The sequence below is a fragment of the Phyllobates terribilis genome, unplaced genomic scaffold (genome assembly GCF_046119375.1).
Source record: "Phyllobates terribilis strain yellow unplaced genomic scaffold, ASM4611937v1 Scaffold_4__5_contigs__length_816908805, whole genome shotgun sequence".
NCBI lineage: Eukaryota > Metazoa > Chordata > Amphibia > Anura > Dendrobatidae > Phyllobates > Phyllobates terribilis.
The window spans coordinates 80,857,649-81,001,827 of NW_027362764.1; the positions used below are offsets into that span (position 1 = coordinate 80,857,649).

The window sequence follows — 144,179 nt, forward strand, 5'->3', positions numbered from 1 at the left end:
GACCTTGATCACATTTCTGTTGTGTGAGGTTGGGGGGAGAGGGCAGAGGAAGGAAGTATGATTCTTACCTCACTACCAACACAACAATGACTTGGTCCTCCTGGATGCGCAAGACACATGAGTGCCTTCTTGCTGCACTACCTGCAACATGACCCTTGGATTGTCAGAATTCGAAGTAATCCCGACTACTGGGTTGCCACACTCTTAGATCCCCGGTACAAAAGTAAATTTGCCGAAATAATTCCTGCCATAGGAAGGGATTCACGCATGCAGAGGCTGTTGCAGAATCTTACATGTGCTTTTCCACAAAACACCAGTGGTGCACGTAGTGGTTCTAACTTGCAAACCGTGGGACTGTCGAGTCTTCATCACTCAAACCGTAACAGTAACACAGTATCTGCTGGTAACAGCAATTTTGTGGAATCGTTTCACCACTTTTTTAGACCATCCTTTGCAAGGCCACAGGAGACAAGAAGTCTGACACATAGTCAACGCCTAGAGATGATGGTACAGGAGTATCTCCAAGTAAACATTGAAGCCACGACTGTGTCACTGGACCCTTGCTCTTTTTGGGCTTCCAATCTGGATAAATGGCCCGCAGCCAGCGTTCTGTCTGAACGTGTGTTCAGCGCTGCTGGTGGTGTGCTGACAGATAAGCGCACGCGGCTCTCCACTGAAAATGTAGACAGACTCACGTTCATAAAGATGAACAAATCATGGATCCGCAAGGACTTTTCTACCCCTGTGTCATCCTGGGGAGACTAAAAGCTTGAGGATTTGGTAAAATCACCTCACCAACCGTTTTAAGCAACTCTGGGGCAATTGATGTGGTGTCTGTGCCACAATTTTTGGAAAAAATGGAGACTCTTTTTGGAGTTCCCTTGCTGTGTTTTACGTGACGTTGGCATCGTCAATTCCAGGTGGGTTGGGTCGCCCCCCCCTTTATCTGTAAGAAACTACATACACTATGGCTTGGGGTAACACAGATGGTTGAGTCTGAAGAGCTGTTTACTCAGAGGTCTGCTCCAAAGCTTCAGTGTCTGCTAGTCAGCATAGAATTTTTAACTGCATCTAGCCTAGGCAATCCTTTGGGCGTAGTAGCCCAGCTGCGAAGCAAGCTGCACCGCCTGTGTATCTAATAAGAATTTTTAAATGCATCTAGCCTAGGCAGACTGTGGTGACCTCCAACCAAACCCAGACGCTCAGCCCCCCTACCGCCCCCCTTTCCTTGACAATACAATAATGTAACTCTTACAACTGGATGGGTGAGGATCGGTCACAGCTTTCTTAACTCTTTATCCTCATTCCCTTAGGAAGGCATTTTATTTCTAAAATAACTCAGCTTGTTGCAGCATGCCCTGGGTCTCCACACAGGCAAGTTGGCCAACAAGTGTAACTCTCCAACATGTCCTTTCTATTTCCAGTCCACGGAGGATCCTGCGTAATGGTATGCAGGACTCTGACCCCCATCCATCACTCTTAACGCTTGTTCCACTCCGTCCTGGAGTCCTGACAGGAATATGTCCAGTCCAATATCCATTAAGTGAACACCGTCAGGCCGTATGAGGCCTGCTTTATCTCCTTCCAGTTGTCGGTGTTGTATCACTACACCGCCTCTGTCTCTTCTAAATTTTGCCATCCAATATTTATTACCCGCCTTGTCCGTTCGATGGCCGTGATGTCTCGCGCACCTTGCAATACCGCTATCGGCACAATCTCTGACCATACTATAGTTAGTTTTGTGAAAAATTCTCTGAAGCGCTCAGTGTCTAGTTTCATTATTGCCATTAGTTATGAGCTCTTGTGATGACCTAGGTCGTTTCCCCTGGCCTGTATAACCAAGATGACCGGACCTCTTGCCTCTCTCACTACCTTGATTACCTCCATTAGTACCTGTGGCCATAGCAGGCCTCTAATACCTCTCCAGTTAAAATATGTGTTATGAAACTCTAATTTCCTCCCGTCTGGGTGGACTTTCGCCCTTTTTTCTGCCCAATATATATACGAGTGGCCTATCACCCACACTGTTGGCTTAGCGTCACCTGTAAAAGAAACAAACCACGTTAGGATAACAAGTCCGGTCTTATGTATCTTGCCAAACACGTGGATCGCCATCTCCCTATCCTCTGAACTTCCGTTTCTGACAGTCCTGCTCTTGCTGCTTCCGTGGCCGCGCCTATGCGGAATGAGTGTGTCCCGTAATCTTTGGGGTGGTTCCCTGCCGATGTTATGCATTTATTAAATATAACTTGGAACTGGTATCTTGATAATGGCATTCCATCAATGTGTGATAGGAAGAAATTACTTTGTGATCTGATGGTTATATATGTTTTTACTATTTTTACCCGACTCGGTGTACCGTTTGTGGGTTGTAGAAGTACCCAAGTGCCCCTGCCCGCTGGAACCGTTTTCGAGTGGCGTATGCGTAGACGTATTGCATTATTGGCTATGGCTACGTCCTGGTGTAATAAGCCCCCACTGGAGGTAATTTTGGATTGAGGGACTAATTCGCTTATGCATAGCACCCCGAAGAAGGCGATCTCAAATGCCGTAGACAGTAGTGTTGCTTCAAATTGTGAGTGTCATGTTAATGGTGTTAGGGATATGATGTGATCAATCAGTTTTAGCGACACGGGACGGGACATCTACACTCCTGACTTGGCTGTCCCCTTTTCCACCCTTTTATGGATTGTCTGATGATGAATCTCTTTGTCACATCTCCCCAATTCAGTAGTTGGAAGAGAAATGCTACTCCGGTCAGACACCGCTGCGCTGACGCCCCTGATATGCCCCTCATCATTAGCTGGTAGAGAAATTCTACGGTGTCTTGTAATCTGGCTTGTTCACATTGGTCAACCGGTCTGCCTGCTACTAGTCGTGTCCACTCTTCCCATGCCTTACTGTATGCTTGCCATGTCGACGGGGCAACTGACGCTCTGATTAATGGCATCAACTATTCGCCACTAGATCCCATAGGGAGGGTGGGCAACTGTTGCCCGATGGGTGGGCGTTGGGGAGGAGCTCTGTGAAAATCTGCCAATTGAATTGTGATAAAGCGTTAGCAGCAGCTTTAGACCCCTCAGCATCGTGGCTAGAGCGGACCCATACATTGTGTTTTAGGCACAGGAATGCTAGCCAGCGTAGTAGGCCTAGCACTGGGAGAGACGATGATGCCATCTTATTAATGCAGTGCGCTAGGCTGGTGTTTTTTGTTATGAAGCGTATATTTTTGTAAGCCAGGCTACCACTATTGGGAAGAAAAATTATTTTCCGGGCTAGATGCAGCTAAAAATTATTATTAATTTCAAAGCTGGTGGAGCTTGGTATAGATGGCCTAATACAATGAATACCACACACTGCTACTATGCCCAAAATTATTTTCCAGGCAAGATGCAGCTAAAAATTATTATTAATTTCAAAACTGGTGGAGCTTGGTATAGATGGCCTAATACAATGAGTACTACACACTGCTACTATGCCCAAAATTATTTTCCAGGCAAGATGCAGCTAAAAATTATTATTAATTTCAAAACTGGTGGAGCTTGGTATAGATGGCCTAATACAATGAGTACCGCACACTGCTGCTATGCCCAAAATTATTTTACAGGCAAGATGCAGCTAAAAATTATTATTAATTTGAAAGTTGGTGGAGCTTAGTATAGATGGCCTAATAGAATGAGTACCACACAATGCTAATATGGCCAAAATTATTTTCCAGGCAAGATGCAGCTAAAAATTATTAATTTCAAAGCTGGTGGAGCTTGGTATAGATGGCCTAATACAATGAGTACCGCACACTGCTACTATGCCCAAAATTATTTTCCAGGCAAGATGCCGCTAAAAATTATTAGTAATTTGAAAGCTGGTGGAGCTTAGTATAGATGGCCTAATAGAATGAGTACCGCACACTGCTAATATGCCCAAAATTATTTTACAGGCAAGATGCAGCTAAAAATTATTTTTAATTTCAAAGCTGGTGGAGATTGGTATAGATGGCCTAATACAATGAGTACCACACACTGCTACAAGCCCAAAATTATTTTCCGAGCTAGATGCAGATAAAAATTATTACTAATTTGCAAGCTGGTGGAGCTCAGTTTAGATGGCCTAATAGAATGATGCTATGCCCAAAAGGTTTTACTTGGCTAGGTGCAGTAAAAAAAAATTGTATTCTATACACAGGTGGTGTAGCTTGCAACACAGATAACGCTACTCCACTGACTAACACACACTGCAAGAGGCCAAAAAGGATTTGCTTACCTAGATTTAGCCAAATGCTGTGAAAAACATTTGCACAGCACTGGCACAGACCTGCCTGGCAAAAAGTCCTAGGAAATGCTGTAAAATAGTCCTCAAAAGGACTGCAATTACAATTAGTCCCTACTCCCAACCTATCTATTTCAGAGCACAGACCTGCCTGCTAAAAGTCGTAGGAAATGCTGTAATCTAGTCCTCAAAAAGGACTGCAATCACAACTATTCCCTACTCCCAAGCTATCTGTATATTTCATAGAAAATTGGCTTGAAATTAACACTGAAAGTATAGCGCACACAGCAACAGCGTTGCTGTCTAACACGCAGCTGCAGCAGTGAGAAAATGGTGGCGACGGGGAATGGTTGGGTCTTATAGGGAAAGGACATGTGACATACACAGCCAATGACACATACCCTTGCTTGTGTGAAAAAAAGCTGTTTGCTCCGTGTGTGCGCTGCTGATAGGCTGACAGATTGCACCTCCCCACCGTAAATGCGGGAAAGAGAAAAAAAAATGGAGATCTTCATTATTTCTGCAGAGATCCATCCCCTGCCCCTCCCCCCGCCCCACTGTACACTCAAACTGCATATTAACATTAATTTTCAGCATTACTGTGAAAAAATCCAGTTATGATTTTGGTGCACGAACAGTTATCGAACATAACCTCGAACAGCCGGATTTTTTTCAAATCGTTCGTGTTCGCCGAACGGCTCGAACACCGCCCAAAACAGCTCGAATTTGAGATTGGCGAACAGCTCGAGTCGAACAACGCTCATCTCTAATTATAAAGCAGTAGGAGGCTGTCAAAACATTGCATCTACTCCAAAATGGTATCAGCAAAAAAAAACGATTATTGTCTTTTTGTTACATTATTTTTTAAGTGGGAATCTATTTTTCTATTGCATTCTAATTTCCTTATATCATACAACATTTTTTATATGTGATGTACAGCTCTGGCAAAAATTAAGACACCACTGCAAAATTTTCAGTTTCTTAGATTTTTCTCTTTATAGGTATATGTTTGAGTAAAATGTACATTGTTGTTTTAGTCTATAAACTACTGACAACATGTCTCCGAACTTCAAAGCTAAAAATTTTGTATTTATTTGCAGCAAATGATAAAGTGTCAAAATACTAAAAAAGAAACAGTGCTTTCAGACCTCAAATTACTTCTGTTTTGAACTGTGAAATCAATATTTGGTGGACTAACCATGATTTTAATCACAGTTTTTATTAGTATTGCCATGCTTTCCACCAGTCTTTCCATGCTTTCCAATAGAAAACTGTTCAGTGGTCTCTTAATTTTTGCCAGAGCTGTATGTTATATACCGTAATACTAAACAATCACACGTTCAAGACCCCAAAGCGATTAAAAAATAATGTAAAAATATAAAAGTTTTTTAAAAAAATATAACATTTAAAATTTTCAACACAACAACGAAAGTGTGCATGTTGCTTGTGCTCCTGTGCATTCCCTGTATTTTCTCCAAACTTGCCTTCCGTCAAGCACATCTGGGACGTCATTGGTCAACATTTGCAAAGGGAGCTGCCAGCAGTGGATCTTGATGATTTGCCCAAGTGCATTTAGTGTGGTAGAACATTCCTCAGACATTTAATAACATCATTGATTGCGGCCCATGTGTGTAAGTGCGTGTAATTCTGCATGTGATGCTCATACTCAATACTTAATAGATCAAGATGTTTTGAAACATTTGTTTCCATTTTTTCATTATTTGCTATCAATAACATGCGTATCCATCCTCCTGTGACTTCCATAATGTCATCAATTTTCCTTGTTGTTGCAATTTCAATGTTAAAGGGAACCAGTCACGTCATTTGTATCATGTAAACTGTCCCCAGGTTGTTGTTGTGATGAGCAGCTTGGTGAACTAAACATAGCTTCACTGCGCATGCGCGGGGAGCTGCTCGTCACGGCGCACGTGCGGGGAGCCGATGGACAATGCGCAAGCTCAGCTTAAAAATACACATTGCGCAAGCGCTGATTATAGCACACACTGCGCAAGCGTGGCACAGAGTACACAGTGCGCAAGCACAGATTTGAATGCGAGGATGCAGGTGACATTGCCGCTCGTTATGGGGACAGAATTCAAATTGAATGGGCCACGACTTAATACATTGAAGAACACCCCTTTGATTGAACGAGCAAGTAAGATATAACTATATAAAGTGGTTTTGACATATGATTATAGCGCTGATTTTCATTAAAAAATCATGTTAGTGATGCAGATTGCATCACTAACAACACATGGGGACAGTTTACATGATACAAATGATGTGACAGGTTCCCTTTAAGGAGTATATAAAGCTACTATACATTGCTAAGATCTTATGAAAATACACAAGAATGATGAAATAAAAATATCTGAAATAATTTACAAGAATAATACAACAAAAATGAAATAATTTAAGATTAATAATCCTAAACACATAAATAATTACACCTGTCTTAAAGTAATGTGTATATAGGAATTTCTGGCAATACATAATACATGTATAAGTGTACAGTACAAAAGTAATAACTGTAAATACATAATATAATGGAACAACACCGACTTTGCTAGAAAATTTTATTTTGTTTTTGTGTTAAGTAAATTGAAATCCTAATTTTGGAAATGACTAGGTGAACTATAAGATCCATACGGTACGTGTTGAGGTCTAGCTGTATATGATAACTCTGTTTCACTCGTAGCTATGTGGCTGCCAATCGGGAATATATATTAATGTAGATTAGTTACTGAAGTGTATGTGAACCGGGATTAGAAAACATTTCCGGTTTTTCCTTTTACAGTGCAACATCTGCCCAAGGGTTGTGTTTGGAATCGGATCTTCATAAAGTGAATAGGGATCAGCTGCAATAACACATACAACCTGTGGGCAGATGTGGTAATTTTTTTTTTAATCTTTGGAAAACTAATCCTGTACAAACCTAATCTTCACAATACATTTTGGGAGTATCCAATTAAGGGCAATCGGGATCATCATATGGTGTTGGAATTTTGGTTATTTTGTTGTCATAACCATTAAATTTTGTCTCTCTTTGACCACTGTCCAACCTTTGCTTATCTGTATGAGCTTTAATCATTTTAGCATCATCATTCCTCATACAGTTACCAAACAATGTTAAAAACACAGGAAGGAAAATAAGTCCATGTATTAAACCAAATGCAATGACCAGGAATATAATCTTAAAAAATGTTCTGAAGATGTAACTCTGAGCTGCAGATAGGGCTACCACCCCCAGGATGGTGGACACAGCACCCTGTACTATAGGATAACCAAGAGAATGTAAGGCATCAGTCAACTTTTCATTTACGTTGGCTTTCTGATTGGAGACGTAAGCATAAGTAATGTGAGCAGAGAAGTCTACAGAGAATCCAATGCAGATGACGAGGTTGATCATGGAGATGGAATCTAAGTTAACGTCCCAGTATGCCATGAAACCCGTAACACCTACTATAATAGACGCTATGGTGAATGTCACCCACAACGAGCAAAGAGGATTCGGAATTAGCAGGAGTGAGATTACAAACATGGCGGCAGCAGCAACAGCGACATTTTGGATGGTGTTATCTATGATTACGGCATATTGGTCAAAATATATAAATGCAGGATGATAGACAAGGACAGGAATCTCACAACTCTTTGCTGTATCTCGGACTTGGTTCAACATGTCTCTCTCATCCACTGCTGAAGTAACGTTTACAGTCTGGATAAAGAAGCGAGACGCCATTATAGCCCCCAACTGAATGTCCACATCTTGTTTAAAGTCTGGAACTACATTGAATAATCTTGATAAATTACTGATAAAGTTGTTTTTATCACTGATGTTCAGGTTCATCTTTTTAGCCATGTCAATGTATACACTCATCCAAGACTCGGAGAGAAACCCACCACTAACATAGGAATTATTTATAAATGACTCCATACACCTGTCAATCTTACTCTGGACATCTGAATCCCAGTATGAAACCTCCTCAGTCACCACAACCATAACTCTAGGACCATACTCTGAAAAATATAAGTCATCATCATCATAGAAGGAACGAACATAAGAACTATCAGTAGCTAAATTTCGTAAGTCAATTCCTTCCTGAACTTGAAAACACCCGTATATACTGCTGGCCAGATATCCTCCATACAGAATAAGAACAAAGACCTTAGTCCAGATGTTTGTGAGGAATGGACCATAATGCTTACGAAAAAAACTAGTCATGGGATGGTCAGTCTCTTTACCAGTGATATGGCTGTATCCTCCTCCAACACAACACATGTTATATGCAGGCGAACGACGGTCATCTTTGTTTTCTGCTACCTTCTTACAAATGAACCAGTGTCTGTTACTCTCTTCTCTTCTGCCATTGAGAGCTAAGAAAGCCCCAAAACATGTGACATTGTACAAGAAACAGAACAAGATGGCGGTCCCGGTGTAGATACAAAATGACTGCACTGACTCGAAAGAAGTCAAAATACCAATGTAGAAAGCGAGAACATCGGTGAGGGTCGTGATTGTTATGGAGACAGCAGCTTCCGCGTACGTCTCAGCCATTCTTTCTTCAACTTTATCCTTAACTTTAGTTTGTTGCCAGCTGGAAATCATGATGAACATGTCATCCACTCCGACACCTAGAAGTAACAATAGTAGCAGCCATAAAATGTTTTAATACACAATTTAATAAGGAATGTGCATGAAGACAAGGGTGATTTTTGAGATGTTTAATTAAAAAAAATGTAACAATTGCAATTGTATTAACTAATGAAACACAAATTTACAAAATATACAGCTTTCTTTAGTACACATATACAGGTGCATCTCACTAAATTAGAATATCATCAAAAAGTTAATTTATTTCAGTTCTTCAGTACAAAAAGTGAAACTCAAATTTATAGATTCATTACAAACAGAGTGATCTATTTCAAGTGTTTATTTCTGTTACTGTTGATGATTATGGCTTACAGTCAATGAAAACCGAAAAGTCATTATCTATTCAAATTAGAGTAATTAACAAAAAATAACTGCAAAGGCTTCCTAAGAATTTAAAAAGGTCCCTTAGTCTGTTTCAGTAGGCTCCACAATCAAGGGGAAGACTGCTAACTTGACAGATGTCCAGAAGACAGTCATTGACACACTCCACAAGGTCCCAGAGTCTGGAGGAAGAGTGGAGAGGCCACAATCCAAGCTGCTTGAGGTCTAGTGTGAAGTTTCCACAATCAGTGATGGTTTGGGGAGCCATGTCATCTGCTGGTGTAGGTTCACTGTGTTTTATCAAGACCAAAGTCAGCGCAGCCGTCTACCAGGACATTTTACAGCACTTCATGCTTCCCTCTGCCGACAAGCTTTTTGGAGATGGAAATTTCATTCTCCAGCAGGACTTGGCCCCTGTCCACATGGCCAAAAGTACCAATACCTGGTTTACAAACAACAGTATCACTGTGCTTGATTGGCCAGCAAACTCGCCTGACGTTAACCCTATAGTGAGTCTATGGGGTATCGTCAAGAGGAAGACGAGAGACCGCAGACCCAACAATGCAGACAAGCTGAAGGCTGCTATCAAAGCAACCTGGGCTTCCATAAGAACAGCAGTGCCACAGGCTTATCACCTCCATGCCACGCCGCATTGATGCACTAATTAATGCAAAAGGAGCCCCGACAAAGTATTGAGTGCATTTACTGAATATACATTTCAGTAGGCCAACATTTTGGATTTTAAAATCATTTTTCAAGCTGTTGTTATAACTAGTGTTGAGCGATACCTTCCGATATCAGGAAATATCGTATCGGATTGGATCGGACCGATACTCAAAAAGTATCGGATATCGCCGATTCCGATACAGGAAACCAATGCAAGTCAATGGGACACTAATATCGGAATGAAAATAAACCCTTTCTTTCCTTGTAGGTTAATTCTACATGAAGTAAAACAACTAAGAATAATGTAGAATGTATGCGAAAAGCCGGCAATTCATCAGCGCATACACCGGTACCCGACAATTTACAACAGAAAGATTAGAGCTTCACACATAGATTAGATAGATAGAAACATGTCAGTCACATATATATGAAGTACAGTGACAGTGTTGGTTACTGTACTTGTCATTTAGTGTAAAGGATTTCTTTAAAAAAATAATAGTGTTTTCGTGCACCGTCTCTTTAAGAAAGCCGGCCGGCAATTCAGCATCTGTACCCGACAATTTAGAATAGAAGGAATAGAGAATCACACATAGATTAGATAGATAGAAACATGTCAGTCACATATATATGAAGTATAGTGACAGTGTTGGTTACTGTACTTGTCATTTAGTGTTAAAATAAAGGATTTATTTAAAAAAACATTGGCGTGGGGTTCCCCTTAATTTTAGTCTCTATCGGAGGTTAAGCAGACAGCTGGGGCAGATGTTTGAAGCCTGGGAAGGGGGTAATACCCACGGAGCTTCCCAGGCTACTAATATCAGCCCCCAGCTGAATACATAGCCTTTACTAGCTATTAAAATGGGGGACCCCCCCAAAAAAATGACGTGGGGTCCCCCCTAATTTAATACCTAGCAAAGGCTAGGCAGACAGCTGGGGGCTGATATTAATAGCCCAGGAAGGGAGCCATGAATATTGGCCCCCTCCCAGGCTAGAAACACCAGCCGTCAGCCGCCCCAGAAATGGCGCATCCATAGGATGCACCAATTCTGGCACTTAGCCTCGCTCTTCCCACTGCCCTGTAGCGGTGGCAGTGGGGTAATAGGGTTGGGGTTGATGTCAGTTTATAATGCCAGCTGACATCAAGCCCAGGTTGGTAATGGAGAGGCGTCTATAAGACACCCCCATTACTAACCCCATAGTCAAAGTTAAAAAAAAAAACACAAACACCCAGAATAAAGTCCTTTAATTGAAATAAAGACACAATTCTTTATTGTTCTAAATTAAACCATACTTACAGTCACGCCCATTCCAGCTGAAGCCAACGATCTCTTGCAATAAAAGAAAAATAATAAACCAACATCATCCTTACCTTCCCATGGATCCCACGACAGCTTCAGCTCTGCTACATCGAGATGACAGGTTGGACCGCAGCAGAACGCTGCCATCCAGCCTGTCATCCCGCAGACACTGAGAAGCGCAGGCATGCTTGCGCTCCTCAGTGTCTCTCTGTGACGGCATCCAGATGAGCCGAGTTCATGTCCAATGAACTCAGCTCACCTCATGCACGTCACTGACAGCGTGGGAGAATTCTCCTGCACTCAGCGCTTCAACCTGTCATCTCGATGTAGCAGAGCTGAAGCTGTCGTGGGATCCATGGGAAGGTAAGGATGATGTTGGTTTATTATTTTTCTTTTATTGCAGGAGATCGTTGGCTTCAGCTGGAATGGGCGTGATGGTAAGTATAGTTTAATTTAGAACAATAAAGAATTGTGTGTTTATTTCAATTAAAGGACTTTATTCTGGGTGTTGTGTTTTTTTTAAATACTTTACTAGAAATTCATGGTGGTCATGTCTAATATTGGCGTGACCCCATGAATTTCGGGCTTAGGGCCAGCTGATAATGCCAAGCTGGCCTTAACCCCTTTATTACCCAGTGAGCCACCGCACCAGGGCCCTGGATGAGTTGGGTACAGCGCCAGAAGATGGCGCTTCTATGAACGCGCCATTTTCCGGGGCGGCTGTGGACTGCAATTTGCAGCGGATGGGGCCCAGAAAGCTTGGGCCTCCCTGCGCTGCGGATTCCAGCCCCCACCAGCTGCCTAGTTGTACCTGGCTGGACACAAAAATAGGGCGAAGCTCCACGTATTTTTTTTTTAATTATTTCATGAAATTCATGAAATAATTAAGAAAAAAAGGGCTTCCCTATATTGTTGTGTCCGGCCAGGTACAAATAGGCAGCTGGTGGTTGGGGGCAGCCCGTTCCTGCCTGCTGTACCTGGCTGGACCCAAATATAGTGCGAAGCTCCACGTCAATTTTTTTTAAATTATTTCATGAAATAATTTTTTTAAAAAAGGGCTTCCCTATATTGTTGTGTCCAACCAGGTACAAATAGGCAGCGTGTGGTTGGGGGCAGCCCTTTCCTGCCTGCTGTACCTGGCTGGACACAAATATAGGATGAAGCCCCACATCAATTTTTTTTAAATCATTTCATGAATTTCCTGAAATAATTTTAAAAAAATTGACGTGGGGCTTTAAAAAAAAAAATATGTGGGGCTTCTCCCTATTTTTGTGTCCAGCCAGGTACAACTAGGCAGCTGGGGGATGGAATCTGCAGCGCAGGGAGACCCAAGCTTTCTGCACCCCCCCCCCGCTGCAAATTGCAGTCCGCAGCCACCCCGGAAAATGGCGCGTTCATAGAAGCTGGATGCTGTACCTGGCTGGCATACAAAAATATGGCGAAGCCCACGTCAAAATTTTTGGGAAAAATTAATTAAAAAATAAATAATAATTTAGGGGCTGCATCTTTATTAACTCCTCAAATGTCATTTAGTGTTAAAATAAAGGATTTATTTAAAAAAAAAAATTGGCGTGGGATCCCCCATAATTTTAGTCTCTAGCGGAGGTTAAGCAGACGGCTGGGGCAGATGTTTGAAGCCTGGGAAGGGGTTAATACCCACGGAGCTTCCCAGACTACTAATATCAGCCCCCAGCTGAATACCTAGCCTTTACTAGCTATTAAAATGGGGGACCCCCCCAAAAAAATGACGTGGGGTTCCCCCTATTTTAATAGCTAGCAAAGGCTAGGCAGACAGCTGGGGGCTGATATTAATAGCCCAGGAAGGGTGCCATGAATATTGGCCCCCTCCCAGGCTAGAAACACCAGCCGTCAGCCGCCCTAGAAATGGCGCATCCATAGGATGCGCCAACTCTGGCACTTAGCCTCGCTCTTCCACGCTGCCCTGGTGCGGTGGCAGTGAGGTAATAGGGCTGGGGTTCATGTCAGCGCCAGCTGCCATGAAGCCCAGGTTAGTAATGATGGGCGTCTATAAGACACCCCCATTACTAACCTACAAAGTGTTAAAAAGAAAAAAAACACACTACATCCAGAAAAAAATAATTTATTTGAAATAAAACACACCATTTTATTTAATTCTTAGTTTACTAAAAAAAAATAGTTACCTGTCCACGTTCCTGCGCTGATCTCCCATGCACAGCTGTCAAATCTGGAGATGGTGACAGCTGTGCATGGCTGCTGTAAGCTCACACTGCCGGGAACACGTCCGCTCCCGGCAGCGGGAGCCCCTGACTGAGGTCACCGGAGTGCATTCAGTCAGCACAGCTCCGGAGACCTCCTTTACGGCAGTGCTGTACCGTGGGAATTTCTCACGATACAGCAGGGCCGTAAAGCAGCTAACCGGAGCAGCACTGCCTGAACTCCGGCGAACCCGCTTATGCAATGACGGGGCTGCTTTACGGCCCCGTCATTCTAGCGGCGGCGGCGGTTCAGAGCGGTCACATTCTATGTGGCTGCTCTGAACTGGAGATCTTCGTGGGACACTCGTGGACTACTATGGAGGGGTAAGGATAAGGTTGTGGTTTATTATTTTATATTTTATTACAGGAGATCGATGGCTTCGGGGAATTCGGTGTCTAGGTGAGTATAGGTGTAGTTTTTTATTTTTTACTTTATTTTAGGTGGCGGGGACAGGTAATGTATGAACTAATTTATTTTAGGTAACCACTGGCCACCAATGACATGTATTTAAAATTTATTGGGGACCAACAACCCCCCCAAAAATATGGGGGCTTACATAAAACATGTATAGGGGCAAAAATAGAAAACTATGGGGGACAAAATAACATATGGGCCAGTTTAAAGGGCAATTTAAATAGCAGGATCAGGCTGATGGGAACTACTGCTCCCATCAAGCTGATCCTGCTGGCACGAGTGGACGGGGGACAGACATAGGCCGATGGGAGTAGTAGTGTCACATCGGCCTATGTCTGCCTGCACGCACACACCCGTAGACATCGCACAAACACCGCACACACCCCCAGACATCGCACAGACACCGCACACACCCGCAGACATCGCACAGACACCGCACACACCCGCAGACATCGCACAGACACCACACACACTCGCAGACATCGCACAGACACCGCACACACTCGCAGACATCGCACAGACACCGCACACACCCGCAGACATCGCACAGACACGCGCACATACCATTCATGACGGGCTGATGGTCTGGGAGGTGAGGCTGACCTGTGCGGCCGTGGGAATTTTCATGTGAGTTCATGCAATGCAGTCAAGCATGAACTCGCATGAACCCTCCGAGGGCACCGCGGCGACTTCAAATGAACAGCTGATCGGCATCACCTGATACCTCAGCTGTTCATTTGAAATAACCGGCGGGAAAGCGCAGCACAGAACAGGAAAGCCGGCGGTGAAGTCTTTTCACTGCCGGCTTCCCCGCCCGAGTCCTTCGCTCATCGCTCCTTGGTGCTGCGCTCCCCGCCCGGTCCTAACTTACGATCGGGATGGGGGGAGCGGAGCATCGGGGTGGGAGGCTGCAGGGAAGCAGTATGGGGCTGTGTGATTGTTTAAAAGCCGGCGGCTTTTTACCGCGCGCCGGCTTTTAAACAATCAGGAGAATTCTCTCACGCTGGGATGGCATTCTGATGACAGGCTGGATCTCAGCTGAGCGCTGCCATCCAGCTTGTCATCCTTCAGAGACACTGCAGAGCGCAGGCATTATGGGAACTTCCGATTCCGGTATTCGATATTGTAAAAGTATCGGAATTAAGTATCGGAATTCCGATACCGCGAATATCGGCCGATACCCGATATTTCAGTATCGGAATGCTCAACACTAGTTATAACGTATTCTAATCTGCTGAGATAATGACTCTTGTGTTTTCATTGGCTGTAAGTCATAATCATCAACATTAACAGAAATAAACACTTGAAATAGATCACTCTGTTTGTAATAACTCTATATAATATACTAGATGGTGGCCCGATTCTAATGCATCGGGTATTCTAGAATAGGTATGCGGCCGACCGGGCGCAATCAGCAGAGCTGTATTTAAATTTGGCACCAAAATCGCTGATTGGTCGCGTTCGGCAACCGCGACCAATCAGCAAAGCGGTGTTTAAATTTGGCGGCAATATCGGTGATTGGTCGCGGGCGGCGGCCACGACCAATCAGCAAACCGTGTTAGTGAGGACTGGAGAGCGTGTTTAAATTTGGCACCAAAATCGCTGATTAGTCACGACCAATCAGCAGAGCGGTGTTTAAATTTGGCGCCAATACTGCTGACTGGTCGCAGCCCCCGACCGCGACCAATCATCAGAGCGATGCAGAGCGGTGTTTAAATTTGGCGCCAATACTGCTGACTGGTCGCAGCCCCCGACCGCGACCAATCATCAGAGCGATGCAGAGCGGGGTTTAAATTTGGCGCCAAAATCGCTGATTAGTCGCCGGCCGCGACCAAACAGCAGTGCGGTGTTTAAATTTCGCGCCAAAATCGCTGATTGGTCGAGGCCGGCGACCGCGACCAATCAGCAGAGCGTTGTTTAAATTTGGCGCCAAAATCGCTGATTAGTCGCGGCTGACGGCCGTGACCAATCAGCAGAGCGTTGTTTAAATTTGGCGCCAAAATCGCTGATTGGTCGCGGCCGCCAGCCTCAACCAATCAGCAGAGCGGTGTTTAAATTTGGCGCCAATCTCGCTGATTGTTGGCGGCTGGCGGCCGCCACCAATCAGCAGAGCGGGGTTTAAATTTGGCACCAATAATGCTGATGGGTCGCGGCCGGCGACCGCGACCAATCAGCAGAGCGGGGTTTAAATTTGACCCCAATACTGCTGATTGGTCGTGGAGTCGGCGACCGTGACCAATCAGCAGAGCGTTGTTTAAATTTGGCACAAAAAACGCAGATTGGTCGCGGCCGGTGGTTGCGACCAATCAGCAGAGTGAGGTTTAAATTTGGCGCCAATACTGCTGACTGGTCACGGCCGACAACCGCGACCAATCAGCAGAGCGTTGTTTAAATTTTGCGCCAATACTGCTGATTGATCTCGGCCAGCGACCGCGATGAATCAGCAGAGCGTTGCTTAAATTTGGCGCCAATCTCGTTGATTGGTCGCGGCTGGAGTCTGCGACCAATCAGCAGAGCGCTGTTTAAATTTGGCGCCAATCTCGCTGATTAGTCGCGGACGCCGGACGCGTCCAATCAGCAGAGCGTTGTTTAAATTTGGCGCCAAGTTCGGTGATTGGTCGCGGCTGGCGTCCGCGACCAATTAGCACAGCAGTGTTTAAATGTGGCGGCAAGATCGGTGATTGGTCGCGGGCAGCGGCCGCGACCAATCAGCAGAGCGGTGTTTAACTTTAGCGCCAAGATCACTGAGTGGTCGCGTGCGGAGAGCGCGACCAATCAGCGAATCGTATTGGTGAGGAGCGGGGAGCGGAATCGTTTTAGTGAGGACCGGGGAGCGCCGCTGCCTGTGCGGGTACTTCCGCTGCGAGAACCCGGGACCTGAGCGGGCGCTCGGAGCAGAAGTATCCCGACCCGCAGCGCCGCTCCCCAGTCCTCCCTTCACACCCTAGCCGCTGATGTCCCCACAGTATCCGCATGATGTTACAAAGGTCCGAACATTTGTGTTAAAAATCGGTGATTAGTCGCAGGCGCTGCCCGCGACCAATCACCGATTTGGGCGCCAAATTTAAATATCGGCCGTGACCAATCACCGATCTTGGCTCCACATTTAAACACCGCTGTGCTGATTGGTCGCGGCCGATATTTAAATTTGGCGCCAAAATCGGTGATTGGTCGCGGGCAGCGCCAGCGACCAATCAGCGATTTTTAACACAAATGTCCGGACCTTTGTAACACCATGCGGATACTGTGGGGACATCAGCGGCTAGGGTGTAAAGGGAGGACCGGGGAGCGGTGCTGCGGGTTGGGATACTTCTGCTCCGAGCGCCCGCTCATGTCCCGGGTTCTCAGAGCGGAAGTATCCGCTGACATCCATGCGGCTAGGGTGTGAAGGGAGGACCGGGGAGCGGCGCTGACATCCAATTGGTTGCGGCCGCTATTTAAATCTGCCGCACAAATCGGTGATTGGTCGCTGTCTTGGCCCGCGACCAATCACTGATCTTGGCGCCAAAGTTAAACACTATTGTGCTGATTGGTCGCGGATGCTGACCGCGACCAATCACCGATTTGGGCGCCAAATTTAAATATCGGCTGCGACCAATCACCGATCTTGGCTCCACATTTAAACACTGCTGTGCTGATTGGTCGCGGCCGATATTTAAATTTGGCGCCCAAATCGGTGATTGGTCGCGGGCAGCGTCCGTGACCAATCAGCACAGCGGTGCTTAACTTTTGCGGTAAGATGAGTGATTGGTCAGGTCCGAAGACCGCGACCAATCATCGAATCGTCTTGGTGAGGACCGGGGAGCGGCGCTGCCTGTGCGAGTACTTCGACTGCGAGAACCCGGGACATGAGCGGGCGCTGGCAGCAGAAGTATCCCGACCCGCAGCGCCGCTCCCCGGTCCTCCCTTCCGCATGGAGGTCAGCGGCGCCGGCGGTCCTTCCGCTGCTACCGGCCGGGAGATGAGCGCCTCGCGCCGCTCATCTCCCAGCTGCATCTCCGTCCCGCAGATGGGTCCGGCGGTCGGGGTCCTTCTGCTGGTACCGGCCGGGAGATGAGCGCCTCGCGCCGGTCATCTCCCGGCTGCATCGCCGCTGAGCTCTGTCCCGCAGATGAGCCGCTAACGGCCGCCATCTTTTTTCAGAAATCCCGCGGCGCTGATTGGCCGCTGGCGGACCAATGAGCGACGCGGGATTTCCTGGACAGACAGACAGACGGGATAAGACAATTATATATATAGATGAGTTTCACTTTTTGTATTGAAGAACTGAAATAAATTAACTTTTTGATGATATTCTAATTTAGTGAGATGCACTTGTATATCTATCAATAGTTTAGGACTCATTTTCGTTTAACCAAACATTCAGATTTTTTTCCCTCCAGCATGGTATAGAAATTTCAAAGAGAAACTAATATCTAAATTTAATATCTAAATTTTTACAGATTCATTCCCATTCATCATGCACATTAGCTGTTGTGCCAGATTGGTTTTAGCGCTGGATCAGAAAATGGTATATGCAGGTGGACGGCTGAAGGAAAGTAAAGATCTAAAATTATAATGTGTCAGGTCACAGGCAAATGATTAAAACTAAGAATACTAAAAATAAGAATCTTAAGAAAAACTTCCTTATTTTAATCTCAGATATTAAATTTAATTTGCTCTTTTTGGTTTAATTGTGTGGTGTTGCCATGTCTAGATCCAAAAAGCTTAGAAAGAAGGTTATTCATGCATATAAGTGTGGAAACGGCCTGGATATAAATCCCATGAGGATGCTGTTGGGTTATTTGAAATGCGGTGGCCAGTCAAACAGGAGAGAGAAAAATCTTCTCCCAGTCAATGTAAGAGTGGTAGACTGTTATGTAAACTGTCTAGGACCCACACTTATTTGGAGAACATGGGGCTCCTGATTCATTAGGTGAGGTGGCCACTGCATATAGGAGGAAAATTAATTGAGAGGTGGAAGCACACTTCCATCAACGTGGATAGCTATAGTATTTTAGGTTAAAGGTGGACATAAATCTATCAAGTTCAATCTATAACCTAACATGTTGATGCAAGGGAAGGCAACCCACCACCCATGAGACAGATGCTAATTTCCCCATATTAGAGAAGAAATTCCTTCCTGACACCACATACGGCAATCAGACTAGTTCCTTGGATCAACGTCCCATCACAGAATTTATGCCCCTAACCTGTAATGCTTATCAAGGAGGCATCCAGGCCCTACTTGAACTTTTTTAGTGAATCAACCATTACAACTTAATGTGAGAGAAACTTCCATAGTCTCACTGCTCTTACAGAAAAGAATCTCTGACTGTGATGATTAAACCTTTTTTTTCCCATAGACGTATACCCCATTGTCACTGTTGCAGGCCTTGGTGTAAAATGATTATTAGAAAGATCTCTGTACTGTCCTTACATACACCGTGTGCACAATAATTAGGCAGTGAGTATTTTGAAAATATCATTTTTATGCTGATTTTCCACCTCCGAGCTGTATAAACTTGAATGCTTATTGGATGAAGCAGATCAGATGATGTGTATTTGTATAATGAGGAGGGGAGGCCTAAGAAGATCAACATTCTTTATCAAGGTGTGTAGAATTATTAGGCAGCTTGTTTTTCTCAGGAAAATTGCCCCTAAAAGAGATTTATCTGAAAAGTCAATTTGTCAAATTGTTACAAGGCTTAAAGAGGGATGCAGCACTCTTGAAATTGCTAATATATTGGGGCGTGGTCACAGAACCATCAAAAGTTTTGTTGCAAATAGTCAACAGGGTCACAATAAATGTGTTGAGAAAAAAAGACTCCCACTAACTGCCAAAGATTTGAGAAGAATGAAAATTGAGGTGACCAGGAAGCCATTATCCTCCAGTGCTGTCCTATTCCAGATCTGCAACCTCCCTGCGGCCCAGATGTACAAGATGTTCAGTGCTCAGAGACACGGCCAAGGTAAAGAAGGCTGAACCTGACCACCACTGAGCAAGACACAGAAGTGGAAACACCAAGACCTGGCTAAGGAATATGTGAAGACAGATTTTTCAAAGGATTTATGGACTGAAAAGATGAGAGGGTCTCTTTACAGATCAAATGAATGGGCCCATGGCTGGATAGTAGTGATGAGCAAACTCGCTCGCCACTGCTCGGTACTTGCCCGAGCATCACTGTGCTCGACGAGCTCGGAGAGTATTTCCGAGTTGCTCGGACGGGAACCCAGGTCCCCTCCCTGCATGTTTGGCGCTCTTTAGAGAGCCACTGAACATGCAGGGATTGCTTGCCACGCACTGTAATGCCGTAGCCTTGTTGGTTGTGGGCATTACAGTGATGGGCTGGCCGCACAGCCTCATCGGGTCCATATAAGACCTGGCGCCGCTAAGCTCGTCACAGTCTACCCTGGCAAAGTATGGAGAGGTGCTGCTGTGTGAGGGAGAGATTTGCTTTATAGTTAGTATAGGTATTCCACAAGATATATATATATATATATATATATCTGAACTAACATTCCTTCTGAGGACTAATCCAGCTGCATATAATCAGTGCTAGGCAGGAGTTAGGCAGGCAGGCAGTGTATGTGGCAGACTGCAGTGCATATAGCACAAAAGGGTCCATTGAACATCCTGTCTGCTGCTGTAATAATTTCAGATATTTGTAGACATAGCCCCAGATATCAGGGGCCAGGGCAATTTTTTTATGTTAATCCTGGTTACTTGCTTAAAAAGCAATCCAGAGTAAACCATTTTTCTGCTCCATTTGCTTGTTAGCACTGCACAATACAGCCAGGTCTGTTCCATATTTGAGCGATAAAAATCCAGAAATTTGAACTGAACATGGAAAATATTGGTATCCTTTTCCATTCTGTTGCAGTGTGTCAGTCAAGGTATTCACACAGGCTGTCTGTGAAGAATAGTATTAGTAAATTACAGGCTAGCTATTTAAAACCGTGGTTCTCTGTTAGACATATCACCTATAAGAATGTTCCAAAATCAGCCATTTCTTCCATTTTCATTTCGTTGCAGGGTGTCGGTCAAGCTATTCACACTAGGTGTCTGTGAAGAATAGTATCAGTAAATTACAGGCCTGCTATTTAAAACTGTGGTTCTGTGTCAGACATATCACCTATAAGAGTGTTCCAAAATCAGCCATTTCTTCCATTTTCATTTCGTTGCAGTGTGTCGGTCAAACTATTAAAACTAGGTCTCTGTGTAGAATAATATTAGTAAATTACAGGCCTGCTATTTAAAACCGTGGCTCTTTGTCACACGTATCGCATATAACTGCGTTCCAAAATCAGCCATTTCTCGTGAACATGGAAAATATTGTCCTCCATTTAAAACGGGCAAGGTGCGTGGCAAGGGACAGGGAAGTGGACATGATGGTGATGGTGCATGGAGAGGACGTGGCCGTAGGCAAGCTGAAATTGTGCCACAACAAAGACCCACATCTTGTCGCTCTACCTTCCTGTCCCAATTACTAGGGGACCGCAGCTCAACACTATTGTACCCAGAGCAGTGTCAAAAGGTTGTTGGCTGGATAGCAGATAATGCTTCCACTAACTTTGACAACACCACAAGCACCCTGTTTTTTGGCACCACCACCAACCTGTCTTCCACACAGTCAAGTGTCAGTAGCCATGAGTCTGGACCGCATATTCCTCACCCTGATCCTCCTTCCTCCCACCAGGCCGAGTGTCCGGAGACAACTGATCCCACACTTGGACACTCAGAAGAGCTGTTCACTTTTCCATTTGTAGATTCGGGCCTCTTGCCCGGCCAGCTTCAAGCGAGTCAAGAGGAGAACGCGTGTAGCGATGCCCAAATATTGGAGCAGCCATGAAGGCAACAGTGGAAAAGTGCAATTATTGTCGCAAGAGGTGGATGATGATGATGAGACACAATAGCCAGAAAGTCAGGAGGAGGACCAGGGTGCGGAAGTGGAAGACGAGGTGGTGGATGATATAGTAACTGACCCAACCTGGCAGGGGGACATACAGAGCAAGGACAGTAGCACATAGGGGGAGGGAGGCGTAGCACCAAAACAGGCAGGAAGAAGCAGTGTGGTGGCTGCAGACACAAGGCGGGAAAGCGTTCCTTGTAACGCCAACATGACGAAAGTTGCCAGTACAACTGTTAGGTCTTCCCAAGTCTGGTTATTTTTTAAAGACTCCGTAGATAACCCCAAAAAGGCCATTTGCACCACCTGCCAGGCCACCATCAGCAGGGGTAACAAAACTAGCAGCCTGACCACCACCAGCATGATCAGGCACATGACAGCAAAGCACCCGACTAGGTGGGCCAAACGCCAGGGTCCAGAAACAGTGTCTGCGGGTGACACCACTGCTTCTTCCGCAGTTGTCTGAGCACATCAATCCCCTGTCCATGGTGCATGTTAAGATGCCCCCTGCCCTGCACCTGTCGTTGCACACTCTCAATTAGCACCATCAGCAAGCACATCCTTGTCCCAGTGCAGCATTCAGTTGTCCCTACCCCAGTCCTTGGAATGCAAGCGCAAATACGCAGCCAACGCCCCACAGGCCACACTACTAAATTCACACATTTCGCGAATGCTTGAGCTCAAAATGTTGCCTTTTAGGCCCGTGGAGATGGAAGCTTTCTGCAACCTGATGGCGGCAGCCGTCCCTCGGTACTCGGTCCCCAGCCGCCACTATTTCTCCCGGTGTGCTGTCCCCGCATTACATAAGCACGTGTCCCACATTAGCCATGCCCTCAACAATGCAGTTACTGGAAAAGTCCACCTAACCACGGACACGTGGATAAGTGCTCGTGGGCAGGGACTGTACATCTCGCTGACGGCATATTGGGTTAATATAGTGGAAGCCGGGACCCAGTCGGACCTTGGGATGGAACATGTCCTCCCGACGCCAAGGATTGCGGGCCCTGGGTCAATCAGGTTTGCCCCCACATTCTACAGCTCCTGCACCTCCTCCTCCTTCTCTTCAGCCTCCATCTCCGAAATGACCACATCAGTTGCAAGCTGGAAGCACTACAGCACTGCCTTGGCCAAGCGGCAACAGGCTATGCTGAAGATAATATGCTTAGGTGACAAACCACACAACACTGAAGAGTTGTGGACAGCTCTGAAAGAGCAGGCAGATCTGTTCCTGACACCACTAACCCTACAGCCAGGCATGGTCGTGTGTGACAAAGGCCGGAACCTGGTGGCGGCTCTGAGGTGAGGCGAGTTCACACATGTACAATGCCTGGCCCATGTGATTAACCTCATGGTTTAGCAGTTTCTCAAAACCAACCCAGATCTGCTGGATCTGCTTGTCAAAGTACGCTGTGTGTGCCCATTTTAGAGAGTCAGCTACAGCTTCCGCCGGCCTTGCCGTGCTTCAGCAGTGTTTGCAGCTTCCAGCACACCGACTGATCTGTGATGTCCCCATGCGCTGGAACTCTACACTGCAGATGTTAGGAAGGATTTGTGAGCAAAAGACAGCAGTTGTTGACTACCAACATCAACAAGGCTATCGGTATTCACGTCAGACTCCACACATAAGACCTCAGGAGTCGGCATGGATGTCAGACATCTGTCACGTCAGGTGTGGGAAAGACTAGTGCAACATAGAGGGAATAGGGAAAGGGAGCCCAGACACAAGGCAAAGGGGGAAGTGGAGACCTCTTAGTCTGGTCTAGCATCACCCTATCTCAACTACTGTCCCTATATTGCCTCCTCAGCAATCACCGACACGTGCCTCGCCCTACTTTCCCTGGCGTAAGGCTACGGCTAGGGATGGAAGGAGATGAGCAATAGTTAACCTCCACTAAACTCTATAGACAACAAGGGTAGACAGAACAGGGGAAACATAGTTTAGCTTTAGATGAACTCCAAATATGCACACGGCCTCAAGCTGCAGAGAGGACGAAGTACAGCTCCTGCTAGGCTTCACAAGTAGAACAGAGTATAGCTGGCAACTCCTTCTCAGACACACCAGGTATTTATACACCCAGGCAGAGAGCTAATTAGCAGGGGGACATACAACTAAGCTGTTTGCAATGCCAAACGTAGAGATCTCCTGCAACCAACTGCAGGGAGACTGTCTGTCACTTCTGACACGCCCATGACAATATCTGTACCATCCTCCAAAACTTTGAGGACTCCACCAAGATGATGAGTGGCGATGACGCCATAATTAGCATCACCATCCCGCTTCTCTGTCTTCTGAAACGCTCTCTGCTCACAATAAAAGAGGATGCATTGAAGGCGGAGCACAATGAGATGGAGCAAGGAACCATACAGGGTGATTACACACAGCCCAGGATCATCTCATCCCAACGTGGATATGGTGACAATGAGGAAGAGGAAGAGGAGGAAGAACAGGAGCCTGCGCCATAGACAGTACTATTGTCATATTGTGTGTTCAGCATGGATGGCCTGAGGACAGGGATGAGGAGGAGGAGGATGAGGAGGAGAGCATGGTTAGTCGTTGCTACTTTGCAGTCAGGCACATGTAAGAGGGTGACCGGGACGGTCATGCGCCTCTTTCCCTTTTGTGAATGTGTTGTTCTACTATGTGTTTATATATGAATATGTAAATGTCTATTGTCTAATGTTAGTTACAGGGACAGTATATGTTAGGAGTGGATGGTATATTATATTAGGAATTGGGTACCGTGCAGTGGTGGGCGCAAGAGTTTAGGATAGAAATAGTTAATATGTTTAGGAATAGCTCCAGTGTAGAAGGAGCTGGGGTAGTAACGGAGTAGTTTGCCCAGCAACCGATGGAGACAGTTGATGATTGGTCCAGTTGAAAAAGGGGGAGGAGTTTGGATCAGAGGGGAGAAAAACGGTTATTCCTGTCAGGGATTAGTTCATTCAGAGCAGTTGTTGCTGTTGGTAACGTTAAAGTATGTGCTGGAGGATTACTGAGGGGAAGCTCGGGGTCCTTGAGGCTGAAGGTCAATAAGGATACTGACGGTCGATGATAGAAAGAGTTAGGCTGCTTGGGCAATGTTGAAGCGCTAAACTCTGAGTAAAATTCCCTAAATGTTTGAGGCCTGTAGACGGACTGATGGAGCCGGCCTTCACAACTCCCAAAGAGGGGAGAGCGGACGGGGACATACCTGAGGAGAGTAGGACCGTGTTCTGGAAAGCTGTGGTACCGGGAAAACTAATTCTGAGGATAGGGCCGAAAAGGACCGAAGAGAGCATGACAAATGTAATTGTGATGTGCAAAGGAACGAGATCTGTGACCAGAACTGAGCAACAAAAGGAGGTTAGTAAAGTTATGTTATATAAAAGAGAGACTGTGTGACAATGACTGCTGGCCTCCAATGGCTGGATTCCTAAAGAAGATGGAGGAGCAACCGGAAACTGTAAGTGTTGTACACAGCATGCAAAGCACAATACAACACGGACATTATTTTGTATTTGTGGGTGGTCAGGGTGAGAATACAATACCACAGCAGTCTCTCGCCACTACTACCACCCTGTACCCCTTACAAAATTGGCGTAGTCGGCAGGATTCAGAGTCCTCGCATATAGAGAGCAGAGGAAGCCCTGAAACAGTTAAAATGGTGGCCGTTAGAAGTCTCAAAATGGCGGCCTTTGAAAATTCTAAAATGACGGATGATGGCGCAGAGGCTGGCAATAGCTGCACTCATCGTGGACGTTCTAAACTTAAAATGGCGCGAAAATCCGTTTGGCCTGTGCAGTGGCCTGTGCCCAGAAGACCACCTATCATCAGTGGAGCTCGCCCCCGGTGGGCGCAACGGAAGAAAAAGAAACCCCACCGATTGCTGCGAGTCAATGGAGAATGGGAGGGGACTCCTAAGAAACGGGCAGGTGAGACGGAAGAATACCCACCCCAGATGAGGCAGAGCGGTAGAGGAGTGCGCTTGAAGCAGAGCGGGCTGGAGCCATTGCTGGTGAGAATGATAGAAAAGGAGCAGCAAGTCATGGAGCGGTATGAAGTGACTAGAGAGATAATGGCCGCAGTATAAAGCATGGTGGCCAGATGTGAAGGATTTGCCCTGTGATACCCCAGTTGTGCTGGTTGCACTGAAAAAAAAAGAAAAGAGGAACTGTTCCGCATTCCCGGGGACAGAAGTCCCTGAAGAGTTTGAGGGTTACTGAAGTGACCAAAAGTACGGTCACTGTTGTAGACTGTTCTGTTTCTCTCAAAGGATAAGCAGCCCTGATGGCACTGAGAAGGGATCAGTGCTGACCGGATGGCTGAAAGTTCAGTGAGTTTATTGTTTTACCCCCATCCAAGTTTTTTCGCACGTTGTGCATTCCCCTGCTGGATTACAGGACTACAACCCTGAAAAGGGTTAAAAGCCTCTTGTGCCTGGACTGTGTGCGACTGCTCTACAGACTGTGCCTTTTTTTTATTCACGGACTGCCTTTGTACTATCTTGAACTCATTTTGCAGGAGCTGATGAGCAGCACACTTGCTTTAAAGGGGCTGTAGCCAGCAAAAAGGAGGAAGGGGGAAACTGTCAGGATGACCCAAGGATTGTGCCGGGTCACTGCTCCAGGACTGTCGGAGCTGATGCAAGCTGGCCAGTGAGCTATTGTGTTCATGGAAAGACTTCATGTGTTCGGCGAACCTGGAACAGGATTTGTTGGCCAATGGGCCTGTTATGGATACTGTTATGGGCCTCAGGAGCAAGGAGGCCAGGGTCAGTCAGACCAGTGTTTAAAAAAAAGTACTTGAACACTCTGTGTCGGGTTTCCCGGAGCTGTGGGACCCAGGTCAAGCGGACCCTCTTTGGTGAATGGACGGCCCGATGTGCGAGCCGGGTTGAAGAAGTAACAGACTTTGTTCCCATGTACATGGACACTAAACCCTAAGAAACAAATGCGATCTTTGTTTGTTGCATCAGTCTAAATGTAGTAATATATGCCAATACACATGTTAGTATTCTACCAGTACCATATGGTTGGGGACGACCATATTTTAGAAGGGAGGAATGTAAGAGGGTGACCGAGACAGTCATGCGCCTCTTTCCCTTTTGTGAATGTGTTGTTCTACTCTGTGTTTATATATGAATATGTAAATGTCTTTTGTCTAATGTTAGTTACAGGGACAGTATATGTTAGGAGTGGATGGTATATTATATTAGAAATTGGGTACAGTGCAGTGGTGGGCACAATAGTTTAGGATAGAAATAGTTAATATATTTAGTAATAGCTCCAGTGTAGAAGGAGCCGGGGTAGTAACGGAATAGTTTGCCCAGCAACCGACGGAGACAGTTGATGATTGGTCCAGTTGAAAAAGGGGGAGGAGTTTGGATCAGAGGGGAGAAAAACGGTTATTCCTGTCAGGGATCAGTTCAGTCAGAGCAGTTGTTGCTGTTGGTAATGCTAAAGTATGTGCTGGAGGATTACTGAGGGGAAGCTCGGAACCCTTGGGGCTGAAGGTTAATAAGGATACCGACGGTCGATGATAGAAAGAGTTAGGCAGCATGGGGAATGTTGAAGCGGTGAACTCTGAGGCAAATTCCCTAAACGTCCAGGCCTGTAGAAGGACTGATGGAGCCAGCCTTCGCTACTCCCAAAGAGGGGAGAGCGGACGGGGACATACCTGAAGGGAGTAGGACTGTGCTCTGGAAAGCTGTGGTACCGGGAAAACTAATTCTGAGGATAGGACCGAAAGCGACAGAAGAGAGGATGACAAATGTAATTGTGATGTGCAAAGAAACGGTATCTGTGATCAGAATTGAGCAACAAAAGTAGTTTAGTAAAGCTATGTTATATAAAAGAGAGACTGTGTGACAATGATTGCTTGCCTCCAATGCCTGGATTCCTAAAGAAGATGGAGGAGCAACCAAAAACTGTAAGTGTTGTGCACAACATGCAAAGCACAATACAACACGGACATTATTTTGTATTCGTGGGCAGTCAGGGTGAGAATATAATACCACAGCAGTCTCTCGCCACTACTACCCCCCTGTACACCTTACAAAATCATTGCTGAGTTTATGTTACGCTGCCTTTCCCGTGACCCTCACGTTGTCCAAAATTTTGGGTGACAATCATTACTGGTTGGTGACACTTCTAGACCCACGCTACAAGGAGAACTTTCTGTCTCTTACTCCCACACTGGGCAGGCCTAATAAAATGGGGCAGTACTAGAATGCCCTTGTTGTGGAATTATTAAAAAAATTCCCATCTTAAAATGCTGGCGGCAGAGGTCACGGTTTGTTGGACAACCAAGGAGTGCAGGCGAAAGAGACACAAATGCAATCCAGCAGAGGCAGGGGAACACTGTCAAAGTTCTGGGACAGTTTTGTCAGACCCTCCCATCGCACAGGCCCTGAGGTGTGGGGTACTCTCCCAAGGAGGGAAAAGTTTCGGAAGATGGTGAGGGAGTACCTTGCTGACCGTACCAACAGTGATTCCTCTGTGCCTTATAATTATTGGATATCCAAGCTGGACACGTGGCATGAACTGGCTCTCTATGCCTTGGAGGTCCTGGCCTGCCGTGCCACTAGAATTTTGTCAGAGCGGGTTTTTAGTGCCACCGGTGGAATTATAACCGATAAGCGCATCCGCCTGTCAAGTGAAAATGCTGACAGGCTGACTCATATAAAAATGAACAAGGGTTGGATTGGGCCAGACTTGTCAACACCACCAAATGATAGCAGCGTAACATAAACTCAAATACAGTGTCTTTTTTTTGGGAGGTCTAACTCTATTCCCATGCACCTCTGTCTTCACACCTAGACATGGGTATACGCTTCCTGATTTTGTCTATTTGCTCTTGTCCTCCTCCTTCTCCTCATCCTCCACCACCATATCCCCACCATATCTACCATATCACCATATCTACGTCTCTTGCAAGGGGCATTGGAATTCCTCTAAATTTTTGGCAGCCGTTGCATTCACTGCATAGGCAAATAATATGGGAGACCCACTTACTGATATTGGGAACATTGTTTTCAGGAGGCCCTCCGACCTCTATGTCTCTTGCAAGGCGCATTGGAGTTCCTCCAAATGTTTGGCAACCATTGCATTCACTGCATAGGCAAACAGTATGGCAGACCCACTTCCTAATAATGGGAACATTGTTTTCAGGAAGCCCTCCGACCTCTACGTCTCTTGCAAGGGGCATTGGAGTTCCTCAAAATTTTTGGCAGCTGTTGTATTCACTGCATACCCTATAACTGTATAGCAGGCCCTCTCCTTTCTAATGGGAACATGCCACTACTGTGGCGCAGCTCTAGGTATCTTTAAATTGTTAGTGGGTTTTTTCTCAATTTTTGGCAGCCTTTGCAGTCACAGCATGGGCATTACCACTATAGGAGACCCGCTCCTTTATAATGGGAACATTTTTTGTTACTGAGACCCTCCTCTATGTCTCTTCAAAGGGGTATTGGGTTGCGTCCAAATTTTTGGCAGCTCTTGCAGTCACTGCATACGCAATAACAGTATAGGAGACCTACTCGTTAATAATGGGAACAACAAAGCATAGCCAGCTGATGGCTCTGTAACAATAGCGAGGGCCGACTGTTGGCCCTTTAAGAATAGTAAGAGCCGCCTGATGGCCTTATAAAAATAGGCTTTATGACTTTCAGAGTCCCTCCATCATAAATGAAACAGGGTGTGTCTGATGATATCTCACACACCACATGGCCAGATAAGGATGTAAAATGTTAAAATGACATTTCCCGGTGAATGCATTTGTCACTGTTGAAAGCAATGCAAAAGTGCAAAAACGCATCAAAAATGCTACGTGTGAACATATCCCAAGGTGTGGAGGTACATTTTTGTTTTTGGTAATTTATTTTGCCAGTCATTACCCTGGAAAGGATGTTCCTTAACATATTTCCCAGGAAATTCCATTTTGGTTTCGTTTTTGTATGTAAAAGTGGCATAATACTTTGACAACATTGTTCACAGCAGTGACCTGGGAGTCAGAAATGCTTCCAAGGGCTCCCTCATGCTGTTCCCATGTCATTTGAGCACTGTACCCATCGATTTTGGCAATTTTCAGGCCCTCTGCAGATCGCCGGGGAAGGTCCAGAAAAATACTAGAGTACTAGAGTTTCCCATAGACTTACATTGGGCTCGTTATTCAGACCGAGCACTCGAGCATTCCAATTTGCTCGACTCGAACAACGAGTACCCGAGCATTTTAGTGCTCGCTCATCACTACTGCATATGTAATGGTCACAAACCTCCATTTCGACTCAGATTCTAGCAAGGTGGACGTGGGATACTGCTTTGGGCTTTTTGGATTGAAGATGGTCTCAAAATCAACTCCCAAACCTGCTTCCAGTATTTAGAAGACACTTTCTTCCAGCAGTGATACAGAAAAAAGTCTACATCTTTTAATAAAACCATGATTTTTATACAGGACAGTGATCCGCCACAGTATCAAAGTCTCCACTGCTCGGCTGCCAGCAATGTGCTTAAAGATGAAAGAATACCAATATGGCCCCTTCCTCACCTGACCTTAACCCTATTGAGAACTTGTGAACCCTTCTTAATCAGGAGATTTACGGTGAAAGAGCACAATTACCTCTGAGCATTGTCTGGGAGGCTCTGGTTAGTGCTGTCCAAAAAGTTTATCATCAGCAGATGAAAAAACTGACAGATTCCATGTATGGAGCTTATGACTATTATTGAAAAGAAGAGCGGCTGTATTGGTCACTGATATTTTTTTAAATGTCAGAAATGTATTTTTGTACATTTTGTTTGGTTATTATTTTCCCTTTAATGGATTAAAATAAAGAATTGAGATGGAAAAATGTAAGTTTTTCATTTATTTGGCCAATAATTCTGCACACATTTTATTTTCTCAGCACAAGTGCATGACCTTACATTTATCTACATTAAACGTCAATTGCCATTTCTCAGCTCAAGCTTCCAGCTTACATAACTGTCTCTCTAATATTAAATTATCATCCTTGTATGTAGTGATATTACTGATATTTTACTCAAATTACAAGTAACTCTTTTGCATCTTACTGTTTCCTCAAGATACCTAGAAACTTACCAAGAATAAGGAATGGAGCATTTGCAGCAGTAACAACAAAGGGCACCCCACATAGTAACAAAAGGCCAAAACTAGATAGAACGGCCAATCCAGACGAAATAACTCCAAACCCAGCCACCCAGACCTTGTTCCTCACACAATCAAATCTGTAAGATAACAAATACAGACATATAGATACTTGCAATGTGAAAATGACAAAACAAAAATGTCAATACTAGTGTTGAGCATTCCGATACTGAAATATCCGGCATCGACCGATATTCGCGGTATCGGAGTTCCGATACTGAGTTCCGATACTTTTAGAATGTCGAATACCGGAATCGGAAGTTCCCATAATGCCTGCGCTCTGCAGTGTCTCTGAAGGATGACAAGCTGGATGGCAGCGCTCAGCTTACTGTACTTGTCATTTAGTGTTAAAGGATTTATTAAAAAAAATAATAGTGTTTTCATGCACCGTCTCTTAAAAAAAGCCGGCCGGCAATTCAGCAGCGGTACCCGACAATTTAGAATAGAAAGAGTAGAGCATCACACATAGATTAGATACATAGAAACATGTCAGCCACATATATATGAAGTACAGTGACAGTGTTGCTTACTGTACTTGTCATTTTTTGTAAAGGATTTATTTAAAAAAATAATAGTGTTTTCATGCACCGTCTCTTTAAAAAAGCCGGCTGGCAATTCAAGCAGCGGTACCCGACAATTTACAACAGAAAGAATAGAGAATCACACATAGATTAGATAGATAGAAACATGTCAGTCACATATATATGAAGGACAGTGACAGTGTTGCTAACTGTACTTGTCATTTAGTGTTAAAATAAAGGATTTATTTAAAAAAAAATTGGCGTGGGGTTCCCCGTAATTTTAGTCTCTAGCGGAGGTTAAGCAGATGGCTGGGGCAGATGTTTGAAGCCTGGGAACGGGTAATACCCACGGAGCTTCCCAGGCTACTGATATCATCCCCCAGCTGAATACCTAGCCTTTACTAGCTATTAAAATGGGGGACCCCCCCAAAAAATGATGTGGGGTCCCCCGTATTTTAATAGCTAGCAAAGGCTAGGCAGACAGCTGGGGGCTGATATTAATATTCCAGGAAGGGTGCCATGAATATTGGCCCCCTCCCAGGCTAGAAACACCAGCCGTCAGCCGCCCCAGAAATGGCGCATCCATAACCTGCACGTCACTGACAGCGTGGGAAAATTCTCCTGCGCTCAGCGCTTCAGCAGGAGAATTCTCTTACGCTCACCGCATGCGCAGGAGAATTCTCCCACGCTGTCAGTGACGTGCATGAGGTGAGCTGAGTTTATTGGACATGACCTCGGCTCATCTGGATGCCGTCACAGCCAGACACTGAGGAGCGCAAGCATGCCTGCGCTTCTCAGTGTCTGCGGGATGACAGGCTGGATGGCAGCTTTCTGCTGCGGTCCAGCCTGTCATCTCAATGTAGTAGAGCTGGAGCTGTCCTGGGAACCATGTAAAGATAAGGATGATGTTGGTTTATTATTTTTCTTTTATTGCAGGAGATCGTTGGCTTCAGCTGGAATGGGCGTGATGGTAAGTATGGTTTAATTTAGAACAATAAAGAATTGTGTGTTTATTTCAATTAAAGGACTTTATTCAGGGTGTTTGTATTTTTTTGTAACTTTGACTATGGGGTTAGTAATGGGGGTGTCTTATAGACGCCTCTCCATTACTAACCTGGGCTTGATGTCAGCTGGCATTATAAGCTGACATCAACCCCAGCCCTATTACCCCACTGCCACTGCTACAGGGCAGTGGGAAGAGCGAGGCTAAGTGCCAGAATTGGCACATCCTATGGATGTGCCATTTCTGGGGCGGCTGACGGCTGGTGTTTCTAGCCTGGGAGGAGGCCAATATTCATGGCACCCTTCCTGGGCTATTAATATCAGCCCCCAGCTGTCTGCCTAGCCTTTGCTAGCTATTAAAATAGGGGGGACCCCACGTCATTTTTTTTTCGGGCCCCCCATTTTAATAGCTAGTAAAGGCTAGGTATTCAGCTGGGGGCTGATATTAGTAGCCTGGGAAGCTCCATTGGTATTACCCCCTTCCCAGACTTCAAACATCTGCCCCAGCCGTCTGCTTAACCTCCGCTAGAGACTAAAATTATGGGGAACCCCACGCCAATTTTTTTTTTAAATAAATCCTTTATTTTAACACTAAATGACAAGTACAGTAACCAACATGTACTTATTATATATGTGACTGACATGTTTCTATCTATCTAATCTATGTGTGATGCTCTATCTTTCTGTTCTAAATTGTCGGGTACCGCTGCTGAATTGCCGGCCGGCTTTTTTAAAGAGATGGTGCATGAAAACACTATTATTTTTTTAAATAAATCCTTTACACTAAATGACAAGTACAGTAAGCAACACTGTCACTGTACTTCATATATATGTGGCTGACATGTTTCTATGTATCTAATCTATGTGTGATGCTCTACTCTTTCTATTCTAAATTGTCGGGTACCGCTGCTGAATTGCCGGCCGACTTTTTTTAAGAGACGGTGCATGAAAACACTATTATTTTTTTTAATAAATCCTTTAACACTAAATGACAAGTACAGTAAGCTGAGCGCTGCCATCCAGCTTGTCATCCTTCAGAGACACTGCAGAGCGCAGGCATTATGGGAACTTCCGATTCCGGTATTCGATATTCTAAAAGTATCGGAACTCAGTATCGGAACTCCGATACCGCGAATATCGGTCGATACCCAATATTTCAGTATCGGAATGCTCAACACTAGTCCTGACTCTTCCCTAACAGCATATATTGGGTGAAAAAAGCCTCATAAATTTCATGGTCTGCCCTAACCAGCAGCGTCAGAAGGGAGAGTTATAATAAGCGTGCACATGTTCTCAAGGGGGAAAAAGCTGCTTATGGGGGAAGGGGGTGTCTGGCACTATAGCTGTTAACTATTGACACCTGACAATGGTATGACCAGGAGCATAACAACAATAGATACAGAGGTTGCAGTTATACCCAGGCCCTGGAACTCAGTGGGGCCCAAAAGGTTTCTTTGGGTCATATGGGAAGACCAATACTATTAAAAAAATGTTATAGTTGGGGCCCCTTTAGAATTTTTGCATTGGGGCTCACAAGCTTCAAGTTATGCCACTGAGTGTGACCCTTGAAAAGAACAATAGTATGACTCAGTTATTAATTTATTAATACATTTTCAAGGATGGATAGGAGAGGAAATGTGCAATGGAGATCAAGTACATGACGATCCAACATTGTCATTTTATGAGAAGTGCATTGAACTAGACATGTGAAGAGAGATATTACCTCTTCAATAAACTCATACTTTTACATTATCTTACCTTGTACAGGACACAATCGCAAAAGTTATGGTGACAAAATATGTAATAGAATACAATGGGATCACAGTTTTTGTTGTGCTTTCAAATTCTTGCTGTCGTGATATCGCTGTGATATAAGATACCTGGAATATAAAAAGAGGAAGTTTTAATAATCTATTTTAGTGAAGAAAAGACCAGCAGTAAAAAAAATTGTACTTGACACGCCCCCTGGGCCGTGGGGTACTCAGTAGCCGGGCCGGTCGATGCTGGGGGATGTCACAGTGGCGGTTACCCTGTCCGTGACCCAGGGCGGTCAATAAAAAGGGGGAAAGTAAAAGGGGAATAAAGTTTATAGAGATAATGTTCGTGATTGCACCTGTGGTATGCGGCTATATGGAGCTGCCGCTGCTGTGCAGATCCTCTGGAGCTGATGGTGACGCAGCAGAGTTGATTCAGCTCTCCACAGGCAGAGCTAAGCTCCAGGGCAGGGTTTTATGAGGTAGATGTTTGTTGGTGCTGTGTAGTGCAGGGCTGGTGATGACGCAGCAATAACTCTAAGACACAGTGGTGTGCAGTCTTCAAGGTTTACTCACAGTTGTGGAAATCCAGGTTCCCAGTACCAGGGCAACCTCCCACGCCATTCTGTGTTTACCAAGGAAGGGGTTCAGCAAACTCCCAGGTGTTTCAGGAGTACATAACGGGACCCCATACTGTGTGCCTTCCTCGGTCGTCTTCCTGTGCTGGCTCTTGCCCTCCTGCCCTGCTCCTCGCAACCAGTGTCCCAAGCCAGTAGCCTCGGATTTTGACAGGCAACCTGCAGTCCCCTGAATCCTATGTGGTACCTTTTCGGTGATGTAGTTACGGTTGTGGGCAGCTGCACCGTGAAGATACAGCAGCCTCTGGTTTCTAGCTGAACCTTGTAGTTCTCCACTAGTTAGAGGCCAGTCCCCTCTGCGGCCTGATCCCTCCACATTCCTGCAGATTCGGGCGCAGGGGTAGCGTTCCGCACTCGCCGTGCCCCTGGGATCCGCTCTGTTCCTGGAGCCTTCCTCTGCTCCCTTCTTCTTCAGCCAGTCCTCCTGGGCCTCTCAGCTTTGGCCCTCTTCCCTGAGCAGAGCTCCTGTTGAGCTCCTGCTCCCAACTCTCTCTGCTCCGACTGAACCTAACTTCCCAAGATGGCTCCCCTTTTTATACTCCTACTGAAGTGCTCCCCTGAACTACTTCCTCCACCCACACCCACTACATGGTTCCACCCTCCAGCCAGGGACCAGGGACTGTGCTCTCCCTTAAGAGCAATCTCGCCCTTCCCCACTGGAGTGGAGTGTGTTGGATGCGAGTGTGTGGGTCCCGGGCAGTACTCCATCCTTACCTGAGAGTGGGATACCACACCTCTGAGTGAGATGCAGTACCTCTGTGGCGACTGAACCTGCAGGGGCGCCACATACTAACTATAGAGTGTACTACCATCTTCTACAGTCATTAAACTACAGTACAAGTGTCAGTAAGGAACCAAGCTTTATTCACACTGGCTTCTTTTTTTTCTATAGCTACATAAAAGTCATCAAAACATAGTTCATAAGGTTGGGGAGTTTAGCAATAGCAGTATTCATATGCAAGATAGATCTTTATTAACAATAATCAACTTGTTCTACAGTACCACTTAAATTTTGGACACACATGTTCAGGCAATGGTTTTCCTTGTTCTTATTGGAACATGCACATTGGTTTTGCTGCCTTAAAGCGAACCTATCACCTCCACACATATTATGGTATATTACAGTAAGGAGACTGTAGATATAAACATGAAATAAATTACCTTTGGAAGAATTACTTGCGCTATGAAATAAGAGAATCACAGTTATGGAAGCGGCCATCTTGGGATTGGCAGCTCAGCGTGCTGTGCTCTGAGACACGCCCCCAGAGGCTGGTTGCTAGGCAGTGCCTCTGGTCAACAGCAGCGTAGTGACCCTAAGAGCTTATTTATCAAATGGTTGTAAAAGAAAGGGGGACAATCTATATAAAGGGGTCTCCCGTCTATATATACTATGTGTAGAGCCAGAGAGAAGACTACAGAGTAACCACAGCATGTATCACCCGTATCTGCTAATAAAAATCCACATTTGCATCTCCTGGCTAACAATGGAGTAAGTTGAATAATAGAGTTGAAGCAGCGCTGCAGTGGAAATAAGTGAGAAAGGCCGAATCCATCCAGATCAGATGGGGGAATAAAGTCTATCTGTATCACTTATTTTCAGTGAAGTGCTGTTTCCATTCTATTTTTTCCTAATTTGCAGGTTTTTGGTTGGTTGCCATACATCTCTCTATATCTATAGCAAAAAAACAGCAGTCAGCACTCCAAAAGGTCTTTGAAAAAATATGGACTTTATTAGCCCGATGTGGCGACGTTTCGGTTGCGGACAACCTTCATCACTGCTTGATCACTGCACCGCAACCGAAACGTCTCCACACCGGGCTAATAAAGTCCATATTTTTTCATAGAACTTTTGGAGAGCTGCCTGCCGTTTTCTTGCTATACTGTCTATAGTCTGTTTGGGGGCCCTGCACCCGATATTTTGAAGATATGGTGCTGTTCCAATTTTGACTCTCTATATCTATAGATTTATATATAGCGCAACTTTATGTAACTGCACATTATGGTTGAGCCCCTCCGTCTATATGTATGTATATATATACTGTATATTTATATATATACAGTATATATATATATATATATATATATATATATATATATACATACACACACATACGCATTATATATGTACAGTACAGACCAAAAGTTTGGACACACCTTCTCATTTAAAGATTTTTCTGTATTTTCCTGACTATGAAAATTGTACATTCACACTGAAGGCATCAAAACTATGAATTAACACATGTGGAATTATATACTTAACAAAAAAAGTGCGAAACAACTGAAAATATGTCTTATATTCTAGGTTCTTCAAAGTAGCCACCTTTTGCTTTGATGACTGCTTTGCACACTCTTGGCATTCTCTTGCTGAGCTTAAAGAGGTAGTCACCGGAAATGGTTTTCACTTCACAGGTGTGCCCTGTTAGGTTTAATAAGTGGGATTTCTTGCCTTATAAATGGGGTTGGGACCATCAGTTGTGTTGTGCAGAAGTCGGGTGGATACACAGCTGATAGTCCTACTGAATAGACTGTTAGAATTTGTATTATGGCAAGGAAAATGCAGCTAAGTAAAGAAAAAGGAGTGGCCATTATTACTTTAAGAAATTAAGGTCAGTCAGTCCGAAAAATTGGGCAAACTTTGAAAGTGTCCCCAAGTGCAGTTGCAAAAACCATCAAGCGCTACCAAGAAACTGGCTCACATGAGGACCGCCCCAGGAAAGGAAGACCAAGAGTTACCTCTGCTTAAGAGGATAAGTTTATCAGAGTCACCAGCCTCAGAAATCGCAGGTTAACAGCAGCTCAGATTAGAGACCAGGTCAAAGCCACACAGAGTTTTAGCAGCAGACACATCTCTTCAACAACTGTTAAGAGGAGACTTTGTGCAGCAGGCCTTCATGGTAAAATAGCTGCTAGGAAACCACTGCTAAGGACAGGCAACAAGCAGAAGAGACTTGTTTGGGCTAAAGAACACAAGGAATGGACATTAGACCAGTGGAAATCTGTGCTTTGGTCTGATGAGTCCAAATTTGAGATCTTTGGTTCCAACCACCGTGTCTTTGTGCGACGCAGAAAAGGTGAACGGATGGACTCTACATGCCTGATTCCCACTGTGAAGCATGGAGGAGGAGGTGTGATGGTGTGGGGGTGCTTTGTTGGTGACACTGTTGGGGATTTATTCAAAATTGAAGGCATACTGAACCAGCATGGCTACCACAGCATCTTGCAGCGGCATGCTATTCAATCCGGTTTGCGTTTAGTTGGACCATCATTTATTTTTCAACAGGACAATGACCTCAAACACACCTCCAGGCTGTGTAAGGGCTATTTGACCAAGAAGACGAGTGATGGGGTGCTACGCCAGATGACCTGGCCTCCACAGTCACCAGACCTGAACCCAATCGAGATGGTTTGGGGTGAGCTGGACCGCAGAGTGAAGGGAAAAGAGCCAACAAGTGCTAAGCATTAGTGTTGAGCGAGCACTAAAATGCTCGGGTGCTCGAAGCTCGGGCCGCGCTCGCCGTGATACTCGGGAGCTCGACCCGAGCAACGAGCCCAATGTTAGTCTATGGGAGACCTGAGAATTTTTGCTGCGGCACCCCCGGCAGTCTTTTAAAAGCCTAACAAGTGCCCAAAACGATAGTGACAGTGCTTAAATAACATGGGGACAGCATGGGGATCGCCCCAGGAAGCATTTCTGACCCCCAGGTCACTGCTGTCAACAACGTGGTCAGAGGTATTAAGTCACTTTTAAGGGCTCACAATAAAACGTTCAAAAACGAAACTGAAACTGCTTTCCTGTGAAATATGTTAAGAAAGTTCCTTTCCAGGGTAAAGACTTGTGTATAAGGTAAAATAAATAACCCCCCCAAAAAATACTCCTCCACATCTTGGGCTATGTTCACAAGTAGCTTTTTTTATGCGTTTTTGCACTTTTGTATTGCTTTCAACTGTGACAAATGCATTCACCGGGAAATGTCATTTTAACATTTTACAACCCTATCTGGCCATGTGCTGTGTGATACATGCATACAGTGCTGAAAAGACATGGGAACAGCATGGGGAAGACCCCTGGAAGCATCTCTGACACCCAGGTCACTGCCTAAAAGTGAGCCCAGCAGAAGTCATCCTTGCCGCATCAGAAAATGCAGACTTGCAACTATCCCCATGCAAGTCCTTGTCCCAGGGCAGTGCTCAATTGTACCTCCCCCATTCCTTGCAATGCAAGCGCAAATATGCAGCCAACCACCCACCCACCCACCTGCAGGCTACAATACTATACTGCTAGCTTGCACTTGAAATGGGGCCTTTTAGTTTGGAGGAGGCCGAAGCTGGCCACTACCTCATGGCTGCATCGGCAGCGAGGTATCCATACTCAGTCCCCAGCCGCCCAGCGGCCGGGTGTCCACGCTCGGTCCCCAGCCGCCAGGGGGTGGCCAGGTGTCCATACCCGGTCCCCAGCCGCCCCGCGGCCGGGTGTCCACACACGGTCCCCAGCCGCATGGGGGCAGACGGGTGTCCATTAACGGTCCCCAGCCGCCCCTATTTCTCCTGTCAACTTCCCCCCACACACTTTTCTTAGCCTGGCCTGCTTTAGGGCAGCATTGGAGGAGCCCACCAGAGAACCAGACTCCTCCGGTGGGCCCTGGCTTCTCCATCAGGGGAGTTGAGAGTGCCAAGGTGAGGAGCATGATGATGATGATAGAAGTTAGCATCTGCTTTGTTTTCTTGGAATGCAAGCGCATGTATGTAGTGACGCGCCCCCTGGGCCATATTCTTTAGGGGAATATCCGGAGCCGGATCAGATGGGAGTTGTAGTCTTCCGAGTGGCTGTGACCCGGTCCGTGCCCAGGGTGTCAAGCTCAGAGTATGTGGCAGTCCTACAGATGTTATAAAGTTCTTAATGTCGACTACGCCACCCGTTGTATTGCGGTCACTCTGGCCGCCGCTGCAGCAGGGTCCGCTGAGGCTGATGGTGTTGGTGCAGCTTTTTGGTAGTATAACCCCCAACGGGTGGGGTATAGCCTCAGGGGGTCAGGTGCAGAGGATGGGGGTTGTGGTGGTGCAGCATAGATGTTAAGTGAAGACAGAGTCGGGTTGTGCAGTTCAGGGTATTTACTCACTGCTGATGTTCCGGTCACTCCAGCTTCAAGTGACCACCCGAGCCGTGCTGCGTCCACCAGGTCCTGGATTCAGCAAACCCCCAAACAAGTCCGGAGCGTGACCCTGAGCTCTCCTTCTGTCCTTTCCTCTGGCCGTCCCCACTAGTGATCCACCTAGGTCCAGCTCCCTCGGGCCTTCTGTTGGGAGACCCTTGGCCTTGGGTTCCCTGACCCTCCACGTGGTTTGCCTTCGGGGTGGATGTGGTGGGTGGCCGTGGCAGACGCTGCCCACGGCCTCCGGTCTCTGGCTAGGGTGTGCTTTTGCCCCCACCAGTTTGGGATCCGGTACCCTATTGCCGACTCTTCACCCGGGGATTGAATTTGGGTTCTCAGAGTCCTTTCTTTTTCCTCTCTGGGTCTTTCCTTCTCTGCTCCACTCTCTCTCTGCAGGCTCATCTGGACCTCTGCTTCTTACTGACTCTGACAGACTGACCCTGTTCTTTGTTGGTGCCCACCTTAAATACTCCCTCTATGTGTGAGCTCAGGTGACCAGCACCCAATGAGCTCCTATCTTTACCCAGGCTGCTCCCCCTATCTGCCCCTACACTACTTGGGATGTACCACCCCCCTCCCACTCCAGCCAGGAACAGACTCGGTCGTACCTGCACATTTCTAAGTGGGAGTACCGTTGGTCTGCTCCTCGGAAATGGGATGTGTGTAGTGCATGCAGCCTACCGAGCTCAGCTCCACACTCCATCCTTACCCGGGAGTGGAATATCACACCTCTGGGTTGAGGTGCAATACCCCTGTAGCAGCCGAATCCTCAGGGTGCTACAGTAGTAGCGACTAGGCCTGAGGTGGTCAGCATTTTGGTGCATATCCTACCTCCTCTGAGGATTGCTGGATGCTTTCCTTATACTATCCCAGTTCTATGACTCCCGTTAAAACAAAGCTTCAGGTGATAAATGATGGATGAGGTTGTGGCAAAGGAGAAAGAGCAGGAGGAACAGGGACCATTCACATCAATATCAGGCCAGTCAACCACATATGTCTTGTAGGATATGTTTCTGTAACAAAAGGAGCGGTTCAGCTACACAGTTATAGGGCATACAGTGAGTGCAATGCCTACCCAAAATTTCGAGGCACTCCAATGCCCCTTGGAAATGACATGAAGGTCAGAGGGCCTTAACTAAACCGTTTTTTCCATTTATAGCAACTGGGTCTCCTGTACATTGTTGGCCTAAGCAGTGAATGGAAGGCTTTCCAAAAATTATGAGGAACTGCAATGCCCCTTGAAACAGACGTGGCTTACAGCGTACTAAAAACCTTCTACCCATTATTGGGGAGTGGGTCTCCCTTAGTTTTCGCCTTTGCATTGAAAAGCAAAAGCTGACTAAAATTAGGAGGAAATGCAATGCCCGTTGGAAGAGTCGTTGAGGTTAGAGGTAATTAAAAACAACATTTCAATGCCCCTTGGAAGAGCTGTGGAGTTCAGAGTGACTTAAGAAGACGCTTTTAATGCCCCTTTGAAGAGACGTGGAGGTCACAGTAGCTTAACAAGACGGTTTTAACGCCCCTCGGAAGAGACGTGGAGGTCCCAGTAGCTTAACAAGATGGTTTTAATGCCCCTCAGAAGAGACGTGGAGGTCTCAGTAGCTTAACAAGACAGTTTTAATGCCCCACGGAAAAGTGGTGGAGGTCGCAGTAGCTTAACAAGACGGTTTTAATGCCCCTCGGAAGAGACATGGAGGTCCCAGTAGCTTAATAAGACGGTTTTAATGCCCCTCGGAAAAGTGGAGGTCGCAGTAGCTTAACAAGACGGTTTTAATGACCCTTGGAAAAGTGGTGGAGGTCGCAGTAGCTTAACAAGATGGTTTGAATGCCCCTTGGAAGAGACGTGGAGGTCCCAGTAGCTTAACAAGACGGTTTTAATGCCCCTTGAAAGAGACGTGGAGGTCACAGTAGCTTAACAAGACGGTTTTAATGCCCCTCGGAAAAGTGGTGGAGGTCGCAGTAGCTTAACAAGACGGTTTTAATGCCCCTTACAAGAGCCATGCAGTACAGCATATTATAAACATTATTCCCATTATTGGGGAGTGGGTCTCCCATAGTCTTTGCTTATGCCTTCCAAGCAAAAGCTGCCAAAAATTAGGATGGAGGAACTTGCAATGCCCCTTACAAGAGCCATGCAGTACAGCATATTACAAACATTATTCCCATTATTGGGGAGTGGGTCTCCCATAGTCTTTGCTTATGCCTTCCAAGCAAAAGCTGCCAAAAATTAGGAGGAAATGCAATGCCCGTTCGAAGAGTCGTGGTGGTTGGAGTTAATTAAAAACAACATTTCAATGCCCCTTGGAAGAGCTGTGGAGTTCAGAGTGGTTTAACAAGACGCTTTTAATGCCCCTCAGAAGAGACGTGGAGGTCCCAGTAGCTTAACAAGACGGTTTTAATGCCCCTCGGAAAAGTGGTGGAGGTCGCAGTAGCTTAACAAGACGGTTTTAATGCCCCTCGGAAGAGACATGGAGGTCCCAGTAGCTTAACAAGATGGTTTTAATGCCCCTCGGAAAAGTGGTGAAGGTCGCAGTAGCTTAACAAGACGGTTTTATTGTCCCCTCGGAAGAGACGTGGAGGTCCCAGTAGCTTAACAAGACGGTTTTAATGCCCCTTGGAAAAATGGTGGAGGTCACAGTAGCTTAACAAGATGCTTTTAATGCCCCTTACAAGAGCCATACAGTACAACATCTTAAAAATATTATTCCCATTATTGGGGAGTGGGTCTCCCACAATCTTTGCTTATGCTTTCCAAGCAAAAGCTGACAAAAATAAGGACGGAGGAACTTTCAATAATGGCAACACGGACCATGGTCACCCTGGTGGTATAGTGGTGGTGGAGGCTGAGGATAAGGAGAAGAACATAAAACAGCCGAAATGAGGAAGCGTATACCCATGTGTGGGTGTGAAGCGGTGCATGTGAATACACCTCCCGAAATAACACAGTGGATTTGACTTTATGTTACTCTGCTGTCATTTGGTGGTGATGAGAAGTCTGGCCCAATCCAGCCCTTGTTCATTTTGATAAGGGTCAGCTTGTCAGCATTGTCAGTTGACAGGCGAGTGCGCTTATCAGTTATAATTCCCCCAGCGGCACTAAAAACACGCTCCGATAACACGCTAGTGGCAGGTCAGGCCAGGACCTCCAAGGCATACAGAGCGAGTTCATTCCAAGTGTCCAGCTTGGATACCCAATAATTAAAAGGCACAGAGGAATCACAGAGGACTCTGGTACGGTCGGCAAGGTACTCCCTCACCATATTTTGAAACTTTCCACTCCTTGTGAGAGTACCCCAGCGCCTCAGGGTCTGTCCGAAGGGAGGGTCTGAGAAAACTGTCTCAGAACGTTGATAGTGTTCCCCTGCCTCTGCTGGATTGGAGTTGCATCTCTCTCGCATGTATGCCTTGGTTGGGCAACGAACTGTGACCTCTGCCGCTAGCGTGTTCAGATGGGATTTTTTTTAACAGTTCTGCAGCAAGGGCCTTCTGGTACTGCTCCATTTTTGTAGACCTCTCCACCTCAGGAATAAGAGAGTGAAAGTTCTCCTTGTAGCGGGGGTCTAAAAGTGTCACCAACCAGTAATGACTGTCACCCAACATTTTGACAACGCGAGGGTCACGGTTAAGGCAGTGTAACATAAAGTCAGCCATGCGTGCCAGACTGGTAACGTGCAAGACTTCCGTGTCCTCACCAAGATGACGACTGACCATGCTCTCTTCCTCCTCCCCCCTGTCCTCAGGCCACCCACACTGAACCGACGGTATGACAGTTGTACAGGTACTACCGTCTGCAGCGCATGATACAAGTTCCTGTTCTTCCTCCTCCTGCTCATCCTCCTCCTCTCTCTCATTGTCCCCCAATGCACGTTGGGATGAGATGAGGCTGGGCTGTGTGTAATCGACCGCTATGGCGTCTTGATCCATCTCATCATACTCCGGCTGCAATGCCTCCTCTTTAATTCTCTGCAGAGAGCGTTGCAAAAGACAGACAAGTAATATGCTGACGCTAATGATGGCGTCATCGCCACTCACCATCTTGGTGGACTCCTCAAAGTTTGTCAAGATGGTACATATGTCACACATCCAGGTCCACTCCTGAGGTCTTATGTGTGAAGTCTGACCTGAATATCGATGGCCTTGTTGCAGCTGGTACTCCACAACTGCCCTCTTCTGCTCACAAATCCTTTGCAACTTGTGGAGGGTAGAGTTCCAACGTGTGGGGACATCACACACCAGTCGGTGTGACGGAAGCTGCAAACGCTGCTGCAACACAGCAAGGGCGGCGGAAGCTGTAGCCGACTAGCGAAAATGAGCTGACAGGCGGCGTACTTTGACGAGCAGATCTGGCAACTCGGGGTACAATTTAAGAGACCGCTGAACCACGAGGATAAGCACATGAGCCAGGCATGGTACGTGTGATCTCACCTCGCTTCAGTGCCACCACCAGGTTACAGCCATTGTCACACACGACCATGCCTGGATGTAGGTTCAGCGGTGTCAGCCACAGATCTGCCTGCTCTTTCACAGCTGTCCACAACTCACAAGCAGTGTGAGGTTTCTCACCTAAATTTATGAGTTTCAGCACAGCCTGTTGCCGCTTGGCGAAGGCAGTACTGCAGTGCTTCCAGCTTGTAAATGATGAGGTGATATCTGAGATGGAGGCTGAACATGAGGAGGAGGATGATGCGCAGGAGCTCTACACTGTGGGGGCAACTCTGACTGACATAGGGCCCGCAATCCTCGGTGTGGGGAGGATGTGTTCCGTCGCAAGGTCCGACTGGGTCCCGGCTTCCACTATGTTTACCCGGTGTGCCGTCAGGGAGATGTACCATCCCTGGCCACAAGCACTTGTCCACGTGTCTGTTGTCAGGTGGACTCCCCCAGTAACTGCGTTGTTGAGGGCACGGCAGATGTTTTGGGACACGTGCTTGTGTAGTGTGGGGATGGCACACCGGACAAAATAGTGTCGGATGGGGACCGAGTACCGAGGGATGGCCACCGCCATAAGGTTGCAGAAGGATTCCATCTCCACCAGCCTAAAAGGCAGCATTTCCAACGCAAGCAGTCGTGAAATGTGCGAATTTAGGACTGTGGCCTGTGGGGCGTTAGCTGCGAATTTCCGCTTTCATTCAAAGGTCTGGGATATGGACAATTGAACGCTGCGGTGGGACGTGGACGTTGATGCTGTTTCTTGAGAAACTGACATAACAAGTGAAGACTGAGAGGAGGGGGCATCTTTGCATGCAGTATGGACAGGGGATTGCCTTGCACACACAACAGGGGGTTCTATTGCACGCACAACAGCCGGAGAAGCAGTGGTGACACCCGCTGACACTGGTCGTGGACCCTGGGGTTCGCCCCACAAAGTCGGGTGCTTTTCTGCCATGTGCCTGATCATGCTGGTGGTGGTCAGGCTGGTAGTTTTGTCACCCCTGCTGATGCTGGCATGGCAGATGGTACAAATGGCCTTATTGGGGTTATCAGCAGAGTCTTTAAAAAAATTCCAGACTCTGGAAGACCTACAGGTTGTACTGGCAACGTCCCTCGTGTAGGTGTTATGGGGAACTGTTGCCTGCCTTCTGTGTGCGGCCACCACACTGCTTCTTCCTGCCTGTTGGGGTACTCTGCCTCCCTCACCCTGCGTGCTGCTGGCCTCGCTCTGCGTGTCCTCCTGCTATGTTGGGTCAGTTACTAGATCATCCACCACCTCCTCCTCTTCCACTTGCGCACCACGATCCTCCTCCTCACTTCGTGGCAATTGTGTCTCGCCATCGTCCACCTCTTGTGACAAATTGCCAGCATTGACTTCCTGTGACCGTGGCTGTTCAAATATTTGGGCATCACTACATGGGATCTCCTCTTCCACCACTTCAAGCGGAGCAGGCGGGGGGCACAAATCTGGAAATGGACCAGTGAACAACTCTTCAGAGTGTCCAAGTGTGGGATCAGTTGCTGTCTGACGACACTCGGCATGGTGGGAGGAAGGAGCATCAGGGTGAGGAGTATGCGGTCGAGACTCACGGCTACTAAGAGTTGACCGTGTGGAAGACAGACCGGAGGTGGTGGTGCTCAGGTAACTGGAAGTATTATCTGCTATCCAATTAATAACCTGTTCACACTGATCAGTTCGCAATACTGGTGTTGTTCTGTGATTCCCTAGTAATTCGGTCAAGAAGTGGGAGCAAGAAGATGTGGCTTTTGGTTGTGGCACATTTTCACCTTGGCCACGGCCCCGTCTTCTGCACGCACCATCACCAGAACGTCCAGTTCCACGTCCCTTGCCACACGCCTTGCCCATTGTAAAGGAAGTAAAATAGCTTACACTCACACTATCAATGGAAAAAGGGTAACAAAAAGTAGATTAGAACCGTGGAAGAGGAAAACCACAGTTCTATTTCTCAGGCCTACACCCGACTCTTTAAAACAATCTGAACAATCAGGGAGAAACTATTACTGTTTTTCTTTACGGAAAAAATACCAAAAGCTGAATAATAGAGATTTTTTACCGTGGAATGGCAAAACCACAGTTATTGTTTACTGGGGTATACCAGACAATTTTAAATAGATATATTTGCGGCTGAACAGTAAGCGACACTCTCAAACTGTTTTTTTTCAGCTAAAAATGGCCCAAAAGTGGATAATACAGAGGTTTGAACCGTAGAACTGCAAAACCACACTTCTATTTCTCGGGCCTACACTAGACTATTTTCAACAGATATATTTGTGTCTGAACAATCAGGAGACACTACTGTTTTTCTTTACGGCAAAAAATGCCAAAAGCAGGATAATACAGAGATTTGACCCATGGAACTGCAAACCACACTTCTATTTCTCGGGCCTACACCAGAACTATTTTCAACAGATATATTTGTGTCTGAACAATCAGGAGACACTATTACTGTTTTTCTTTACGACAAAAAATGCCAAAAGCAGGGTAATACAGAGATTTGACCCGTGGAACTGCAAAACCACACTTCTATTTCTCGAGCCTACACCAGACTATTTTCAACAGATATATTTGTGTCTGAACAATCAGGAGACACTACTGTTTTTCTTTACGGCAAAACATGGCAAAAGCAGGATAATACAGAGATTTGACCTGTGGAACTGCAAAACCACACTTCTATTTCTCGGGCCTACACCAGACTATTTTCAACAGATATATTTGTGTCTGAACAATCAGGAAACACTACTGTTTTTCTTTACGGCAAAAAATGCCAAAAGCAGGATAATACAGAGATTTGACCCGTGGAACTGCAAAACCACACTTCTATTTCTCGGGCCTACACCAGACTATTTTCAACAGATATATTTGTGTCTGAACAATCAGGAGACACTATTGTTTTTATTTACGACAAAAAATGCCAAAAGCAGGATAATGCAGAGATTTGACCCGTGGAACTGCAAAACCACACTTCTATTTCTCGGACCTACACCAGACTATTTTCTACAGATATATTTGTGTCTGAACAATCAGGAGACACTTCTGTTTTTCTTTACGGCAAAAAATGCCAAAAGCAGGATAATACAGAGATTTGACCCGTGGAACTGCAAAACCACACTTCTGTTTCTCTGGCCTACACCAGACTATTATCAACAGATATATTTGTGTCTGAAAAATCAGGGAAACACTATTATTTTTTTTTTTACGGCAAAAAATGCCAAAAGCAGGATAATAGAGATTTTTACCGTGGAACAGCAAAACCACAGTTATAATTTACTGGTGTTTACCAGACTTTTTTAAATATATATATTTGCGGCTGAACAGTGAGCGACACACTCAAACTGTTTTTTTTTAGATACAAATGGCCCAAAAGTAGATAATACAGAGGTCTGAACCATGGAACTGCAAAACCACACTTCTGTTTCTCTAGCCTACACCAGACTATTTTCAACAGATATATTTGTGTCTGAAGAATCAGAGACACACTTTTTCTTTTTTTTTGGGGGGGGGGGGATGGGGGGACACCAAAAGGTTAATAAGATGGGTAATTGTACAGTGTGAAGGAGGAAAAATAAAAAGAGGATTTAGATGAGAAAAAATGATTTTTCCTGGCCCCCGAGACCTGGAGCTAAGTCCAGCAATTTCAGCAACAGGAGCACACAGGTCTGTAATGCAGCGTTTGCTGGTATAACCACTGCGTCTCCTATACAGCCTGCCTGCTTGCCTGCCTGATATCTGGGATGGATATTAGTCCTGAGAAATTAGTCCTGAGAAGGACTGTTTGTTTGATCTGGCAGCCTTTACAGACCCTACACTAACTATTTCGCAGTATATATCTCTCCCTAAATTAGCAGCGCTGTCCCTACACTGTCCAATCCCAGCCGTCTGTGTCCAAGATGGCGGCGCCTGGTTTTAAATACTCCAGGTGACGCTGTGCGGCCAGCCAATCACTGTAATGCCCACAAACAACATGGCTGCGGCATTACAGTGACTGGCTGGCAATCCCTGCATGTTCATTGGCTCTGTAAAGAGCGCCAAACATGCTGGGCGAAGATCCGAGCTACCGCCCGAGTAACCCGGAAATGCTCGGTGCTCACCGAACATACCGAGTAGCGTGATGCTCGGGCGAGTACCGAGCATGTTCGCTCAACACTACTAAGCATCTCTGGTAACTCCTTCAAGATTGTTGGAAGACCATTTCCGGTGACTACCACTTGAAGCTCATCAAGAGAATGCCAAGAGTGTGCAAAGCAGTCATCAAAGCAAAAGGTGGCTACTTTGAAGAACCTAGAATATAAGACGTATTTTCAGTTGTTTCACACTTTTTTGTTAAGTATATAATTCCACATGTGTTAATTCATAGTTTTGATGCCTTCAGTGTGAATGTACAATTTTCATAGTCATGAAAATACAGAAAAATCTTTAAATGACGTGTGTCCAAACTTTTGGTCTGTACTGTTTATATACACACACACACATGCGCATTTATTACATATATATATATATATATATATATATATATATGTATGTACGGTAACACACACACACTGCATACAGGTATAAAAAATACACCGACTGCACACATATATACAAATGCTGCGCATATATATATATATATATATATATATATATTTTACACACACACTGCATATATGTTTACATACCGTTCTCAAATGCACCATACACTCAGGCATGCACTTTTCACATATATGCAGACATATCACACATGTATACTCACAATTATACATACACTGACCATATGAAAAAAATAACACCCCTCCATTTCTGGTACATAGGTTCCTCAGCTTTTAGTTTCAGTTGCTGGTAACATCTTTCTCCTCAGCCCGCTAATGGTGGCAGTGGGGGAGGGTCACAATCACTAACTACTCCAGCAGGCTTCAATGCTTGATAATGTGAGCATGGGAAACCGGAGGTGAAGGAGGAAACAGGAGAGCAGTCTCCAGCTCACTGCCTGGTGAGTTATGGAGCACAATCAGCACATACCCAGAGCTGCACGCTGGACTGAACACATCCAGTTCAGTCACTGTGCCTGCTCTCAGACCGGCAGACTGCAGTTCACTTTCCTTGATGCACTGCATCATGGGAGAGTGAGGTCAGCACAGCAGAGAAGGGGGAATCCCCTGCGTGACTGCAACTTCAGCTGAAGTCGGCTCAGTTGAATCAGAGGCTCCTGCCAAGAAAGGGAGTTTTTCTCCCACTTGGTATATGCCTTGTTTATAATATTTTGGTCAAATTCAAAGTGTTATTACTAGTGTTGAGCATTCCGATACTGAGTACCGATACTTTCAGAATATCGAATACCGGAATCGGAAGTTCCCATAATGCAATAAGCCAGTTTGATTTTATTCAGCCAATGAGGATCCTAAGTGTGGGCACATCATGTTAGGCATCTAGGCATGTTAACTAATGGCATGGCTGTAATTGGCTGCTGAAATGATGTCATGATGCACTATAAAAGCCGCCGCCACCATTTTGGGTTCACTCTGCTGTGAATTCAGTTAGGGATAGGACGCTGCTGTTCTGAGGGACAGTTTGAGCTATCGATTTGCTTTATTGTGCTTTACCCAGGCTACTTTATAAGCATTCTTTTGCCTTGCAGGTCTAGTGCACAGTTCTCTGCACTGTTCACAGCTGTCTGCGATGTCTCTGTGTGTGAGTGCAGCTCACGCTGTAGTGTGTTCTGCAGCCACATCCGGTTGTAGTCCGCTCAGCGTGCGTCACTGCCTCATACATTGTCCTTTTTTGCCTTAGTGCTGCTCATTTTTCCTGATTTCTCCTATTACTGTGGTTCCATCCGTATCCAGCTAGATTGCTTCCATACACACTACATAGGAGTAGATAGAGAAGCTTTGTTTTGCCTTGCAGCGCTAGTTCACAGTTCTCTGCACTGTTCACGGCTGTCTGCGAGGTCTCTGTGTGTGAGTGCAGCTCACGCTGTAGTGTGTTCTGCAGCCACATCCGGTTGTAGTGTGCTCAGCGTGCGTCACTGCCTCATACATTGTCCTTTTTTGCATTAGTGCTGCTCATTTTTCCTGATTTCTCCTATTAGTGTGGTTCCATCCGTATCCAGCTAGATTGCTTGCAAAACAAACTATATAGAAGTAGATAGATGAGCCTTTCTGCAGCCTTGTGCCCTGCAGCCACAGACAGATTAGTATTAGCCTATTTTTTGTAGCCTCATCTATTGCATTGTAGGTTACCTTCCTGCATTGTAATAGCTACAAAAAGTTTGTGATACTATCGGTTTTACATCTTTGGGCACATCCAGTGTCTTTTTGTGAAAAAAAAAGCGTAAATAAAGTTCACCAAACACTCCACTTTACAGTTGTGTAGGGCACATTAGCTCATATTAAAGTCTAGTCCACACTTTATAAAATTAGTGTTTCTTATACCTGTTAGCAGCTGTTCAGGAATAAGCACACTAAGCCCTTAGTACTTTTCTGCCTATCTTTATCAGTCTACAAAGATGAAGAAGGCAGGGAGTGAGGCTCATGGGCTTGGGCGTGGAGTTTCTGCAGGGAGAGGACGTGGCGATTCTGTGCCTGCTGCGGGCACCAGTGACTCAGCATCCCCCAGTTTTACCAGGCAACAGTCCTTTATGCGCAGCTTTGTAGGAGCTCGCTGTACCCCACTGCTGCGGGAGGACCAATTTGAAGCTATTGTCGGATGTATGGCAGCTAACGCATCGACTTCAATTAGTTCCAGATCCTCTCAGGTCCTGAGCACTGAAGAGCACCCATCTGTCTCTTCTCCACCTACCAAATTGCCCAGGCAGTCAGAGAGCCCTGGACAGGAGCCATCTCTACTTCTGTTCTCTGAATCTCTTGGCTTGGAAAGAGGGGGCCAGCCAAGCAGAATTCGAGAATTAGAAGAAGAGGTAGTATGCAGTGATGCGCAACCGTTTTGTCTCTCTGAATCTGAAGAGGCGGGTGGGCCAGTGCCTATGGTCAGCACACCTCAGTACGCATCTGATGATGAGACTCAGGTGCCACTTTCTGGTGCATACTGTGCTCTCGAGACTACCCAGGAGAAGCAGTTGTTTGAAGAGGGTACTGTAGATGATGAGGTCCTTGACCCATCATGGCGTGAGGTACAGGAAGGTGGTGGGAGCAGCTCTGAGGAAGAGATTCCCCGAACTGCCCAAAAAGGAGGGAGAGGGAGAGGGTAGACTTGGTTGCCTGTAGCCTCCACTTCAGCACCCATTAGGAGCATGCATCTTCCAAAACCCAAAATGGGCGCTCCCAAGACTTGCAGTGCCTGGTCCTTTTTTGACACAGTTGCAGATGACATTTGCTTTGTCAAATGCAAGTTTTGTAATCAGAAAGGGAAAAGAGGGAAAAGTGTCAGCAACCTCAATACCACAAATATGTGGAAACATGTGCGAACCAAGCACGTGGTGGAGTTACAAAGACACACTGAAGACCTAGGCCAACCTACAGCGCCACCTACCACCTCTTCAGCTCGTGTTGTAGCCTCTTCCTCCAGCTCACACACAGCTGGTTCGGCTTCCTCACAGGATCACCATGGAAGAACCTCTGGCACTGTTGTACAGAGACACAGTGTCATTCCACCCACAGCACCACGTTCCCTGTCATCCTCACACTCCCAGGCCAGTCTACAGCCATCGTTAGCACAGGCATGGGAGAAAAGGCGCCCATACTCGGCAAACCACCCCCGAGCACAGGCTCTGAATGCTGGCATTGCAAAACTACTGTCCCTTGAAATGCTATCATTCAGGCTGGAGGAGACTGGCACCTTCCGTAACTTGATGGCATTGGCAGTCCCACAGTACAACGTGCCCAGCCGCTTTTATTTCAGCAGGCAAGCCGTCCCTGCCCTGCAACAGCATGTGGAGGGAAAAATTAAACATGCACTACAAAATGCCGTCAGTAGCAAGGTCCACCTGACCACCGATGCGTGGACCAGTAAGCATGGACAGGGACGATACCTTTCCCTCACTGCCCATTGGGTAAATGTTGTGGAGACGGGTACAGATCTTGAGAGTGGTGCTGTACGTGTTCTGCCAACTCCAAGGATTGAAGGAATCCAGTCTATACACATTGACTCCTCCTCATACTCCATTTCCTCTGAATCAGCGCTGCAGGAGCCGTCACTGTCTACCTCCACATTGACCCGTGAATGGTTACCTGTTACGACCGATATAAGCACAGCCGTGGCCAAACGTCAACAGGCCGTATTGAAATTAATTTCTTTGGGGAATCAAAGCCACACAGCGCAGGAGCTCTGGAATGCCATCAAGTAGCAGAGCGACGTGTGGTTTGTGCCAGCGAATCTCCAGCCAGGCATGGTAGTGTGTGACAATGGCCGAAATCTGGTGGCAGCTCTGGGCCTAGGCAACCTCACTCACTTCCCATGTCTGGCACATGTGCTCAACTTGGTCGTGCAGAGTTTTTTGAGGGACTATCCGGATCTTGATGCACTGCTGCACAAGGTCCGCATAGAGTGCTCTCACTTGCGGCGTTCCAGCATTGCAAGATCGCGCATTGCAGCTCTGCAGCGCCGATTACGCCTTCCGGAACATCGCATCATATGTGACCTACCCACCAGGTGGAATTCAACGTTACATATGTTGGAGAGGTTGTGTGAGCAGCAGGCAGCAGTAATGGAGTACCAGCTGCAGCAGACACAAACAAGTCGCACTGCGCGCCGTTCACACTTCACCACCACTGAGTGGGCCTCTATGAAGGACATCTGCCACGTTTTGCATGCCTTCGATTATTCTACGCGGATGGCGAGTGCAGATGATGCACTAGTCATCATGACTATCCCCCTTATCTGCCTGCTTGAAAAAACACTGCAAGCACTAAGGAAGGAGGTTTTGGAAGAGGTGGAGGATGAGGAGTCACAAATGCCATCTGCTTCTGTACAGTCTGCGCAACTTGGTTCCTCACAAAGGCCTAGGCAGGGGACACTATGTGAGGAAGATGAGGAGGAGTCAATGGAGGAGGAAGACATCTGTCCAGAGGAGGGAGGTACACAATGCTCTAGTAGTCAGTATCTAGAGCGAGGGTGGGGTGATGCAGAGATCACGCCTCAAGCAGGGGACAGCTTTTCTTGGCCAGTTGGCAGTCTGCAGCACATGGTTGATTTCATAGTTTTTTTTTAAGGTTGAAGGAAGACTAATTCCATCTAGTTCAACCCATAGCCTAACATGTTTATCCAGAGGAAGTCAAAAAACCCATGTGGCAATCACTAAGCTCCACATTAGGGAAAAAAATTCCTTCCCGACTCCATACGACAATCAGACTAGTTCCCTGGATCAACGCCCTATCAAGGAATCTAGTATATATAACCTGTAATATTATACTTTTCATGAAAGGCATCCATGCCCTTCTTAAATTTTAATAGTGAATCACTCATTACAACTTCATGCGGCAGAGAGTTCCATAGTCTCACTCATGCTGCAGTGCCTGAGAAACGACCGCCGCATCGCCCACATTCTCAACACGGCTGATTATTGGGTGTCCACCCTCCTAGATCCTCTCTACCGGGACAACTTACAAAGCCTCATAACACCGTTGAACCGGGAGCGTAAAATGGGGGAGTACCAAGACACACTGGTGCATTCCATCATGTTCTCCATTCCACCCGAGAGCAGTGCTGCTAGTGCTTTACAAAGCAGCTCAGTGCGTCGAGGCAGTGGAGGAAGCTCTGCACAAAGAGGGAGCAGAAGCAGCGCCTCAGCACAAGGCAAGACCAGTATGGCCCAAATGTGGCAAAGTTTTGTGTCCCCGCAACAAATGTCTACACCATCACAGACGTCTCCAGTCAGCAGGAGGCAACGTTTCCATCAGATGGTGACAGACTACATGTCTTGCCCTCTCAGTGTACTCCCAGACGGCTCTTCACCCTTCAAGTTTTGGGTCTCTAAGCTGGATACATGGCCATAGCTTAGCCAGTATGCATTGGAGGTGCTTGCTTGCCCTACTGCTAGTGTATTATCGGAACGCGTCTTTAGTGCCGCAGGTGGTGTACTAACAGACCGTCACATGCGACTATCCTCCGATAAGGTTGACCGGCTTACTTTTCTGAAAATGAACAAGGCCTGGATCTCGCATGACTTTGCCAGTCCTCTTCCAGATTAATTAATTGGTTGTCAACAGTATCCAAGTCTCGTGTTGTGTTCATGTTTCTACTATCTGAACTGTAATCCCTGGGCTCCAACACCGCCAGTTGCTGCTCAGAGGTGCCGTCTGCACAATCAACACTTGCTCCAGTGTTATTGGGGTTCAGTAACGTCAGCTGTTCCCCTGCTGTGTGTCCGGCAATTTCTCCTGCTCTGTCCACATTCACACTACTACTGATTTTAAAGTTGCTCCAATTAGGCCTCTGGCTCCTCTGTTTTCAGTATTTACCCTGGGCTCCAACACCGCCAGTTGCTGCTCAGAAGTGCCGTCTGCACAGTCAACACTTGCTCCAGTGTTATTGGGGTTCAGTAATGTCAGCTGTTCCCCTGCTATGTGTCCGGCAATTTCTCCTGCTCTGTCCACATTGACACTACTACTGATTTTAAAGTTGCTCCAATTAGGCCTCTGGCTCCTCTGTTTTCAGTATTTACCCTGGGCTCCAACACCGCCAGTTGCTGCTCAGAAGTGCTGTCTGCACAGTTAACACTTGCTCCAGTGTTATTGGGGTTCAGTAACGTCAGCTGTTCCCCTGCTGTGTGTCCGGCAATTTCTCCTGCTCTGTCCACATTCACACTACTACTGATTTTAAAGTTGCTCCAATTAGGCCTCTGGCACCTTTCTGTTTTCAGTATTTACCCTGGGCTCCAACACCGCCAGTTGCTGCTCAGAAGTGCCATCTGCACAGTCAACACTTGCTCCAGTGTTATTGGGGTTCAGTAATGTCAGCTGTTCCCCTGCTGTGTGTCCGGCAATTTCTCCTGCTCTGTCCACATTCACACTACTACTGATTTTAAAGTTGCTCCAATTAGGCCTCTGGCTCCTCTGTTTTCAGTATTTACCCTGGGCTCCAACACCGCCAGTTTCTGCTCAGAAGTGCCGTCTGCACAGTCAACACTTGCTCCAGTGTTATTGGGGTTCAGTAACGTCAGCTGATCCCATGGTGTGTGTCCAGCAATTTCTCCTGCTCTGTCCACATTCACACTACTACTGATTTTAAAGTTGCTCCAATTAGGCCTCTGGCTCCTCTCTGTTTTCAGTATTTACCCTGGGCTCCAACACCGCCAGTTGCTGCTCAGAATTGCCATCTGCACAGTCAACACTTGCTCCGGTGTTATTGGGGTTCAGTAACGTCAGCTGTTCCCCTGCTGTGTGTCCGGCAATTTCTCCTGCTCTGTCCACATTCACACTACTACTGATTTTAAAGTTGCTCCAATTAGGCCTCTGTCTCCACTCTGTTTTTAGTATTTACCATGGGTTCCAGCACCGCCAGCTGTTTCCCAGCAGTGTCTTTGGCACGGGTACTCCCTTCTGTCCAGCCTGGTTCCAGCACGCCAGCCGTTTTCCGGGTAGTGTCAACGTTACTTTGCCTCCAATACATTGTCCTGTCGTGTTGCGGTCGGGTTAGCCGACTCTATGGTGCCTGCAGTTTAGGTGACTCCTATGTGGGCTGCGCCATATGGCAATGAAGGCTGGTTCCATAGTGCCAATAGGACAAGCACCCCCTGTAGGACTGTGGGTTTCGGTAACTCCAGCCGGCTCGCGGCCTTGCAACTTTTTTTTTCATGTGTAACTTCTGCTGCCTATCTGATTTCCAGTACCATTAGCTGGTTCTTTGGAAATCAATCTTGAATATGTCCCCCTGGGTTCCAGTAACATCAGCTGGTTCCAGGCAGTTCCTTTGGCTTAGGTGCCTCCTTCTCGGTATCCAAGTTCAACCAACGTCTGCTGGTCCTTTATAGTGCTTTCTGGCACAGGTACCTCCTGCTTAGTAACCGGGTTCCAGTACCATCAGCTGGTCCTCGGTAGTTCCATTGGCTCTTGTACCTTCTGCTACCCATCCGGGTTCCAGTACCGTCAGCTGGTTCTCGGCAGTGTCTTTGGCACAGGTGCTCCCTCCTGCCCAGCCTGGTTCCAGCATGCCAGCTGTTTCCGGGTAGTGTCAACGTCACTTTGCCTACAATACGTTGTCCTGTGGTGCTACGGTCGGGATAACCGACTCTATGGTGTCTGTAGTTGAGGTGACTCCTATGTGGGCTGCGGGATATGGCAATGAAGGCTGGTTCCATAGTGCCAATAGGACAAGCACCCCCTGTAGGACTGTGGGTTTCGGTAACTCCGGCCGGTTCGCAGCCTTGCAACTTTTTTTTTCATGTGTACCTTCTGCTGCCTATCTGAGTTCCAGTACCATTAGCTGGTTCTTTGGAAGTCAATCTTGAATATGTCCCCCTGGGTTCCAGTAACATCAGTTGGTTCCAGGCAGTGCCTTTGGCTTAGGTGCCTCCTTCTCGGTATCCGAGTACCACAAACGTCTGCTGGTCCTTGGTAGTGTTTTCTGGCACAGGTACCTCCTGCTTAGTAACCGGGTTTCAGTACCACCAGCTGGTCCTCGGTAGTTCCATTGGCTCTTGTACCTTCTGCTACCCATCCGGGTTCCAGTACCGTCAGCTGGTTCTCGGCAGTTCCTCAGCCTTCTTGTACCTTCTGCTACATTTCCAAGTTCAAGCTTTTGAAATGGTTTTTGGTAATCACTCTATATCTCCCTGACGTCGACCCTGAAGACGACGACCCTGAAGACCAACCCGAAGAAGACGAACACCCCGAAGACGACGACCCTGAAGACCACCCCGAAGAAGACGAGGACCCTGAAGACGACGACCCTGAAGACGACGACCCTGAAGACCACCCCGAAGAAGACGACGACCCCGAAGACAAGGACCCCGAAGACGATGACCCTGAAGACGAGGACCCTGAAGGCCACCCCGAAGAAGACGAGGACCCCGAAGACGACGACCCTGAAGACGAGGACCCTGAAGACCACCCCGAAGAAGACGAGGACCCCAAAGACGACGACCCTGAAGATGACGACCCTGAAGACCACCCCGAAGAAGACGACGACCCCGAAGACGACGACCCTGAAGACCACTCCAAAGATGACCAAGAAGATAACCCTGAAGAAGATGACCAAGAGGACAAAAAACAAGAAGACAACCACCAAGATACAGAAGAACAAGAGACAGAAGACGAAGAAGCAGAAGAGCAAGAAGCTGCAGAACAAAAAGCAGAAGAACATTAAGCATAAGACTAAAAATCAGAGCAAAAGATATTATCTAAATTATAAGCAGAAGAAGACTAAGCAGTGTATGGGGGTGAGTCTGTTCCTCCTCGTGGTGCCCCTGGAAAATACCTGCTGCTGCAGGCCAAACTGAAACTGAACGTGGACAAATCCTGTTGTAAATCTTTTGTGACAGGCAGAACGGAAGGTGTAATCTTCAAACTTTTATAGATAACAACTACAGGAATGCCTGTCACAAATAAGAATGTGATGAAGAAGAAGAATATGAAGAAGATGAAGAAGTAGAATATGAAGAAGAATAACAGTTGAATAAGAAGAATATGAAGAATGTAAAAAAAAAGAATAATAGGAAGAAGGTGAAGAAGAAGAAGATGAATAAGGTGAAGATGAAATTGATGAAAAAGATGCTGCTGCTGAGGATGATGATGGAGAAAGTGTGGGAGAAGTAAAAAAGAAGGTGAAGAGCATGGAAGTAGTGAAACATAAATATCTGACAAAATATAAAAAAGCTTAACATAGTCAATATCTTTGTAACTCCAAACGTCTTAAAAAAAATATTAATTCCTGTTATTCCATTTGATTGGGCTAAACCTCTATGCCTTTAATGCAGGGCCGGCGTCAGCACCCGGCGTACCCGGGCAAGAGCCGGGGCCCTGGAAAATCAGGGGGGCCCACCGCCCACTCACTGTTGGGGCGTTGACCGCTTCCCCGGCACCTGTTAAGTGACACAGGCGCTGCTTGATTGCCGGCACTTCCCCAGACATAGCCGTGCTGTGCAGCTGTGTCTGCTAGTAATGACACAGCAGGGTCGACGGCATTGCACCTTTAATTGTGCTTGTATGTCGCCCCTGCCGCGTCATTACTAGCAGACACAGCTGCACAGCGCGGCTATGTCTGGGGAAGTGCCGGCAATCAAACACCGTCGGAGGTCCTGCACAGATGGGGGGGGCGGCCGGACCCGACCGCAAGTGGGCCCCTCTGATGGTCCAGGGCCATGATGTCTGTGACACGCCGGGGGCCCTGCACTGCCCCATACCTGAGGAGCTGCTGGACAAGACACAGGACCGGGGACAGGTGAGTGAGGCTTCCCCAATCCCCATATTAAAAATATTTGTAATGGGTCTGTGAGTGTGCATGTATGTGAATGTCAGTGTGTATGACTGTGTATATATATTTGTCTGTTTTATGTATGTTTTTAAGAATTTGTGTAAAAATTTTGTGCATGTCTGTATGTGTACATATCTGTGTACCATGTGTGCATATGCTACATACCGTGTGTGCGTGCGCATGTCAGCGTGCGCATGTCTGCATATAAATAATAATAATAATCTTTATTTTTATATAGCGCTAACATATTCCACAGCGCTTTACATACATTATCGTTGCTGTCCCCATTGGGGCTCACAATCTAGATTCCCTATCAGTATGTCTTTAAAGTGTGGGAGGAAACCGGACAACCTGGAGGAAACCCACTCAAACACGGGGAGAACATACAAACTCCTTGCAGATGTTGTCCTTTGTGGGATTTGAACCCAGGACCCCAGTGCTGAAAGGCTGCAGTGCTAACCACTGCGCCACTGTGCCACCCATATATGTGAAGGATGAGGTGGCATGCTGGGCCCTGTGTACTATATATATATTTCTCCGCCGTATCTGTGCATCATGAATCGTGTATGTGTTAAAAGGACCCACTGAGAGTCTTTCGCCCGGGGCCCAGAAAAACCTGGAGCCGGCCCTGCTTTAATGTCTCCTCCACCTCCCCCAATACATTCTACATTATCCTTAGTTGTTTTCCTTCATGTAGAATTAACCTACAAGGAAAGAAAGGGTTTTCTTTCATTCCGATATTTGTGTCCCATTGACTTGCATTGGTTTCCGGTATCGGAATCGGCGATATCCGATATTTTTTGGGTATCGGTCCGATCCAATCCGATCCGATATTTCCCAATATCGGAAGGTATCGCTCAACACTAGTCCTCAGTAGTGACTTCATTTCAATTATTTGACCATAAAGGCCTGCTTCTTGTAGACTCCTGTGGAGAGTTGATGTTTCCAACATTTATGAGGGCTATTATATGAAGTGTTGTCAATTTCCAGCTTCTGAGGTTGGTATTTATGATGAACATATCCTCTGCAGCAGAGGTAATTTTTTGTCTTCTTTTTCTGCGGCGGTCCTCATGAGAGCCAGTTTTATCATAGTGATTAATATGTTTTATGACTATACTTGAGAATACCTTCATTGATCTAGCAATTTTCTTATTGACTGACTTTCTTGTCTTAAAGTAATGATGGACTGTCGTTTTTCTTTACTTCATTAATTGGTTCTTGCCATGTTTGGGCTCAGGCCAGTGGAAGAATAGGGCTCAACTCTGCAAAGAGCTGTGTGCCAACCGTGCCTCTGCAAAACACAAATAATGGTCGCAAACACTTTCTGAAGGCTGGTAATCCAACAAACTCTTGACAAGACATACAGTCCTGCTCATCGTTATTGGCACCATAGAAATTTAAGTACATAATGTGGAATATCTCCTGGAAAAAATGAATCAAGTGAATCTGTTTCTTTTGTATAGAGCCCTCGTGTTAAATACAAAAGAGCAAATGATAAACAGTAATTTAAAACAAAAACCAATGGGAGGGAAAAACAGAAAAACCTAAAGCTAGCTGTGACACTGGTATTGGTACCTTTTACATTTTAGTATGGAAACGCATTTTGACTCTCCTGTGGTAAATCACAGAAGAGATTCACCTGTGATTAATTGTCGGTGCCCATGTGACATGAATTAGCCAATGAATGATGACTTCAGTGTTTTAAAAAGCCACATGTTCCTTTGTCACAATGGTGAAGACAAAGGAGCTTTCTGAGGACATCAAAATTGCTATTATTAGCGAACACAAGACTCCCAAAGGGTATAAGGCCATCTCCAAAGACCTTGGTATCCTTGTTTCAAAAGTGTGCAAGGTTATTAAGAAGTTTGCCAAGCATGGAACTGTGAAGAACCTCCCTGAACATGGGGGAAAGAAGAAAATTGGCAAGAGATGTCTTCAAAGGTTGATGAGAATGGTGAAAAAAATGGCAAGTCAAACATCCAAAGACCTGAAAGCCAAGCTGGAAGAGTCTGGGGTCATGGTTTCAATACCATACGCCTCACACTAAACCAAGCCGAACTTTATGGGAGAAGGCCAAGGAAGAAACCATTGCTGAAGAAAAGACATAAAAAGGAACGACTGATCTTTGCCAAAGAGTACCTTGACAAACTACAATCCTTTTGGTAAAATGTTCTGTGGACGGATGAAACAAAAATAAGAGCTTTTTGGCAATGTAAAGCAACAGTTTGTTTACAGATGGCGAAATTAAGCTTATAAGGAAAGAACACCTTACCAGCCGTTAAGCATGGAGGAAGATCCATAATGTTGTGGGGTTGCTTTGTTGCGTCTGGTACTGGAGGCCTTGACCGTATTACAGGAATCATGAAATCAGAATATCATCTGATTCAGAGATTTTAGAGTGAAGTGTCCTATACAGTGTAAGAAAACTTGGTTTGAGTCGAAGATCATGGGTCCTCCGGCAAGACAATGACCCAAAGCACACATCTAAAAGTACACAGGAATGGTTGAAAAATAAAAAATGGACTGTTTTAAAATGGCCAGCAATGAGTCCTGACATCAATCCCATTGAAAATCTTTGGAGTGAGCTGAAATCTGCCAATGGGAAAAAGAATCTTGCAAACATTCAAGAGCTTGAACAAACTGCAAAGGAAGAGTGGGAGAATATTCCAACTGAGAAGTGCAAGAAGCTTACAGCTGGCTACAAGAAACATTTGGAGGCTGTCAGCAATGCCTACTGGTGTGCAACCAAGTATTAAAGAGAACCTGTCATGTCTTATCTATTATGTAAACTGTCCCCATTGCGTTGTTAGCCTAACACGCTTTCTTCATTAAAATTGGTGCTAATATCATGAATCTATAACATTTTATACACTTATATCCTACCTGCTCATTTATTCATAGGGGTGTGATCCTCACATTCAGTCAGGGCTGGCGCCTGCCAAGCGCCATGACGAACGGCTCTCCGCGCGTGCGCAATGAGGCTATGTAGTTCCCAGCTTCACTGCGCATGCGCTATGATGAGCGGCTCCCCGTGCATGCACAGTGAGGCTGTGTAATTCCCAGCTTCACTGTGCATACACTGTGATGAGCGGCTCCCTGCGCGTGCGCGGTGAAGTTCCCAGCGTCACTGTGTGCGGCTGGAGCCCTCATCATAGTGAAGCTGGGAACTACACAGCCTCACTGCGCACGCGTGGGGAGCTGCTCATCATAGCACATGCGCACTGAAGCTGGGAATTACACTGCCTCACTGCGCACGCGTGGGAGCCGCTTCTGGCCATGTCATAGTGCGCAAGCACCCCATACTTATGACGCACCCCTGGGCCTACTTGGTGTAGCGTTGCGCACGCGGGGACTACCCGGAGCCGGGCCTGTTGGGGGTATAAGTATCGTGGCGGTGACCCGGTCCGTGCCCAGGGAGTCAGACTAAGTGGCGGTATATATTAGCAGTAGATGTAGGACGACTACGCCACCCGTTGAATGCAGCTATGGAGCTGCCGCTGCAGGGCAGACCGCTGAGGCCGGTGGTAGGATAGTGCAGCGTAGATGGTATAACCCCCAACGGGAGGGGTATGGCCTCAGGGCAGCCGACGTGGATGATGGGGGTAGCAGGAACCACTCAGAGACGATGCGGTGTAGTTCAGGGTCTTTACTGGTGATAAAGATAGACCCTCCCGGAGTACTGGCTAGCGATCGGGGCCTGGTCAGTCTTTGAGCAGATGGGATCTCCCCTGGCCAGGCGGAGTTGTAGGCCTCCCCAACTACTTGTACTCTTCTGGCTACCTTGCTAGAGGCGGGTAAAAGTAGCCCACGTCCCTGAGTGTACCGTGTGGTGCTCACCCGTATGGCCGGTGACTCGGGGCCTTCTAGTGGCTTCCGCTCAACGACGGCGGTGCTGGTCCCACGCGTGTGACCGTGCCTTCGGGTTTCTTGGCCAGAGGACCTGAAATCCCCTGCCGGGCGGTTTCTGCTGCTGCGTCTGGGTTAATCCCCACAGCCTCGGACTCCGGGTCCGGTGGTAACTCTTCAATCAGGGCGAGCTCTTCAGCTGCCAGCCCCTGATTCCTTTTAGCACTGCTCCCACAGAGCTCCTGATCTTTCTTTCCTATGCTGCTTCTCTTCTTCTCAACTCTTCTCTTCTCTTCTCTTCTCTTCTCTTCTCTCTAACCCTGCCTCAGCCCCAGTTTTATATAGGGGAAGTTCTTCCCCTCCCAGGACTGGGCAGGAGGTGTGGCATGCATAAGATTCCTGACCAAGAGACCTCCCACCTGCTCTCAGACGTAATATCTCTATTACTGTGGCAACCAGACCCCTGGGGTGTCACACTTACATCAGCGCTAGCCGGGTGCAAAATTCAAATGCATGGGCGGTGCCAGCCCTGACTGAATGCGAGGATCACATCCCTATGACTAAACGAGCAGGTAGGATATAAGTGTATAAAACGTTATAGACTCATGATATTAGCACCAATTTTAATGAAAAAAGCGTGTTCATGATGCACATTGCATCACTAACAACTCAATGAGGGCAGTTTACATAGTAGGTAAGACATGACAGGTTCCCTTTAATTAGGGGGGCCTTTATTGCTGCACATGCGTTTTTTTCTGTTTCTTTTTTGAAATTGCAACATGGAAGTTGAAAAACAATGTTTTATTGTATTACTTTGGACCACTAATTAAAAAATCCCTAAGATATAACTTTGACACATTTCTATTTATTTTTGAAGATATTGTACAGTCTTTGAAAAAAATTATTATTATTTCACATTATATGTGTTTTTTCTGTCTTCAGTCAGAATGTACAATGTGCACATTCCAATAAGAATAAAGAAAACCATTGTATGAACAGATGTGTCCAAACTTTTGATATTGTATGTTGTGACTTTATCAAGATGCTTACACCTGTTTACACCTGTCTGGTGTGAAAAAAATCACAAATTTTGTCACATGTTTTTAGGCAAATGTTTGTAACTTTTTCTCAAAGTTATGCTGCTCTCTGTGTGTGGGAAAAGTGGGCACATCTCTAGACAGGAGTGTCATATTTCTTATCAAACATTACTAGTATTACATTTATGATTTATAGATCAGTAATATGATCTAGACCAGAGGTCTCAAATACGCGGCCCGAGGGCTACATGCAGCCCCTGAGGCTGCTCAATGCGGCCCACAGGCACCGGAGACCCCGTAATGACTGCGGCCTGGTCCTGAGGGCCGCCAAAGTCAGTAATACTTTTCAGCTGAATGTTCTGCAAGTTAAGGACCAGCATGGGCACATTACTTCAAGAAGGGAACCAGGATGGGCCATTACTTCAAGATGGGAACCAGGATGGGCAGATTACTACAAGAAGGGAACCAGGATGGGCAGATTACTACAAGATGGGAACCAGGATGGGCACATTACTACAAGATAGAGACCAAGATGGGCACATTACTACAAGATGAGGACCAGGATGGGGCATTACTACAAGATGAGGACCAGGATGGGGCATTACTACAAGATGAGGACCAGGATGGGCCATTACTACAAGATGCGGACCAGGATGGGCCATTACTACAAGATGGGGACCAGGATGGGGCATTATTACAAGATGGGGGCCAGGATGGGCTCATTACTACAAGATGAGGACCAGAATGGGCCATTACTGCAAAATGGGGACCAGGATGGGGCATTACTACAAGATGGGGAACAGGATGTGACATTATTACAAGATGGGGACCAGGATGGGCCATTACTACAAGATGGGGACCAGGATGGGGCATTACTACAAGATGAGGACCAGGATGGGCTATTACTACAAGATGGGGACCAGGATGGGGCATTACTACAAGATGGGGACCAGGATGGGGCATTACTGCAAGATGAGGACCAAGATGGGCCATTACTACAAGTTGGGGACGAGGATGGGCACATTGCTACAATATGGGGACCTGGATGAGAACATTACTACAAGATGGGGACCAGGATGGGCACAATACTACAGGATTGGGACTGAGATGGGCACATTACTACAAGATGGGGACCAGGATGGGCACATTACTACAAGATGAGGACCAGGAAATGCACATTACTACAAGATGGGGACCAGGTTGGGCACATTACTGCAAGATGGGACCAGGATGGGGCATTACTGCAAGATGAGGACCAGAATGGGGCATTACTACAAGATGGGGACCAGGTTGGGCACATTAGTACAAGATGAGGACCAAGATAGGGGACATAACTACAAGATGGGGACATTACTATAAGAAGTTGGTCAGAATTACTATATGGTGCTAATTGTAAAAAAATGAATCACTGTATGTGGCCAATTAGGGGACACAAAAATAAATAAAAATTGTAAAAACTGTAAAACTGTAAAACTGTAAAATTACAAAAGCTATAAACCTGTACCATAGCCCATAAAATGAATGCCATTTAAAAGAATAAAATAAAAAAGCCAAAAATGTTCAAAAAATGATCCAAAAGGTGTATAGAAAAAACAATATGGTATCATTAAAAATTTCATATCATCCTGCAAAGAATGCGGCTCTTCAAATTCACATTTTTTCTATGTGTGGCTCATATACTTAGCCGAGTTTAAGACCTCTGATCTAGATGGACATATCATTGGTGCAACCTGTGCAGCTGCACAAGGGCCTAATAGGTAAGAAGACCTCTTCCACCTGCAAAACAGCAAGCAGCTTCTATCACGGACATATAAACAGGTGCATCATGATGACGCTTTGGACTGCAACAAACCCATGTACAGTTTTGGCAGGGGCCCTTATTTTCTGTGTCTATAGAAATCTATGAATGCTTTCAAATAGTCTAAAAAACATTAAGCAATAGAAAAATCTTTTCTCTAGCTCTGGTTCTAACAATGTAAAAAATAATATACACAAGTACTTTATATAAATGACCTGCAGGTATCATTGCTGCATGCAATATGAAACTATGAGATCTTATAGCTTCCTACTTTCTTAAGCAATTATATAGCCATTATCAGCGTATATATTACTTCTAAGATCTCATGACTGCAGAAATTACTGGTGGGAGAGACATGGAAAGATGCCATTTATGCCAGAAAATCCTTGCCGAAAAGGTCAAACTCAATTCCTTGAGGAGAGTTGGGTGATTTACATAATATTCTTGCCACCTGCATACCATTTGCTTTACTTTTCTTTTTCTAGGGGCTAGGGCATTTTTAAACTGCAGCTATTGTGATCCTGGTTCTCGTTAAGCATTGATTCTAGAGCGGTATACATCAGCTCATGGAGTGCTTATAGCTCTTTAACCCCTTTACAACCCAAGGTTGTTTGCACGTTAATGACCAGGCCAATTTTTACAATTCTGACCACTGTCACTTTATGAGGTAATTACTCTGGAACGCTTCAACGGATCCCCCTGATTCTGAGATTGTTTTTTCGTGACATATTGTACTTCATGATTGTGGTAAAATAAAAAAAACTTAAATTTGGCGAAAATTTTGAGCATTTTGCAATTTTCAAAATTTTAATTTTTATGCCCTTAAATCAGAGAGATATGTCACACAAAAGAGTTAATAAATAACATTTCCCACATGTCTACTTTACATCAGCACAATTTTGGAACCAAAATTTTTTTTTGTTAGGGAGCTATAAGGGTTAAAAGTTAACCAGCTATTTCTCATTTTTCCAACAAAATTTACAAAACCATTTTTTTAGGGACCACATCACATTTGAAGTCACTTTGAGAGGTCTTTATGACAGAAAATACCCAAAAGTGACACCATTCTAAAAACTGCACCCCTCAAGGTGCTCAAAACCACATTCAAGAACTTTATTAACCCTTCAGGTGCTTCACAGGAATTTTTGGAATGTGGAACAAAAAAATGAACATTTAACTTTTTTCACAAAAATGTTACTTTAGACCCAATATTTTTTATTTTTGCAGGGGTAACAGGAAAAAATGGACCCCAAAATTTGGTGTGCAATTTCCCCTGGGCACGCAGATACCCCATATGTGGGGAAAAACCACTGTTTGGGCGCACGACAGGGCTCGGAAGGGAAGGAGCGCCATTTGACTTTTTGATTGTAAAATTTGCTTGAATAATTAGCGGACGCCATGTTGCGTTTGGAGAGCCCCTGATGTGCCTAAACAGTGGAAACCCCCCCACAAGTGACCCCATTTTGGAAACTAGACCCCCAAAGGCACCTATCTAGATGCATAGTGAGAACTTGGAACCCCTAGGTGCTTCACAAATTGATTCAGAAAAATGAAAAAGTATTTTTTTTCCCACTTTTTCATTTTTCCGAATCAATTTGTGAAGCACCTGAGGGTTCCAAGTGCTCACTATGCATCTAGATAGGTGCCTTGGGGGGTCTAGTTTCCAAAATGGGGTCACTTGTGGGGGAGCTCCACTGTTTAGGCACATCAGGGGCTCTCTAAACGCAACATGGTGTCCGCTAACAAATTGAATGGAAAATCAGCTCAAATTGTTAGCGGACACCATGTTGCGTTTGGAGAGCCCCTGATGTGCCTAAACAGTGGAGCTCCCCCACAAGTGACCCCATTTTGGAAACTAGACCCCCCAAGGCACCTATCTAGATGCATAGTGAGCACTTGGAACCCTCAGGTGCTTCACAAATTGATTCGTAAAAATGAAAAAGTGGAAAAAAAAATACTTTTTCATTTTTACGAATCCACCGCTCCCTGCACATAGTATCGGGTGTTAGCTGTGACAATCAGCTGACACCCGGCGGCGATCGCGCCCACACAGCCTGTGTGCGCGCGCGATCGCCATGACGTACTAATACGGGTCAGGCTCTTAAAGCCCAGGGCACAGACACGTATTAGTACGTCATGGGCTTTAAAGGGGATAATATAGAAGGGTAATTTTGAACGCCGTTCAATGTCCATAGCTGTGGCTTTGTTAAAAATGATAATACAGCTACATTTGTTTCAAAGTGTTTACTACTATGTCCACACGGTTATCTTACAGTGATATGATAACGACTTAAATTCATTCATCATGAAATTGTTATTTGACAAAATATGTATGCGTGTTATTAGATAATAAAAAATGTTATACTTATAAATATGTAAAAAAAGTCCTAATAAAATCCTTACCTTTATGTCAGTGAGTTGTAGACTATTCTTTGTGAAGAATTTGATAAATTGATTGATCCACTGCAGGCTTCTTTCTCTGTCGCTCTCGCTGTCTTCTCTCAGATAATATACTAATTTGATTGCTTTGGCTTTTTGCACATCATTGTCTGAATTTAGCGTCACTCCACCCAGGTATGTTCCCAGGAATATTTTATCTTGAAACATGGGGTAACTTATTGGTATTGTCTCTATCAGACTCACATTACCTTGTACTGCAGAGAGGAGAGGATTAGCTGTCATACATGTTTTTCCCTTGATCTCTGCACAAAGTTTCTGAAATGTGAAAGTTTCATCAGCAGCGGGATCCGTCACTGCAAAGTTCTGTACTATCTCATCCAGCTTCATAAGCTCTTCAAAGGTCTTAACATTTATGACATTATCAGATGTACTTACGGCTATGAGCGAAACAAACAAACCTTCTGTATATAGTCTCTGCGGAGAAAACTGCCCGGAGTCATTGGTGGGAAAACGTGTCCTTACAAATTCTCTCTCACTTTTAGCCGGGCCACCGATTGGTGTGAACTGTTCTTCAATGTCATTGGCTTCTCTCTGAGGTAAAAAGTAAAAGCCAGCTCCCAAGCCAGCAGATAAAGCAAAAGGAATTAGTAGGAACCACCAGGGGTACCTTCCCACCAGCTTACCAAGCCGACTGAAGGCACGAGAGAGCGGCTTCTGTATACAGTCCGTGTGACACAGTGTCATTCTCAATTTCTTAACGAAAATACTGTAACTGCACAGTTCACGAGAAAGATAGACAAAACATAAAACTGGTATGTTGTAAGCATGAGGAAGTACAGATGTCTATTATGTAATAAAAGGAATAAAAAGGTTTATTAATGTCCTAGTGACATGTCAACTGATACTGATAATGGTTTAATGGTCTTTAACCTTTGTTTCTGACTGTTTGAATGTGAGTTGTATCTAATCTAGGCTATAAAACTGAATCAATGAAATAATAAAACTATAAATAAGTGTTTAATGTTCTAAGTTAAACATCAATCTCCACCCACAAAAAGGAACCAAATTAGCAACTGGTTCATATATGTAAATTACAGCCGTTTTTACTTATCGCCATTATTTGAGGTGAAGAGTATAGACAAGATACTTAAGGCCCGGTCACACATAACGAGATCGCTAGCGAGATCGTTATTACGTCACGGTTTTGGGATCGCTGGAGAGTCGTTTCGTGATCCCTGGGGAGCTGTCAAACATGCAGAACTTCCCAACGATTTCGGCCGCCCCAGCGATCTAACTAACGATCTCGGCGGTCGTTGGGACGCTTTCACACAGCAGCTATTTCAACGATCCACACCTTGATAGGGACTGTACTGTGTCACAAAGGCGTGCATAAAATTACTTTTCCGCGCCCCCTCATCTCCGATTTGTGGACGCTACTGCTTTCTGATTGGGCGGCCTTGGTTTAAAAGAAGGCCACGTTGTAGCAATTCTGTCCCTTGGTTCCTGACCGCGTTCTGGTTTCAGATCGTAGCAGCGTTCTCCGGGCTGTATTCGTTCATCTGGGCTTTGTTCCTGTCAGCGTCCTGATTTTCAGATTGTAGTAGCGTTCTCCGGCTGTGACTCCATTCATCTGGGCTTTGTTCCTGATTGCGTCCTGGCTTTTGGATTGTAGCAGCGTTCTTCGGCTATGACTCTGTATCCATTCATCTGGGCTTTGTTCCTGACAAGTGTTCTGGTTTGTGGATTGTAGTAGTGTTCTTCGGCTGTGACTCCACATCGATTTCTCGGTTCTTCAGGCACCTATATTACTTTGTCTACACGGTAAGTTATTTTAGTGGGTTTCTGCCACACCCAACAAGTATACATTTGCTTATGCATCGGAGGCCATTTTAAGGGGGGTCCTGCCACACCCAACAAGTATACATTTGCTTATGCATCGGAGGCCATTTTAAGGGGGCCAACAAACAGTGTGCGGTATTTTTTACTGTGTTTTAAAATGTTCAATGTATGCTCACTGTATGCTATCCTTTTTTCAGATGGCTTTTAAAACTGAAGAATTCCTCAGGGAAATGATTGATCTGTAACGCTCCCTGCCGTGCCTTTGGCAAATAAAATCTACAGAATACAGCAATAGAGAAAAAAATAGGGAGGCGTACGAGCAATTGATTGCCCTCTTTAAAAGGCATGGCCCCAATAAGAAGGTGGATGAGGAGCTGGTAAAGAGAAAAATCCAGGGTCTACGCACCGTATACAAGAAACAACTTAACAAGGTGGAGAAGTCGGGTACCGGCACAGATGAGGTTTATGTGCCAACAGTATGGTATTATGACTTGCATGCCTTCACCTGTGACCAGGAGCTACCTCGGTGAATGGTGTGTGCGATGCGGCCAACCCCGGAAGAAGACCCTGATATCCGGACTGACTCCCCTGTTGAAGATGTAAGTACCTTCTTTGCTTCCCTGTAAATAGCATTTATACTTTCTATGTACATGCCATAGTTGAGCCGCCCCTCACATTTGTTTTTAGTGCACGTGTACCCATGCTGATCATGACATACCTGCTGGATGTTGTAACCAAAATCTTAACATTAATTTTGTGTTCCCGCAGCACCATCGGCAAGATGACGACATCCCGGCTACGGAACGTGGTATGGAGGAGGCGAGTGTGCTGTCAACGAATGAGGAACCTATGGCATCGTCGAATGAAGACCCTATGGCCTCTACAAGTGAAGACTTTGCGCCTCGGCGACAAAGAAATTCAAGAAAAAGAAAGGCCACCTTGCCCCCATCGCCAGATCTAATATCTTTGGCGAACCAGATTCTAGTGCTACAGACCCCGGCCAAGCGGGACAACTTTGCAACCTTTGCTGGCGAGAGACTACAGAGGTTGGATGACCGACAGAGGGCGCACGCAGAAAGGGTCATCTTTGAGACATTAACTAAAGCAGCAGCCGGTGAACTTAATGAGACTTCATCTGCACACACTCGGATCGACCCTGGCCCTTTGATATGTTGTGTTTATTGTTTTGTCTGTTGAGTTTATTGGTTTTATTGATAAAATATGTGTTTTCATTACAATAAAAAATTTTCTTTTGCTTCAAAGTTGTGGCCTGCTTGCATGAATGACATAATGGATGACAGTGAGGAAAAATGTTTTTTTGGTGGGGAATAAGGATGTAAGACAATATCGTATATAAAAGTACACGTAAGTTCACATAACTTCAAAACTTTATGAAAAAAATTGTTATAAACTAAAAAATAACAATATTTACAAAATATGGACACATTATATACATGACATACAATATATAGAATCATAGAATCATAGAATGGTAGAGTTGGAAGGGACCTCCTGGGTCATCTGGTCCAACCCCCTGCTCAAAGCAGGATTCACTAGATCATCTCAGACAGATGTCTGTCCAGCCTCTGTTTGAAGACGTCCATTGAAGGGGAACTCACCACCTCTCGTGGCAGCCTGTTCCACTCATTGATCACCCTAACTGTCAAAAAGTTTTTTCTAATATCTAATCTGTGTCTCCTCCCATTTAGTTTCATCCCATTGCTTCTAGTCTTTCCTTGTGCAAATGAGAATAAAGATGATCCTTCTACAATGTGACAGCCCTTGACATATTTGTAGACAGCTATTAAGTCTCCTCTCAGTCTTCTTTTTTGCAAGCTAAACATTCCCAAATCCTGCAACCGTTTCTCATAGGACATGGTTTGCAGACCAGTCACCATTCTGGTCGCTCTTCTCTGAACTTGCTCCAGTTTGTCTATGTCTTTTTTAAAATGTGGTGCCCAAAACTGTACACAGTATTCCAGATGAGGTCTGACCAAAGAGGAGTAAAGACCGATAATGACTTCACGTGATCTAGACTGTATGCTTCTGTTAATACATCCCAGAATTGTATTTGCCTTTTTTGCTGCTGCATCACACTGTTGACTCATGTTCAGTCTATGATCTATTAGTATACCTAAGTCTTTTTCACATGTACTGTTGCTTAGCTCTATTCCTCCCATTCTGTATATGCTTTTTTCATTTTTATTGCCCAGATGTAGTACTTTGCATTTTTCCCTGTTAAAAACCATTCTGTTGGTTGCTGCCCACTGCTCCAGTTTATTTAGGTCTTTTTGAATCCTCTCTCTCTCTTCTCTAGTATTAGCTATCCCTCCTAGCTTTGTGTCATCAGCAAATTTAATCAGTTTACCCTCAATTCCTTCATCTAAATCATTGATAAAGATGTTGAACAATACAGGTCCCAGGACGGAGCCCTGTGGTACCCCACTTGAGACATTCATCCAGCTGGATGTGAAGCCATTTACAACCACCCTTTGAGTCCGATCACTAAGCCAGTTATGAATCCACCTAACAGTTGCCTGGTCCATTGCATACTTGGTCATTTTTTCAATAAGGATGGTGTGAGATACTTTGTCAAATGCTTTGCTGAAGTCATGATATACTATATCTACAGCATTTCCCTGATCCACCCAGTCAGTGATTCTGTCATAGAAGGAAATTAAGTTAGTCTGACATGACTTGTTAGTTACAAACCCATGCTGACTCTGGTTAATCACTTCATTCTTATCCATGTACTTACATACATGTTGTTTAATAATTTGTTCAAAGATCTTTCCTGGTATAGAAGTCAGACTCACCGGCCTATAGTTCCCTGGGTCCACCTTCTTCCCCTTTTTGAAGATAGGAACAACATTTGCTCTTCTCCAGTCTTCTGGGACTTCTCCTGTTCTCCAAGAATTTTCAAAGATTATGGAGAGTGGTTCTAAAATTTCTTCTACGATCTCCTTCAGTACTCTGGGGTGTAATTCATCTGGACCTGGAGACTTGAACTCATTTATGTTAGCTAAATATTCCCTCACAATCTTTCTGTTTACAGATAACTTGGATTCCTCTATTCCTTTAAAAGGACAGTGAAGATCAGTTGATGTTACATTTTCTTTCTGAGAGAAAACAGATGCAAAATAGGAATTAAAAAGTTCGGCCTTCTCAACATCCTCTCTTACCATTTCTCCATTTTCATCCTGTAGAAATCCTATAGCATCTTTGACTTTTCTTTTACTTTTGACATACCCCCAAAATCCTTTTTTATTGCTTTTGACATCTCTTGCAAGCCTTAATTCATTGTCAGCTTTAGCTAACCTGATACATGCCCTGCAGGATCTGCAGACTGCATTATAATCTTCTTTAGATATGCCTCCCTCTTTCCATTTAATAAACATTTTTTTCTTTCTTTTTAGCATGTGTTTAAGTTCTGTGTTCATCCATCCTGGTTTCCTTAAATGCTTCCCATTCTTCCTACTTTTCGGGATTGTTAACGATTGTGCTTTGAGAATCTCATTTTTAAAAATTTCCCATCCTTCCTGGACATTTTTGTCCTTAAGGACATCCAGCCATTGGATCCCTCCTATTCTCTTTCTGAGTCTCTTAAAATCTGCCTTTCTAAAATCTAACCTTGAAGTTTGAGTCTTCACATGTCTTCCTCCTCTAGTTATCCAAAATTCTATAATAGCATGATCGCTGCCTCCTAGGGTCCCAGCCACCTTTACCTCCTCAACCATTTCCTCCCTGTTTATAAGGATTAGATCCAAAGTAGCAGATCCCCTTGTTTTCTCCCCTACCTTTTGGAAGATAAAGTTGTCAGCAAGAGAGGATAAGAATTTGCTTGACCTGTTAGTTTTACTTGAGAGAGATTCCCAACAAATGTCTGGATAGTTGAAATCTCCCATGACCACTACGTCATATTTTTTGGAGAACTTGGTCATTTGATACATAAAGAGTTCATCCATATCTTCAGCTTGCCCAGGTGGCCTGTAGTAAATGCCTACAATGGTGTCCTTTCCGTTGTTCTCTCCTTGTATTCTTACCCAAACAGTTTCCACAGAACTCCCAGTCTCTGAAGCTTCAATCTCTGTGCAGATATACGCTTTTCTAACATACAATGCAACACCTCCTCCTCGTTTATCAAGTCTGTTTCTTGCAAATAAGTTGTATCCTTTTAGCCTTTTATTCCAATCATGTGTATCGTCCCACCAAGTTTCAGTGATTCAGTGATATACAACACATATACAAAATAGAAGGGATATATTGACAAAACATGTACAGAATATATACACTATATACAATAGACAAACAACACATATACCACATTTATACAAACTATATACATTATATAACACAGGGCTACAAGGCTACAGGGGAGCAAGCATCCCCACCAAACACAGAGCCAACATTGGCTACAGGGGAGCGCACAGCAACACCAATTACAGAGACAGTAATGGCTACAAGGGAGCGAGCATCCCCACCAAATACAGAGCCAAAAATGTCTATAACGAAGCGGGCATGATTTTCAGCTGCTGGGATGGTAACACCTCAGAGGTTCAGTGGCTGCCACCCTCTTGATGTGCTGCCATGTATCTCTCCAGCATCACTTCCTGCTGGTTCAATTGGTCGTAGATCTGCCCCATCGCTTCCTGGATCTGCCCCATGGCTTCCCGCATCAGTCGGTTATTTCCCAGCAGATCTTCCAAAGTCGGTATTTCTATGGAGGGAATGATAAAAGTTTAGAAGGCTAATTTTTACCATGCTTGTAATTTAGGGTACCGTCAGGCACGTCGATATCGTGTACGATATCGCATAAACGTCACGGAGGTCAAATCACTAGATCGACATCGTATGTGCGTCGTTGCGTGTGACGGAACAATATTGCGTGAAAAAATCGTACCATCGTCATTGTCTGATTTGAGAACAGTGAGCTCAAATCTGTTGATATCGTGTAATTAAGGATCGTATACGCTGTAGCGTCGTATCGTGTAACCATACGATCTAACGATCTCGGATACAATTCCCCTATACTTTACATTGAAATTGCTGAATCGCCTGATCGCGTCTACCATGCAGCATCGCCTTCTCGGATGGACACGGAATCTGACATCATAGCGTGAGACAGCGCACCTGCAATAATTAACGGCTCGAATGTACGATGTGCACCACGTGACTTTTCACTCGATATCGCATTAGATATCTATGTGTGTGACGGTACCCATAGGCTAAGTTCACACATTGTGCATTTTTGACCGCGTTTTTGCGCATGCTTTTTAAAAATGCTCAATGTGCCTCTGTGTCTGCCGGCAAAGTGAATGTGAAATTAATTTTGCCGTACAGACACTGCGTAAATACACGCTGCGCTTTTATGGGAGAAAGCGCGGGCGTAAAAAGAATCAACATGTCAATTCTTTACACACCTGCGGCCGCACTTTCTCCCATAGGAACCCATTATCCCCGCTGGAATTAACGCCTACGGAAACAAACAACACTTAATAGTACACAGGTTTTGTGACATAACAGCTACCTCTCCTGCGACGTTGCAGTGTGTGACACGCACCAGCGACCATGTTAACCAGCGATCTCGCGGCTGGTGAGTCACTGGTGTGTCTGCCTGTTTGACAGCTCACCAGCGACTCCAGAGAGACTTTCCAGCGATCCCGGACAGGTCGGATCTCTGGTGGGATCGCTGGAAAGTCTCAGCGTGTTACAACCCATGTATCCTTTCCAACTTGTCTGCAGTTTATTTTATGTGCTGCACTTACCAGAAGGCGAGGCAGCACCCATGTCATGGTGTGACGCTGGGGAGAATGCTGCTGTGGGGGTGGTGGACGCAGACGATGCCGCTTCTGGAGGTGGTGTTTCCGGTCCAGGTGGGGAACCCTCTGTTGGTGTCATAACTGGTGGTGGGTTAGCTGGTGAAGCTGGAGGCGGGGTAGTTGGTGGAGCTGCTGGCGCAGGAACATCTTGAGGCGGTTCTAGGGATAGGAGATAACTAATATTTAGCGGAATACTAATTTAAGTAACTATAACTACATTGCCTAGAATCTAATTTATTTCTATGCCTCAGTGCATTATCTTAATTGTAGCTGACGCTGGTAGGGGTCAGGAACGCACAGTTTTCCATGTCACAGACGCTGTGACTCGGGTCGGGAGGGGGTTAAAGTGGCCCAGCCCACTAGTATATCATACAATGGTCTGGGCTAGGCCACTTAACACGGTATATTCTGGGCAGGGGGATTAATGTGGCCTGTTACATCGGGGCTAATATGTAAACCCAACTTCTCCAGACCCGCTCTACACCACTTAGGCTGCTTTCACATCACGTTTTTGTGAGATCCGAGATGAAAATTGGACAGCATCGGATCCGATTTTGCCCCCATGTTCTCCAATGGGGATCGGATCGGATTTGCACTTAATGGCATCCAATTTGCCTCCGATCCGATTCTGTCCGATTTTTTTTCCGGAGCCAAAATCGTAGCATGCTGCGATTTTGGTATCCAATTCAAAAATCGTATGGCATCGGATCAGATGCGATCCGATTAAACTAATATGGGGGCCTATGGAGCTCGGGTCCGAGAAAAGATCGGATCGTTTCTCGGACCTGATTTTAGTGTACTGAGCATGCTCAGTACACTAAAATTGCTCTTTAACATCTAATTTCACTTCTCATTGGCCACTGCAGTCATGTGACCGATCAGCTGATCAGGTAGCCCCGCCAGGCCCTTAAGCAGGAAGCTACATGGTGCTCAGCGCGGGACACGTGGGAGAGGTGAGGAGATTTTTTTTTGTTTGTTTTTAACTCTTTCTTTACTCACTTTAACTTCCGCAATGTATGTATATAGTAGCAGTAGTGGTTTGTAAGTCTGAAAAAATTCCTTACTACTAGACTAGTTTTTGTCAATACTCTTAACAATTAGCAGTCTTAATAGGCTACGGCTAAATTCACACATTGCACATTTTTTAGAGTTTTTTTGTGCGCGCTTTTCAAAAATGTGCAATGTGCCTCTGTGTCTCCCAGGAAAGTGAATGTGAAATTCACTTTGCCATGCAGACACTGCATAAAAAGTGAAAGTGCCCTACTGTGTTTGGACCCATGAAAATCACGGATCCGGACACAGAAATGGCATCAGATGCACACATTGGATGCTGTCCTTTCCTGTCCGTGGGGTCCTGAAAAATATCGGGTCCCCACAGACAGGAAAAAAATGCAGTGTGAAACCAGCCTTACCCCGATGTCCTTGCCTCTGTGCCCAGATACTGGCAATCAGATCTGGGGAATTGTAGCGCAGGTCCGCCAGTTTTTTCCTGATCTGCGTGCAGTTCCGCTGCACCCCGAAGTTGCGCTGCAGGCCGCGGCTGATCCTGGAGAGCACGGCCCATTTATGGAGGACAGGATGCTCATGGTCTCCATTGTAGTCCCGCGCATCTATTTGTGAGATGAGGTATAACAATTCAGCATGACCCCATGCTGAGCAACGTCTTCCTGGCCGCCATGTTCCCGCCTGTGGACACAAGACCGCCCACCAGAGTTCAGGAATAACGTCATGATGTCACGCCGCAGCAGCGTCACGACGGGAACGCTGTTGCGTCTCCGGCCCGACGGGAACACTGGTGTGTGCATTGTTCCTGTACAGATGTATGGATATCCATATATTTCTATGAATATATATATATATATATAGATGTAAATGGCCATTTATGTGTATGCATATCTGTATGTTTGAGTGTATGTATGTGTATATATAGTTATCTGTATACGTATGTGTATATGAGTGTGTGTGTGTATATATTTATGTACTTAAAAATATGTATGAGTACATGGATGAATCTGTTTACATACCAGTACACGAATGTATATGCGTGTATGTATGTGTGTATGTATGTATGTATGTATCTGTATACGCATGTGTATACATATGTATATGTGGCACCCCAGGGGTCTGGTCTCCACAGTAATAGCAATGTTATGTCTGAGAGCAGGTGGGAGGTCTCTTGGTCAGGAATCCTATGCATGCCACACCTCCTGCCCAGTCCTGGGAGGGGAAGAACTTCCCCTATATAAAGCTGGGGCTGAGGCAGGGTTAGAGAGAAGTAGAGTAGAGAGAAGAAGAGGAGCAGCATAGGAAAGAAAGATCAGGAGCTCTGTGGGAGCAGTGCTAAAAGGAATCAGGGGCTGGCAGCTGAAGATCTCGCCCTGATTGAAGAGTTACCACCGGACCCGGAGTCCGAGGCTGTGGGGATTAACCCAGACCCAGCAGCAGAAACCGCCCGGCAGGGGATTTCAGGTCCTCTGGCCAAGAAACCCGAAGGCACGGTCACACGCGTGGGACCAGCACCGCCGTCGTGGAGCGGAAGCCACTAGAAGGCCCCGAGTCACCGGCCATATGGGTGAGCACCACACGGTACACTCAGGGACGTGGGCCACCTTTACCCGCCTCTAGCAAGGAAGCCAGAAGAGTACAATTAGTTGGGGAGGCCTACAACTCCGCCTGGCCAAGGGGAATCCCATCTGCTCAAGGACTTACCAGGCCCCGACCGCTAGCCAGTACTCCGGGAGGGTCTATCTTTGTCACCAGTAAAGACCCTGAACTACACCGCATCGTCTCTGAGTGGTTCCTGCTACCCCCATCATCCACGTCGGCTGCCCTGAGGCCATACCCCTCCCGTTGGGGGTTATACCATCTACGCTGCACTATCCTACCACCGGCCTCAAAGGTCTGCCCTGCAGCGGCAGCTCCATAGCTGCATTCAACGGGTGGCGTAGTCGTCCTACATCTACTGCTAATATACCGCCACTTAGTCTGACTCCCTGGGCACGGACCGGGTCGCCGCCACGAGACTACTACCCCCAACAGGCCCGGCTCCGGGTAGTCCCCGCGTGCGCAACGCTACACCAAGTAGGCCCAGGGGTGCGTCAACTTTTGGCGTAGTCGGCAGGATACCGTGCCCGCAACCACTGGGTACTGCGTGCCTGAAAAAAAAAAAAAAAAGACTTTTAAACTTACCTGTGGCGAAGATTCCCGCCATCCGGCGCCATCTTCAGCCTTCTTCCCGCCATCGGTGAAGATTCCCGCCATCCGGCGCCATTTTCAGCCTTCTTCCCGCTTTCCGTGGAGTTTTCCCGCCGTTGGACGCCATCTTGAAGACGCCGCGCGGGAAGAAGAGGGGCGTGGACTCCAAAAGCGCGCGAGAACTGAAGCCCCGCCTCACGTCCAGACGTCGCGTAAGGTCCTGGAAGGAGCCCAGCAGACGCTGACGTCACAGGAGCGCGACGGAAAGTCCTCAACCCTGACGATCCACTGCGGAGCCGCGGCCTACGGAAGAGGATCATCGCAAGGTAGGCCACGGTCCACTAGGGGGGAGGAAGATGTCGGATACGGAGGAGAGCTTCACTGCCTCAACCCCCGCCAGCACCAGCGCTGCTGCAGTCATGCCTTTTACCATGCCCTATATCCCGGGAGCAGCCTGGCTACCCCAATACTCAGGGGAGTCACATACCCTGAATGACTTTAGAGAAAAGCTGGATAGCCTCTTCCAGGTGTACCCCCTCACAGAAGAGCAAAAAGTGAGCATCCTGGTGGCCCAACTAACCGGGGCAGCCCAAAGGGAGGTAAAGTCCTGGCCACCTGGGAGGAGGACTGTCGCAGGGATACTAACCCGGCTGAGGGACACCTTTGATACCCGCACCTCAGCCGAGATTAAGCTTAGATTCTATTGGTGCAAGCAGCGAGCACATGAGAGTATAAGGGACTATGCACTAAACCTACAAGAGGCCCTGAGAGCCATTAAGCAGACCGACCCCGACAGCGTGGGAAACGAGGACAGGCTGTTGACCGAACAGTTTATAGAGGGACTATATTGCAATGTCCACCGAACCCAGTTGCGGGCCATAGCCTTACAGGATCCTCATCTGGACTTTGCACAGTTCAAGGACAGAGCCATCCGGGTGCTCCGAGAACCGGCACCGGGTGGCGTTGTGACCCACAGGCGCCCAGCTATCACTTACCACCAGGAGGCGGCGCCCTTGTCGGCAGGGCCTGTGGGAGCTGATGCGCAGGCTTTGAACAATGACCCGGCTCCAGACCTGCACCATCAGGTCCAAGAGCTAGCTAAAAGCGTTGCTGCGCTAACCCGAACTGTGCAGTCTTTACAGGTTTCCACTCCAGGGAAGATCCAGCTGGCATCCGGACCGGAGGACATCCCGTGGCGTCGACCAAGGAGGACCCCACCGGCCAGAGGAAGACCCAGCGACCGATACAACGAGGACGGACAACCCATCTGCCGCCGCTGCAATCAACCCGGACATATGGCAAGGTACTGTCCTTTAAACTGGCACAACCTGGGGTAGAGGGCCAACCCCCAGGAAAAAGATCACCAGGCCCATCGAGCTGGCGCGACAAATATGTGGGAGGACGTCCAGTCTTGCCTGTGGTACTGGATGGCATTCCTATGAGTGCCCTACTGGACACCGGGTCACAGGTCACCACCATCCCGTACGTGCTCTTCAAGCAGTACTGGAATGACTCGGATATAACCCGCTACCCTGACGACGACTTGAGTATCATTGCCAGCAATGGTCAACCCGTGCCGCAGATCGGATTTAAAGAAATGACCATTAAAATCGGTAGAGTCGAACTGGCAGCACAGGGACTGATCATTGTGGACATTGACAAGCGCGAGAGTCACCCAAAGATAACTCTAGGAACTAATGTGATTGAAAATTGTCTTGCAGAGGTGATTTTCATTTTACAGCAGGTTGCCAAGAACGCCAGCTCCGGCCAGCAGCGAGTGCTCCAGAAAGAGATCCGGGCACTGATGCGACGGCAACAAGTGGAACTCTCCGGCGGTGAGATTGGTAGCGTAAGAATATGTGACCCTTTCCCTATTGCCATACCCCCGAAAAGTGAAATGATGATTTGGTGCCGGGCAGCTATTGGTCTGAGAGGTAGAGATTACCAGGCCATGGTAGAACCAGTCTACTCAGACAGTAGGCCCACCATTTTGACAGCACGGGGGGTAGTTGATGTACGCCATGGGAGGGTACCCGTTCGCATAATAAATATTGGGAAAAGGGAAGTATACCTGCCCCGGTATGCTACGCTAGCCAAATTATATACTATCAACCAAAATTCTATACAGTCTGTGGAACCCTTGCCTCCATCTCACCCGGAGGAAGGTAACGGCTCTACGAAAATAATGGAGGATTGGTGTCAGCAACTACATTTGGGTACTGACTCCACTCCCTCCCACCAGAAACAGGGAGTCTACCGGGTGGTTCAAGAGTACGAGAGAGTGTTTAGTAAACACCCGTTAGACTTCGGGCGAGTCAAGGGGGTAGAACACCACATCCCCACGGGAGACCATCCTCCCATAAAAGAGAGGTATCGACACGTACCCCCTGCACACTACCAACACGCCAAGGGGATGCTTAGAGACATGAAGGAGGCTGGGGTAATCAGGGATAGCTGTAGCCCCTGGGCAGCTCCACTAGTCTTGGTCAAAAAGAAAGACAACACCATGAGAATGTGTGTAGATTACCGGAAAATTAACCGTATCACACACAAAGATGCGTACCCCTTACCAAGAATAGAGGAGTCTTTGGCTGCTTTAAAATCTGCTAACTTCTTCTCCACCTTGGATCTCACTAGCGGGTACTGGCAGGTTCCTGTAGCAGAGGCGGATCGGGAGAAGACCGCATTCACCACCCCGATGGGACTTAGCGAGTTTACCTGCATGCCGTTTGGACTCTGCAACGCACCAGGAACCTTCCAGCGATTGATGGAGTGCTGTCTGGGACACCGGAACTTTGAGACGGTCCTGTTATACCTGGACGATGTCATCGTCTACTCCAAGACCTACGAGGACCACCTGAAGCACCTGGCGGAAGTGTTTGAAGCTCTGGCAAGTTACGGCCTAAAGGTGAAACCTTCCAAGTGTCACCTCCTGAAGCCAAAGGTGCAGTACCTGGGACACGTGGTGAGTGCTGACGGAGTGGCTCCCGACCCTGATAAGATCACCGCAATTAAGGAATGGCCAAGCCCCTCCAGCGTAAAGGAAGTGAGGCAGTTCCTCGGGTTGGTAGGCTACTACCGAAGGTTCATACCCGGTTTCACCAAAAAGGCAGCTCCTATGCAGGACCTCCTGATAGGCCAGTCCAGGAAGGCCAAGAACCAGAAGCCACCATTCAGATGGGAGAAGCTGGAAGAAGACTCCTTCCGCCAGCTGAAGATGGCCCTCACGGGGGATGAAATCCTGGCGTACCCTGATTATAGCCAGCCCTTTATCCTCTACACCGACGCCAGTAACATCGGGCTAGGAGCCGTACTGTACCAGATCCAGCAGGGGAAGGAACGGGTAATTGCTTACGCCAGCCGAAAACTGCGACCCACCGAAAGAAACCCTGAGAATTACAGCTCATTTAAGCTAGAGTTCCTGGCAGTGGTGTGGGCAGTCACCGAACGCTTTAAGCACTACCTTGCTGCTTCCCGGTTCACCGTGTACACGGATAACAACCTGCAAGACTCGGTGCCCTAGAGCAGAGATGGATGGCCCGCTTGTCCAACTATGAGTTTACAATCAAATACCGGGCAGGACGCTCCAATACCAACGCGGACGCCCTGTCCAGGATGCCGAACCTACCGGACGTAGGGGAAGATTCAGAGGAACTGGAAGAAGTTGAACTCCCCGCGTTCCACCGTCATGGGACTATCCAGTATTCCCACCATGTAAGAAGTAAGCAAACCGCTACGTTCAACCCCTTACCTCATTACAACTGGGTGGAGACGCAAGACAGTGACCCTGCCGTCCGTCTGGTAAAGGAGATGCTGACTCGGCCAGATGCACGCCTTGACCCAGACGCTCCGGAGGAAGCCAAGCAACTGTGGGCTGAGAAGAGTCGACTGTTCCTTTATAAGGGAAAGTTGTGCCGCAGAATGGTTAACTCCCGGACGCATGAACTAATCTGGCAAGTAGTGGTGCCAAGAAGAGACGCAGCTATGGTGATGGAGGCATACCACGACGGAGCTGGGCATTTCGGATGGAAGAAGCTGGAGTTTCTGCTGCGCGGGCGGTTCCATTGGGTAGGCATGAGAGGAACCATCGAGAGGTGGTGCAGAGACTGTGGCCCATGCAACTTAAGAAGGAGGGACCGTGCCAGCCAGAAGACTCCCCTGCGGTCCATCATCACCAGACAGCCGTTGGAACTGGTAGCCTTGGATCATGTAAAGCTGACCCCAAGCAGAAGTGGCTACGTCTACCCGTTAACCATCGTGGATCACTACTCCCGGTTCTTGGTTGTCGTCCCCGTCAAGGACTTAACGGCTCAAACAGCAGCTAGAGCCTTCCAGCAGCACTTCTGCCGTCCGCACGGATACCCGGAGCAGGTGCTGACGGACCAGGGGCCTGCCTTTGAAGCGGAAGTCTTCCAGGAGTTCTGCACCCTGTATGGCTGCCGGAAGATTAGAACAACACCCTATCACCCGCAAACTAATGGACTTTGTGAGAAAATGAACCAGGTGGTGATTGATCTTCTGAAAACATTGCCCCTGGAAGAACGTAGTCTGTGGCCTGAAAAGCTGCCCGACCTGGTGGACCTATACAACCACATCCCTGTAGGTTCCACCAACTGTACCCCGGCTTACCTAATGAGGGCAAGACCTGGTAAGCTTCCTGTTGATCTGGAGATGGGAGTCCTTACACCCGAGGACACTTCACCAGAAGCAGACTGGGACACAGAGAGGCAGCAGCAGTACCGGAAAGTACAGGAGAGCGTGGAGCGAAGTCTCTGTCAAGCTAGGGAAAGACAAGAGAAAACTTACAACCAGTATGCTCCCGCTGTTCCCCTGGTGCCCGGAGAGCAGGTCTTGAAGAGGAAAAGACGGCTCCACAAGTTGGACGACCAATGGGAGAAGGACCCGTACACCGTACTGCCCTCAAGCCACGACAACCCAAAGATCTGTACAATCAGTAAAGACGGAGGGGAAACCACAGCCATTGTATCCCGGGATCACCTAAAGAAGTGTCCCGAACAGCTACGGAACCCTGAAGAGGAACAAGAAGACCCTCGACCCGTAGAGGAAAGGGAAGATATGGTTAGTACTGTGCTCGGAGACTTCCCTCGGTCTTGGACTCAAGTCAATGGTGCTGTTGTGGTACCCTTCCTCACGTTCCTCCAACCAGCATCCCAAGGACCTACGGAGACACAGGTGGAGCTGGAAGAACAGCCGGTCCAGGAGGCAGAAGACCCCACACAAGCAGACCAGGAGAATCAACCCTCTGCTTATAGTGAGCCTGCCATACCCCTAGTGAGCCAAAGAGTCCGTAGACGGCTGCCCAGTTTACCCTTGACAGCTCCTATACCCTGTAGCTCAGGACCAGTCAGCCAGCTCCGTAGGTCCACTAGGGTCACTAGAGGCCAGCTGCCCATACGGTGGAGGATCTAAATGTTCAAGTTATTTTATTAATGTTTACCTGTTTATTGTTACTTGTGTATAATTATGTGTTTCTAGTTATTTATAGGAGTCTTTGGTGGATTTACCGGGAATCCTTTGTGTATATAGTTGGAGCGTAACCCAGGATGGACTGAAAGACTGTTAAGGACTCGGGGCAGGACAGACCCCTACCTGGTTACGTCTCCCTGTGTTGGTGAAATGGACACCCTTGTTTTCCTCAAAAGTTACACCCGATTGCGGACACGCCGTGACCATCCTAATGTTTTTCTTTATTGCGTTGTTTCTGTTTGTAATTTGTTATGTTACAAAAATATGTTTAGTCCCGGAGTACTAACTTTCACTAGGGGGGAATGTGGCACCCCAGGGGTCTGGTCTCCACAGTAATAGCAATGTTATGTCTGAGAGCAGGTGGGAGGTCTCTTGGTCAGGAATCCTATGCATGCCACACCTCCTGCCCAGTCCTGGGAGGGGAAGAACTTCCCCTATATAAAGCTGGGGCTGAGGCAGGGTTAGAGAGAAGTAGAGTAGAGAGAAGAAGAGGAGCAGCATAGGAAAGAAAGATCAGGAGCTCTGTGGGAGCAGTGCTAAAAGGAATCAGGGGCTGGCAGCTGAAGAGCTCGCCCTGATTGAAGAGTTACCACCGGACCCGGAGTCCGAGGCTGTGGGGATTAACCCAGACCCAGCAGTAGAAACCGCCCGGCAGGGGATTTCAGGTCCTCTGGCCAAGAAACCCAAAGGCACGGTCACACGCGTGGGACCAGCACCGCCGTCGTGGAGCGGAAGCTACTAGAAGGCCCCGAGTCACCGGCCATACGGGTGAGCACCACACGGTACACTCAGGGACGTGGGCCACCTTTACCCGCCTCTAGCAAGGAAGCCAGAAGAGTACAATTAGTTGGGGAGGCCTACAACTCCGCCTGGCCAAGGGGAATCCCATCTGCTCAAGGACTGACCAGGCCCCAACCGCTAGCCAGTACTCCGGGAGGGTCTATCTTTGTCACCAGTAAAGACCCTGAACTACACCGCATCGTCTCTGAGTGGTTCCTGCTACCCCCATCATCCACGTCGGCTGCCCTGAGGCCATACCCCTCCCGTTGGGGGTTATACCATCTACGCTGCACTATCCTACCACCGGCCTCAGCGGTCTGCCCTGCAGCGGCAGCTCCATAGCTGCATTCAACGGGTGGCGTAGTCCTACATCTACTGCTAATATACCGCCACTTAGTCTGACTCCCTGGGCACGGACCGGGTCGCCGCCACGAGACTACTACCCCCAACAGGCCCGGCTCCGGGTAGTCCCCGCGTGCGCAACGCTACACCAAGTAGGCCCAGGGGTGCGTCATATATATATATATATATATGGACTGCTTACTGCGGCGACTACTGCTACTACTGAAAGAATGAGAAGCAAAACTTTTGCATAGTAGAACACACAGTTTATTAGACACATCAGTACAGAAATGTCAGTAGTGTAGAAACATGAGTAGTTGCCCACTATAGTTTCTGATGCTGCCAAGGAACAGCACCAGGACCGTTAAAATACTGGCAGTAGTTGTCGCGGCAGGTCTTTGCATCATGGGTGTTTCTGCCATGTCCCACTGGTTGAAGGCCATTCACCGAGCTCCACTTCCCCATTGGCTTTGTCCACAGAGTCCATGAAGCCAGGCGGACAGTACGTAATTGCATCACGTCGACGAAGAAAGTTGTGAAGCGTGCAACAGGCCAAAACAACAGAATCTATTGATTTAAGCTTCATGTTAATTGGCGTGTGAAAAACTCTGAAGCGGTTGGCCATGATACCGAAGGTATTTTCTACAACACGACATGCCCTTGACAAACGATAATTGAAAATTCTTTCCTGGGTAAGACTTTTTTCGGGGAACGGTTTAATAAGATTGGGATGAGGTGGGAAGGCTTCATCACCGACAAAAACAAAATTAAGGTTACCTGTAGTCTCTGAGTTGGGAGGCAAGTGTAGGTCACAGTTGTTCAAACGCTCTCCAAAAAGTGTGTGCTCTAAAACCCCACCATCAGAAACCCTGCCGTTCATGCCAACATCTACATTTATAAATTCGTAATTGGCGTTAAAAAGGGCCATCATGATGATGCTGAAATAGCCCTTATAATTATAAAAATAGGATCCGCTATTTGGTGGTTGAGTGATCCGGACATGTTTCCCGTCCAAAGCCCCACCACAGTTAGGGAACTGCCACAGCTGCTCAAAATCAGAGGCAATCTTTTTCCATTCCTCCTCTGTATTGGGAAACTGTATGTAACAACGTAGACTGTGGAAAATCGCATTACATGTCTCCGGAATTAGAACGCTGAGCATGGGCCTTGAAATGGCTGCAGAAAAATGCAAGTCTTGGAGTGAGTGTCCGGTGGCCAGGAATCGCAGCGTGACTGCCAATCTTTCATCTGCCGGAATGGCAGCACGCATCGCTGTATCCTTCCGTTGAATACGTGGCATAACTATTTCCAGTAACACTTTAAATGATTCCTCTGACATCCTCAGATAGTTGCGGAAATCATGAGGATTCTTCTCCTGAAGCTCTCTTACAAGTTGCATGTGGGACAATTTAGACCTCTTCTGCAGCCACTCTCTGGTCCACATGCGACGCTTTCGTTTGGAACGCCTCTCTAGCTCCCGTGCCTCATCTTGACGCCGAGCTTCCTCAACCAGCAATGCAGCAACCACAATAGCACACTGCCCGTCGTTCATGATGTGCAAACTGCAAACATAAAATGAAAAGATGAGAACACTTTCAACAAAACGATAACGCAAGTATTTAAACTGTACATGCAAAATATCATGGAAAACCATGTTCCATTCCGTTAGTGAGCGTGACAGAAAAACTCTGAAGCGGTTGGCCAGGACAGTGTGTCAGAAAACGTGCTGTGTGGGTGTGTGTGCACGAGACCCCTAAAATATCTGCCCATGCAAAAGCATATATATACGGATAGAAGCCAAGCCCTCCCTCCCTGAAGAGCAATGATAGCCGATAATTGATAGATGTCCTATAAATGAATTAAAAATGGAAACTCATTTGAGACCCCAAACAATACCTATCTCGCTAAAGATGTCTGATTTCTTCAAATTGGAGTCACAGCCGGAGAACGCTGGTGGGATCCGAAAAAACAAGGATGCAGTCAGGAACAAGACCAGATGTACGGCCAGTCACAGCCGGAGAACGCTACAACGATACGCAAAATCAGGACTCAATCGAATGAACAGATATCAACAGGCCGGAGAATTCTGCTAGGATCTGCAATCCAGCACGAGGTCAGAAAAAAAGGATGGAATCGTTATTCTGTTTCCTTCCTTATGCACGGCGGAAAATGAGAACGCTGTAGCGACCACCAATCGGGGACGAGGGGCGTGGAAAAGTCCAATTTATGCACGCCTACGTGTCTCAGTTCTGAATCGCTAACGAGGTTGTTGATAAGGTGTCAAATAAAGCGATGCACACTGCCCAGCGGGAGCGCAACGACCCAGGAATGGTCCAGGAAGCTTTGTAACTATCAGCGATCTCACAGCAGGGGCCTGATCGTTGCTGCCTGTCAGACATAACGAGATCGCTAGCGAGATCGCTGTTGCGTCACAAAAACCGTGACGTATCAACGATCTCGCTAGTGATCTCGTTATGTGTGATGGGGCCTTTAGTCAATTAGGAAGTTCAGTTGGGGGGCACTGGGGAGCTCATACAAGCAATGGTGTGGGGATGCTTTGCTGGTGACACTGTTGAGGATTTATTCAAAATTGAAGGCATACTGAACCAGCATGGCTACCACAGCATCTTGCAGCGGCATGCTATTCCATCCGGCTTGCGTTTAGTTGGACCATCATTTATTTTTCAACAGGACAATGACCCCAAACACACCTCCAGGCTGTGTAAGGGCTATTTGACCAAGAAGGAGAGTGATGGGGTGCTACTCCAGATGACCTGGCCTCCACAGTCACCAGACCTGAACCCAATCGAGATGGTTTGGGGTGAGCTGGACCGCAGAGTGAAGGCAAAAGGGCCAACAAGTGCTAAGCATCTCTGGGAACTCCTTCAAGATTGTTGGAAGACCATTTCCGGTGACTACCTCTTAGCTCATCAAGAGAATGCCAAGAGTGTGCAAAGCAGTCATCAAAGCTAAAGGTGGCTACTTTGAAGAACGTAGAATATAAGACATATTTTCAGTTGTTTCACACTTTTTTGTTAAGTATATAATTCCACATGTGTTAATTCATAGTTTTGATGCCTTCAGTCTGAATGTACAATTTTCATAGCCATGAAAATACAGAAAAATCTTTAAATGAGAAGGTGTGTCCAAACTTTTGGTCTGTACTGTATGACATAAGCACAGTACACACATCATGCATGATACAAAAGCACAGTGTACACATCATACATGTCACACAAGCATAGCGCACACATCAGACATATGACATAAGCACAGTACACACATCATGCATGATACACAAGCACAGTGTACACATCATACATGTCACACAAGCACAGCACACACATCATATGACACACAAGCACAACGCACACATCATACATGTCACACAATCACGCACATCATACACGACACACAAGCACAACGCATGTCAATCATGACAGGCAAGTACAACATACATATGATTCACATCATTCATGTCCAATATACTGAAGCAAGTACAGGATATACACAGCACAAACCACATTCTATACATGACAGTAAAGCGTCAGTCACATAATATGATTATTTACTTCCTACATATCTATCTCCAATAAGATCAGATCCTGAAAATGGAATATTCTGTCCCTTATGTGTATTCCTAACCTCAGCGCTGCTAAGTTCGACCCCCATGCCAACAAACTTCAAGAAGTTTCTGAAAAAGTCCCTTTCTCTCTACTTGCTTACACAATGAATCTCTGAGCTGCTGCACTATGTCTGTAGAGACATAGACAGACAGAAAGCAAATTTTCTAACTTCACTAATGTTAAATAGAGGGCACACAGAGCAGAAGAAGCAGAGTTATGAGACTGGAGCAGCTCTAGCTCCGAAGCTACCTAACGCTCTACTGGACAGCATCAGAAAGCAAAGCTAGAAGTTGTGTCCAAGTTGTCAGAGATAAAAGAGGCTGGGAGAGGTGTAGGCTTAAGCGGGTGACCACTTTGACTTTGGGCAGCACGTGCCACCAAGTATCTACCTGGTTGAGAAAATGGTTAGTGCAGGCCTGCTGACACACATCGACAAGTAACTGTGTCTTTCCATCACCAAATGAAACACTATCATCTCCTCACATGAAGAAAGCAAAATGACCAGCAAAATGAGCAAGCTGCCCTCTTTCTCCCCATGATCATCTTTCTAGCAGCCAGTCCACACCCACAAGTAGTGCCTGATTGTTGTCATCATCCCCATCATTATCTCATCTACTGCTTTCCATACTGATCCTCCTCTACTTCCATTACGTTGTCTGTTAGCCTTTTGTGTGCCCAAAAAAAATGCATTCAGTCGACCGTTTGTGTAGAAAATGAACTCCCACATGTTCAAAGTCACCACAATTGATGCTGAATCACCTGGATTGATCTGCACTCAGCCTCAATGAAAGATACCATGCCGCCATTATTTCAATTGAGCCATTTGTTTTATTCTTCCATGTGGCACTGACTATGGGTCGCTCTTTGGAATTGAAGTTGTGCTTCAAGTTTCACCCCACCATTGACAGCAGCAGTTACAGCCCACCAGCAATAGGGCAAAACATTGTATCAAATATCAGACAGGATGACTACTAGTAAAACCAAACTGGTCAAACAAACAAGCGACAATGCCAGAAACATCATTTTAAATATACCCCCTGGCACACAGCTGTGCTCATTGCCAGAAGCATATGTGGGCTCTTCAGTTGTACTTACTTGGTGAAGAAAGGCCACCAGGATTTGCAGTGACAGAGTGGTATGACTTAGCCACCAGTTAATTTATGAAATTGATGCATATGTTGCCGCATCTGTGAAAGCAGCATCAGGCGGTGAGGTGTTATTTTGGAATCCTCTATTGGTAGTTGATAAGGGACACTTGTCGCTTACTGAAGCCTGAAAAAAATAAGTCTTCAAAGAGTTCCATTGATGGAAAAATAAAAAAAGTTGTGGCTCTCGACAATCAGAATATGGCAATATCAACCAATTTTTTTCTTTTCATTTTTTTTTATATTTTGAAATATATATAAAATAGATAAAAATCTGTTATCACCATAATCGTACTGACCCATAGATTAAAGTCAAAATATCATTTTACCACACCATAAATGCCGTTAAAACAAAGCCAGATGAACAATGATGGAGTTGCCTTTTCTTTTTACATTTCATCTTACAAATATTTTTATTCCCATTTTATAATATACGTACATGATATATAACATTTTGGTATTCAAAACTACAATTATTCCTGAAAAACAGATCATTCGTAAGTCTATCCAAATGAGACAAATAAGAAAAGTTGTGGCTAATGGTTGTGAAAAAATCTGAAGTGAAAAATGAAAAATATCTGCGGGAAAGGAAGAAAGAAAGATAGAGTTATAGCGAAGCAAATTTAGCTGATAAAATCTTGTGACGTCACAGTTGCATCTGTGAGCCTGAGTGCACACAATGTGGTTTTAATGCGTTTTTGCGGCTGTTTTTCCGCCTTGAAAACGCATTAAAATCACTTGTACAGTGGGTACAGAAAAGACCACTTTAAATTTTTCACTCTTTGTTTCATTGCAGCCATTTGGTAAATTCTAAAAAGTTCATTTTTTTTCATTAAAGTACACTCTACCCCCCATCTTTACTGAAAAAAAACAGAAATGTAGAAATTTTTGCAAATTTATTAAAAGAGAAAAACTGAAATATCACATGGTCATAAGTATTCAGACCCTTTGCTCTGTATTCAGTAGAAGCACCCTTTTGAGCTAGTACAGCCATGAGTCTTCTTGGGAATGATGCAACAAGTTTTTCACACCTGGATTTGGGGATCCTCTGCCATTCATCTTTGCAGATCCTCTCCAGTTCCGTCAGGTTGGAAGGTGAACCTTGGTGGACAGCCATTTTCAGGTCTCTCCAGAGATGCTCAATTAGGTTTAGGTCAGGGCTCTGGCTGGACCAGTTAAGAATGGTCACAGAGTTGTTCTGAAGCCACTCCTTTGTTATTTTAGCTGTGTGCTTAGGGTCATTGTCTTGTTGGAAGGTGAACCTTCGGCCAAGTCTGAGGTCCAGAGCACTCTGGAAGAGGTTTTCATCAAGGACATCTCTGTACTTGGCCGCATTCATGTTTCCTTCAATTGCAACCAGTTGTCCTGTCCCTGCAGCTGAAAAACACCCCCATAGCATGATGCTGCCACCACCATGTTTCACTGTTGAGATTGTATTGGGCAGGTGATGAGCAGTGCCTGGTTTTCTCCACACATACCGCTTAGAATTATCACCAAAAAGTTCTATCTTTGTCTCATCAGACCAGAGAATCTTATTTCTCATAGTCTGGGAGTCCTCCATGTGTTTATGAGCAAACTCTATGTGGGCTTTCATATGTCTTGCACTGAGGAGAGGCTTCCGTCGGGCCACTCTGCCATAAAGACCCGACTGGTGGAGGGCTGCAGTGATAGTTGACTTTGTGGAACTTTCTCCCACCTCTCTACTGCATCTCTGGAGCTCATCCACAGTGATCTTGGGGTTCTTCTTTACCTCTCACCAAGGCTTTTCTCCCACGATTGCTCAGTTTGGCTGGACGGCCAGGTCTAGGAAGACTTCTGGTGGTCCCAAACTTCTTCCATTTATGGATTATGGAGGTCACTGTGCTCTTAGGAATCTTGAGTAATGCAGAAATTCTTTTGTAACCTTGGCCAGATCTGTGCCTTGCCACAATTCTGTCTCTGAGCTCCTTGGGCAGTTCCTTTGAGCTCATGATTCTCATTTGGTCTGACATGCACTGTGAGCTGTGAGGTCTTATATAGACAGGTGTGTGCCTTTCCAAATCAAGTCCTATCAGTTTAATTAAACACAGCTGGACTCCAGTGAAGGAGTAGAACCATCTCAAGGAGGATTACAAGGAAATGGACAGCATGTGACTTAAATATGAGTGTCTGAGCAAAGGATCTGAATACTTATGACCATGTGATATTTCAGTTTTTCTTTTTTAATACATTTGCAAAAATTTCTACATTTCTGTTTTTTTTTTAGTCAAGATGGGGTGCAGAGTGTACATTAATGAGAAAAAAATGAATTTTTTAGAATTTACCAAATTGCTGCAATGAAACAAAAAGTGAAAAATTTAAAGGGGTCTGAATACTTTCCGTACCCACTGTAAATAGGTCTGCCATGTACAGCAATGCAAATCTGTATGTGCTGTGCACATGATGCCGAAATTTCCGCTGCGGATTCGCATCGCTTTGCAAACCACAGCAGGACCATTTCTAGAGCGACCCCGCTGCGAATTCGTGCCCATTGACTTGCATTGAATCGCATAAAACCCGCAAGCATACTATGTATGCTTGCGGATTTTATGTGATTACAATGAAAGTCTATGGGCGCGAATTCGCGCTGGAAACGCCATGCAGCTGGTACCCAGGGGTCCGAGAGGAGGCTACTAGCCCTCTTATCCGACCGCCACTCTGCCTGATAACAGCGATAGTAGTGTGCTCTGCCAATGCTGTGGTAATAAAAAGAAAAAAAAAGTAACAATAAAAAAATAAACCCATATACTCACATGTCTGGCGGCCCCCGGTGTCCTCCTGCTCCCCGACTATTTTACCACGCGGTTAGTAATGGAGGCGTCTGATAGATGCCCTCCATTACTAACCTGGGCTTCACGTCAGCCACCAATACAAGGCTGATGTGAACCCCAACCCCATTACCCCACTGCCACCGCTACACGGCAGTGGGAAGAGCGGAGGCTAAGCGCCAGATTTGGTGGTGCATCTTATGGATGCGCCATTTCTGGGACTGCTGAGGGGTGATATTAATAGCTGCGGAGGGGGCTAGTGTCCATAGCCCCTTCCATGGCTATTAATATCAGCCTGCAGCTGTCTGTTTAGCCTTTGCTGGTTAGATTTTATAGGGGGACCCCAAGCCAATTTTTTTCTGGGGTCCCCCTGTAATCTAGCTAGTAAAGGCTAAACAAACAGCTGTGCGCTGATATTAATAGCCATGGAACATTTATGGCTAATGGCCCCTTCCGCAGCTACTAATATCAGCCCCAGTGGTTGGCTTTACCTCGGCTGGTTATAAAAATGACGTGGGAGCCCACGCTCTGTGCCCACGATCTGGACTTAGCAACACTTTGGATGCCTATTTTTGCTGTGCCCAAAACGTTGCATTCTATTGAACACAGGTAATTCCACACGTGTTCACTGAACCATGTGTATTTACCTCATTCAATACTTTCTAGTGGTCAAATTTCTGTTGCGCAGACTAGCGACTCTGCAAGAGAATTCGATATGCTGCAGTCCTGAAACACGCGCTGTATGTCAGTGTCCATGGGTGATTCCCAGCCTCAGATGCACGTATAGTGAACAGGAGATTTCTAGAGATCCCATCCACTATGCTGTAACATCTGGATGCTGCAGGTTTGACGCTGTATAAACACGCAGCGTCAAACCTGCAGCGGCTCCTGATCGTGGCCATGTACCCAAACTCACCCTCAGCATGTCAATTTCTGTAGCGGACACGCTAGCCTCCGCAGCAGATTTTGACAGACTGAAGTGTCATTATATGCGGTGGATTCACATGTACGGACAACAAAAGTGCAGTATTAGAACACCGCGTTTTGAACAGAACATAAATAAGTTGAGTGCTGATCAGGAGATGTAGTGGCTAATGAACCAGCTGTGAGATGTTAATTATGACCAGGGACATGTTTGCCTATTGACACCTTCTCAGGCTATAAAAAAAACAGCTCACAGCAGCTACATAAATTACATGAATAGAAATGCTAATGAATATTGGGTGAATGGGACTAGCTGACACACAGCTTTTTTGTTTGGCAATGTCAAGGTGTCAATCAAACCTTTTCATGACCAAACAAATTAAAGAAACGCGCAGACACAGTGTACTCACTTTACTTGATATAAAACAGACTCATTCTTTAATTATTTAACCAATATACTCACCCCAGAAATCCAAGGGTTTAAGCAATGTCCCACCAACTTTATTTAGCTCCAAAAAGCATTCAGTGATGCTCAAAAACACTTCTAAAAACGCTTCAAAAAGCGCATAAAAATGCGTCAAAAATGCATCAAAAACGCATCAAAAACGTATGTAAAAACCGCGTGCATTTTTCCTGACAAGGAGAGACAAAAATGCTAAGGAAATTTCTGCTTCAAATCTGCATAGTGGGCACTGAGGCTGTGTGCCCACTATGTGTTTTTAAGTGTTTCCGCAGCGGCAATTCCGCTGCAGAAATTCTTAAAAAATGCTTGGTAGAAGGCCTGCCATGTTCCCCAATGATAATTCGCATGTGCTGTGCACATGCTGCGGAAATTTCGGCTGCGGATTATCATTGCGGAAAAATCTGCAGCACTACCAATTATTTTGTGGAAGCGCGGCGTTTTCGCCGCCATTGACTTGCATTGGACCGCATGGAATCCGCATCACTGCATCTGTACATGCGGATTACATGCGTTTCAATGTACGGATGGTTCCGGGTTTGGAGAAGAGGAGACTCTCCTCCGGACCCAGGTACCATAGTACCTGTAAAAAAAAGAATAAAATAAAAAATATACATTATACTCACCTTCTGATGGCCCCCGGTGTCCTTAGCGATGCGTCCTGGCTTGCCGGCAGCTCGCGATGGTCTAAAAAGGACCTGCCATGACGTCATTTAGTCATGTGACGGGTCAAACGACCGCTGACGTCGGCAGGTCCTTTAGTCTACCGTGAGCTGCCGGCAATCCAAGACAAGGACACCGGGGGCCATCAGAAGGTAAGTATATATTTATTTTTTATTTTTTACCATTCTTTCGGTCACCTTTAGTGTTGATCGAGCACTAAAATGCTCGGGTGCTCGAAGCTCGGGCCAAGCTCACCGTGATACTCAGGTGCTCGACCCGAGCAACGAGCCCAATGTTAGTCTATGGGAGACCCGAGCATTTTTGCGGTGGCACCCCCGGCAGTCTTTTAAAAGCCTAATAAGTGCCCAAAACGATAGTGACAGTGCTCAAATGACATGGGGACAGCATGGGGATTGCCCCAGGAAGCATTTCTGACCCCCAGGTCACTGCTGTCAACAACGTGGTCAGAGGTATTAAGCCACTTTTACGGGCTCACAATAAAACGTTCAAAAATGAAACTGAAACTTTTTTCCTGTGAAATATGTTAAGGAATTTCTTTTCCAGGGTAAAGACTTGTGTATAAGGTAAAATAAATAACCAAAAACAAAAATACTCCTCCACACCTTGGGCTATGTTCACAAGTAGCATTTTTGATGCGTTTTTGCACTTTTGTATTGCTTTCAACTATGACAAATGCATTCACCGGGAAATGTCATTTTAACATTTTACAACCTTATCTGGCCATGTGCTGTTTGACACATGCATAAAGTGCTGAAAAGACATGGGAACAGCATTGGGAAGACCCCTGGAAGCATCTCTGACACCCAGGACACTGTCTAAAAGTGTGCCCATCATAAGTGATCCTTGCCACATCAGAAGATGCAGACTTGTTCAATTCTACCTCCCCCATTCTTTGCAATACAAGCACAAGTATGCAGCCTGCCACCCACCCACCCCCAGGCTGCAATACTATACTGCTTGCTTGCTTGCACTTGAAATTGGGCCTTTTAGGCATGTGGAGGCGGAATCTGGCCACCACGTCATGGCTGCGTTGGCGGCCTGGAATCCATACTCAGTCTCCAGCCGCTCGGCGGCCGGGTGTTCATACTTGGTCCCCAGCCGCCCCGCAGCCGGGTTTCCACACACGGTTCCCAGCCGCCTGGGGGCAGCCTGGTGTCCATAAACGGTCCCCAGCCGCCCCTATTTCTCCTTGGAACATCCCCCCACACACTTTTCTTAGCCCGGCCTGCTTTAGGGCAGCATTGGACGAGCCCACCAGAGAACCAGACTCCTCCGGTGGGCCCTGGCTTCTCCATCAGGGGAGTTGAGAGTGCCAAGGTGAGGAGCATGATGATGATGACAGAAGTTAGCATCTGCTTTGTTTTCTTTTAATGCAAGCGTAAGTGTGCAGCCTGCCATCCACCCACCCCAGACTGCAATGCCATACTGCTAGCTTGCACTTGAAATGGGGCCTTTTAGTTTGGAGGAGGCCAAAGCTGGCCACTACTTCATGGCTGCTTCGGCAGCAAGGTATCCATACTCAGTCCCCAGCCGCCCCTATTTGTCCTAGTGTGCCTTATACATAAGATTAAGCGCGTATACCAAAACATTACCTGTGCCCTCCCCAGTGCATTTAGTGGGAAGGAGAGCCTATTCCGCTGTAGAGTGTGCATGCCAAACCCCTGTTCATGGTACATGCGAAGATGCCTCCCACCCTGCACCTGTCGTTGCAGACTTGCAACTATCCCCGTTCAAGTCCTTGTCCCAGGGCAGTGTTCAATTGTACCTCTCCCATTCCTTGCAATGCAAGCGCAAGTATGCAGCCTGCCACTCACCCACCCCCAGGGTGCAAAACCATACTGCTTGCTTGCACTTTAAATTTTGCCTTTTAGGCATGTGGAGGCGGAATCTGGCCACCACGCCATGGCTGCGTCGGCGGCCTGGTATCCATACTCAGTCCCCAACCGCCCGGTGGCCGGATGTCCCCGCTTGCTCCCCAGCCTCCAGGGGGCAGCCGGGTGTCCATACTCGGTCCCCAGCCACCCCTATTTGTCCCGGTAACCTTTCCCACACTTTTCTTAGCCTGGCCTGCTTTAGGGCAGCATTGGCCGAGCCCACCAGACAACCAGACTCCTCCGATGGGCCCTGGCTTCTCCATCAGGGGAGTTGAGAGTGCAAAGGTGAGGAGCATGATGAGGATGATAGAAGTTGGCATCTGCTTTGTTTTGTTGGAATGCAAGCGCATGTATGTAGTAGCGGCTTGGCCTGAGGTGGTCAGCGTTTTGGCGCATATCCTACCTCCTCCGAGGATTTGCTGGATGTTTTCCTGCTACTATCCAAGTTCTAGGACTCCCGTTAAAACAAAGCTTCAGGTGATAAATGATGGATGAGGTGGTGGCAAAGGAGAAAGAGCAGGAGAACAGGGACCATTCACATCAATATCAGGCCAGTCAACCAGATATGTCTTGTAGGATATGTTTCTGTAACAAAAGGAGCGGTTCGGCTACACAGTTATAGGGCATACAGTGGGTGCAATGCCTACCAAAAATTTTGAGGCACTCCAATGCCCCTTGGAAATGACATGGAGGTCAGAGGGCCTTAACAAACCTTTTTTTTCCATTTATAGCAAGTGGGTCTCCTGTGCACTGTTGGCCTAAGCAGTGAATGGAAGGCTTTCCAAAATGATGAGGAACTGCAATGCCCCTTACAAGAGCAATGCAGTACAGCATATTACAAACATAAGTCCCATTATTGGGGAGTGGGTCTCCCATAGTATTTGCTTATGCCTTCCAAGCAAAAGCTTCCAAAAATTAGGACGGAGCAACTTGCAATGCCCCTTACAAGAACCATGCAGTACAACATATTACAAACATAAGTCCCATTATTGCGGAGTGGGTCTCCCATAGGATTTGCTTATGCCTTCCAAGCAAAAGCTTAAAAAAATTAGGACGGAGCAACTTGCAATGCCCCTTACAAGAACCATGCAGTACGGTATATTACAAACAGAAGTCCCATTATTGGGGAGTGGGTCTCCCATAGGATTTGCTTATGCCTTCCAAGCAAAAGCTTCCAAAAATTAGGACGGAGCAACTTGCAATGCCCCTTACAAGAACCATGCAGTACATCATATTACAAACATAAGTCCCATTATTGCGGAGTGGGTCTCCCATAGGATTTGCTTATGCCTTCCAAGCAAAAACTTCCAAAAATTAGGACGGAGCAACTTGCAATGCCCCTTACAAGAACCATGCAGTACAACATATTACAAACATAAGTCCCATTATTGCGGAGTGGGTCTCCCATAGGATTTGCTCATGCCTTCCGAACAAAAGCTTCCAAAAATTAGTACGGAGCAACTTGCAATGCCCCTTACAAGAAACATGCAGTACAGCATATTACAAACATAAGTCTCATTATTGCGGAGTTTGTCTCCCATAGGATTTGCTTATGCCTTCCAAGCAAAAGCTTCCAAAAATTAGGACGGAGCAACTTGCAATGCCCCTTACAAGAACCATACAATACAGCATATTACAAACATAAGTCCCATTATTGGGGAGTGGGTCTCCTATAGTATTTGCTTATGCCTTCCAAGCAAAAGCTTCCAAAAATTAGGACGGAGCAACTTCCAATGCCCCTTAGAAGAACCATGCAGTACAGCATGTTAGAAACATAAGTCCCATTATTGGGGAGTGGGTCTCCCATATTATTTGCTTATGCCTTCCAAGCAAAAGCTTCCAAAAATTAGGACGGAGCAACTTGCAATGCCTCTTACAAGAACCATGCAGTACAGCATATTACAAACATAAGTCCCATTATTGGGGAGTGGGTCTCCCATAGGATTTGCTTATGCCTTCCAAGCAAAAGCTTCCAAAAATTAGGACGGAGCAACTTGCAATGCCCCTTACAAGAAACATGCAGTACAGCATATTACAAACATGAGTCCCATTATTGGGGAGTGGGTCTCCCATAGTATTTGCTCATGCCCTCCGAGCAAAAGCTTACAAAAATTAGGACGGAGCAACTTGCAATGCCCCTTACAAGAACCATGCAGTACAACATATTACAAACATAAGTCCCATTATTGCGGAGTGGGTCTCCCATAGGATTTGCTTATGCCTTCCAAGCAAAAGCTTCCAAAAATTAGGACGGAGCAACTTGCAATGCCCCTTACAAGAACCATGCAGTACAATATATTACAAACATAAGTCCCATTATTGCGGAGTGGGTCTCCCATAGGATTTGCTCATGCCTTCCGAACAAAAGCTTCCAAAAATTAGTACGGAGCAACTTGCAATGCCCCTTACAAGAACCATGGAGTACAGCATATTACAAACATAAGTCCCATTATTGGGGAGTGGGTCTCCCATAGGATTTGCTTATGCCTTCCAAGCAAAAGCTTTCAAAAATTAGAAGGGAGCAACTTGCAATGCCCCTTGCAAGAACCATGCAATACAGCATATTACAAACATAAGTCCCATTATTGGGGAGTGGGTCTCCTATAGTATTTGCTTATGCCTTCCAAGCAAAAGCTTCCAAAAATTAGGACGGAGCAACTTCCAATGCCCCTTAGAAGAACCATGCAGTGCAGCATATTACAAACATAAGTCCCATTATTGGGGAGTGGGTCACCCATAGGATTTGCTTATGCCTTCCAAGCAAAAGCTTCCAAAAATTAGGATGGAGCAACTTGCAATGCCCCTTACAAGAACCATGCAGTACAGCATATTACAAACATAAGTCCCTTTATTATGCAGTGGGTCTCCCATAGTATTTGCTTATGCCTTCCAAGCAAAAGCTTCCAAAAATTAGGACGAATCAACTTGCAATGCCCCTTACAAGAACCATGCAGTACAGCATATTACAAACATAAGTCTCATTATTGGGGAGTGGGTCTCCTATAGGATTTGCTTATGACTTCAGAGCAAAAACTTCCAAAAATTAGGACGGAGCAACTTGCAATGCCCCTTACAAGAGCCATGCAGTACACCATATTACAAACATAAGTCCCATTATTGGGGAGTGGGTCTCCCATAGTATTTGCTTATGCCTTCCAAGCAAAAGCTTCCAAAAATTAGGACGGAGCAACTTGCAATGCCCCTTACAAGAACCATGCAGTACAACATATTACAAACATAAGTCCCATTATTGCGGAGTGGGTCTCCCATAGGATTTGCTTATGCCTTCCAAGCAAAAGCTTCCAAAAATTAGGACGGAGAGACTTGCAATGCCCCTTAAAAGAACCATGCAGTACAGCATATTACAAACATAAGTCCCATTATTGGGGAGTGGGTCTCCCATAGGATTTGCTTATGCCTTCCAAGCAAAAGCTTCCAAAAATTAGGACGGAGCAACTTGCAATGCCCCTTACAAGAACCATGCAGTACAGCATATTACAAATATAAGTCCCATTATTGGGGAGTGGGTCTCCTATAGTATTTGCTTATGCCTTCCAAGCAAAAGCTTCCAAAAATTAGGACAGAGCAACTTGCAATGCCCCTTACAAGAACCATGCAGTACAGCATATTACAAACATAAGTCCCATTATTGCGGAGTGGGTCTCCCATAAGATTTGCTTATGCCTTCCAAGCAAAAGCTTCCAAAAATTAGGACGGAGCAACTTGCAATGCCCTTTACAAGAACCATGCAGTACAGCATATTACAAACATAAGTCCCATTATTGGGGAGTGGGTCTCCCATAGTATTTGCTTATGCCTTCCAAGCAAAAGCTTCCAAAAATTAGGACGGAGCAACTTGCAATGCCCCTTCCAAGAACCATGCAGTACAGAATATTAGAAACATAAGTCCCATTATTGGGGAGTGGGTCTCCCATAGTATTTGCTCATGCCTTCCGAGCAAAAGCTTCCAAAAATTAGTACGGAGCAACTTGCAATGCCCCTTACAAGAAACATGCAGTACAGCATATTACAAACATAAGTCTCATTATTGCAGAGTGGGTCTCCCATAGGATTTGCTTATGCCTTCCAAGCAAAAGCTTCCAAAAATTAGGACGGAGCAACTTGCAATGCCCCTTACAAGAACCATGCAGTACAGCATATTACAAACATAAGTCCCATTATTGGGGAGTGGGTCTCCCATAGGATTTGCTTATGCCTTCCAAGCAAAAGCTTCCAAAAATTAGGACGGAGCAACTTGCAATGCCCCTTACAAGAACCATGCAGTACAGCATATTACAAATATAAGTCCCATTATTGGGGAGTGGGTCTCCTATAGTATTTGCTTATGCCTTCCAAGCAAAAGCTTCCAAAAATTAGGACAGAGCAACTTGCAATGCCCCTTACAAGAACCATGCAGTACAGCATATTACAAACATAAGTCCCATTATTGCGGAGTGGGTCTCCCATAAGATTTGCTTATGCCTTCCAAGCAAAAGCTTCCAAAAATTAGGACGGAGCAACTTGCAATGCCCCTTACAAGAACCATGCAGTACAGCATATTACAAACATAAGTCCCATTATTGGGGAGTGGGTCTCCCATAGTATTTGCTTATGCTTTCCAAGCAAAAGCTGCCAAAAATTAGGACGGAGCAAATTGCAATGCCCCTTACAAGAGCCATGCAGTACAGCATATTACAAACATAAGTCCCATTATTGGGGAGTGGGTGTCCCATAGTATTTGCTTATGCCTTGCAAGCAAAAGCTGCCAAAAATTAGGACGGAGCAACTTGCAATGCCCCTTACAAGAGCCATGCATTACAGCATATTACAAACATAAGTCCCATTATTGGGGAGTGGGTCTCCCATAGTATTTGCTTATGCCTTCCAAGCAAAAGCTTCCAAAAATTAGGACGGAGCAACTTGCAATGCCCCTTACAAGAGCCATGCAGTACAGCATATTACAAACATAAGTCCCATTATTGGGGAGTGGGTCTCCCATAGTATTTGCTTATGCCTTCCATGCAAAAGCTTCCAAAAATTAGGACGGAGCAACTTGCAATGCCCCTTACAAGAACCATGCAGTACAGCATATTACAAACATAAGTCCCATTATTGGGGAGTGGGTCTCCCATAGGATTTGCTTATGCCTTTCAAGCAAAAGCTTCCAAAAATTAGGACGGAGCAACTTGCAATGTCCCTCACAAGAACCATGCAGTACAGCATATTACAAACAAAAGTCCCATTATTGGGGAGTGGGTCTCCCATAGGATTTGCTTATTCCTTCCAAGCAAAAGCTTCCAAAAATTAGGACGGAGCAACTTGCAATGCCCCTTACAAGAGCCATGCAGTACAACATTTTACAAACATAAGTCCCATTATTGCTGAGTCTGTCTCCCATAGGATTTGCTTATGCCTTCCAAGCAAAAGCTTCCAAAAATTAGTACGGAGCAACTTGCAATGCCCCTTACAAGAACCATGCAGTACAGCATATTAGAAACATAAGTTCCATTATTGGGGAGTGGGTCTCCCATAGTATTTGCTTATGCCTTCCAAGCAAAAGCTTCCAAAAATTAGGACGGAGCAACTTGCAATGCCCCTTACAAGAACCATGCAGTACAGCATATTACAAACATAAGTCCCATTATTTGGGAGTGGGTCTCCCATAGGATTTACTTATGCCTTCCAAGCAAAAGCTTCCAAAAATTAGGACGGAGCAACTTGCAATGCCCCTTTCAAGAACCATGCAGTACAGCATATTACAAACATAAGTCCCATTATTGGGGAGTGGGTCTCCCATAGTATTTGCTTATACCTTCCAAGCAAAAGCTTCCAAAAATTAGGACGTAGCAACTTGCTATGCCCCTTATAAGAACCATGCAGTAGAGCATATTACAAACATAAGTCCCATTATTGGTGAGTGGGTCTCCCATAGGATTTGAATATGCCTTCCAAGCAAAAGCTTCCAAAAATTAGGACGGAGCAACTTGCAATGCCCCTTATAAGAACCATGCAGTACAGCATGTTACAAACATAAGTCCCATTATTGGGGAGTGGGTCTCCCATAGTATTTGCTTATGCCTTCCAAGCAAAAGCTTCTAAAAATTAGGACGGAGCAACTTGTAATTCCCCTTACAAGAACCATGCAGTACAACATATTGCAAACATAAGTCCCATTATTGCGGAGTGGGTCTCCCATAGGATTTGCTTATGCCTTCCAAGCAAAAGCTTCAAAAAATTAGGACGGAGCAACTTGCAAAGCCCCTTACAAGAACCATGCAGTACAGCATATTACAAACATAAGTCCCATTATTTTGGCGTGGGTCTCCCATAAGATTTGCTTATGCCTTCCAAGCAAAAGCTTCCAAAAATTAAGACGGAGCAACTTGCAATGCCCCTTACAAGAACCATACAGTACAGCATATTACAAACCTAAGTCCCATTATTGGGGAGTGGGTCTCCCATAGTATTTGCTTATGCCTTCCAAGCAAAAGCTTCCAAAAATTAGGACGAAGCAACTTGCAATGCCCCTTACAAGAACCATGCAGTACAGCATATTACAAACATAATCTCATTATTGGGGAGTGGGTCTCCCATAGGATTTGCTTATGCCTTCCAAGCAAAAGCTTCCAAAAATTAGGACGGAGCAACTTGCAATGCCCCTTACAAGAACCATGCAGTACAGCATATCACAAACATAAGTCCCATTATTGTGGAGTGGGTCTCCCATAGGATTTGTTTATGCCTTCCAAGCAAAAGCTTCCAAAAATTAGGACGGAGCAACTTGCAAAGCCCCTCACAAGAACCATGCAGTACAGCATATTGCAAACATAAGTCCCATTATTGCGGAGTGAGTCTCCCATAGGATTTGCTTATGCCTTCCAAGGAAAAGCTTCCAAAATTTAGGATGGAGCAACTTGCAAAGCCCCTTACAAGAACCATGCAGTAGAGCATGTTACAAACATAAGTCCCATTATTGGGGATTGGGTCTCCCAGAGTATTTGCTTATGCCTTCCAAGCAAAAGCTTCCAAAAATTAGGACGGAGCAACTTGCAATGCCCCTTACAAGAACCATGCAGTACAGCATATTACAAACATAAGTCCCATTATTGGGGAGTGGGTCTCCCATAGGATTTGCTCATGCCTTCCAAGCAAAAGCTTCCAAAAATTGGGACGGAGCAACTTGCAATGCCCCTTACAAGAACCATGCAGTACAGCATATTACAAACATAAGTCCCATTATTGGGGAGTGGGTCTCCCATAGCATTTGCTTATGCCTTCCAAGCAAAAGCTTCCAAAAATTAGGACTGAGCAACTTGCAATGCCCCTTACAAGAACCATGCAGTACAGCATATTACAAACATAAGTCCCATTATTGGGGAGTGCGTCTCCCATAGTGTTTGCTTATGCCTTCCAAGCAAAAGCTTCCAAAAATTAGGACGGAGGAACTTGCAATGCCCCTTACAGGAACCATGCAGTATAGCACATTACAAACATAAGTCCCATTATTGCGGAGTGGGTCTCCCATAGGATTTGCTTATGCCTTCCAAGCAAAAGCTTCCAAAAATTAGGACGGAGCAACTTGCAATGCCCCTTACAAGAACCATGCAGTACAGCATATTACAAACATAAGTCCCATTATTGGGGAGTGGGTCTCCCATAGGATTTGCTTATGCCTTCCAAGCAAAAGCTTCCAAAAATAAGGACGGAGCAACTTGCAATGCCCCTTCCAAGAACCATGCAGTACAGAATATTAGAAACATAAGTCCCATTATTGGGGAGTGGGTCTCCCATAGTATTTGCTCATGCCTTCCGAGCAAAAGCTTCCAAAAATTAGTACGGAGCAACTTGCAATGCCCCTTACAAGAAACATGCAGTACAGCATATTACAAACATAAGTCTCATTATTGCGGAGTGGGTCTCCCATAGGATTTGCTTATGCCTTCCAAGCAAAAGCTTCCAAAAATTAGGACGGAGCAACTTGCAATGCCCCTTACAAGAACCATGCAGTACAGCATATTACAAACCTAAGTCCCATTATTGGGGAGTGGGTCTCCCATAGTATTTGCTTATGCCTTCCAAGCAAAAGCTTCCAAAAATTAGGACGAAGCAACTTGCAATGCCCCTTACAAGAACCATGCAGTACAGCATATTACAAACATAATCTCATTATTGGGGAGTGGGTCTCCCATAGGATTTGCTTATGCCTTCCAAGCAAAAGCTTCCAAAAATTAGGACGGAGCAACTTGCAATGCCCCTTACAAGAACCATGCAGTACAGCATATCACAAACATAAGTCCCATTATTGTGGAGTGGGTCTCCCATAGGATTTGTTTATGCCTTCCAAGCAAAAGCTTCCAAAAATTAGGACGGAGCAACTTGCAAAGCCCCTCACAAGAACCATGCAGTACAGCATATTGCAAACATAAGTCCCATTATTGCGGAGTGAGTCTCCCATAGGATTTGCTTATGCCTTCCAAGGAAAAGCTTCCAAAATTTAGGACGGAGCAACTTGCAAAGCCCCTTACAAGAACCATGCAGTAGAGCATGTTACAAACATAAGTCCCATTATTGGGGATTGGGTCTCCCAGAGTATTTGCTTATGCCTTCCAAGCAAAAGCTTCCAAAAATTAGGACGTAGCAACTTGCAATGCCCCTTACAAGAACCATGCAGTACAGCATATTACAAACATAAGTCCCATTATTGGGGAGTGGGTCTCCCATAGGATTTGCTCATGCCTTCCAAGCAAAAGCTTCCAAAAATTAGGACGGAGCAACTTGCAATGCCCCTTACAAGAACCATGCAGTACAGCATATTACAAACATAAGTCCCATTATTGGGGAGTGGGTCTCCCATAGTATTTGCTTATGCCTTCCAAGCAAAAGCTTCCAAAAATTAGGATGGAGCAACTTGCAATGCCCCTTACAAGAACCATGCAGTACAGCATATTACAAACATAAGTCCCATTATTGGGGAGTGGGTCTCCCATAGTATTTGCTTATGCCTTCCAAGGAAAAGCTTCCAAAAATTAGGACGGAGCAACTTGCAATGCCCCTTACAAGAACCATGCAGTACAGCATATTACAAACATAAGTCCCAGTATTGGGGAGTGGGTCTCCCATAGGATTTGCTTATGCCTTCCAAGCAAAAGCTTCCAAAAATTAGGACGGAGCAACTTGCAATGCCCCTTACAAGAACCATGCAGTACAGCATATTAAAAACATAAGTCCCATTATTGGGGAGTGGGTCTCCCATAGCATTTGCTTATGCCTTCCAAGCAAAAGCTTCCAAAAATTAGGACTGAGCAACTTGCAATGCCCCTTACAAGAACCATGCAGTACAGCATATTACAAACATAAGTCCCATTATTGGGGAGTGCGTCTCCCATAGTATTTGCTTATGCCTTCCAAGCAAAAGCTTCCAAAAATTAGGACGGAGGAACTTGCAATGCCCCTTACAGGAACCATGCAGTATAGCACATTACAAACATAAGTCCCATTATTGCGGAGTGGGTCTCCCATAGGATTTGCTTATGCCTTCCAAGCAAAAGCTTCCAAAAATTAGGACGGAGCAACTTGCAATGCCCCTTACAAGAACCTTGCAGTACAGCATATTACAAACATAAGTCCCATTATTGGGGAGTGGGTCTCCCATAGGATTTGCTTATGCCTTCCAAGCAAAAGCTTCCAAAAATTAGTACGGAGCAACTTGCAATGCCCCTTACAAGAACCATGCAGTACAGCATATTACAAACATAAGTCCCATTATTGGGGAGTGGGTCTCCCATAGGATTTGCTTATGCCTTCCAAGCAAAAGGTTCCAGAAATTAGGACGGAGCAACTTGCATTGCCCCTTACAAGAACGATGCAGTACAGCATATTACAAACATAAGTCCCATTATTGGGGAGTGGGTCTCCCATAGTATTTGCTGATGCCTTCCAAGGAAAAGCTTCCAAAAATTAGGATGAAGCAACTTGCAATGCCCCTTACAAGAACCATGTGTGGCACCCCAGGGGTCTGGTTTCCACAGTAACGGCAGTGTTATGTCTGAGAGCAGGTGGGAGGTCTCTTGGTCAGGAATCCTATGCATGCCACACCTCCTGCCCAGTCCTGGGAGGGGAAGGACTTCCCCTATATAAACTTGGGGCTGAGGCAGGGTTAGGGAGTTCAGAGGGAGAGTTCAGCCAGGAGGGCTGACAGGGAGCTGTGGCCCCGGCTGGGCCCAGCTCCTGGGCCATGCCAGAAGTAGAGAAGAGAAGCAGCATAGGAAGAAACAACAGGAGCTCTGTGGGAGCAGTGTTACAAAGAGTCAGGGGCTGGCAGCTGCAGAGCTCGCCCTGACTGAGAAGATTTCTTACCGGACCCGGAGTCCGAGGCTGTGGGGACTAACTCCTACCCAGCAGCAGAATCCGTCAGGCAGGGGATTTCAGGTCCTCTGGCCAAGAAACCCGAAGGCACGGTCACACGCATGGGACCAGCACCGCCGTCGTGGAGCTGAAGCTACTAGAAGGCCCCGAGTCACCGGCCATACGGGTGAGCACCACACGGTACACTCAGGGACGTGGGCTACTTATACTCGCTTCTAGCAAGGTAGCCAGAAGAGTATCGTTAGTTTGGGAGGCCTACAACTCCGCCTGGCCAGGGGAGATCCCATCTGCTCAAGGACTGACCAGGCCCAACCGCTAGCCAGTACTCCGGGAGGGTCTATCCTTGTCACCAGTAAAGACCCTGAACTACACCGCATCATCTCTGAGTGGTTCCTGCTACCCCCATCATCCACGTCGGCTGCCCTGAGGCCATACCCCTCCCGTTGGGGGTTATACCATCCACGCTGCACCATCCTTCCACCGGCCTCAGCGGTCTGCCCTGCAGCGGCAGCTCCATAGCTGCATTCAACGGGTGGCGTAGTCGTCCATCATCTACCGCTGATACAGCGCCACTTAGTCTGACTCCCTGGGCACGGACCGGATCACCGCCACGAGACTACAACCCTCAAGAGATCCGGCTCCGGGTAAGCTCCTGCGTGCGCAACGCTGCGCGACACAGGCCCAGGGGTGTGTCACATGCAGTACAGCATATTACAAACATAAGTCCCATTATTGGGGAGTGGGTCTCCCATAGGATTTGCTTATGCCTTCCAAGCAAAAGCTTCCAAAAATTAGGACGGAGCAACTTGCAATGCCCCTTACAAGAACCATGCAGTACAGCATATTACAAACATAAGTCCCATTATTGGGGAGTGGGTCTCCCATTGGATTTGCTTATGCCTTCCAAGCAAAAGCTTCCAAAAATAAGGACGGAGCAACTTGCAATGCCCCTTCCAAGAACCATGCAGTACAGAATATTAGAAACATAAGTCCCATTATTGGGGAGTGGGTCTCCCATAGTATTTGCTTATGCTTTCCAAGCAAAAGCTGCCAAAAATTAGGACGGAGCAAATTGCAATGCCCCTTACAAGAGCCATGCAGTACAGCATATTACAAACATAAGTCCCATTATTGGGGAGTGGGTGTCCCATAGTATTTGCTTATGCCTTGCAAGCAAAAGCTGCCAAAAATTAGGACGGAGCAACTTGCAATGCCCCTTACAAGAGCCATGCAGTACAGCATATTACAAACATAAGTCCCATTATTGGGGAGTGGGTCTCCCATAGTATTTGCTTATGCCTTCCAAGCAAAAGCTTCCAAAAATTAGGACGGAGCAACTTGCAATGCCCCTTACAAGAGCCATGCAGTACAGCATATTACAAACATAAGTCCCATTATTGGGGAGTGGGTCTCCCATTGTATTTGCTTATGCCTTCCATGTAAAAGCTTCCAAAAATTAGGACGGAGCAACTTGCAATGCCCCTTACAAGAACCATGCAGTACAGCATATTACAAACATAAGTCCCATTATTGGGGAGTGGGTCTCCCATAGGATTTGCTTATGCCTTTCAAGCAAAAGCTTCCAAAAATTAGGACGGAGCAAATTGCAATGTCCCTCACAAGAACCATGCAGTACAGCATATTACAAACATAAGTCCCATTATTGGGGAGTGGGTCTCCCATAGGATTTGCTTATTCCTTCCAAGCAAAAGCTTCCAAAAATTAGGACGGAGCAACTTGCAATGCCCCTTACAAGAGCCATGCAGTACAACATTTTACAAACATAAGTCCCATTATTGCTGAGTCTGTCTCCCATAGGATTTGCTTATGCCTTCCAAGCAAAAGCTTCCAAAAATTAGTACGGAGCAACTTGCAATGCCCCTTACAAGAACCATGCAGTACAGCATATTAGAAATATAAGTTCCATTATTGGGGAGTGGGTCTCCCATAGTATTTGCTTATGCCTTCTAAGCAAAAGCTTCCAAAAATTAGGACGGAGCAACTTGCAATGCCCCTTACAAGAACCATGCAGTACAGCATATTACAAACATAAGTCCCATTATTTGGGAGTGGGTCTCCCATAGGATTTACTTATGCCTTCCAAGCAAAAGCTTCCAAAAATTAGGACGGAGCAACTTGCAATGCCCCTTTCAAGAACCATGCAGTACAGCATATTACAAACATAAGTCCCATCATTGGGGAGTGGGTCTCCCATAGTATTTGCTTATACCTTCCAAGCAAAAGCTTCCAAAAATTAGGACGTAGCAACTTGCTATGCCCCTTATAAGAACCATGCAGTAGAGCATATTACAAACAAAAGTCCCATTATTGGTGAGTGGGTCTCCCATAGGATTTGCATATGCCTTCCAAGCAAAAGCTTCCAAAAATTAGGACGGAGCAACTTGCAATGCCCCTTATAAGAACCATGCAGTACAGCATGTTACAAACATAAGTCCCATTATTGGGGAGTGGGTCTCCCATAGTATTTGCTTATGCCTTCCAAGCAAAAGCTTCTAAAAATTAGGACGGAGCAACTTGTAATTCCCCTTACAAGAACCATGCAGTACAACATATTGCAAACATAAGTCCCATTATTGCGGAGTGGGTCTCCCATAGGATTTGCTTATGCCTTCCAAGCAAAAGCTTCAAAAAATTAGGACGGAGCAACTTGCAAAGCCCCTTACAAGAACCATGCAGTACAGCATATTACAAACATAAGTCCCATTATTTCGGCGTGGGTCTCCCATAAGATTTGCTTATGCCTTCCAAGCAAAAGCTTCCAAAAATTAAGACGGAGCAACTTGCAATGCCCCTTACAAGAACCATACAGTACAGCATATTACAAACCTAAGTCCCATTATTGGGGAGTGGGTCTCCCATAGTATTTGCTTATGCCTTCCAAGCAAAAGCTTCCAAAAATTAGGACGAAGCAACTTGCAATGCCCCTTACAAGAACCATGCAGTACAGCATATTACAAACATAATCTCATTATTGGGGAGTGGGTCTCCCATAGGATTTGCTTATGCCTTCCAAGCAAAAGCTTCCAAAAATTAGGACGGAGCAACTTGCAATGCCCCTTACAAGAACCATGCAGTACAGCATATCACAAACATAAGTCCCATTATTGTGGAGTGGGTCTCCCATAGGATTTGTTTATGCCTTCCAAGCAAAAGCTTCCAAAAATTAGGACGGAGCAACTTGCAAAGCCCCTCACAAGAACCATGCAGTACAGCATATTGCAAACATAAGTCCCATTATTGCGGAGTGAGTCTCCCATAGGATTTGCTTATGCCTTCCAAGGAAAAGCTTCCAAAATTTAGGATGGAGCAACTTGCAAAGCCCCTTACAAGAACCATGCAGTAGAGCATGTTACAAACATAAGTCCCATTATTGGGGATTGGGTCTCCCAGAGTATTTGCTTATGCCTTCCAAGCAAAAGCTTCCAAAAATTAGGACGGAGCAACTTGCAATGCCCCTTACAAGAACCATGCAGTACAGCATATTACAAACATAAGTCCCATTATTGGGGAGTGGGTCTCCCATAGGATTTGCTCATGCCTTCCAAGCAAAAGCTTCCAAAAATTAGGACGGAGCAACTTGCAATGCCCCTTACAAGAACCATGCAGTACAGCATATTACAAACATAAGTCCCATTATTGGGGAGTGGGTCTCCCATAGCATTTGCTTATGCCTTCCAAGCAAAAGCTTCCAAAAATTAGGACTGAGCAACTTGCAATGCCCCTTACAAGAACCATGCAGTACAGCATATTACAAACATAAGTCCCATTATTGGGGAGTGCGTCTCCCATAGTGTTTGCTTATGCCTTCCAAGCAAAAGCTTCCAAAAATTAGGACGGAGGAACTTGCAATGCCCCTTACAGGAACAATGCAGTATAGCACATTACAAACATAAGTCCCATTATTGCGGAGTGGGTCTCCCATAGGATTTGCTTATGCCTTCCAAGCAAAAGCTTCCAAAAATTAGGACGGAGCAACTTGCAATGCCCCTTACAAGAACCATGCAGTACAGCATATTACAAACATAAGTCCCATTATTGGGGAGTGGGTCTCCCATAGGATTTGCTTATGCCTTCCAAGCAAAAGCTTCCAAAAATAAGGACGGAGCAACTTGCAATGCCCCTTCCAAGAACCATGCAGTACAGAATATTAGAAACATAAGTCCCATTATTGGGGAGTGGGTCTCCCATAGTATTTGCTCATGCCTTCCGAGCAAAAGCTTCCAAAAATTAGTACGGAGCAACTTGCAATGCCCCTTACAAGAAACATGCAGTACAGCATATTACAAACATAAGTCTCATTATTGCGGAGTGGGTCTCCCATAGGATTTGCTTATGCCTTCCAAGCAAAAGCTTCCAAAAATTAGGACGGAGCAACTTGCAATGCCCCTTACAAGAACCATGCAGTACAGCATATTACAAACCTAAGTCCCATTATTGGGGAGTGGGTCTCCCATAGTATTTGCTTATGCCTTCCAAGCAAAAGCTTCCAAAAATTAGGACGAAGCAACTTGCAATGCCCCTTACAAGAACCATGCAGTACAGCATATTACAAACATAATCTCATTATTGGGGAGTGGGTCTCCCATAGGATTTGCTTATGCCTTCCAAGCAAAAGCTTCCAAAAATTAGGACGGAGCAACTTGCAATGCCCCTTACAAGAACCATGCAGTACAGCATATCACAAACATAAGTCCCATTATTGTGGAGTGGGTCTCCCATAGGATTTGTTTATGCCTTCCAAGCAAAAGCTTCCAAAAATTAGGACGGAGCAACTTGCAAAGCCCCTCACAAGAACCATGCAGTACAGCATATTGCAAACATAAGTCCCATTATTGCGGAGTGAGTCTCCCATAGGATTTGCTTATGCCTTCCAAGGAAAAGCTTCCAAAATTTAGGACGGAGCAACTTGCAAAGCCCCTTACAAGAACCATGCAGTAGAGCATGTTACAAACATAAGTCCCATTATTGGGGATTGGGTCTCCCAGAGTATTTGCTTATGCCTTCCAAGCAAAAGCTTCCAAAAATTAGGACGTAGCAACTTGCAATGCCCCTTACAAGAACCATGCAGCACAGCATATTACAAACATAAGTCCCATTATTGGGGAGTGGGTCTCCCATAGGATTTGCTCATGCCTTCCAAGCAAAAGCTTCCAAAAATTAGGACGGAGCAACTTGCAATGCCCCTTACAAGAACCATGCAGTACAGCATATTACAAACATAAGTCCCATTATTGGGGAGTGGGTCTCCCATAGTATTTGCTTATGCCTTCCAAGCAAAAGCTTCCAAAAATTAGGATGGAGCAACTTGCAATGCCCCTTACAAGAACCATGCAGTACAGCATATTACAAACATAAGTCCCATTATTGGGGAGTGGGTCTCCCATAGTATTTGCTTATGCCTTCCAAGGAAAAGCTTCCAAAAATTAGGACGGAGCAACTTGCAATGCCCCTTACAAGAACCATGCAGTACAGCATATTACAAACATAAGTCCCAGTATTGGGGAGTGGGTCTCCCATAGGATTTGCTTATGCCTTCCAAGCAAAAGCTTCCAAAAATTAGGACGGAGCAACTTGCAATGCCCCTTACAAGAACCATGCAGTACAGCATATTAAAAACATAAGTCCCATTATTGGGGAGTGGGTCTCCCATAGCATTTGCTTATGCCTTCCAAGCAAAAGCTTCCAAAAATTAGGACTGAGCAACTTGCAATGCCCCTTACAAGAACCATGCAGTACAGCATATTACAAACATAAGTCCCATTATTGGGGAGTGCGTCTCCCATAGTATTTGCTTATGCCTTCCAAGCAAAAGCTTCCAAAAATTAGGACGGAGGAACTTGCAATGCCCCTTACAGGAACCATGCAGTATAGCACATTACAAACATAAGTCCCATTATTGCGGAGTGGGTCTCCCATAGGATTTGCTTATGCCTTCCAAGCAAAAGCTTCCAAAAATTAGGACGGAGCAACTTGCAATGCCCCTTACAAGAACCTTGCAGTACAGCATATTACAAACATAAGTCCCATTATTGGGGAGTGGGTCTCCCATAGGATTTGCTTATGCCTTCCAAGCAAAAGCTTCCAAAAATTAGTACGGAGCAACTTGCAATGCCCCTTACAAGAACCATGCAGTACAGCATATTACAAACATAAGTCCCATTATTGGGGAGTGGGTCTCCCATAGGATTTGCTTATGCCTTCCAAGCAAAAGGTTCCAGAAATTAGGACGGAGCAACTTGCATTGCCCCTTACAAGAACGATGCAGTACAGCATATTACAAACATAAGTCCCATTATTGGGGAGTGGGTCTCCCATAGTATTTGCTGATGCCTTCCAAGGAAAAGCTTCCAAAAATTAGGATGAAGCAACTTGCAATGCCCCTTACAAGAACCATGTGTGGCACCCCAGGGGTCTGGTTTCCACAGTAACGGCAGTGTTATGTCTGAGAGCAGGTGGGAGGTCTCTTGGTCAGGAATCCTATGCATGCCACACCTCCTGCCCAGTCCTGGGAGGGGAAGGACTTCCCCTATATAAACTTGGGGCTGAGGCAGGGTTAGGGAGTTCAGAGGGAGAGTTCAGCCAGGAGGGCTGACAGGGAGCTGTGGCCCCGGCTGGGCCCAGCTCCTGGGCCATGCCAGAAGTAGAGAAGAGAAGCAGCATAGGAAGAAACAACAGGAGCTCTGTGGGAGCAGTGTTACAAAGAGTCAGGGGCTGGCAGCTGCAGAGCTCGCCCTGACTGAGAAGATTTCTTACCGGACCCGGAGTCCGAGGCTGTGGGGACTAACTCCTACCCAGCAGCAGAATCCGTCAGGCAGGGGATTTCAGGTCCTCTGGCCAAGAAACCCGAAGGCACGGTCACACGCATGGGACCAGCACCGCCGTCGTGGAGCTGAAGCTACTAGAAGGCCCCGAGTCACCGGCCATACGGGTGAGCACCACACGGTACACTCAGGGACGTGGGCTACTTATACTCGCTTCTAGCAAGGTAGCCAGAAGAGTATCGTTAGTTTGGGAGGCCTACAACTCCGCCTGGCCAGGGGAGATCCCATCTGCTCAAGGACTGACCAGGCCCAACCGCTAGCCAGTACTCCGGGAGGGTCTATCCTTGTCACCAGTAAAGACCCTGAACTACACCGCATCATCTCTGAGTGGTTCCTGCTACCCCCATCATCCACGTCGGCTGCCCTGAGGCCATACCCCTCCCGTTGGGGGTTATACCATCCACGCTGCACCATCCTTCCACCGGCCTCAGCGGTCTGCCCTGCAGCGGCAGCTCCATAGCTGCATTCAACGGGTGGCGTAGTCGTCCATCATCTACCGCTGATACAGCGCCACTTAGTCTGACTCCCTGGGCACGGACCGGATCACCGCCACGAGACTACAACCCTCAAGAGATCCGGCTCCGGGTAAGCTCCTGCGTGCGCAACGCTGCGCGACACAGGCCCAGGGGTGTGTCACATGCAGTACAGCATATTACAAACATAAGTCCCATTATTGGGGAGTGGGTCTCCCATAGGATTTGCTTATGCCTTCCAAGCAAAAGCTTCCAAAAATTAGGACGGAGCAACTTGCAATGCCCCTTACAAGAACCATGCAGTACAGCATATTACAAACATAAGTCCCATTATTGGGGAGTGGGTCTCCCATTGGATTTGCTTATGCCTTCCAAGCAAAAGCTTCCAAAAATAAGGACGGAGCAACTTGCAATGCCCCTTCCAAGAACCATGCAGTACAGAATATTAGAAACATAAGTCCCATTATTGGGGAGTGGGTCTCCCATAGTATTTGCTTATGCTTTCCAAGCAAAAGCTGCCAAAAATTAGGACGGAGCAAATTGCAATGCCCCTTACAAGAGCCATGCAGTACAGCATATTACAAACATAAGTCCCATTATTGGGGAGTGGGTGTCCCATAGTATTTGCTTATGCCTTGCAAGCAAAAGCTGCCAAAAATTAGGACGGAGCAACTTGCAATGCCCCTTACAAGAGCCATGCAGTACAGCATATTACAAACATAAGTCCCATTATTGGGGAGTGGGTCTCCCATAGTATTTGCTTATGCCTTCCAAGCAAAAGCTTCCAAAAATTAGGACGGAGCAACTTGCAATGCCCCTTACAAGAGCCATGCAGTACAGCATATTACAAACATAAGTCCCATTATTGGGGAGTGGGTCTCCCATTGTATTTGCTTATGCCTTCCATGTAAAAGCTTCCAAAAATTAGGACGGAGCAACTTGCAATGCCCCTTACAAGAACCATGCAGTACAGCATATTACAAACATAAGTCCCATTATTGGGGAGTGGGTCTCCCATAGGATTTGCTTATGCCTTTCAAGCAAAAGCTTCCAAAAATTAGGACGGAGCAACTTGCAATGCCCCTTACAAGAACCATGCAGTACAGCATATTACAAACATAAGTCCCATTATTTGGGAGTGGGTCTCCCATAGGATTTACTTATGCCTTCCAAGCAAAAGCTTCCAAAAATTAGGACGGAGCAACTTGCAATGCCCCTTTCAAGAACCATGCAGTACAGCATATTACAAACATAAGTCCCATTATTGGGGAGTGGGTCTCCCATAGTATTTGCTTATACCTTCCAAGCAAAAGCTTCCAAAAATTAGGACGTAGCAACTTGCTATGCCCCTTATAAGAACCATGCAGTAGAGCATATTACAAACATAAGTCCCATTAATGGTGAGTGGGTCTCCCATAGGATTTGCATATGCCTTCCAAGGAAAAGCTTCCAAAAATTAGGACGGAGCAACTTGCAATGCCCCTTATAAGAACCATGCAGTACAGCATGTTACAAACATAAGTCCCATTATTGGGGAGTGGGTCTCCCATAGTATTTGCTTATGCCTTCCAAGCAAAAGCTTCCAAAAATTAGGACGGAGCAACTTGTAATTCCCCTTACAAGAACCATGCAGTACAACATATTGCAAACATAAGTCCCATTATTGCGGAGTGGGTCTCCCATAGGATTTGCTTATGCCTTCCAAGCAAAAGCTTCCAAAAATTAGGACGGAGCAACTTGCAAAGCCCCTTACAAGAACCATGCAGTACAGCATATTACAAACATAAGTCCCATTATTTCGGCGTGGGTCTCCCATAAGATTTGCTTATGCCTTCCAAGCAAAAGCTTCCAAAAATTAAGACGGAGCAACTTGCAATGCCCCTTACAAGAACCATGCAGTACAGCATATCACAAACATAAGTCCCATTATTGTGGAGTGGGTCTCCCATAGGATTTGTTTATGCCTTCCAAGCAAAAGCTTCCAAAAATTAGGACGGAGCAACTTGCAAAGCCCCTCACAAGAACCATGCAGTACAGCATATTGCAAACATAAGTCCCATTATTGCGGAGTGAGTCTCCCATAGGATTTGCTTATGCCTTCCAAGGAAAAGCTTCCAAAATTTAGGACGGAGCAACTTGCAAAGCCCCTTACAAGAACCATGCAGTAGAGCATGTTACAAACATAAGTCCCATTATTGGGGATTGGGTCTCCCAGAGTATTTGCTTATGCCTTCCAAGCAAAAGCTTCCAAAAATTAGGACGGAGCAACTTGCAATGCCCCTTACAAGAACCATGCAGTACAGCATATTACAAACATAAGTCCCATTATTGGGGAGTGGGTCTCCCATAGGATTTGCTCATGCCTTCCAAGCAAAAGCTTCCAAAAATTAGGACGGAGCAACTTGCAATGCCCCTTACAAGAACCATGCAGTACAGCATATTACAAACATAAGTCCCATTATTGGGGAGTGGGTCTCCCATAGTATTTGCTTATGCCTTCCAAGCAAAAGCTTCCAAAAATTAGGATGGAGCAACTTGCAATGCCCCTTACAAGAACCATGCAGTACAGCATATTACAAACATAAGTCCCATTATTGGGGAGTGGGTCTCCCATAGTATTTGCTTATGCCTTCCAAGGAAAAGCTTCCAAAAATTAGGACGGAGCATCTTGCAATGCCCCTTACAAGAACCATGCAGTACAGCATATTACAAACATAAGTCCCAGTATTGGGGAGTGGGTCTCCCATAGGATTTGCTTATGCCTTCCAAGCAAAAGCTTCCAAAAATTAGGACGGAGCAACTTGCAATGCCCCTTACAAGAACCATGCAGTACAGCATATTACAAACATAAGTCCCATTATTGGGGAGTGGGTCTCCCATAGCATTTGCTTATGCCTTCCAAGCAAAAGCTTCCAAAAATTAGGACTGAGCAACTTGCAATGCCCCTTACAAGAACCATGCAGTACAGCATATTACAAACATAAGTCCCATTATTGGGGAGTGCGTCTCCCATAGTATTTGCTTATGCCTTCCAAGCAAAAGCTTCCAAAAATTAGGACGGAGGAACTTGCAATGCCCCTTACAGGAACCATGCAGTATAGCACATTACAAACATAAGTCCCATTATTGCGGAGTGGGTCTCCCATAGGATTTGCTTATGCCTTCCAAGCAAAAGCTTCCAAAAATTAGGACGGAGCAACTTGCAATGCCCCTTACAAGAACCTTGCAGTACAGCATATTACAAACATAAGTCCCATTATTGGGGAGTGGGTCTCCCATAGGATTTGCTTATGCCTTCCAAGCAAAAGCTTCCAAAAATTAGTACGGAGCAACTTGCAATGCCCCTTACAAGAACCATGCAGTACAGCATATTACAAACATAAGTCCCATTATTGGGGAGTGGGTCTCCCATAGGATTTGCTTATGCCTTCCAAGCAAAAGGTTCCAGAAATTAGGACGGAGCAACTTGCATTGCCCCTTACAAGAACGATGCAGTACAGCATATTACAAACATAAGTCCCATTATTGGGGAGTGGGTCTCCCATAGTATTTGCTGATGCCTTCCAAGGAAAAGCTTCCAAAAATTAGGATGAAGCAACTTGCAATGCCCCTTACAAGAACCATGTTTGGCACCCCAGGGGTCTGGTTTCCACAGTAACGGCAGTGTTATGTCTGAGAGCAGGTGGGAGGTCTCTTGGTCAGGAATCCTATGCATGCCACACCTCCTGCCCAGTCCTGGGAGGGGAAGGACTTCCCCTATATAAACTTGGGGCTGAGGCAGGGTTAGGGAGTTCAGAGGGAGAGTTCAGCCAGGAGGGCTGACAGGGAGCTGTGGCCCCGGCTGGGCCCAGCTCCTGGGCCATGCCAGAAGTAGAGAAGAGAAGCAGCATAGGAAGAAACAACAGGAGCTCTGTGGGAGCAGTGTTACAAAGAGTCAGGGGCTGGCAGCTGCAGAGCTCGCCCTGACTGAGAAGATTTCTTACCGGACCCGGAGTCCGAGGCTGTGGGGACTAACTCCTACCCAGCAGCAGAATCCGTCAGGCAGGGGATTTCAGGTCCTCTGGCCAAGAAACCCGAAGGCACGGTCACACGCATGGGACCAGCACCGCCGTCGTGGAGCGGAAGCTACTAGAAGGCCCCGAGTCACCGGCCATACAGGTGAGCACCACACGGTACACTCAGGGACGTGGGCTACTTATACTCGCTTCTAGCAAGGTAGCCAGAAGAGTATCGTTAGTTTGGGAGGCCTACAACTCCGCCTGGCCAGGGGAGATCCCATCTGCTCAAGGACTGACCAGGCCCCAACCGCTAGCCAGTACTCCGGGAGGGTCTATCCTTGTCACCAGTAAAGACCCTGAACTACACCGCATCGTCTCTGAGTGGTTCCTGCTACCCCCATCATCCACGTCGGCTGCCCTGAGGCCATACCCCTCCCGTTGGGGGTTATACCATCCACGCTGCACCATCCTTCCACCGGCCTCAGCGGTCTGCCCTGCAGCGGCAGCTCCATAGCTGCATTCAACGGGTGGCGTAGTCGTCCATCATCTACCGCTGATACAGCGCCACTTAGTCTGACTCCCTGGGCACGGACCGGATCACCGCCACGAGACTACAACCCTCAAGATATCCGGCTCCGGGTAAGCTCCCGCGTGCGCAACGCTGCGCGACACAGGCCCAGGGGTGCGTCACATGCAGTACAGCATATTACAAACATAAGTCCCATTATTGGGGAGTGGGTCTCCCATAGGATTTGCTTATGCCTTCCAAGGAAAAGCTTCCAAAAATTAGGACGGAGCAACTTGCAATGCCCCTTACAAGAACCATGCAGTACAGCATATTACAAACATAAATCCCATTATTGCGGAGTGGGTCTCCCATAAGATTTGCTTATGCCTTCCAAGCAAAAGCTTCCAAAAATTAGGACGGAGCAACTTGCAATGCCCCTTACAAGAACCATGCAGTTCAGCATATTACAAACATAAGTCCCATTATTGGGGAGTGGGTCTCCCATAGGATTTGCTTATTCCTTCCAAGCAAAAGCTTCCAAAAATTAGGACGGAGCAACTTGCAATGCCCCTTACAAGAACCATGCAGTACAACATTTTACAAACATAAGTCCCAATATTGCTGAGTCTGTCTCCCATAGGATTTGCTTATGCCTTCCAAGCAAAAGCTTCCAAAAATTAGTACGGAGCAACTTGCAATGCCCCTTACAAGAACCATGCAGTACAGCATATTAGAAACATAAGTTCCATTATTGGGGAGTGGGTCTCCCATAGTATTTGCTTATGCCTTCCAAGCAAAAGCTTCCAAAAATTAGGACGGAGCAACTTGCAATGCCCCTTACAAGAACCATGCAGTACAGCATATTACAAACATAAGTCCCATTATTTGGGAGTGGGTCTCCCATAGGATTTACTTATGCCTTCCAAGCAAAAGCTTCCAAAAATTAGGACGGAGCAACTTGCAATGCCCCTTTCAAGAACCATGCAGTACAGCATATTACAAACATAAGTCCCATTATTGGGCAGTGGGTCTCCCATAGTATTTGCTTATACCTTCCAAGCAAAAGCTTCCAAAAATTAGGACGTAGCAACTTGCTATGCCCCTTATAAGAACCATGCAGTAGAGCATATTACAAACATAAGTCCCATTATTGGTGAGTGGGTCTCCCATAGGATTTGCATATGCCTTCCAAGGAAAAGCTTCCAAAAATTAGGACGGAGCAACTTGTAATTCCCCTTACAAGAACCATGCAGTACAACATATTGCAAACATAAGTCCCATTATTGCGGAGTGGGTCTCCCATAGGATTTGCTTATGCCTTCCAAGCAAAAGCTTCCAAAAATTAGGACGGAGCAACTTGCAATGCCCCTTACAAGAACCATGCAGTACAGCATATTACAAACATAAGTCCCATTATTTCGGCGTGGGTCTCCCATAAGATTTGCTTATGCCTTCCAAGCAAAAGCTTCCAAAAATTAAGACGGAGCAACTTGCAATGCCCCTTACAAGAACCATGCAGTACAGCATATTACAAACCTAAGTCCCATTATTGGGGAGTGGGTCTCCCATAGTATTTGCTTATGCCTTCCAAGCAAAAGCTTCAAAAAATTAGGACGAAGCAACTTGCAATGCCCCTTACAAGAACCATGCAGTACAGCATATTACAAACATAATCTCATTATTGGGGAGTGGGTCTCCCATAGGATTTGCTTATGCCTTCCAAGCAAAAGCTTCCAAAAATTAGGACGGAGCAACTTGCAATGCCCCTTACAAGAACCATGCAGTACAGCATATCACAAACATAAGTCCCATTATTGTGGAGTGGGTCTCCCATAGGATTTGTTTATGCCTTCCAAGCAAAAGCTTCCAAAAATTAGGACGGAGCAACTTGCAAAGCCCCTCACAAGAACCATGCAGTACAGCATATTGCAAACATAAGTCCCATTATTGCGGAGTGAGTCTCCCATAGGATTTGCTTATGCCTTCCAAGGAAAAGCTTCCAAAATTTAGGACGGAGCAACTTGCAAAGCCCCTTAAAAGAACCATGCAGTAGAGCATGTTACAAACATAAGTCCCATTATTGGGGATTGGGTCTCCCAGAGTATTTGCTTATGCCTTCCAAGCAAAAGCTTCCAAAAATTAGGACGGAGCAATTTGCAATGCCCCTTACAAGAACCATGCAGTACAGCATATTACAAACATAAGTCCCATTATTGGGGAGTGGGTCTCCCATAGGATTTGCTCATGCCTTCCAAGCAAAAGCTTCCAAAAATTAGGACGGAGCAACTTGCAATGCCCCTTACAAGAACCATGCAGTACAGCATATTACAAACATAAGTCCCATTATTGGGGAGTGGGTCTCCCATAGTATTTGCTTATGCCTTCCAAGCAAAAGCTTCCAAAAATTAGGATGGAGCAACTTGCAATGCCCCTTACAAGAACCATGCAGTACAGCATATTACAAACATAAGTCCCATTATTGGGGAGTGGGTCTCCCATAGTATTTGCTTATGCCTTCCAAGGAAAAGTTTCCAAAAATTAGGACGGAGCAACTTGCAATGCCCCTTACAAGAACCATGCAGTACAACATATTATAAACATAAGTCCCATTATTTCGGAGTGGGTCTCTCATAGGATTTGCTTATGCCTTCCAAGCAAAACTTCCAAAAATTAGGACGGAGCAACTTGCAATGCCCCTTACAAGAACCATGCAGTACAGCATATTACAAACATAAGTCCCAGTATTGGGGAGTGGGTCTCCCATAGGATTTGCTTATGCCTTCCAAGCAAAAGCTTCCAAAAATTAGGACGGAGCAACTTGCAATGCCCCTTACAAGAAACATGCAGTACAGCATATTACAAACATAAGTCCCATTATTGGGGAGTGGGTCTCCCATAGCATTTGCTTATGCCTTCCAAGCAAAAGCTTCCAAAAATTAGGACTGAGCAACTTGCAATGCCCCTTACAAGAACCATGCAGTACAGCATATTACAAACATAAGTCCCATTATTGGGGAGTGCGTCTCCCATAGTATTTGCTTATGCCTTCCAAGGAAAAGCTTCCAAAAATTAGGACGGAGGAACTTGCAATGCCCCTTACAAGAACCATGCAGTATAGCACATTACAAACATAAGTCCCATTATTGCGGAGTGGGTCTCCCATAGGATTTGCTTATGCCTTCCAAGCAAAAGCTTCCAAAAATTAGGACGGAGCAACTTGCAATGCCCCTTACAAGAACCTTGCAGTACAGCATATTACAAACATAAGTCCCATTATTGGGGAGTGGGTCTCCCATAGGATTTGCTTATGCCTTCCAAGCAAAAGCTTCCAAAAATTAGTACGGAGCAACTTGCAATGCCCCTTACAAGAACCATGCAGTACAGCATATTACAAACATAAGTCCCATTATTGGGGAGTGGGTCTCCCATAGGATTTGCTTATGCCTTCCAAGCAAAAGGTTCCAGAAATTAGGACGGAGCAACTTGCATTTCCCCTTACAAGAACGATGCAGTACAGCATATTACAAACATAAGTCCCATTATTGGGGAGTGGGTCTCCCATAGTATTTGCTGATGCCTTCCAAGGAAAAGCTTCCAAAAATTAGGATGAAGCAACTTGCAATGCCCCTTACAAGAACCATGCAGTACAGCATATTACAAACATAAGTCCCATTATTGGGGAGTGGGTCTCCCATAGGATTTGCTTATGCCTTCCAAGCAAAAGCTTCCAAAAATTAGGACGGAGCAACTTGCAATGCCCCTTACAAGAACCATGCAGTACAGCATATTACAAACATAAATCCCATTATTGCGGAGTGGGTCTCCCATAAGATTTGCTTATGCCTTCCAAGCAAAAGCTTCCAAAAATTAGGACGGAGCAACTTGCAATGCCCCTTACAAGAACCATGCAGTTCAGCATATTACAAACATAAGTCCCATTATTGGGGAGTGGGTCTCCCATAGGATTTGCTAATGCCTTCCAAGCAAAATCTTCCAAAAATTAGGACGGAGCAACTTGCAATGCCCCTTACAAGAACCATGCAGTACAGCATATTACAAACATAAGTCCCATTATTGGGGAGTGGGTCTCCCATAGGATTTGCTTATGCCTTCCAAGCAAAAGCTTCCAAAAATTAGGACGGAGAAACTTGCAATGCCCCTTACAAGAACCATGCAGTACAGCATATTACAAACATAAGTCCCATTATTGCGGAGTGGGTCTCCCATAGGATTTGCTTATGCCTTCCAAGCAAAAGCTTCCAAAAATTAGGACGGAGCAACTTGCAATGCCCCTTACAAGAACCATGCAGTACAGCATATTACAAACATAAGTCCCATTATTGGGGAGTGGCTCTCCCATAGTATTTGCTTATGCCTTCCAAGGAAAAGCTTCCAAAAATTAGGACGGAGCAACTTGCAATGCCCCTTACAATAACCATGCAGTACAACATATTATAAACATAAGTCCCATTATTTCGGAGTGGGTCTCTCATAGGATTTGCTTATGCCTTCCAAGCAAAACTTCCAAAAATTAGGACGGAGCAACTTGCAATGCCCCTTACAAGAACCATGCAGTACAGCATATTACAAACATAAGTCCCAGTATTGGGGAGTGGGTCTCCCATAGGATTTGCTTATGCCTTCCAAGCAAAAGCTTCCAAAAATTAGGACGGAGCAACTTGCAATGCCCCTTACAAGAAACATGCAGTACAGCATATTACAAACATAAGTCCCATTATTGGGGAGTGGGTCTCCCATAGCATTTGCTTATGCCTTCCAAGCAAAAGCTTCCAAAAATTAGGACTGAGCAACTTGCAATGCCCCTTACAAGAACCATGCAGTACAGCATATTACAAACATAAGTCCCATTATTGGGGAGTGCGTCTCCCATAGGATTTGCTTATGCCTTCCAAGCAAAAGGTTCCAGAAATTAGGACGGAGCAACTTGCATTGCCCCTTACAAGAACGATGCAGTACAGCATATTACAAACATAAGTCCCATTATTGGGGAGTGGGTCTCCCATAGTATTTGCTGATGCCTTCCAAGGAAAAGCTTCCAAAAATTAGGATGAAGCAACTTGCAATGCCCCTTACAAGAACCATGCAGTACAGCATATTACAAACATAAGTCCCATTATTGGGGAGTGGGTCTCCCATAGGATTTGCTTATGCCTTCCAAGCAAAAGCTTCCAAAAATTAGGACGGAGCAACTTGCAATGCCCCTTACAAGAACCATGCAGTACAGCATATTACAAACATATTACAAACATAAATCCCATTATTGCGGAGTGGGTCTCCCATAAGATTTGCTTATGCCTTCCAAGCAAAAGCTTCCAAAAATTAGGACGGAGCAACTTGCAATGCCCCTTACAAGAACCATGCAGTTCAGCATATTACAAACATAAGTCCCATTATTGGGGAGTGGGTCTCCCATAGGATTTGCTAATGCCTTCCAAGCAAAAGCTTCCAAAAATTAGGACGGAGCAACTTGCAATGCCCCTTACAAGAACCATGCAGTACAGCATATTACAAACATAAGTCCCATTATTGGGGAGTGGGTCTCCCATAGTTTTTGCTTATGCCTTCCAAGCAAAAGCTTCCAAAAATTAGGACGGAGAAACTTGCAATGCCCCTTACAAGAACCATGCAGTACAGCATATTACAAGCATAAGTCCCATTATTGCGGAGTGGGTCTCCCATAGGATTTGCTTATGCCTTCCAAGCAAAAGCTTCCAAAAATTAGGATGGAGCAACTTGCAATGCCCTTACAAAAACCATGCAGTACAGCATATTACAAACATAAGTCCCATTATTGGGGAGTGGGTCTCCCATAGTATTTGCTTATGCCTTCCAAGCAAAAGCTTCCAAAAATTAGGACGGAGAAACTTGCTATGCCCCTTACAAGAACCATGCAGTACAGCATATTACAAACATAAGTCCCATTATTGCGGAGTGGGTCTCCCATAGGATTTGCTTATGCCTTCCAAGCAAAAGCTTCCAAAAATTAGGACGGAGCAACTTGCAATGCCCCTTACAAGAACCATGCAGTTCAGCATATTACAAACATAAGTCCCATTATTGGGGAGTGGTTCTCCCATAGGATTTGCTAATGCCTTCCAAGCAAAAGCTTCCAAAAATTAGGACGGAGCAACTTGCAATGCCCCTTACAAGAACCATGCAGTACAGCATATTACAAACATAAGTCCCATTATTGGGGAGTGGGTCTCCCATAGGATTTGCTTATGCCTTCCAAGCAAAAGCTTCCAAAAATTAGGACGGAGAAACTTGCAATGCCCCTTACAAGAACCATGCAGTACAGCATATTACAAACATAAGTCCCATTATTGCGGAGTGGGTCTCCCATAGGATTTGCTTATGCCTTCCAAGCAAAAGCTTCCAAAAATTAGGATAGAGCAACTTGCAATGCCCTTACAAAAACCATGCAGTACAGCATATTACAAACATAAGTCCCATTATTGGGGAGTGGGTCTCCCATAGGATTTGCTTATGCCTTCCAAGCAAAAGCTTCCAAAAATTAGGACGGAGAAACTTGCTATGCCCCTTACAAGAACCATGCAGTACAGCATATTACAAACATAAGTCCCATTATTGCGGAGTGGGTCTCCCATAGGATTTGCTTATGCCTTCCAAGCAAAAGCTTCCAAAAATTAGGATGGAGCAACTTGCAATGCCCTTACAAAAACCATGCAGTACAGCATATTACAAACATAAGTCCCATTATTGGGGAGTGGGTCTCCCATAGTATTTGCTTATGCCTTCCAAGCAAAAGCTTCCAAAAATTAGGACGAAGCAACTTGCAATGCCCCTTACAAGAACCATGCAGTACAGCATATTACAAACATAAGTCCCATTATTGGGGAGTGGGTCTCCCATAGGATTTGCTAATGCCTTCCAAGCAAAAGCTTCCAAAAATTAGGACGGAGCAACTTGCAATGCCCCTTACAAGAACCATGCAGTACAGCATATTACAAACATAAGTCCCATTATTGGTGAGTGGGTCTCCCATAGGATTTGCTTATGCCTTCCAAGCAAAAGCTTCCAAAAATTAGGACGGAGAAACTTGCAATGCCCCTTACAAGAACCATGCAGTACAGCATATTACAAACATAAGTCCCATTATTGCGGAGTGGGTCTCCCATAGGATTTGCTTATGCCTTCCAAGCAAAAGCTTCCAAAAATTAGGATGGAGCAACTTGCAATGCCCTTACAAAAACCATGCAGTACAGCATATTACAAACATAAGTCCCATTATTGGGGAGTGGGTCTCCCATAGGATTTGCTTATGCCTTCCAAGCAAAAGCTTCCAAAAATTAGGACGGAGAAACTTGCTATGCCCCTTACAAGAACCATGCAGTACAGCATATTACAAACATAAGTCCCATTATTGCGGAGTGGGTCTCCCATAGGATTTGCTTATGCCTTCCAAGCAAAAGCTTCCAAAAATTAGGATGGAGCAACTTGCAATGCCCTTACAAAAACCATGCAGTACAGCATATTACAAACATAAGTCCCAATATTGGGGAGTGGGTCTCCCATAGTATTTGCTTATGCCTTCCAAGCAAAAGCTTCCAAAAAATAGGATGGAGCAACTTGCAATGCCCCTTACAAGAACCATGCAGTACAGCATATTACAAACATAAGTCCCATTATTGGGGAGTGGGTCTCCCATAGTATTTGCTTATGCCTTCCAAGCAAAAGCTTCCAAAAAATAGGATGGAGCAACTTGCAATGCCCCTTACAAGAACCATGCAGTACAGCATATTACAAACATAAGTCCCATTATTGGGGTGTGGGTCTCCCATAGTATTTGCTTATGCCTTCCAAGCAAAAGCTTCCAAAAATTAGGACGAAGCAACTTGCAATGCCCCTTACAAGAACTATGCAGTACAGCATATTACAAACATAAGTCCCATTATTGGGGAGTGGGTCTCCCATAGTATTTGCTTATGCCTTCCAAGCAAAAGCTTCCAAAAATTAGTACGGAGCAACTTGCAATGCCCCTTACAAGAACCATGCAGTACAGCATATTACAAACATAAGTCTCATTATTGCGGAGTAGGTCTCCCATAGGATTTGCTTATGCCTTCCAAGCAAAAGCTTCCAAAAATTAGGACGGAGCAACTTGCAATGCCCCTTACAAGAACCATGCAGTACAGCATATTCCAAACATAAGTCCCATTATTGGGGAGTGGGTCTCCCATAGTATTTGCTTATGCCTTCCAAGCAAAAACTTCCAAAAATTAGTACGGAGCAACTTGCAATGCCCCTTACAATAACCATGCAGTACAGCATATTACAAACATAAGTCCCATTTTTGCGGAGTGGGTCTCCCATAGGATTTGCTTATGCCTTCCAAGCAAAAGCTTCCAAAAATTAGGACGGAGCAGCTTGCAATGCCCCTTATAAGAACCATGCAGTACAGCATATTACAAACATAAGTCCCATTATTGGGGAGTGGGTCTCCCATAGGATTTGCTTATGCCTTCCAAGCAAAAGCTTTCAAAAATTAGGATGGAGCAACTTGCAATGCCCCTTACAAGAACCATGCAGTACAGCATATAACAAACATAAGTCCCATTATTGGGGATTGGGTCTCCCATAGGATATGCTCATGCCTTCCAAGCAAAACCTTCCAAAAATTAGGACGGAGCAACTTGCAATGCCCCTTACAAGAACCATGCAGTACAGCATATTACAAACATAAGTCCCATTATTGGGGAGTGGGTCTCCCATAGTATTTGCTTATGCCTTCCAAGCAAAAGCTTCCAAAAATTAGTACGGAGCAACTTGCAATACCCCTTACAAGAACCATGCAGTACAGCATATTACAAACATAAGTCTCATTATTGCGGAGTGGGTCTCCCATAGGATTTGCTTATGCCTTCCAAGCAAAAGCTTCCAAAAATTAGGACGGAGCAACTTGCAATGCCCCTTACAAGAACCATGCAGTACAGCATATTACAAACATAAGTCTCATTATTGCGGAGTGGGTCTCCCATAGGATTTGCTTATGCCTTCCAAGCAAAAGCTTCCAAAAATTAGGATGGAGCAACTTGCAATGCCCCTTAGAAGAACCTTGCAGTACAGCATATTACAAACATAAGTCCCATTATTGCGGAGTGGGTCTCCCATAGGATCTGCTTATGCCTTCCAAGCAAAAGCTTCCAAAAATTAGGACGGAGAAACTTGCAATGCCCCTTACAAGAACCATGCAGTACAGCATATTACAAACATAAGTCCCATTATTGGGGAGTGGGTCACCCATAGTATTTGCTTATGCCTTCCAAGCAAAAGCTTCCAAAAATTAGGACAGAGCAACTTGCAATGCCCCTTACAAGAACCATGCAGTACAGCATATTACAAATATAAGTCCCATTATTGGGGAGTGGGTCTCCCATAGGATTTGCTTATGCCTTCCAAGCAAAAGCTTTCAAAAATTAGGACGGAGCAACTTGCAATGCCCCTTACAAGAACCATGCAGTACAGCATATTACAAACATAAGTTCCATTATTGGAGAGTTGGTCTCCCATAGTATTTGCTTATGCCTTCCAAGCAAAAGCTTCCAAAAATTAGTACGGAGCAACTTGCAATGCCCCTTACAAGAACCATGCAGTACAGCATATTACAAACATAAGTCCCATTATTGGGGAGTGGGTCTCCCATAGGATTTGCTTATGCCTTCCAAGCAAAAGCTTCCAAAAATTAGTACGGAGCAACTTGCAATGCCCCTTATAAGAACCATGCAGTACAGCATATTACAAACATAAGTCCCATTTTTGCGGAGTGGGTCTCCCATAGGATTTGCTTATGCCTTCCAAGCAAAAGCTTCCAAAAATTAGGACGGAGCAGCTTGCAATGCCCCTTACAAGAACCATGCAGTACAGCATATTACAAACATAAGTCCCATTATTGGGGAGTGGGTCTCCCATAGGATTTGCTTATGCCTTCCAAGCAAAAGCTTTCAAAAATTAGGATGGAGCAACTTGCAATGCCCCTTACAAGAACCATGCAGTACAGCATATTACAAACATAAGTCCCATTATTGGGGAGTGGGTCTCCCATAGTATTTGCTTATGCCTTCCAAGCAAAAGCTTCCAAAAATTAGGACGAAGCAACTTGCAATGCCCCTTACAAGAACCATGCAGTACAGCATATTACAAACATAAGTCCCATTATTGGGGTGTGGGTCTCCCATAGTATTTGCTTATGCCTTCCAAGCAAAAGCTTCCAAAAATTAGGACGAAGCAACTTGCAATGCCCCTTACAAGAACTATGCAGTACAGCATATTACAAACATAAGTCCCATTATTGGGGAGTGGGTCTCCCATAGTATTTGCTTATGCCTTCCAAGCAAAAGCTTCCAAAAATTAGTACGGAGCAACTTGCAATGCCCCTTACAAGAACCATGCAGTACAGCATATTACAAACATAAGTCTCAATATTGCGGAGTAGGTCTCCCATAGGATTTGCTTATGCCTTCCAAGCAAAAGCTTCCAAAAATTAGGACGGAGCAACTTGCAATGCCCCTTACAAGAACCATGCAGTACAGCATATTACAAACATAAGTCCCATTATTGGGGAGTGGGTCTCCCATAGGATTTGCTTATGCCTTCCAAGCAAAAGCTTTCAAAAATTAGGATGGAGCAACTTGCAATGCCCCTTACAAGAACCATGCAGTACAGCATATTACAAACATAAGTCCCATTATTGGGGCGTGGGTCTCCCATAGTATTTGCTTATGCCTTCCAAGCAAAAGCTTCCAAATATTAGGACAGAGCAACTTGCAATGCCCCTTACAAGAACCATGCAGTACAGCATATTAGAATCATAAGTCCCATTATTGCGGAGTGGGTCTCCCATAGGATTTGGTTATGCCTTCCAAGCAAAAGCTTCCAAAAATTAGGATGGAGCAATTTGCAATGCCTCTTACAAGAACCATGCAGTACAGCATATTACAAACATAAGTCCCATTATTGCGGAGTGGGTCTCCCATAGGATTTGCTTATGCCTTCCAAGCAAAAGCTTCCAAAAATTAGGACTGAGCAACTTGCTATGCCCCTTACAAGAACCATGCAGTACAGCATATTACAAATATAAGTCCCATTATTGGGGAGTGGGTCTCCCATAGTATTTGCTTATGCCTTCCAAGCAAAAGCTTCCAAAAATTAGGACGGAGCAACTTGCAATGCCCCTTACAAGAACCATGCAGTACAGCATATTACAAACATAAGTCCCATTATTGGGGAGTGGGTCTCCCATAGTATTTGCTTATGCCTTCCAAGCAAAAGCTTCCAAAAATTAGGACGGAGCAACTTGCAATGCTCCTTACAAGAACCATGCAGTACAGCATATTACAAATATAAGTCCTATTATTGGGGAGCGGGTCTCCCATAGGATTTGCTTATGCCTTCCAAGCAAAAGCTTCCAAAAATTAGGACGGAGCAACTTGCAATGCCCCTTACAAGAACCATGCAGTACAGCATATTACAAACATAAGTCTCATTATTGGGGAGTGGGTCTCCCATAGGATTTGCTTATGCCTTTGAAGCAAAAGCTTCCAAAAATTAGGACGGAGCAACTTGCAATGCCCCTTACAAGAACCATGCAGTACAGCATATTACAAACATAAGTCCCATTATTGCGGAGTGGGTCTCCCATAGGATTTGCTTATGCCTTCCAAGCAAAAGCTGACAAAAAATAAGGACGGAGTAACTTGCAATGCTGGCACCCTGGTGGTATAGTGGTGGTGGAGGCTGAGGATAAGGAGAAGAACATAAAACAGCCAAAATGAGGAAGCGTATACCCATGTGTATGTGTGAAGCGGTGCATGTGAATACATCTCCCGAAATAACACAGTGGATTTGACTTTATGCTAGTCTGCTGTCATTTGGTGGTGATGAGAATTCTGGCCCAATCCAGCCCTTGTTCATTTTGATAAGGGTCAGCTTGTCAGCATTGTCAGTTGACAGGCGAGTGCTCTTATCAGTTATAATTCCCCCAGCGGCACTAAAAACACGCTCCGATAACACGCTAGCAGCAGGGCAGGCCTGGACCTCCAAGGCGTACAGAGCGAGTTCATTCCAAGTGTCCAGCTTGGATACCCAATAATTAAAAGGCACAGAGGAATCACGGAGGATGCTGGTACGGTCGGCAAGGTACTCCCTCACCATCTTTTGAAACTTTCCACTCCTTGTGAGAGTACCCCGCGCCTCAGGGCCTGTAAGCTGGGCGGGTGTCAGAAATCTGTCCCAGAACGTTGACAGTGTTCCCCTGCCTCTGCGGGATTGGAGTTGCATCTCTCTCGCCTGTTTTCCTTGGTTGGGCAATGAACTGTGACCTCTGCCGCTAGCGTGTTCAGATGGGAATTTTTTTAAGAGTTCTGCAGCAAGGGCCTTCTGGTACTGCCCCATTTTTGTAGGCCTTTCCACCTCAGAATAAGAGAGTGAAAGTTCTCCTTGTAGCGGGGGTTTAAAAGTGTCACCAACCAGTAATGACTGTCACCCAACATTTTGACAACGCGAGGGTCACGGTTAAGGCAGCGTAACATAAAGTCAGCCATGCGTGCCAGACTGGTAACTGGCAAGATTTCCGTGTCCTCACCAAGATGATGACTGACCATGCTCTCCTCCTCCCCCTCCTCCACAATGAACCGACCGTATGCCACTTGTACAGGTACTACAGTCTACAGCGCATGATAACAGCTCCTGTTCTTCCTCCTCCTCCTCCTCCTCCTCTCCCTCATTCTCCCCCAATGCACGTTGGGATGAGATGAGGCTGGGCTGTGTGTAATCGCCCACTACGGCCTCTTGAGCCATCTCATCATACTCTGGCTGCAATGCCTCCTCTTTAATTCTCTGCAGAGAGCGTTGCAAAAGACAGACAAGTGGGATGCTGACACTAATGATGGCGTCATCGCCACTCACCATCTTGGTAGCCTCCTCAAAGTTTGTCAGGATTGTACATATGTCAGACATCCAGGTCCACTCCTGAGGTCTTATGTGTGGAGTCTGACCTGAATATCGACGGCCTTGTTGCATCTGGTACTCCACGACTGCTCTCTTCTGCTCACAAATCCTTTGCAACATGTGAAGGGTAGAGTTCCAACGTGTGGGGACATCACACACCAGTCGGTGTGCCGGAAGCTGCAAAAGCTGCTGCAACATAGCAAGGGTGGCGGAAGCTGTAGCCGACTTCCGAAAATGAGCTGACAGGCGGCGTACTTTCACGAGCAGATGTGGCAACTCGGGGTACGATTTAAGAAACCGCTGAACCACAAGGTTAAGCACATGAGCCAGGCATGGTACGTGTGTGATCTCACCTCGCCTCAGAGCCGCCACCAAGTTACGGCCATTGTCACACACGACCATGCCGGGATGTAGGTTCAGCGGTCTCAGCCACAGATCTGCCTGCTCTTTCACAGCTGTCCACATCTCACAAGCAGTGTGAGGTTTATCACCTAAGCTTATGAGTTTCAGCACAGCCTGTTGCCGCTTGGCGGAGGCAGTACTGCAGTGCTTCCAGCTTGTAACTGATGTGGTGATATCTGAGATGGAGGCTGAACATGAGGAGGAGGAGGAGGAGGATGATGCGCAGAAGCTATACACTGTGGGGGCAACTATGACTGACATAGGGCCCGCAATCCTCGGTGTGGGGAGGACGTGTTCCGTCCCAAGGTCCGACTTGGTCCCGGCTTCCACTATGTTTACCCAGTGTGCCGTCAGAGAGATGTACCGTCCTTGGCCACAAGCACTTGTCCACGTGTCCGTTGTCAGGTGGACTCTCCCAGTAACTGCATTGTTGAGGGCACGGCAGATGCTTTGGGACACGTGCTTGTGTAGTGTGGGGATGGCACACCGGGCAAAATAGTGTCAGCTGGGGACCGAGTACTGAGGGACGGCCACCGCCATAAAATTGCGGAAGGATTCCGTCTCCACTAGCCTAAAAGGCAGCATTTCCAACGCAAGCAGTCGTGAAATGTGCGAATTTAGGACTGTGGCCTGTGGGGCGTTAGCTGCGAATTTCCGCTTTCGTTCAAAGGTCTGGGATATGGACAATTGAACGCTGCGGTGGGACGTGTACGTGGACGTTGATGCTGTTTCTTGAGAAACTGCAATAACAAGTGAAGACTGACAGGAGGGGGCATCTTTACATGCAGTATGGACAGGGGATTGCCTTGCACACACAACAGGGGGTTCTATTGCACGCACAACAGTGGAAGAAGCAGTGGTGACACCCGCTGACACTGGTCGTGGACCCTGGGTTTCGCCCCACAAAGTCGGGTGCTTTGCTGCCATGTGCCTGATCATGCTGGTGGTGGTCAGGCTGGTAGTTTTGTCACCCCTGCTGATGCTGGAATGGCAGGTGGAACATATAGCCTTTTTGGGGTTATCAGCAGAGTCTTTAAAAAAATTCCAGACTCTAGAAGACCTACCGCTTGTACTGGCAACGTCCCTCTTGTTGGTGTTACGGGGAACGATTGCCCGCCTTCTGTCTGCGGCCACCACACTGCTTCTTCCTGCCTGTTGGGGTACTCTGCCTCCCTCCCCCTGTGTGCTGCTGGCCTCACTCTGCATGTACTCCTGCCATGTTGGGTCAGTTACTAGATCATCCACCACCTCCTCCTCTTCCACTTGCGCACCAAGATGCTCCTCCTCACTTGCTGGCAATTGTGTCTCGTCATCGTCCACCTCTTGTGACAAATTGCCAGCGTCGACTTCCTGTGGCCGTGGCTGTTCAAATATTTGGGCATCGCTACATGGGATCTCCTCTTCCACCACTTCAAGCGGAGCAGACGAGGGGCACAAATCTGGAAATGGACCAGTGAACAGCTCTTCAGAGTGTCCAAGTGTGGGATCAATTGCTGTCTGACGACACTCGGCATGGTGGGAGGAAGGAGCATCAGGGTGAGGAGGAGTATGCGGTCGAGACTCACGGCTACTAAGAGTAGACTGTGTGGAAGACAGACCGGAGGTGGTGGTGCCCAGGTAACTGGAAGTATTATCTGCTATCCAATTAATAACCTGTTCACACTGATCAGTTCTCAATACTGGTGTTGTTCTGTGCTTCCCTAGTAATTCGGTCAAGAAGTGGGAGCGAGAAGATGTGGCTGTTGGTTGTGGCACATTTTCACCTTGGCCACGGCCCCATCCTCTGCACGAACCATCACCAGAACGTCCACTACCACGTCCCTTGCCACGCGCCTTGCCCATTGTAAAGGAAGTAAAATAGTTTACACTTGCACTATCAATTTAAAAAGGGTAATAAAAAGTAGACTAGAACCGTGGAAGAGGAAAACCACAGTTCTATTTCTCTGGCCTACACCCGACTCTTTTAAACAATCTGAACAATTAGGGAGACACTATTACTGTTTTTTTTTACGGAAAATATACCAAAACCTGAATACTAGAGATTTTTTACCGTGGGATGGCAAAACCACAGTTATTGTTTACTGGGGTATACCAGACTTTTTTAAATAGATCTAATTGCGGCTTAACAGTGAGCGACACACTCAAACTGTGTTTTTTTAGATACCAAAGGCCCAAAACTGGATAGTTCAGAGATTTGACCCGTTGAACTGCAAAACCACACTGGGATTTGTCGGGCCTACACCAGACTATTTTCAACAGATATATTTTTGTGTCACAATAGTCAGGAGACACTACTGTTTTTCTTTACGGAAAATATACCAAAACCTGAATACTAGAGATTTTTTACCGTGGGATGGCAAAACCACAGTTATTGTTTACTGGGGTATACCAGACTTTTTTAAATAGATCCAATTGCGGCTGAACAGTGAGCGACACACTCAAACTGTGTATTTTTAGATACCAAAGGCCCAAAACTGGATAGTACAGAGATTTGACCCGTTGAACTGCAAAACCACACTGGGATTTGTCGGGCCTAAACCAGACTATTTTCAACAGATATATTTGTGTCTGAAAAATCAGAGACATGCTTTTTTTTTGGGGGGGGGGGGGGACACCAAAAGGTTAATAAGATGGGTATTTGTACAGTGTGAAGGAGGAAAAAAAAAGAGGATTTAGATGAAAAAAAAAAAAGGATTTTTCCTGTCCCCTGAGACCTGGAGCTAAGTCCAGCAATTTCAGCAACAGGAGCAGCACACGGGACTGTAATGCAGCGTTTGCTGGTATAACCACTGCGTCTCCTATACAGCCTGCCTGCCTGATATCTGAGATGGATATTAGTCCTGAGAAGGACTGTTTGTTTGATCTGGCAGCCTTTACAGACCCTACACTAACTATTTCGCAGTTTATATCTCTCCCTAAATCAGCAGCGCTGTCCCTACACTGTCTGATCCGGAGCGACTGTGTCCAAGATGGCGGCGCCTGGTTTTAAATACTTGAGGTGATGCTGTGCGGCCAGCCAATCACTGTAATGCCCACAAACAACATGGCTGTGGCATTACAGTGACTGGCTGGCAATCCCTGCATGTTCATTGGCTCTGTAAAGAGCGCCAAACATGCAGGGCAGAGACCCGAGCTCTCGCCCGAGTAACCCGGAAATGCTCGGTGCTTGCCGAGCATCCCGAGTAGCGTGATGCTCGGGCGAGTACCGAGCAGTGTCGAGCATGTTCGCTCAACACTAGTCACCTTATATAAATCCATGCCGGTAGCATGAATTTACATAGTGTGACCAAGTTGTCAAGCACTTTCCAAGTAATGCTAAAATCGCTTGAAAAGCGCTTGACAACCCGCATGCGGAAATGCATGTGAAAAACGCTTCACTTCCGCTTGTCCCTGGCAGGAAAAACGCATGTACAATCCGCATGTACAATCCGCATGCGTTTTTTCTGCCAGGGAGATGCAGAAACGCTCAGGAAAAAATCCGGAGCATTTCTGCATCGTGGGCACATAGCCTTAGCCTGATGTGTAAACCTGATACAACTAGCTAGTTATCTGTGAGATATGATAAAGCTTAACTAAATTACTATTTTACGGTTGTAAATATTGTGATTTGTCCTAATAGTTCAACAGTGGTATTGTGGAGCGGAATCCGTAATCTTACGGTTGATTGCTGTAAAAAGGGTTAGGCAACATTATTCCAATGAGTTTTTGTTGAGTTTTTTTACGCCATGTATTTTCAAAAAAATGCAATTAACCTATTTTACTTAATTGGTGCAGAAAATCTGCAACATTAAAAACTCACCAAAAGCTGATTGTGGGAATGTAGCCTCATATGGCATTCCAACTGGTTTTCTGAATGATAAAAGGAAATGTTATTGTGGCACCCCAGGGGTCCGGTTGCCACAGTGGCATTGCCTCCCTCACAGGGGGTGATGCTATGCCTGGAAGCAAGGAGGGGTCCCCTAATCAGGTTTACCAGCATACAACACTTTCCTGGCTCCAGACCAGAAAGGGGAGCTCCTCCCCTTAGCAACTGGAATCTGGAGGCGGGGTTAGTGAGAGTGAGTAGAGAGGAGTTGGAGACAGGACAGCGACTAGGAAAGACCTGGGGAAGGGAGCTGTAAGCCAGCTCACTCCAGAGAGGAGCGCAAAAGAACTGGACACCGGAGTCCGAGGTTGTGGGGCACTGAAGGCCCAGCAGCAGAAACCGGAGGGCAGGAGACTGCAGGTCTCCTGGCCCCATCAGCACCATAGGGCCCAGCACCGCCACGTGGGAGCGACACATAAGGAAGGCCCGAGCTGCCTGCCATACGGGTGAGGAAGAGACGTTTTACTCAGGGACGAGGGCCGCAGCATAGCTACAAGCAGCAGGGCCAAAGAGATTAGCGCAGAGGGAAGGCCTACAACTTCACCTGGTGAGGTGGATTCCAAACTTGCTTCCAGGCCGCCCGGACCTCTGCTACCAGCTACTACCCGTGCCCCGGTCTGCTTAACAAACCGCGAGTAAAGATAAGAGGAAACCGACATTAAGCTGTGGACTGGTCATTATCTGTGCCATCACCTGCACTACACTGCACTAACAACATCTACCTCATAGCATTACTACATCCTGCCCTGGAACTAAGCTCTGCCTGTGGAGAACTAAACCAACTCTGCTGCGTCACCATCAGCTCCAGAGGATCTACACCGTAGCGCCGACTCCATATAGCCGCATACCATAGGTGGCGTCACGAACTTTATATATAAAAACTTTATTCCCCTTTAACTTCATTCCCCTTTTATTGACCGCCCTGGGTCACGGACCAGGTCACTGCCACTGTGACATTCCCCAGCATCGACCGGACCGGCTACCGAGTACCCCTCCGCCCAGGGGGCGCGTCATTATTATTATAGAAATACATTCATCCACACACCTATGCAAACATACATTCGTAAATTACATACAGTATTAATACTGTTACTCACCTGACCCTGAATTCAGTGAGGAATCCAGATGAGTAGCGGCTCCAAATAACAGGCGCATCTGGGTGTTAAGCAACCAGACACTATCTCCACTGATCTAAAAGGGGTTGTCAACTACTTTGTCAACGTCCTCTCATATGCTCAACTTCCAAGAGTAATACAAGACAAGTCAATACTTACCTCCCACACCGACGCCATTCTAGTGATGTCGGCATCAGATCTTCTGCCACTCATGTGACACTGTTATGCCATGTGAGCTCTGCAGCTAATCAGCAGTCAATAATGGCTTATAATTCTCATACTTTAGTCCAAGGGAACTATTAGTGAAGCAGCACACCAGCGGCCACTGATTGGCTGCAGCACTAACATGGCATATCAATGTCACGTGAGTGGCAGGAGTACCAGCATCAACATTGTTTGAATGGTGTTGGTGCAGTTGGTGAATATAAACTTATCTTATTATAGTCGGGGAATTCGGGGATTTAAAAAGGAGTTTCTGCGTAGTGGATAAGTCCTTTGATGGCAGTCATAGTCAGCACCACCAAGGTACTCTTTATAATGGTCTGTGATATTGGGTTTTAGGCAACTTGTAACAGGTAAAGACACCAGGCCGGGTGCCATACTGAAATGCCAATCAGCTTGAGATGCTTTGCTTGCTGTCCAAAGCTCACATCCTTTGCTAGCTTCTTGAGCTTTTGTTTCTGATCTTATTCAATATAGCAGACCTTTGTTGCATTAGATTTTTTTGGGATGTGTACCTACCTAGTATTTGTTGTTCAGCTCTTTTTGGCAAGGGTTAAATATGTTGGTTTGAAAAGATTGTCAAATGTTAATTATAGTGTTTGTACAAAATGTGTTGCAACACAAAACGTGGAAATGGACAGTGTAGTGTAAAAAACCCCTTCACACCATGGCTAAGAATGTGGAAGCCACTGGCAGCAGCAGCACCAACACCATTGGCATCAGCTGTCTGGACAGCAGTACTACCAAATACAAGTCACAATTGGCCTCCATTGCTTCTGGCAAACTCATTACTGGGGAGGAGGTAGACGATACCATGGAATATATGGCTCATCATTCCTTTCAGTAATAGCTGTATGATGTTACCTCTGACAAAGACACCATCAGTCTGACTCAGTGTTCTGCATAGTCCTCCTACTCTGTCTAAGGGCTAATTTTTTACATTATGGAATTTCAATCCTAGCAGTTACAGAAGTAGCCTAGCTGTGTATATCAGTCAGCCTCCTGTACCTTGCAATCAACTGTACCATGTGATCAGCATGTCAGTATTTGTCAAAGAGCACAAAGTGACGTGTTTATAATGAACATCCCTATTTATTATAATGATGGCTGAACCTTAAACTACAAGCACTTTTTACCTATTGTGTAACCCCTATTTCCTTATAGACTGTCAGCTTGCAAGCAGGACCCTCATCAGGGGCGTATCTGGGGGGGGGGCAGGCGGGTACAATTGAAGCTGTGACCGTCGCTTACAGCGACGTCATCAGCATGATCAGGTCATGTGATCATGCTGCTGACATCACTAGCCAGCGCCCACAGGAGGGAACTGCAATGGTGGTAAATGCTCCTGTGGAGCTAAAGACACCGAAGAAGGGGGGCATATTAATTGTGCAGGGGGGGTATTGTGCAGGGGGGTATTTATTATGCAGGGGAGTATTGTGCAAGGGAGGTATTATGCAGGGGGGTATTTATTATGCAGGGGGGTATTGTGCAGGGGGGTATTTATTATGCAGGGGGGTATTGTGCAGGGGAGGTATTGTTCAGGGGAAGTATTGTGCAGGGGGTATTTAGTGTGCAGGGGGGTATTTATTATGCAGGGGAGGTATTTTTTATGCAGGGGGTATTGGGCAGGGGGTATTTATTGTGCAGGGGGTATTAATTGTGCAGGGGGGCATATTTATTGTGCAGGGGGGCTATAAATTGTATAGGGGCCATATTTATTTATTGTGCAGGGACCATATTTATTCAGTGTAGAGGGGAGATTTAATCTGTGGAGAGTGAGTGGGTGCAGACACATTACTGGTAGCGAGGGGGAAAATGTGCGCGGACACAGTATGGGAAGCGAGGGTGATGGGATGTGTGCGGACGCAGTATGGGAAGTTGGGGGGATGTGTGAGGAGAAAGTATTAGGAGGTAGGGGGAAATGTGTAAAGAGTCTATCGAGGGGAATAGTGTGAGGAGACAGTATAGATGAAAAAAAGTGTGAGTGGGCACAGAATAGAGACTGAGTAGTGAGTGGGCGGTAGCATTGAGGGACAGTGTAAGTTCACAACCAGGAGGGAACAGTATGCTAAGGAGGAGGAGTGTGATGACTGGGCACAATATAGAGACTGAGCCCTATCGGGGGGGACACAGTGTGAGGACATTGTAAAGAGGGGCCCAGTATGGAAAATAGAGGGCAGTGTGAAGAGCATGTACCATAAGAGGGAGGAACAATGTAGAGGTGATATTTTGTGCAGGGAATATTGTGAGGGGTAATTGTATATTCCGGGGCTCAGCACAGTGGAGATATTTTTATTCAGGAGCATTATAATGACACTGCTATCTTTCAGTGCATTGTGTGGGGATGTGCTGCAGAAGACCGGAGAAGATGGAAGTCTGCAGAGACGAGCTGTGGATGAGAAAAGTCATCATGGCGTCTGGACAAGATGAAGAAAAGAAAGAGAACGACAGCGTCATCTATCAGGTACCTGGATGTAAACGTTTTTTATGATGCTGACATTTTTTTATTTTTATTTCTGTTAGGAGTATTAAAGATGTTTCCACGTTTATGATGAGTCTGCAGTCATTCTATGTGACTACAGACTTCTGAATTCTCAGTGCGCACTGCACACTGTCAGGATTCTCTCGTGCCGAAGATTTGTATACATGCGGTCATGTGCTGACTAGACATGCGTGGCCTCACTCAATGAAAATGAATTGAGGGAGGCCGGACATGTCTAGTCAGAATATGGCCAGAAGTATAGAAATCACATACTTGTGGTGACATGACCGTCTACTCTTGCCACCAGCAACGTAGAATCCTAAAAGTGTGTGACTAGCCCAGGGGCATGTGGATAACTCGGTACCCGGGCCTTTAGCCTGGCCTTTAGGGATGTCTCGGTGGTCGGCTCCCGGGCCCGTACCCTGGGGTCTCTCCTTAAAAGGGTTGATGTTTATTAATTTTATTAAAGAGTTTGTAACGCCACCTGTGGCTTCTGGTGAGGATCACCAGCGCTGCGCAGTTCACTGAGGCCGGTGCTAAGGCAGCTCGATGGCACGGCTCCCCACAGGTGGAGCTAGGCCTCAGGGTAGTGTATGAAGGGGAATGCAGGTCAGACGAGACCCAGCCGGGTCCGAGCAAGAACAGGGACAGACACGATAGTAACTTCAGTACTAGAGATGAGCGTTGTTCGACTCGAACTGTTCGCCAATCTCAAATTCGAGCTGTTTTGGGCGGTGTTCGAGCCGTTCGGCGAACACGAACGATTTGAAAAAAAATTCGGCTGTTCGAGGTTATGTTCGATAACTGTTCGTGCACCAAAATCATAACTGGATTTTTTCTCAGTAATGCTGAAAATTAATGTTAATACGCAGTTTGAGTGTACAGTGGGGCGGGGGGAGGGGCAGGGGATGGATCTCTGCAGGAATAATGAAGATCTCCATTTTTTTTTCTCTTTCCCGCATTTACAGTGGGGAGGTGCAATCTGTCAGCCTATCAGCAGCGCACACACGGAGCGAACTGCTCTTTTTCACACAAGCAAGGGCATGTGTGATTGGCAGTGTATGTCACATGTCCTTGCCCTATAAAACCAAGCCATTTTCCCCATCGCCATCATTTTCTCACTGCTGCAGCTGCGTGTTAGACGGCACCGCTGTTGCTGTGTGCGCTATACCTTGTTAATTTCAAGCCAATTTTCGCACAAATCTACAGATAGCTTGGGAGTAGGGAATAGTTGTGATTGCAGTCCTTTTAAGGACTAGGTTACAGCATTTCCTATGACTTTTATCAGGCAGGTCTGTGCTCTTAAATAGATAGGTTGGGAGTAAAGACTAATTGTAATTGCAGTCCTTTTCAGGACTAAGTTACATCAGTTCCTATCAGTTTTTGCCAGGCAGGTCTGTGCCAGTGCTGTGCAAGTTTTTTTCACAGCATTTGGCTAAATCTAGCAAAGCTAATCCTTTTTGGCCTATTGCAGAGTGTGTTAGTCAGTGGAGTAGCCTATCTGTGTTGCAAGCTACACCACCTGTGTATAGAATACCAATTTTTTTACTGCACCTAGTGAAGTAAAACCTTTTGGGCATAGCATCATTCTATTAGTCCATCTATACTGACCTCCATCAGTTTGCAAATTGAATATAATTTTTTTCTGCATCTAGCTCTGAAAAAATATTTGGGCTTCTAGCAGTGTGTGGGACTTGGTCTATTAGTCCATCTATACTGACCTCCATCAGGTTGCAAATTGAATATAATTTTTTTCTGCATCTAGCTCTGAAAAAATATTTGGGATTCTAGCAGTGTGTGGGACTTGGTCTATTAGTCCATCTATACAGACCTCCATCAGGTTGAAAATTGAATATAATTTTTTTCTGCATCTAGCTCTGAAAAAATATTTGGGCTTCTAGCAGTGTGTGGGACTTGTTCTATTAGTCCATCTATACTGACCTCCATCAGGTTGCAAATTAAAAATAATTTTTATCTGCATCTAGCTCTGAAAAAATATTTGGGCTTCTAGCAGTGTGTGGGACTTGTTCTATTAGTCCATCTATACTGACCTCCATCAGGTTGCAAATTGAATATAATTTTTTTCTGCATCTAGCTCTGAAAAAATATTTGGGCTTCTAGCAGTGTGTGGGACTTGGTCTATTAGTCCATCTATACTGACCTCCATCAGGTTAAACATTAAAAATAATTTTTATCTGCATCTAGCTCTGAAAAAATATTTGGCCTTCTAGCAGTGTGTGGGACTTGTTCTATTAGTCCATCTATACTGACCTCCATCAGGTTGCAAATTGAATATAATTTTTTCTGCATCTAGCTCTGAAAAAATATTTGGCCTTCTAGCAGTGTGTGGGACTTGTTCTATTAGTCCATCTATACTGACCTCCATCAGGTTGCAAATTAAAATAATTTTTATCTGCATCTAGCTCTGAAAAAATATTTGGCCTTCTAGCAGTGTGTGGGACTTGTTCTATTAGTCCATCTATACTGACCTCCATCATGTTGCAAATTAAAAATCATTTTTATCTGCATCTAGCTCTGAAAAAATATTTGGCCTTCTAGCAGTGTGTGGGACTTGTTCTATTAATCCATCTATACTGACCTCCATCAGGTTGCAAATTAAAAATAATTTTTTGTCTGCATCTAGCTCTGAAAAAATATTTGTTCTTCTAGCAGTGTGTGGGACTTGTTCTATTAGTCCATCTATACTGACCTCCATCAGGTTGCAAATTAAAAATAATTTTTATCTGCATCAAGCTCTGAAAAAATATTTGCCCTTCCAGCAGTGTGTGGGACTTGTTCTATTAGTCCATCTATACTGACCTCCATCAGGTTGCAAATTAAAAATAATTTTTATCTGCATCTAGCTCTGAAAAAATATTTAGCCTTCTAGCAGTGTGTGGGACTTGGTCTATTAGTCCATATATACTGACCTCCATCAGGTTGCAAATTGAATATAATTTTTTTCTGCATCTAGCTCTGAAAAAATATTTGGGCTTCTAGGAGTGTGTGGGACTTGGTCTATTAGTCGATCTATACTGACCTCCATCAGGTTGTAAATTGAATATAATTTTTTTCTGCATCTAACCCAGACGATAGTTTTGGCCTAATACCACAGTTTGGCCACTCAGCTCTGCTCGGTTTCCATCCATTGTTTTTTTGTGCAAACAACTCCAGAGTTGTGAATTAGTTAACCACCAAAATGAGTGGAAAAAGGCCTGCTGCTGGTGGAAAGGGGAATAGGCGTGTTGGGAAGGGGAAAAAAGGTTGTGTCCGTGGGGTAGGTGTTAAAGCAACAGTAACATCTGCAGAAGAAAGACCATCTTCCAGCCAAACTAAAATGTCTACTTCTTTTAGCCGACAATGTGATAAGATCCCTTTCTTACGGCCACGCCAATCGCTACAAATTCCAGATGAGGCACAAAAACAGCAGGTGCTTCAATGGATATCAAGTGCTCCTTTAAGTGGGCTTTCCTCCACATCAACTTCAACATCACAAATACTCCAGTCCTCAGAGGTGTCACCCCAATCGCACTTGCTTCCTCACAGCTCCCAAATCTCCAGCTGCCCGTCTGAGTATGAGGTAGAACAGATGGTTGAGTCTGCAGAGCTGTTTACTCATACTATAGCCTGGGAATCAGAGGTTGGCTCCAGCGCTTCTGTGAATCCAGACGAGGAAATGATCTGCACTGATGCCCAGAATCTTTATGAGTCGGATCCAGGACCAGACGCAGAAGGTTCTGAACATAATGTAGACCCTCATTCCCAAACTGTAACTCCTGTTGGTGGAGACAATGAGGAAGACGATGATGAGACTCAAATACCTGATTGGAGCGACAACTTTAGTTTTTCTTCAGGGCAGGAACAGGTTGGCTCTGAGGACGACGGGTGTCATAACATACAGGGTGATGATGATGAGGTTGGAGATCCCACTTACTGTCAACCCACAGTCAGCCAAGAGATGAGGTCAGCAGAGGAGGTGGAGGAGGATGCTAGTGAGGACGAGGTCAGGTTGCGCCTTCCTGGACAAAGACGTAGTACTGGAAGCACGTCAACAACTGCATCCTCAAACGCAACTCTGCCTCTGACCACAAGTCGTGGTGGCTCTCCAGGTCACATGGGTGCTAAGCCTTGCATAGCC

At 45.9% G+C, this 144,179-nt stretch overlaps 1 protein-coding gene and 1 long non-coding RNA gene across 2 annotated transcripts; one reads left to right on the plus strand and one right to left on the minus strand.

Annotated features, from left to right (window-relative positions):
• Positions 1 to 6,828: 6,828 nt before the first annotated feature.
• On the minus strand, positions 6,829 to 68,694 carry LOC141265025 (patched domain-containing protein 3-like). The gene is made up of 4 exons (XM_073677563.1): positions 67,825 to 68,694; positions 34,164 to 34,285; positions 30,817 to 30,962; positions 6,829 to 8,898 (listed from the first exon to the last, which is right to left on the minus strand). The coding sequence occupies exons 1-4, from the start codon at positions 68,563 to 68,565 to the stop codon at positions 7,235 to 7,237; spliced, it is 2,673 nt and encodes an 890-aa protein (XP_073533664.1). The 5' UTR covers positions 68,566 to 68,694; the 3' UTR covers positions 6,829 to 7,234.
• Positions 68,695 to 68,947: 253 nt separating this feature from the next.
• On the plus strand, positions 68,948 to 70,767 carry LOC141264196 (uncharacterized). Its single transcript, XR_012319822.1, has 3 exons — positions 68,948 to 69,642; positions 69,858 to 70,259; positions 70,429 to 70,767. It is a non-coding gene; the product is annotated as an uncharacterized lncRNA (long non-coding RNA).
• Positions 70,768 to 144,179: the final 73,412 nt, after the last annotated feature.

Coding starts and splice junctions, on each gene's coding strand:
- LOC141265025 (XM_073677563.1), bottom strand. CDS start 68,565: ATGACACTGTGTCACACGGACTGTATACAGAAGCCGCTCTCTCGTGCC. Junction 34,286..67,824: donor TACAACTCACTGACATAAAG/GTAAGGATTTTA, acceptor TTTATATTCCAG/GTATCTTATATCACAGCGAT. Junction 30,963..34,163: donor GCGATTGTGTCCTGTACAAG/GTAAGATAATGT, acceptor GTTATCTTACAG/ATTTGATTGTGTGAGGAACA.